The sequence below is a fragment of the Nymphaea colorata genome, chromosome 3, assembly GCF_008831285.2.
Source record: "Nymphaea colorata isolate Beijing-Zhang1983 chromosome 3, ASM883128v2, whole genome shotgun sequence".
Taxonomy (NCBI): Eukaryota; Viridiplantae; Streptophyta; class Magnoliopsida; order Nymphaeales; family Nymphaeaceae; genus Nymphaea; species Nymphaea colorata.
The window spans coordinates 9,820,537-9,964,715 of record NC_045140.1 but is presented as its reverse complement, the minus strand read 5'-3'; the positions used below and the strand labels follow the sequence as shown (position 1 = coordinate 9,964,715).

The 144,179-nt window shown below is 39.0% G+C and overlaps 4 protein-coding genes and 1 long non-coding RNA gene across 11 annotated transcripts in view; 1 reads left to right on the top strand and 4 right to left on the bottom strand.

Annotated features, from left to right (window-relative positions):
- The window catches only part of LOC116250818 (uncharacterized), a 20,365-nt gene extending 13,693 nt beyond the window's left edge, over nt 1–6,672 (top strand). For all 5 annotated transcript variants that reach the window (XR_004171527.2, XR_004171524.2, XR_004171525.2 and 2 more), the window contains one exon: nt 6,220–6,672. The gene's annotated coding sequence lies outside the window, so the exon portion shown is untranslated. The remainder of the gene's footprint in view (nt 1–6,219) is intronic.
- A 2,149-nt stretch (nt 6,673–8,821) lies between these two features.
- LOC126409932 (uncharacterized) lies at nt 8,822–10,597 on the bottom strand. Of its 2 annotated transcripts, none has more exons than XR_007572884.1 (2): nt 10,053–10,597; nt 8,822–9,694 (listed from the first exon to the last, which is right to left on the bottom strand). It is a non-coding gene; the product is annotated as an uncharacterized LOC126409932 (long non-coding RNA). The 2 variants fall into 2 exon arrangements; XR_007572883.1 differs by having other exon boundaries at nt 8,822–9,577.
- Nucleotides 10,598–26,340: 15,743 nt separating this feature from the next.
- On the bottom strand, nt 26,341–29,174 carry LOC116250053 (VQ motif-containing protein 33-like). Its single transcript, XM_031623395.1, has 3 exons — nt 29,026–29,174; nt 27,115–27,651; nt 26,341–26,371 (listed from the first exon to the last, which is right to left on the bottom strand). The coding sequence occupies exons 1-3, from the start codon at nt 29,172–29,174 to the stop codon at nt 26,341–26,343; spliced, it is 717 nt and encodes a 238-aa protein (XP_031479255.1).
- Nucleotides 29,175–32,004: 2,830 nt separating this feature from the next.
- LOC116249718 (probable glutathione S-transferase) lies at nt 32,005–33,297 on the bottom strand. The gene is made up of 2 exons (XM_031622938.2): nt 32,946–33,297; nt 32,005–32,527 (listed from the first exon to the last, which is right to left on the bottom strand). The coding sequence occupies exons 1-2, from the start codon at nt 33,255–33,257 to the stop codon at nt 32,171–32,173; spliced, it is 669 nt and encodes a 222-aa protein (XP_031478798.1). The 5' UTR covers nt 33,258–33,297; the 3' UTR covers nt 32,005–32,170.
- A 24,915-nt stretch (nt 33,298–58,212) lies between these two features.
- On the bottom strand, nt 58,213–134,918 carry LOC116250127 (protein PHYLLO, chloroplastic). Of its 2 annotated transcripts, XM_031623555.2 has the most exons (28): nt 134,544–134,918; nt 133,306–133,515; nt 131,837–132,051; nt 129,979–130,087; nt 128,248–128,364; nt 127,378–127,479; nt 127,150–127,209; nt 126,839–126,907; nt 124,651–124,755; nt 124,384–124,578; nt 124,179–124,277; nt 122,177–122,752; nt 117,784–118,008; nt 117,135–117,437; nt 115,480–115,547; nt 112,319–112,477; nt 110,088–110,213; nt 109,880–110,008; nt 109,569–109,686; nt 109,142–109,297; nt 108,752–109,018; nt 108,321–108,488; nt 85,689–85,829; nt 85,079–85,543; nt 83,428–83,727; nt 83,184–83,341; nt 75,041–75,148; nt 58,213–59,128 (listed from the first exon to the last, which is right to left on the bottom strand). In XM_031623555.2, the coding sequence occupies exons 1-28, from the start codon at nt 134,712–134,714 to the stop codon at nt 58,831–58,833; spliced, it is 5,217 nt and encodes a 1,738-aa protein (XP_031479415.1). In that variant the 5' UTR covers nt 134,715–134,918; the 3' UTR covers nt 58,213–58,830. The 2 variants fall into 2 exon arrangements, with proteins under 2 accessions (XP_031479415.1, XP_031479416.1); XM_031623556.2 differs by lacking the exons at nt 131,837–132,051; nt 133,306–133,515; nt 134,544–134,918 and having other exon boundaries at nt 127,378–127,435; nt 130,013–130,059.
- Between the last annotated feature and the right edge of the window lie 9,261 nt (nt 134,919–144,179).

The window sequence follows — 144,179 nt, the reverse complement described above, 5'->3', positions numbered from 1 at the left end:
GTTGTTCTACTTCTTCTCTAATTAACCACACCTAAACTCAAGAAATTTCATCTTATATGATCTTACCTTCAAGCCGATAGTCACACGAATCCTCAAAACAATATCAAAGCCACCAAACTCTCCAGCTTCATTAACTTCTACAACTAAATGTCCTACCCTTGAATCTCCAACTCAATCAGCTGTTAATCTTGTAATTTGACCTAAACTCTCCCACTTCACAATCTTTTACAATTGAGCCAAGACACATGATAATGGATGGTACACTAAACCTAATTTATTTCAAACTCTAGTCCAAAATATTGAGAAACAAACCATGGTCAACATGGATTCATATGAACTAACATAATTTTTTCAAGAAAACCTTCACATAGAATGGAAACAAACAGTATATGCAATATAAAATGGATTCTTTTGCAAAAAGAAAAACATGTTTGCATGCACAAGAATATCTTAAGTACCATTGGATGGGTGAATTTATAAAATCAAGCAACATGATGATTTGTCTGTATGTAGCATGAAATCTTAGTAGAGAAAGATGTAGTCAATAGGAAGGGATATGCTACTTTGACACATTTTTTTTTGTTATTAACCTAATCTCAATGAAAATTATCTTCATTATTATCCTAAATAAAATATGGCTTATAACTAGTTTGATACTAATATAATACTTCTCTCAAGAATAAAACATGAGACTAAGCTACCAACGTATGGAAAAAGAAAACAAGCGCTCTCCCTCCCTCCCTCTCTTTTCTATCACTAATTTGGAAGCACTTGGTATAAGCCTCCAAGATAGCCCTTTTTGCCCAGTCCTTTTAATGATAATGCTTCTTTTGTATAGAGCCATATATTCAACTTACATTGAAATACAAAATTCTACACACAAGGTAAACACATACTCAGTCATTGATTGTCTGGTGTCTAAATTTCTACCATATTTTGCATCCACATCACAAATTTCATATGGTAATGATGAATGATCAAACAAAATGCATATATCTTATGAACTTGCAAGATATCTAATGACATTCTTGACTACTAACCAATGCATCTTCCTTGGATTGCTCATGAATTTGCTTACCACACTAACCACTTGATAGAGACCTCGTTGTGCGTACACCATGGTGTACATTAGACAACCTATAGTGTTTGCCTAGGGTACTTTTGTCACTTGCTCCACCTCTTTTTTTACTTATGACTGCCATCTTTGGTCAACTTCATGTCAATTAGCAACGGTATTGAGACCAGTCGAGCATCAAAACGTTGTACCTACAGAGAATTTTTGTGCATGTAACTTGTTTGGTTCACCCATAGCTTGCTAGTCTTCATGTCTCTCTTGAGTTCTACTATGCTTTACCAAGATCCTTCATTGCAAATTCTATACTTGATGGTAACTTTAACCTCATTAGCTTAGACATGTTTTTAAAAGCAACCATCATATCGTCAATGTATAAGAGCAACATCACATATGAATTGTCTTTCAACACCATGAGGTACACACGACAATCATAGTTGTAGCGAATAAAATTATGATAAATCATAAAGGAATCAAACATTTGTACTATCATTGTGGCATTTGCTTCAAACCATACAAAGACTTCTTTAACTTGCAAACTCAATTTGGTTTGCCTTGGACTTGAAAGCGTTCAAGTTGCTCATGTAAATTTGTTCTTTTCCATCTAGAAAAGTTGTTTTTATATTAAGTTGATGTAGTTCTAAATTAAGCAATGTAACCAACATAGTATCACTCGATCAAAGTATGCTTAAAGACATGAGAGAAAATCTCATTCTACTATAGTCCCTTTTTCTGCGTACATATCCGTTTGTGAAAGTTTGACTTTATACTTTGTAGCTCCTTTGTTAGATGTTGCTTCATTCTTCTTGTAAACCCACTTGCAACCCATGGGTTTCCTTCTCTTGGGCAACTCCACTAGATCCCAAGTTTGATTTGAATGAAGAGATTCCATTTCGTCTTGCATAGCCATCAACCAATGGTTTCTCTTTCTCTATTGAGAGATTTCTCAAAACTCGTTGGTTCATCATGACCATCAAACTATGTAAATACAACTGAATATAGGTAGCCATACCTTTGGAGTGGCCTTACTGTTTGTTTTGTTGATATATTGCTATTGAATGTGATTAACTTGAATTTTCTCTTTCAAAACTTGTGTGATCAATAAGTTCATCATCATTCCATTCAGTATTTTGATGCTCCACCATAATAGTTTACTTCTTAACTTGATCCTTCTAATATTCATCATTTAATTGTATTGATGTGATTCCTTTCATCATAGAATATCCATTACAAAACACATTGATACTAATAAAACGATATTTGGTTATTTGGATACCACAATCTATAAATCTTTACTCATTTTTTGTACTCAAGAATAGCTTGATGGTAGTTGATTGAGTTTTGTTTATAATAACATGTAGTGGACATTGCCTCTATCCAAATTTTTTTGGGAAGGGCAGTAGTCAATCACATGCATCTAGCACACTTTAATAAAGTTTGATTTATTCTTTCTACCATGACATTCTATTGTGTTGTTCATTTGCATGTGAAGTGCCTTATAATACTTTATGCCTTATAGAATTCGTCAAACTCTTGGTTTTTGAACTCTCTTTTATCATTGATTTGTAGATATTTTATTTTTTTTCCTGTTCATTTTATTATGTAGGTTTTCCTTTCTTTGCATTTGCAAAGCACCTCATTTTTCTGCTTCATAAAGTAATCCCAAGCCTTTTGATAAATCATCAATGAAACTCATGAAATATTGTGTTCCAACTAAAGAGGCATGCTGCATTGTGTCCTAAACATCCGTTTGAATATATTCTAGGATGTCTCTACTTAAGTAAGCCTGAAACTCGAACTCACATGATGTTGCTTTCCTTGTATGCACCACTCACAAGAACTAAGGGCATGAATCTTGGACCCTTTCAAAAGTATCTTGTGGAGCTCTTTCATCCCTTTCTCTCTTAGATGTGTGAGTCTCACCTACCGTATTTTGGAGTCTTCATTCATTTGATCATTAACTGGTACCATTGTTGCAGCTCCACCTATCATAGTTCTTCCTATTAATGTATATCAAGTGCCTTTTTGTAGTCGCTTCATTACAACTAATACTCTGACAATTTAATTGGACCATTTGATGATGTTAATTGTAGCCAACAACATTTAAGCACCTTAAAGATATTAAATTTTCTTTAAATTTGGGACATGTTGTACCTAACAAAGCTTCTTTGCTACTCCTTAAAGCATCTTAATTTTTATAATTCCAATGTCACTAACTTTGCATTTGGAATCATTATCCATAAGATAGTTCCTCCATCACAAGAAATATAAGAATTATACTGTTACCAATGTGGACACATAAGAGGTGATGCACCTTGATCCAAAATCCAGTAATATGTTAAAGTTAGAGATTCATGATATGCTAAACATAAATATTCATTATCATTTGTTTCTAACTTACTCTTTGCTTTTGCAACATGAATAGAGCCGGAGGATGATAGACATATTGTCTTTTTTTGAATCTTAAGATCCTCTAAGCCCTTTAATGTTTAGCAAAATTTTTGACTCTCATGGCAGTAAACACATGTACATCATTAAGATTTTTCATAGATTCTTTTGACTTAAATCGATAGTTATTTCTAGAAAACTTTTTTCCTCTATTTTACTATGGCCGCTTTTCTCCATATCCATGACTAGTCCTTCTACTTAAATTTCACTGGTACCATAGTTTTTCATATTCTTTTCATACAATAAAGAGCACTAATTACACTATCTAACCTAACTGTCTTTTTTTTAAAGAGCATTGTGGTTACTAAATGATCGTATGACCTAGCTAACATCTCAATCAATAGTGCCGCCTTTCTTTCATCATCTATTTTAACACTCATACTAAAAGTTGAGAAATAAGCATCTTAAATTCATTAAGATGCATGAGAATATTTTCTCCCTCTTTCATGTAAAGGCAATAAAGAGACTCCTTTAAATGTAGTTTGTCTATGTTATTCTTTCCCATATTCTTGTTCTGTAGTTGTTCCAAATTGCTTCTGCCATTTTTCATGGATGATGTTGCGGAGGACCTTGTGTCCTAAGTGTAGTCGGATTGCACTTGCAGCTAGCCTTTGCATCTGCCATGTTACATTGCTTGGCTACCATCCCTTTTGGCCACTTACCACATCTCATTAGATTAGCAAGTCCTGTATACGTTGTTTCTATAAGCAAAAGTTATTTTTTTCCTTAAACTTCTCAATTTTATACTTTGTTACAGCCAACATCTTTCACCAAGCTCTGATACCACTTGTTATGTCTCTCTCAAGAACAAAATATGGGTCTAATCTAGCAACATATTTGAGAAGAATAAAAGGAAGAAAAAAACACAAAAAAGTTAAGGTGGTTCAATTTAAACACCCTATGTCTACCATCAAACAAGTGAGGGAGCCTTCTCCCTCTATATCCCTCTCTCCATATATATATATATATATATATATATATATATATATATATGTATATATATTTCCCTATATACACACACACATATTTTCTTTCACTGTTTTGGAAGCACATGTTACAAGCCTGCATTTTGAGCCTTACATAGGCAAGGCTTTACATCAGATAAGTTATATTAGCCAATATTTAAAAATAATGATTGACTGGGGATAAACAAAAAAAATGCTGAATCTATGTTCTCCTAGTTATCCATTTTTATATTCATCATTTGTCATTAAAGGTAAGACTTCAAGCTGAAGCATTCCACAATCCATAAATGAGTTTGCTATTCTATTTGAGTTGGAAAAATAGTATCATGGATGTATGCCATAGGAAGACTGAACCACATAGGTTAATATTATGTCGTCTCTCTCTCTCTCCCTCTCTCTCTCTCTCTCTTTTTCTTCTCCCTCCTCTCATATATTCTAGCATTTACTTTGAGGTAGCATTTACTTTGAGGTCCTTATTACAAAAAAGAAAAGAGAACAAAGCAAGGTATTGCAGTTATGTAAGCTCTCCAGCTTTGCCTTGCTTGATAGGGATAGTGTCCTTGTCTCAATAAGGTTCACCATTTGAACAACCATGGCACAATGAAAAACCAGGAAGGCAGTTAAGATGATGATGATCATAATAATAATAGTAATAAAATAATAATAATAATAAAAGATAGAAACACATCATTAGTTCGACCAACTCTATGTTGTTGGTGGCATCGTCTGTTGGTAGGAGTCACAAATGGACTTGCAAGAGATGGCAAGAACATGGCCCCACTAGCTTCCTTCACCTTTATAACCATTAGAAAAATCTCGAGATTAAAAGAAAGGGAGGGAAAATGAGAAAAATAAGTGCCAAGAAGGGGGTTTAATACCTTTTATAAAAGAACTTGAAACTGCATCAAGCTGTAGTCAATTTTTTTTTTCAAAAAAAATGTCATAATTTTACAAATATTTATAAAGTGCTGCAACATTGAAAAGGCCCACCAAGCTGTTGAGATTTTAAAAATATGGCTATGGCTTTTTTTAGGCTGCCTTTGGACCCTGTTTTATGCAAAGTTTGAAACATAACTGTTTTTTTAATTCAAAAATAATGTTTCATAAGTCTAAAAATTCATCCCAGGATGTATATTTATTTTAAATTCCAAACATGGGCTTGTGGACATACTTATTTCATTTAAAACTTGGTAACTTGAGGGTTGACTTTTCTATATCTACCTGATTTTTGTTTACTGCACAAAAAGTTCCCAAGATTGGATTTCTCCCACATTAACCCAAACTTGAGATAAGGTTGAACCCAAATCTAGCATGACCTATACAGTTAAGTTAAATGAGTTCAGACTTATTTTCTTGTGTTTCAACTTTATAAAATTTGACTTTCAGATAAAAGATAATTTTGAGAATATAAAGCACGTTTGAAATGTCCTAGATGTGGATTAATTCAATGATCTATATTTATTCTCAATTATGTACATGCATGCACATATATGTGGTTGTGTCTAAATTTGTTAAATGACAGATATAGTTGAATTTAAACTTTGGAACCAAGTCTGAACCCTTGAATTAATAAGCTGATACATATGAATTATAGAAAAACAATGATGGCCATATTCTTATTTTTTAGTTTGCTTTGACTCAACAGACTTGAATGCTTTATATATATTGAAAACATATGCATGCTTGATTATATTAAATGCATTATCTGGCCTGACCATGATATATATGGTGCAGACTTGCTCAATGGAGCAAGGTCGCACAACTTCTGGTGGCATGAGGAAGAAGATGATTGCACTCTGCCTATGTAAAGCCGATCTGGGTTGATGTTTGTTATCAAGGCCATTTTATTGTTTCGCAGTTGAGTCGTCCTTGCGCTTTTGAGTATGTCAGTTGTGGCATGACCTATTTCCCTTGCCACGATAAATGTTCTCCAAACTTGTCCTTTTAAGGTTCGGTTAAATGGAGAAAGTCAGTGGTTGATCAACTACTAGAGCATGAATTGAGATTGAGATTGAGATCTTGTTGTTGTTGGTTATAATCTTGTCGTTAAATAAATCTGTTGTGTGAAAATAAATATGATGCATGAGATATTGGCTTCATGGTGCCCATAGTAAATTCATATGTGAAACTCAAATATAGTTACAAGCAAGCCAATGGATAATGACTATTGCTTCATGCTTATGTGCATTGTAGATGTTGTTGCAAAAAATACTTATTATTGTTCAATGTTTGATAATCAAAGTGCATATATATTTGTTATTGAAGTCATGTATTGAATCTCTTGATTTCATGTAATAGTGAAGCAAGTTGACTTTGGAATTTCCTAATATAAGGTGGAATGAACTATGAGTAGGTACTGTACTAAGAAATTGCCCAAGCTCTTACTCTCATTTTCTCTTTTTGGGTGGTTCAAGATAGAAAGACTTGTATAATGGTCGCTACGACGCTAAGATGGTTTGATGATGCCTAAATAGGTCCAAATTTATCAGAAACTTTAGAAATGATAAAAACTTTTATTGCTTTTACTTTTATGCCAAAACTTTGACTTTGTTGACTTGATTTTACTTTTGTACTAAGCTTTGACTTTGTTGACTTGATTTCATTTATTTCCTAAGTGATGGTGGCTTATGGTTACTAGCTAGTTTGTTATGATGCTTAATAATTTTAAAGTTATGGATGTTTTGTTAAATTATTTCCATTTTCTATATCTTAAAAAAAATGCCTAAAAAATTTAGGACCGCTACATCTTTAGTTTTCTCTGTCAACATTACACATGCATTTGAGCGGTCAAATTTTTTAAATAAATATTGCTCAAAACAATTGTCTCAAATGTCCATTGCGTGATGTATTTTGACTTTTCAAGTAGCCGATTAGTGAAAAGGAAACAAGCCACGTTCTTGTCCTTGAAAATATGAATTTTAGAGATGCTATTTAAACCAATAACTGAACACAAATATAGTTGCACCAACGTGGTCTTCTTAGGCTATGTGTTTCGAAAGCATGTGTTCCAAGAGTTCAACGTTTGTCTTATGAAATGGATCATAAAAGATAAATAGGAGGATCAAAGATGAGGTTTACAAACTTTACTCCTCAATCATCAAACTCACGAACGACAAAAACAGGAACAGGAAACCGATCCATAGAAGGCGGATCAGAAGGAAACAAACCAAACTCAGCAATTAATTTCAGAGAGTGAATACATATAATAATAGAAGAATAAAAGAAACCAATTAATTTCAGAGAGTGAATCTCAAAATTTTGAACTCTCTCAGCTTTTACTACAAACTGCTTCAAACCTTCTATCTAACTTACATGAAGCTCTTATTCAAAATTAGTACTATATATTGCTTCGCTTAATCTCAAAAAAGAAGAAAAAAAGGAGAAATTAGTTTAGCAATAATATTTAACGATACGAAATATGCAGCAGGCGTGAAGCAATATTATCCACTTTGATGTTTACGAATTTTTCGTATTTTAATTACTCTGGAATTTTCCAAACCAAAGGTTCAAGAATCACCACACTGGTTAAAAAGAAAATTGTGCACATGTGCGTGCCAGGTCTGATATTAGACATGGTTTTCTTACTATTTATTAAGTCTACTATTAATTATTTTCAACTAACTCTTGCAGATCACTTACTTATTATCTTTTAAATTCATGGGTTTTGAAAAAAATAAGGCTTATACTAAAATTCTTTAATTCTTTGTAGTTTTTTTCTCAAAAATGCCCCTATGATTTGCCTTTCACCCTTTAGTGCGGATGTGCATAAGAATTTTTGTCAGATCCACCGTGGATAACCATAGACCTATAGAGTGGCAGAGTTGGAAATTTCTGGGGTACTAGTGGTTTAACTTTTAAAATTTAAGGGGCACTGGGACTTAAACAAGTAAAATGATGGGAAGTAATCAATCTAGAATACCACAATTCTTATGCGCTGGTGAAGGCAATTGCACGCACCCGTTATATATAAAAGATCTAAATTAAGTAACATTTTCTCTTTGACTTTTCTTTAATACAAATTAAAAAATAACTTTAAAGTGATAATTGAGCCCCTGTGAGGGTGTCAGATCCACCGACACATGATTGATGACTTGGGTTTTCTGCACTTATCAGCCGCGCTAATTGACGACGGAAATTCATTTGATCATTCCTTTCTTCTCCTTTTTGAGTACTTACAGATGCAGACCCGGTTTCATATCAATATATGCACGTCTCTGTGTGCAGGTGTACATAATTTTGAAAGTGAGCTAAAAGGAAATATTTTCCCTCATATAAGATGTTCACTATTTTGAACACCCGATTACTTCGTTCGTATGTGTTTGAAGCCAAAGGAAGATGATTTGTATGCCGTCTGTATTTTATTGACTTATAGACATCATGAACGCACTCATCGCATGCAATAATTGGACACGATATGTAATGGACAACTAAACAACGTAGACTCCATGTGAGTTGTTTGGAAGATGCCATAGGACAATAATTGCATGGTCTCAGAGTGTAGAAGGAGCCAGAGCTGTGCAGACGGAACCTTAGCTGTTCAGACAGTGCCATGGACTCACAATTCTGTCCTCAATTCTTTTCCCAAGTTTTGTTTTCTTTTCAATTGAGAAGAAGAGGCCTTTCTACCACGCGAATCAATTACCAAAACAAGAAAGAAAGAGCATACCGAAACGTAAAATACAGAACATGATGTTATTACCATTCTATCAGATATTAATAAGCCTTAAGCTGATCTGTGATTGATAAAATTGCCGCTACTCATGTTGAGAAAATTATGTCCAACTGTTTTGGATTCCCGGTTCAGTCTTGCCCTTAATCGAGATTTTAGTTAGTAATTGTAAGGAAAGGATTGGGTTCCCAACGATCAGTGTCATCATTTTCTGTGAAGAGTTCAAGAGGAGCCAATCTTGCTCCCCGAAATATTGTGGCACTTATTGAAGAAATGAGAAGATGAATAATTACAATTCCCTGTTGCAAAAAGGAAAGAGAAGCAAAGCAGAGCTTCTAGGAGAAGTTAACTGGAGGGAATTTAACTGGCTAGCTCCTTTTGATGATGATGGCGAAGGTTGTCCATGAATTTATCTCAGCCCCTCTGTATGTGTAGAACGACGTGATCAGGCAGCCTTATATTTTTGTGAAAATTAAGCCATTAATTGGTGGGGAGCAGTAGATTTGGCGACACAAAAGAATTGTGCTGCTAAGGAACAACCTGCGTCCGTCGCAGAGTAAGCCATGTGAAATGATTTCTCTTCTTCTATATATTGTGCAAAATTGTCGCGCTATACAGCAACCTTTTCCCTTAATTTTCAAGAAATTCCTTCCTAACTATGATGGCAAAGATGGAGTTTGATGGCTCGAATGACTTATTTTGTGTTGGCTGAGCCGGAAATTTCTTGCAGGGTGAAGCTAATACTTTAAATTTTAGACCTTTAAAGGACACCTATATGCCAATTATCAAAACATGGCGAGCGAGGAGGCATCAACTTACAAAACCTACCACCGCCACTACGTCCAGATTAGATTATACCGTAAGATGAATGAATGAAGTGACAAAAATAGCTGGATACCTGAATTTGGTAATGACATGAGGCTAAAGCGGCTGATTTCCGATCGAGGAGCCGTGGCTTTTTTCCCATATTCAGGGCTGCATCCTAAATAAAAGTTTGGAACCAACCACTGTTGAACCATCGCCCTCTACTTCTGATCCAGCTTCTCGCGCAGAAGATTTAGGCGGCCAGAGATTCCCAACTTATGTATCAGAAAGAAAGCGCGTGGATACATAAATAATTTTTGCACGAAGCATACCTTTAAACATCTTTCACACTTGTCACCCTTATTTCTTTCCTTCTGCATCAAGTTTGGTGTTCTGCCCTGCTAATTTCGGCCCCTTTGTCTTGATGGGAGACTTGAGGCCTGCATAACTCGGAAGTTCTTGCTCCTCTCGGTGGCTGCCCAAAGGAAGCCCAACTTTATACGCTTCAACCGTTCAATGTCATGATTGTCATCTAATATTGTGTAGTTGTAATGTTCTGATGTCGACTTAATTTGAAAAACCAATGTTCCCCGTCAATAACGTAATTCAAATGGTCCCTCGCACATCTATCAGTGGTGGGGTTTTGAGTATTAACATTGACAACCCTGCAGAGTATGTCATGAAGAAGGAACCCAACAGCCGAAGATGACTGTCGGCAGTGTCCGAGGTACGTCGTTTTTGGTGTATTAAATTTTGACACAGTTTTGACAAAAAAAAAGGAAGAAAGTGAAAAGAATTGAAAGGACATTTTTCTTTCAAAATAAAGTTGTGTAAGTTACAAATGCATATCAAGGTATCTAAATCTCTTCGCACGAATACATACTCTAAATGTTCGTAATTCTCATGTACTATTGCATAGAGGAGTAAGACGGAGCTTCGGTCAAACAAATACCTACATCAGTAACATAAAATACTTTAAAAACATCCAAGTGCACCTTAATACGCACGACACAAGGCACAAAAGTTGACAAAATGGTTCATTTAGACCTTGTGATACTGGTTTATCTTTCTGACAAAATGGTCATGCAGTACACAATACCTGGTTATATGAGTTATACTTATCTGGTTATATGAATTATACTAGTGCATGAAATTTTCGTGTTCAAATATAATTATGACAAAAATACCTACAATTCACACAGTAAAAGAAAACTTTTTGTGAAGACAAAAATGAAAATCAAAAAAGTAATTTAAAAATGACCATATGTCTCTATGCTCTTACTGCATTTATGGAACAGTGCACCCAACTCAATCTCCTATAGAAAGAGCCAACACAAATGACACGAGATTTTCTGAAAGAAAAAGAAAGAGGGCAGTCAGCCATTCTCTGGCCTAAAGCAATGGACGAGACGATTAAGGGAGACGGGACAGGTAGAGGAAACAGTGATGTAGTCCACAAAAAAAGAAAAAAATGGACATTTTGGAAATTATTTTAAAAAATGTCCTTTTTTCGACTTCTTTTATCCTTATAAAAAGTTTCATTTTCTTATTTAAATAAGTCATTTTCATCATTGACAGTATTGATGCATGAAATTTTGTTGACATTATTGATGCATGAAATTTTGTGCACAAGTTGGTTAACGATGAAAATATCTTCAGTTCACTCAAAACTTTTCTTAAAACAAAAATGAAAATTGAAAAAGGTAAAAGGACTATAAAAGACACATCAAAAATTACCAAAATGTCCATCTGCTCTTTTAAGGCATACATGACTTGTGCCTTTGACTTTTCTTCAAAGATTAGCGACCTGTTTCCATGGCTGTTTGGCGGAGACAAATTGAGTTAACAAAGAGTAATTAAATAGGGAGGGGAAGGGGATTCCTGTGTTTTCTCTGTTCCAATCCAGTTTACTTTACTATGGAAGGGATCCGGGGATTAGGATTATTTTCCCACCTTTCTCTCCGCAACCAACCGTGGGAAATGAAAAAAGAAAAATGCCAACATATGGATGAACCACTGCTGCAACCTCCAGCCGGCAGATGGCCATACATTGACTTTCATTTCTTTATATTTTTTTATTTTAAAATATTTTTCAACAAAATAATATTGTCAAATTTCACACACATCAAAACCCAAGTCTGATTGGATTGAACTTAATAACAAGAAGGATAAAGAAAAGTTCTCTCCTGTGGACCATTCCATTAATTTTTGAGTTTATACTTATACTTTTAAAAATTTTAATTTATCCTATGTTGGAAAATATTGTTCCGCCCTTGTACAAATTTTGAAAATACTATTCGCCCCCAAACAAAAATTCTGGCTCTGAACAGGATGAGCTGAAATCCAAACGGCTCCGCATCAATCTCACAACCTCTAGAAAGGATTCTATTATGTCCCACGCATGATCGGTGGAAAACGCTGAACACAAAAGAAGCTGGACCCTGAAGTCAGAGGGAAACAACGTCGCAAATGACGTTACTTTGTTGCTCCAATTGTTCTCCACTAGAGTTTGTAAATCAGGGATCCCACACGTTGGCTTTGAATGGGCAGCAGCCCACACAGTACAAGAATATTGCCTTAGTCCTTTTTTTTAAAAAAAAAAATTTAAATTATTATAAATTACTTTAAATTAATTTAAAATGAAAAAAAAAGATATATAAACTAATGTTAGAGTGCTGGTAAGGGATGGAGGTTTTATAAATATCCGCTTAATTTGTTTTGGTCATGTAGACATTTTTTATCAAAAACAAATGAAATCAAGGAAATAGCAAGGGTATATAATTTTATGTTGTGAAAGTTAATTCCTGAACTGAATCAATACCGCTGTTGATTTGGCGAATCGGCAACAAATTCAACACAATCAGTTGTGAATTTACCAATAACATTAAAAAATATTTTTTAAACAATAAAAATAAAAAAATTAGTTTAAAAAATAAATCTTCAAATATTTCAAAAATTGCTATCTACTGAGAGACGGCATCTTTGAATAGGCTATTGAATCATTTTGCCATCAATTTGATTTGAATCGGCTGACTCAGTCTTATTCTGACAACAGCGAAAGAATTCCAGACAAAGTCTGCGTGGGGTTTAGGCAAATTAGTAAATAATTATAAAATTGTGGATGCAAATACTAATTAAACAAAAGAAACTGACAACGGAAAAGACAAGATAAAGTTGAGGTGGGAAAAATTGATGGCAGGTTGATCATGTGCAAACACAAATAGTTGTGGAAGAAAGCATCAAAGATCTCAACTTGTTGAAAAACTGATTCCTTCTTGTTTTAAACTTTCTGATGATTACATTTGAAGAAATTCGTACGCGTTGGCGTCTCTGTAATTTCATAATTTAAATTCATCTGTGCTCAGAACGATCAATATGAGAATTCAGTTTGGTGATGCTCAAATCTATCAAAAGTTAACTCCATCTGATAAGAATATTGTAATACTGGTGCAGATCTAAAAATCTACTCTAGTTAGTGATCATGAAGCAATGAATTTGTTCGATTACTTAAAAAACAGTGAGAGTTCGATGGCAGATCTATTGGTTAAAAATTGTAAAGCTGAAGTCTCTTCAGGTTTACAGAGTATTCAAATGCTAAGCAATTGCTTGTTGGCAGTTGAGGCATAGAATCCTCTGAAATTAGCATGTGATTTTGTCAAAATTGAAGCGCAAAGTGGGCCGGAAGGAAGTGTATCCTCTCGGAGTAGCAGGATTAAGTATAACCTGCTGATTGGATTTGCACTTATGAATCCTTCTTCCACCAGCCTTTTCACGGCGGGTTCGCCCTCCCATGCCTTGTACATGGGCTTAACTTCTCTTGGCATAGCGGGCTCCCTCTTACTTTCTTATGCAGGTGGGTAGTGCTTCTAAATTATTTCCTGTGTTCTTCGTTCTTGATTATGTATCGTCAGTGTCAACTTAATTCCTTCATTGGCCAGAAGCTCCGGCTAGCTACTTAACTGCCCGATCTATTGCATTCAATCTTTCTTCTCCGATGTACAACCAGAGAAAAAATCACCAAACTAATTGGTGAAATGTTGCAGGTGACAGACTTCAAAGCAATGTTCTGCTGCTAAGCTCCACCGTGCCCCTTCTTGGAGCCCTTTCGATGCTGGGTGAGTGGGTGTTGAGGCTTCAGTACAAGCTGAGTTTTTTCCATCTTGACATTGAGGTACTGCTGGAATGATTTGGTGCCTATATACTGGTCCGTTTTTTAAGCAATTGGACGTTTTAAACGATGCAGATCTGGCACTTATCATATACAAATCGGGTGTATATATATATTTTTCTACCCTTTTGGTCATATCTTGCAGATGATCAGGCTACATAGGCTGGCCTCCTTCTGCATCCACACGCTTCGACATCGGAGCCCAAGCTTGATGAAAAAGATTCGACCCGATTAGATATAATCGGAATTCTGTTTAAAAAGTAGAGTCTGAGTCTGAATCCAAACTTAGCAAAAGATGGATCTGACCCCATTAATCCAAACAATTTATTTAATATTAGTGTCAGTTTATTATTTTCTCCTTTAGAAATGCATCTCTTCTCTGTTGTACCTTAAAATTTTTGCAGGCTAGCTATTTTCTGAATGCCAAAGAACAATAGGCATCCTGCATGTGGGTGGGTATACATGGAAAATGGGTACTGAGAAGCTAGCTAGAGCATGAAGACCTGATTGCAGGTAGGAAATTAGTCCCCATTGGCTTACAATATATGGAAAGCTAGCGTTTTATGACATGGAAATTAATGATGATTTGGAAAATGTCCCAACTTTTCCCATGGAAACACTTAATATGCAATTGTTATTGTTCTATCATGTGCCACTGGAGAATACTCGGTGGGAGTGATCTATTTTCAATAATCCTGCTCAAACGTGTGAAGTTTGACTAGACTCTCAGCCCAATGTAAAGCTCTGACTCATGAGGGTCTAGGTCCGAAGGGACCAGGCACGGTAAATGCCTTGTTTCTCCCCTTGGCCCTCAATCTATTGGTTATATCGCCTGAGATTGTGCCTCAGGTGTTAATATTCAATGATGACTAAATGAAGTAATGCCTGAATGATATTGACAAATAGTCTTGCTTATATATCTTATATTCATGGTATGAATATCCTCCTGTTATAATGCTGTAACATATTGTTGTGTATGTATGAGTTACATCTTCACACACCTCATATTGAGCCTATTAAGAATGTGAAAATATACTCATGCTTTGAAAATTATATTATTTTTCAGGTGATTTTGGTGCGCCACGACAATGAGCAAAGAAAATTTTGGCAGGTCTAAATGTTTTGGTGTGTAGATATTTATGCAACTGTTATTTTGACTTTTATATGTATTTATGTTATTTGCAGCTATATAACTAGTGGTGGGGCCATCAATATGAAAATTATAAGGTTGATTTGTACTAGTATAGACTTCCCTACATGTGTTTGGTTGTGAACTATACTTTGAATGAATGTAAACCTGGTCTTTAGATTGATTAGAACCATTAACTGCCCAAGATAGATCATGCTATGTGCTAATACACATATAAATTATCTATACATGCTTTATGATAAACCGGAGCTATGCCAACTGCATAGGCCATGTGATTTTAAATGTTGTGCAATCCCTATGATGAATGTATATAAAAGAAAAATTAGGGTACTTTTGGGATGTTAAACTTTAGGCAACAGAATATTTTCTGTTTGACCAGTGTTCTAGAACAAAAATCCATGAAATGATCCTTGTCCCTTTGCTTTTTTTTTTTTTTCTTTTTATGTGTGTGTGTGTGTGGGGGGGGGGGTTGTTTGGGTGTGGTGGAATTAATGCACTTAAGGAAAGATATAAACAATTAATAAAAGGAAGTCCATGGTGGCAATGGAAAATGAAGCTATCAAATACAAAAATCATATGAATATGAAGCCAATTCTAAGTATCTCATTAGTAAAGGGATGATTAACTTTGAGTTGGGTTAAGGCTGCCATCACTAAATTAGTGCTGAGCCAAATTATCCTTCACAAAAATCTCAAGAAGTGTGCTCATTCATTGAGAAAGCATTTGTCTCATAGTTCAATTTATAGACTCTTCAAGTCAGGCATAATCTCCAAAATGTGTCTAAATGTGAAAAATGCAAAGTTGGCTATATCAATCATGTGAAGTTATTCATTGATTCAGCAAGCTCATTTGGTGAAAATATAAACAAGGACAACTTGGTTATGCATGTACTTAATGGCTAAGAAGTATGAAAAATTTGTCCCCACCATGACAACTTTGAACTATCTTCTCCCATTTTGTGAGATCCATAACCTTCTAACAAATAGCTTGAGAGGTTGATGTCAGTACTACTTAATTTATGTGCCAATATACATTTTTTGATGCATGTGTTAACGTTGTGCTCCTGATAGAATGATGCTACGAGTTAATATCGTCATGCATGGGGATTCACCTTAACATCTGTTCGATGATGGGTATGACATGAATATGTGTATGGCCAACCCTGTTGATTCTCTCTTTTGTCTAGAAAAAAATAATTTGAATATCATTGTAGTTATGTTATTCAGCATTTCTAGCTTATTTTGAACCTGAACATCAGGTGACAATGCACAGGCTCATGTAGCTCAGAGCTTTTGTGTGGTCATTGTCACCAAAATGATGAGCCATTGAAATTAATTGTTTTCAATATTTTAACTAATAGCTGAGTTACATGTTGGTTAGTTAATAAGCCACTTAACCCTTGGTTACATGCCATCACTTAACAATCATAAAAAACAGAACAAATTATAATAGGATTGCTATAAGACTCAACGTGAGGCAGAACTGGTTATACGCGCTGGCTGGTGCTCAATTTTTTTTTTTTTTTTTGTGCCGGCATGCTTAATGACCAAAGGCCCTTAATGACCAAAGGTCCCTGCAGAGTAGAAAAAGAAAACCTTTTGTAGGGACAAAAAAGGAAACTTAAAAATTAAAAGATTAAAATGGAAATTTGTTTTTAAATAATTTCTAAAATACCCAGCTACTACCCTGCGTTGCTTTTGGCATAGATATCTTGCGTGCATCAAGTGGCGCCTGCAACTCACTCTCGACGTGAACGGGCAAGGTGGACAGTAAGAGAGTGAGGGCGAGTAATTTTGTTTGGGGGGTGGGTGGGAGGGGTAGAGATAGAGAGAGAGACATGAAATGAAAAAAAGAAAGAAACAAAGAAAGATAGAATTATGAAGCAGGATGAGGACGAAGAGAAGAGCGAGGGCAATGGCAACACCCAGGTAGGTTTCCTACTTCTTAGGTCTGAGATTTCTTTCCAATTCAAGTTTTGGGGTAATTATAACAAAAAAAAAAGAGAAGGGAGAACTCAACGTGGGGTTTAGTTGTACATATGATTATAAGTTCTGCAATTTGAATTACGATGTTACGTGATAACTTGCCTAGAGTTAATAAAAGTAATATGAACCTCACTCTAGACACCATTGTGGCTCATATTAAGTTTGGGTATGAAGTGTTAGGGTTTAGGTAATTCTAATGTAAAGTATGAATAAGGCCACTTGAAATCCTAAGATTTGTGAAATTAAACTAATAAAATCATAAAAATTTTGCAAGTTGGAGGAATGGGGAAGGATCTATGGCCCATTGTCTATACCCTTGAACACCTCATGCTAGTGAATATTTATCCGACCCTCAAACATGTGTTATACAATACTTGACTCTAGAAACAATTATCGAGCCCGAGCATTACATGTATTGATATATACTATGTATAATGCTGTTATGCTACCTTTAGCATGCGTAGCCTAAACCATACGTAGATGTTAGCTACAAAGTATGGATACCTTTAGCAAGATCCTGTACCCAAGTTGCAAGATGTAGGATCTAGAAGGCTCTAGAGTAGTCAATGCTAATATATAGGGCATTGTAGTTCTAGTGCCTAATGAAATATAGAGCAATGCCTGTTTATGATGGTTTAGTGACATCTCGCACTTTTTTCATGTCTGTCCTCATATTTTGAATCTGCAAATGAGCATGTGATTTGTTTTATGGTCAGTATTATTAGTTGCTTGTTAAATGATAATACTCCCCGTGTATGACATTTGTTTGTTAGATGATTTCATATTACTATCAAGTATTTATCAGTGAATGTAGTCAGGCTTGGACAATTAAGAATGACATTATATTTTGTATTGATAATTACATAACTAGAAGAATTGATGCATATATAGACTATCAGGCTTGGACAATTAAGAATAACATTATATTTTGTATTGATAATTACATAACTAGAAGAATTGATGCATATATAGACTATGTTCATGATGGCTCAATTACCATTCGATGACATAATTGTTTATTTGTGACTTGTGAACCTAACAGACTTCTTGCTTGTTCTATTGATGAACACATATGTTTTTAAAACCCTATCACCTATGCCTTTATGAAGGATATAGCACTGGAAATGAGCGATTACTTGTAATCATACAAAACAGTGGTCCAATCCCGTGTATGTGTGATGACCTGAAATTGTTTGTGAGATGACATGTTAAGGTCTGATGCGAGTGATGTCTTAGAGATTAAGCCAGATAAGGTCGAGGTTCATGTGGACTTTGGCACTGTAGATGCCTTATTATCCCTGCCCTTGAATCAAAACTTTGTGGAGAAATCGACCACCCGCACCTGGACGATGGAAATAAACCATTGTGGCCTATGATTGGTGGAACTGATCAGCGGAAAAAATGTCAAAACTATTTTAAAAGCATGGATAATTGAACAAATTTAATAGCTTGACCATGAAGTACTTGAATATGAACTACTTACATATGCATGGTGCTCATATATGCGCATATATTAAGAAATTGCATGATGATGACCAATAATATATGGAATTTTAATTAGTTATTAAGATGACACTCTTTATGGCAAATCAGAACTAACATAAATGATGCAATGTTCCTTGTTTTTCATGTAATTTGCATGAAACGAAAAGTTGGTTTTAACACTCCCATTCAATTTTCTTTTGTGTGTGTGTGTGTGCCGGCTAGTGCATGTGTGTTTTTGTGTGTGTGAGAGATTGACACAACAATTGTGCACGGAAAAAAAAAAAGACGGAAGATGAGCTATTTTAGAAAATTTGTTATAAAGGTATGTTTATTTTAGTATTTTAATATTTTTACAATTCCCTTTTTATCGTTTTAAAAGTCTTTCTTTTATTTTTTATTTTAAGGAACATTTTAATCATTACTTGGTCCTGTGTACGTATGGAGGTGTGCACATAACCTGCTTCATATGGCTAAACCGCGTATTCCTTGTGTGCTTTGTTATCACTCCCTCTCTCTATCTCGTGAGCTCATTTCCATATTATACCATTATAGCTACCACCGTAGACTTGGGAGGCATTGGTGGTGTGTGGGAAAACAACATCAAAGGTTCACCAAAGTTCATACTTTGGTGTGCGAGGAAGAGAAAAAGAGAGAGAAGGTCGTTACAGAGAGGTGCGGAGAGAGACTCAGAGAGATAGCTTGCCTGCTCTATCAAAGGAAGCCTTTTTTTATTCTTTCTTCTTTAACATCTCTCTTCTGCCTTCTTTAACAGCTATTTGGGGATGTGCGTTCTTTCAACATTATGTTTTTAGCTCCAGGCCGAGACTAATTGGACAAACCTTAGTTTCAGATAGAGGGTTACAGCTCCCAAGTGGCTGTTGTTAGTCCACATGTATCTAACTTACAGCAACCTTTGGAGAAAATATTTCTTTTTCAGTGATTTGTGCTGCAACCTTTGGAGAAAATATTTCTTTTTCAGTGATTTGTGCTATGACATGTTAGCCCGTGAGAAGTATTCATTGATTTGTGCTATGACATGTTAGCCCGTGAGAGGTATTCATTGATTTGTGCTATGACATGTTAGCCCGTGAGAAGTATTCATTGATTTGTGCTATGACATGTTAGCACGTCAGAAGTATTCATTGATTTGTGCTGAACTATTATTTTAATTGCTAATATATAGTGCTATAAGATTAGTTTTCTTTTACTATTGGTTATGTTGTACCATTGCTAGGGTGTCTTCAAATTATTTATGGCCTGAGAGGTTGGTTTCAGTACCGTTTAATTTATGTGCTAAAATCCATTTTGTGTTGCATGTGTTAACGTTTTTCTCATGATAGAATGATGCTGCGAGCTGTATAATACCCTCTTAGATGGGCATTTGCCTTAATATCTACATCGTCGGTGTGTATTTGTTCCATAGTTTGATATGCTTGCACGGCCTGTTGTGATGAGAACATCAAAAGAATAATGTCAGCTGGGCTGTTGATTGATCCAAAGGCATGCATGGAGTAGATTTAACAAAGATATCCTAGAGAAATTGACTGAATATTAATTTTTAGTTCTATCGTTTGAGACAAAATACATTTTTCAACCAAATAATTATATACTCTTCTTATCTCTCCTTCCAGATGAGTCTTGACGTTGTTTTTTACAAAGCACATTCACATATATAATATGCTGCGAAACTGTTAATATTTATATTGTATGCACCCTGGGATTGTTTAGGTTCGTAAGTGTTCACTTTTGTACATGAAGGATTCAGAAATTCAAAATGGATTCTTTAATAGAGGATTGTAGCTATATTTAGATTCCTCATGTGCTTCCATTGGGAACGGTGCCCTTGATGATTAGAGTGACCCATTCCAAGTGTCAGAAGTTAGGTAGATAATACTTGACTTGACTTTTATGTATTATGTTTGAAAATCAAAGTGTCCTTCCTATTTAATAGCAAGCATGGTATTTATATGAAAATAACATTGTTGCTCGCAGAAGTTATCTGGCTATATATTATAGGACTATCAGCTTCATATATCAAGGCCATCATAATCGTACATCAGAATTCTGTCATTGGGTGTTTAATCTATTAGTACTACAAAGAAACTATTTAGCCATTCACATTCTACATTTGGCATCATGACTAGAATAAGTATTTGAATTATAAAACTTGATCTCCTGAGTAGAAAATTGAACTATAATTTTCATTTTCAACCTAGAATTAAATAATACAAGCTAATGTCTTGTTTCTTGCACAATTTTATTGTACATCACACTGCCAATTCATTACAACTTGATGCTCATAATAGTAGTTCATCATGCAATCTTTATTTATCATTAATATGCAAATAGAGGGAGAACTTGATTTCACAACAAAGCATCGGCTTAACATGGAAATGATAACTTATGGAATGCATATATAACAAGTTATACGTCTCAAACTTTACTACTTTTTAAAAAAAAAAAAATTGTGGGAATGTAGTGTTTGCAAGTTTACTACATGAGTTATTAGTTCCCACTTAGATGGTTTTTGCCTATATGTGGTCTGCATATGTATAGAAAAAATAAAATTGAATGTTCACTAATTCATGCATTTACAAGATAAAAAATGGTTAGAAGTATAATATATATATATATATATATAATATGTGTGTGTGTGTGTGTGTGTTTTGTCTTGAGGTCGAAAACTTAATATATATGCTTTAAGTACTTTTGAAACGACTCTTTTATTCATGCGTACATAGAATAACTAATATTGTTTTGAAAATTGTACACTTGCTTACTATAATATTTAGTACTTCATTCAGGCGGCCGTTTCATGACCATGTACTGAGGATTTTGTATTTCTGACCCCTTTTATTGGAAATTTTCAGGTGGGACGACCGATAGAAGCTGCATAATATTGTTGGCCCGATACTTCAGTTTCATTTCAGGAACTTGTTTATATGTATGGCTTGATTTGTTGACATATTTGACATTGTGATACTTGTGCCCTTGGTTCCGTACTTTCGCTTGAGTTATTCATTACTAAGTGCATTCTGTTCATGAGTTCCCTGCTCGGTTTAGTTTACATCTTGTTAACTGGGTAGTTGATTGATAGAAGGTATAGAGTACATTTAACTAACATGTCCTAGAGAAATTACGAGAAAATTCATTAATAGGCCGATTCAGTTGGTTCCCTCTTTGGACTGAAAAAGAAAAAAAAAATTGATTACCTTTGTAGTCATGTTATCTGCCACTCATAGCATATTTTGAACCTGAACCTTAGGTGTCAACGTGCAAGCTCATGTGCATCAGACCTTAGAGCTTCTGACAATGGATAAGTTTAATTCGGCTAGATTTAATTCCATTGTAATATTTTCTTTGGCTTTGGTATATGGTCATTGTAATATCCCATCCTTATAGAAGTGTTTACTATGAATAACTGACTAGTTAATTTCTTTGTTTATATTAAGCCTGGGTAACGCGCCGGGCCGGGCCGGCCCAGCCCCATCGAACCCGGGTCCGGGCCGGGAAAAACCTGGCCCAGGCCGAACCCGGGCCCGATAGGCCGGCGGCGGCCCAGCTCGGCCCGACTCTCACTCTCCCTCTCCACTCCCCCTCTCTCTCTCCGCTCAGGACCGCTCCCCCTCCTTCATCCTCTCCGCTCCCCCTCTCCCTCTCCCTCTCCCTCCTCCTCCATCTCCCTCCCCTCTTCCATCAAAGCGCGACGGGAGGGCGGGGGAAAGTTGCCAGGAGGGTGACCCGGGCCGGGTCGGGCTGGGCCCGGGCCGAGACCCGGGCTATCGGGCCGAGCCTGGGCCGGGCTGAGGGGCCCGACGGGCCAGCCCGGCCCGGCCTGATGCCCAGGCCTAGTTTATATCAGGAATTATGTTAACATAAGAGACAAATCAGTGTCACTAAAATCGGCCTATACATTCAGTGGCCGATTCATTGGAGTCCTAAAATCAGGCGATCTATTAGCGAATCGATGGAATCGTTGGCAAAAATTCGGCGATTCACGATAAACGAAACCAGCTTGTGTCCCCCGTTCCCCTTTCTAATTAAGCGTACATGTTTTTTACTTTTTCCTTCACTAATTTTTTTTCTTGTTTTCTTCTCATGTTGCATATGACTTTCATTGTTAAATGAATGTTGAAGTTCAAGATGTGGCCGAACAAAGATCCAGCATTTGAATTTAAATATATGTGGCCGAACAAAAATCGTGAAGCGCCTTCACATGCTTTTATACTAATTTTTGAATGTTTTTTTCTTATGTTAGATTTTCTTATGATTTCTAATTTTTATTTGTTTTTAAATTAAAATACATTTTTGACAATTTTGATTCACAAACTATTCTGGTTCTGATTCGGTTTACTGATTAGCTGAATCTTTTAACCTTCCAATTCAGAAACTGATTTTGACAACATTGTGACAAATCATCAAAAAACTAAAAACCATTAAATCGTAAAAAAAACTGATCAGGAGAATATAACTTATGATCAGAATTCAAAAATCAATCTGGGCCACATTGGGAACTGATCTGAAGACACCATGGCAGTAAAGTAACTTTGATTTAAAGGCCGACAAAGCATTGATTTGAAACCTAAAGGATATACTTGACAATTGGAATTGAGGGTATGCTTGGAATTCAGCAAGGTCGGTCTTGTGGCGGAATGTGATTTATTACTGAGAAAGGCAGAATGCCAAATCACCCATTTATGTATGTACGCAAATGATGAGCCACGAAAATAGATTGTTTTCAGTATTTTAATTAATTAATAACTAAATTGCGTATCGGTTCTTAATCATTTAATTATAATAAAGAACAAAATGTAATATTAATATAAAAAGAGGAGGAGGCGTCCTCCTTGGGACTGAACGTGAAAGGCTGAGATAGAGATAAAGAGGGGGATGGGGAAAGGAAAGAGAGAGGAAAGGGAGAAAAGGAGGAGACATAAGAAGAATACGATCTGCAAGGAGGAGGAAGAGAATAGGGAGGGCACAATTTAAAACAAAGAGGAGGGGAGAACTCAACGAGGGGTTTAGTTGTGCATCTCATGTGTTTTACGATTTCTATTACTATGTTAAGGGCGAATCTAACTTCACTCTCGACACCACTATGGTTCACATTAAGTTTCGGTACGGAGTGCTAGGGTTTAGGTAATTATATTGTAAATTAGGACTAATGCATGCTTAATTAAAGCTAATATAATCATAAGAATTAGGTTAGATCACTTGAAATTGCAGGTTTTATGAACTCACACTATCCCCAACTTTGCAAGTTGGAAGAATCTACGGGCCAAACCTTATACCATTGAACACCTCATGCTAGTAAATATTAATGCGACCCCCAAACATGTGTTACACATTGCTCACTCTAGAAACAATTATTACATGTATTGATATAATGGTATTATGCTACTCTTAGCATGCATATCCTAAAACCATCCTCAGACGCATGTTAGCTGCTATGCAATTTAGCAAAGACCCTGTAGCTAGGTTTCAAGATAAAGGATCTACAAGGCTCTAGAGGGGCCAATGTTTTGGGCATTGTAGTCCTAGTGCCACAAGAAATATAGAGCAATAGCTGTTATGATGGTTTTATATCATCTGGCACTGATCACACGCTCTGCATCCGATGTAATGTTTTTCATGTCGGTCCTCATATGATCAATCTGCAAATAAGTATGTGATTAATTAGTTTATGTTCTGTATTATTAGTTGCCTCTTGACTGCTAATAATCCCTGCATATGACATTTGTTCGTCAGATGATTTCATATTCCTATGAGGTATTTAGTGAATGTTCTCATGCTTCGACAATTAAGAATACCATTATATTTGGATTGAGAATTACGTAATTGGAATGGTTGATTCTCATATCGACTATGTTCATAGTGGCTCGATTACCAAGTGATGGCATAATTGTTTATTTGTACTTGTGAACCTAACAGACTTATTGCTTGTTGTATTGACCAAAACCTATGCTTTTAAAAGACTGTTACCCATTTATGAGAGGCATAGCTCTGGGGAAATGAGCAACAAATCGTAGTAGCTTGTGAGATGACCCAACTGGATTTTCATAGGGCTAGAACCAATGGGCGCATATGCGATTGAAATCTGAGGGATTAAGCCCAATAAGTTCAAAGCTGATGTGGCCTTTGCCACCATAGACGCCTTATTATCCCTGCCCTCAAGTCTAAGCTTCTGGATCAATTGACCACTCGCACATGGATGATGGAAATGAACCATTGTTGTGTATCAGTGGGACCGTTAAGCAGGAATTATGTCAAAACTATTTAAAAGGAATGGATAACTGAAGAAACTTAATCTTGCAGAGATTTCTAAAAGTGGCCATGATTAAAAATAGGAGATGTTTGAGGATTATATTGTATTATGCTTTTAAATTTTAGTGGTTTAGCTGCTTATTTATAGTTTGACCATTCTGATAATGTGATTGCATGTCATGCATATTTTCGTGTTATGATTGTCATTAAATAATTGTTTCTACATTTAGTATACAACAAGGAAACTTACCGAGTATATGAAAATATACTCATTCTTGAACATCAATCTTTATCTTGCAGGTATCTTTAGGACATTTAACTGCAAATTAGATATAGCTGAGCAATTTGAAGATCAATGGCCTACACATGCATGTTGTTATATTTTACTTTGTTATGGACATATCAAAAGCATATTGGTTATTAATGGATCTCTTGCCATTTCATAGTGTCATGGACCTTACATTTATAAAATAGTTTTAATGGTACTGAATAAGGTACTATCCATCTTAGAGAAACAGTTTAGTTTTGGTTACGTCCGATTTGCAGTGGATGCAGACCAGCTATGGGGACTCGACAGGGATGACATACTCTCAGTCCGGAGAACACCCAACATAATCCTTACCGCATTCTCTCAGCAATCAACTAGAATAGTTGCTTCCCTCTCCTACCATGGATACTTTTCCATTTTTTGTCGATTGCCATACCCCAGGCTATCTTCTTTTGTTACCCTTTACTCATCAAATTTTATGTTTTCAATCGAATTAAAAATGGTAACTATCAATATTGCAAATGATAGTGTGTTACCGTACTTGGCTCATAAGCTTGGGTCCTGCCCATCATGGGTAGACTCAGACATGAAAGTCCATTCTTCTACTCGCACATGATAGGCAAAGAGACATGAATATTTCTCTAATAGTTTAGATATGCATTATTATTCAACATACTGGCGATAGGACCATGCCCCCCTTGAGCATAGTAAAACTGGCCAAGGGTGTATTGGTTAGAGTAACACAGTAGCGTCACGTAAAAAAAAAAATTGTGCAGTCATATGCTCCATGAATAGCTTCCTAGATAAAAATTTCATCTACATGGGTCTCAACGCATTCAATCCCTCATCACTTGATGATGTTAAATGTGTTAGACTAAGGTCTCCAACTATACTTCATGTTTACTATTGAATCAAGTCTCTCTTTTGGCAATTTAACTTTGTTGGTAGTAAAAATGAGCACCAGTGTAGTGACAAATGATCTTCATCTTCTACATATATTCAACAAATTTTAAACTAAGCTGTTTTTTCTTTGAAAAAATACGTCACAGTCAGTCCAATCCCTCATGGCCTTAGGCATGCTAAAGTATCAATCCTAATTTGTTATCAATGAACACAGTTAAGAGTCCATAAGAGAAATCAAAGTAAATACATGATTTGACATCAAATCATCCCATATTTGTTGGAACTTACATAACGAGAAAGCATGGATTATTCTTCATCTTTCATTTAGGTTGACTTATTTATTAGTGCAACATGCGTGGTATGTTGCACATATTACGATAGGTCAACTTATATTCAATAAGTGTATGCAAGCACTGAAAAAAATTTTCATTGCCATATGAAACATCATGAGTCCAACTCTTTCTAGAGAATTGACTCGAGTTCTCAAAAATGTCCCTCTTAGTCCCATTAAGATGATTTGGGCCCTCGAATCTGGTTACCAAGTCAACATTATTTTGGAGATCATGTCGGTCTTTAAGGGGCCGTTTGACGGCAGGAAATATAGAAATGGAAAAAAATTTCTGGAATTGATGAATTGGAAATAAAATTCCATATGTCCAAAACCACCTTCTGTTTGTTACATAGGAATTATTTTTCTGGAAAAAAATTTCTTTGTTTGATGAAAAAAAATTGGAAAACAAGGAAGGGGAAGACGACGACGGTTCTGTGCCTGAGGAGAGGAAGACGACGACTGTGCTGGGCGTGAGGTGCTGGGCGATGGACAATGCACTTTCCCCTTCTTTCTTCCTCTTTCCCCTTTCTTCCCTTTCCCCTTCTTTCTTCCTCTTTCCCCTTTCTTCCCTTCTTCCTCTTTCCCCTATTTTAGGCACAGACGAGGCAAGAAAAGAAGAGGAGGAAGAAGATTGTCTGGGGACGAGTGGGGAGGGATGGAGGTAGAACCCTTTCTCCGCGATGGCCTTCTCCTCTTCCGATACCGCTGCGTTGGGCCCTGGCAGCGACGACGACTTGCTGCCGGAGAGGGAGAGGTTGGAGAAGGCGGTGGTGGGGGAGAGAAGGAGCTGCTGAGATAGAGGGGAAGGGTGGGGCGGCCGGAGCGCCGCGATGCCGAGCTTGATATCGAGCTTCCTTAAGCCCTGCCGCCTCTCGTGGAACTTGAAGGCCGGCCGTCCAGGGCCGACATCACCGGGTGCCGCCGCCGCATTGTTGACCCTATTGGCGAGCCTCGCCGGGACGGTGACGGGCAGCCTCTCCTGGGAGTCGTCGTTGGCGCCCGTGAGGTGCTGTGTGTGAGGAGATGCCCAACGCTGGTGAGACGCTTTCCCCTTTCTTCCCTTCTTCCTCTTTCCCCTTCTTCTGCTGGATGTTTTGCTGAGGAGATGCCCAACGCTGGTGAGACGACGACGGATGACGCTGCTCCAACGGGCAGAAAAAAAAAACTAGGAAATATCTTTCCACCCCGCTGGGTGGAAAGATGTTTCGGAAAATATATTTCTGGATTCTCTTTCAACGGTCGATTTTTCTTTTCCATGTTTGATAACATGGAAAAAATTTAAAAATTGAAATAAATTTCCTGTTGAACAGTGTATTTCCTATGAAGCAAACGCCCCCTAAGTTCCACAGTATAAGGCCTTTTCTTGATCAATCAAGTTGATGAGAAAAACTTTTACATGATGTTATCATTTCATACCCGACATTTAAGATCCACAAAAACCTGTATCTGTTTTTAAAACATTTCTCGGTTTTGTCCATTTCATCTTAACTCACTTGACACTCAGTGACCAAGGGCGATCCTTTTCTCACTACATTCTTACATATGGATGCGTGACATACATGAATTTAGCCATGATTTTTTTTATCCAAAAAAAGATATATATTCTAGTGAGTCCTATGGACATTACATGTTTTTTAAATGCATCAACAATAAGACTTAGTAAGAGGATATGCTACAATTTCATAAGTAGTAATGTAGTTCAACAACACTTTTTCCTTCTATATCACATCCCTCAAGTTTTTACATCTAATATCGATATGTTTAGTTTTAAAATGAAATTTGAGATTCTTGGCAAAAGCAATTGCAGCTTGATTATCATAGTAAATATCAATCGGAATACTTACTTTCGAGACAATGTTAAAATGTTTAAAAAATCTCATCAACCAAACACCCTCTTATACTACCATGAACCAAGTTACAAATTCAGCTTCAATGGTAGAAAAGGCTATGCACATTTGTTTCTGCTACACGAAGATATCATACAACTATTGAGCAGAAATACATATCCAGACTTAAACTTACATTCATTAGGTTCAACAACCCAATCTACAACTATGTAACCCTAAGCCACAACTAACCACCGTAATGGCATACTGCTAAATTTTTAATGCCTTTTAAGTACCGCATGATCCTTTAACAACTTTCAAATAAACCTATCCAAGATGAGCTTTGAATCTTTGAATGGATTCACTTGCATTTGTCTAGATATTGAGAACCTATTTTTTCCCAATGGTCCTCCTTGCGAAGAAAGATGAACAGGTTTCTAAACATTGTTATTGCTGATGGATCTCTTATCTTCTTCCTCTGATTTCTTATATTCTTCTTTTTCTAGGCAAGAGAGAGTCTCACACACCTATTTCAAAACATTAATGTCATCAGGTATTGGTATCATGACTTCAATTTCTATCTCAAATATGTGGTGTGGTATTATTTTTCTCGCACTCTAATGAGGCACCACATCTATATTCTAACCCTCATGTGGTTCACTCTAACTATCATGAGCCAATTGAGACCATACATCTTTTATCACTATTTCTTGATCATTTGTCTTTGTATATTCTGGGTCATCCAACTCATATAATTGGACATCTTTATTTATATTTCCTTCCTTAGGAAAATCATTTTCAACGAATGTAGCATCCCAAGAATCTATCTCGGTCATACTTCTATCTACATTTTCTTATAGGAAGACGTAACCTTTGGAGTGTTCACTATATCGAATGAAGATACATTTCTTTTTCTTCAGTCCTAGTTTACTATATTCATGAGAATGATTGTTAACATGTGTTGCATACTCTTTAAGGTCTCAAATGATTAAGGTCAGGCCGCCTATCTATCCATAATTCATACCGAGTTGATGAGACGGATTTTGTGGGTACACAGTAAGGATTCATGTCACAGTCAGTAGACAATTGTCCTAAAAGGAAATGTGTAACTGTGCTAGCACCATCATGGACATGACCATATCCATCAATGTTTGATTTCTTCTCTCAACAATGCCATTTTGTTATGGTGTGTGAGGGGTGGTCAGTTGTCTATCTATGTTTTTTCATCACACATTTCTTTAAACTATTCAGACAAATATTCTTTACCTTGATCTATTTGAAGGACTTTGTTTTTTCAATCAAGCTAGTTCTCTATCAAGTTCATGAAGCGTTTGAAGCAATCCAACACCTTAGACTTACGAGAGATCATATACATAGCAGTATCAAGTGTAGTCATCCATAAAAGTGATGAAGTATGATGCACCACATCTAGATGCAATACTCATTGCTCCCAAATGGTTTTCGAGATGCTTTTCCCGCTAAAAAATGTTCGCAGATAAACATGTCAATATTTGTAAGGGATCATAGTAATCTCTCTCGAGCCAGTCTAATCATTCTATTTTGTGCAATATGCCCTAGCGAGCATGCTAGTACATGCATCGACATTAACATGTATATTAAATCATTCATCATTTTCATAATGAGAATTTGAATAAGTATTTAAAACAAATAAACAATTCATTAATACACTAAAACAAATAACTAAGTCTGTGGACAATATGTTAATAAAATTGTTATTGAAAGTATGTTTATAGTCAAATGTTATTAAAGAAGAAACAACGACTAAATTTCATTTAATATCTGGGACATGAAGAACATCATGCAATAGTGGCTCTCATCAACTCACAAAAACCAATTGGCAAGTTTCAATTCCACATAGTTCTGTACGACTATTGTTCTTTAAGAGCAACACCTTTTTCATGCTAGATATTTCAATATTCAATGAATGATCTGGTATCATGCATCACAAGGTCTGTTGCTCTTGAATCTGCAATCCACAAAGGTTGAGAGAAATTAGTGAAATAAAAAAAAAGAACTTAAGGTAAAAAAAGTGTGCACCTTCTTTGGTTCGATACTCCCAAGCGAACAAGCTTCCCACAGTTAGGGATGTCAATATATCTGATTTGAATCGGATATCCAACCGATCCAATCCGAAAAAATCGGATATGGATAAAAATTTAATATCCGATTAAGAAATCGGATCGGATTCAGATTTAATAAATGACATCCGATCGGATTCGGATTCAGATTCGGATATACATAAATATCGGATCAGATTCTTTTTTATACAAATATCCTCTATCTAATACTTGAAAAATGGCAAAATCCGGTTCAAAATTTGGATTCGGATTTGGATATAAATATAAAAATCGGATTCGGATCGTAAAATCAGATTTCGGGTTTGGATTCGGATATGATTTTGCTTTATTTGAATTCGAATCTGAATCCGAATCTGAATATATGAATATCCGAAAAAGCGGATATGATTAAAGATGTATCCGATCAGAATGCGATCCGTTGACATCCCTACCCACAGTTAAAGCATTTGTTTCATGTGGCGTCTCTGTTTGCCATCTTGTTTTTTTTTTGTCCTCATATTTTGCAATTTTATTTTTAAACCACCTAGGACCATCACCCGTCTTTCTCTTATAATTGCAAGCTTTCATACCTTAGATTTATTCGTGACCATTGAGGAGCCGTATGAAGCTGAGGTCTCATGTACGGTTCTGGAATAGAGATGGGAACAGTGATGTTATCATCGACTATGATTATCTAACAGTTCGACCACTAGATTTGGTAGTTTCTAAGTGCTCATATTCTAGTTCCAGGTGTTGGCATATGTCATTAAAAGTATTGATGCTCTCGTTATATGTCATATTAATTTCATATGCTCTCAGTTATTTGGCAGCAATCTTATCACTATTTGAATTTGTTGTTTATTCGTAAGGTGTGTCCTGCTGATTTTAGTTCTCTAATCATATTAGCCATCTCTCTGAGATGCTAACCAACAATATGTTGGTATTATTTGCGATATGTGTCAAATTTAATAGTGAGCTTAGTCCAGTAGTTGATATTCTACCAAACCTGTCTTTGAGGGCTAGCCACTTCTGTTTCGCAATAGTGTGTTGCTCAAACTGACACATGATGTCATCTTCGATTGAGCACAACATTGTAACTTTAGCCACACTATTTTTAATGTTTCCATGCATTATAAGCTTGGAGTCATTTTGTGCATATTATGTATCCTTGTCATGGTAAAAATGGGGTGGCAATATTGGCAAAATTCCATGTATGTTGTTTTCAAGGAGTGTACATCCTCTTTCTGGTGCATCTGATCAGTCTTTCCGTGCATTTCATCAGTCAATGGTGCAAGCTTTAAATTTTATGACATGCCCTTTGGTTGTTTTTACTTGTAGAGATTAACTGTGAATGAAGATTCATTTGGACTTTTGCACAGTTATCAATAGCTTCGAAATAGATTTCAGTCAGTTCCAGTTGGAATGCTTAGTTGGTTCATGATCATCGCTGTTTAATTGTTTGCTTATAGAAATAAAAAAAACCAGAATTTCCTTTTAACATGTGAATTATTGTCCACAAAGAGTAAAATTTTCAGGGCCATCAGTGGCCTCCGTGTCTCTTCAATCAAGATCGTTGAAGAAATGTGGGTAAACTGAGAACCTCAAGAATTTGCATTTGTGGTTCCGTTGAAGCATCACAAATAAGCATCGATATATATTGTTACATGCCATTTATAAGTATATCACACCGTCATTCTTCTCTAGGTAACTAGCAAGCTAAAGAGTAAGCAACTGGGAAGCATCAAGATAGCAGGCTAGGTTGATCGTGCAAGCAAGCTGTTGCGGAAGTTCTTAAGGTGCTCACGGAGTTTCTCAGGTGGGGGCAGGTTCTGGTTCACGAAAGGGAGATTCAGGAGGTCATGGAACCAACCCTGCAGATGTGGGAAACTATTTTCTTCAACAACTTTGTTACCAAGGACCTCTTCAATTCTTTGGATCCACATAGGCATCCAGCCTGCTGCAATATCAACTAGTCCGATCGTCTCTCCACCAAAGAATTTGTTACCCTTCAATGCACCTTCCAGTGTCTTCAAATTCTCAACTAGCTCTGCCTTGGCCTTATCATGCTCCTCACCTTGGGTGGAGAAATATTTGAAAATTGCCGGTGAGCACTAGAAAAGGGAAAGGGAAAATCATGAGAGTACCCCAACAAGGAATGAAGGGAATATAGAGAAAAAAGTGGTGCGATCCCTCGAGAAGGGATTGGAGAACACTACAGAGAAAATCAAGAACATGTTTTTAAACTGAAATTGGACAGCGGGATTACCCGGTTTTCTCTGCGTTTCTCAAACTATCAAAACATGGAAAAATCCATGCTTTGGAAAGCCAATCTCCATAGATTTTCCACTAATAACCGGTATAATATGTATGTGTTTATGCCTGGATCCCGTAATCAGTATAAACCATTTCGAATGAATTTGATCTGTGTAGTTTCCTTGCATAAAACAAGTCTGTCTCTTTGTATGTGACAGAGGAAGGGAGAGGGATAGGGAGAGAGAGGTTTGCACAAACTGATGAATTATTTTTCACCTTATCATCAGAAAATTTTGCCCAGAATCGTGCCATAGCTCGCTCATGAAGATCTTCTGACAAGATGGGCTTCTCTGGCCAGGTTTCCTCGACGTATTCGATGATCACCATCGACTCTGGTATCGGCTTCCCGCGATGAACGAGCACGGGGACCTTCTTATGAACTGGGTTGTATCTTAACAGGAGCTCGCTCTTGTCCTTCAAATCTTCTTCTATGTATTCATACTCGATTCCCTTGAAGCTCAAGGCAATTTGTACTCTGAAACCGAATGGGCTTTCCCAAATGCTATGCAGCTTCACTTCTTCGCTCATTCTCTCTCTCTCTCTCTAGAGTGCGGGTGTGGCTGGAATGGTGTTTGTGTATTTATGGTTGATGACATCTTCAGCCTGAATTGGAGCCCAAGTTTGAGGATGAAGTCAATGGTCAGCAATGGCGTCGGTCATCAATCCTCGGTCGAAAAGGACATTGGCTTGGAAGTCATGGAGACTGACGTGAGCAAGGACGTTGTCGATGTTAACATGCTGAACCTTTCAGTCATCTGGAGAAAGCCGCAGCTCTGAGAGCGATAGAGAGCTCTAAAAATCTGAACTGATTTTACCGTCATAGGTCATAAGTGGTAAGATGGGAAAATTTAATGTTAGAAGGCCCTAACTTAGTCTTCTCGCGTTTCTCTTTCTGTTGTCTTCAATTGAAAAGGAAAAACTATTAATTTTTCCGTTGATGTGACAATTGTTTGCTTGGAATGGTGTTTGTGTATTTATGGTTGATGACATCTTCAGCCTGTTTTGGAGCCCAAGTTTGAGGATGAAGTCAATGGTCAGCAATGGCGTCGGTCATCAATCCTCGGTCGAAAAGGACATTGGCTTGGAAGTCATGGAGACTGACGTGAGCAAGGACGTTGTCGATGTTAACATGCTGAACCTTTCAGTCATCTGGAGAAAGCCGCAGCTCTGAGAGCGATAGAGAGCTCTAAAAATCTGAACTGATTTTACCGTCATAGGTGGTGATAAGTGGTAAGATGGGAAAATTTAATGTTAGAAGGCCCTAACTTAGTCTTCTCGCGTTTCTCTTTCTGTTGTCTTCAATTGAAAAGGAAAAACTATTAATTTTTCCGTTGATGTGACAATTGTTTGCTTCCAATGGCGTTGGAACGAATCTTCCACACTATCACCCTTGATTGAATGACATATTGGAGAAAATGTTTTTTTAGTTAAAAAATTATACAATTCTAAACCGAGAAAGTTGTTTAATTAAGGAAGAAGATAGAAATATTCTTTTGGAGAAAAACGTCCGGTTCTTGTGCTAATATAAAAAGGTAACGAGTTCCTCTGGACACTGTTTCGCTGGCTCCATATTAGGCCTTGACACGTGGTCCGTTCTTACTTTTGAATAGTTGTTGTGCTTTTTGTTGCCTATTAACACTCACCTAGTGTATTAAACTAAATCCGTTTAATGAAAACACTGAAATCTTCATTGGAGATATTTTGGTGTATTAATTGTCACTTGAGGAAGCCGCATTCAGACTGAAAGCCTTTGTTTCTCACTTAATGGCATAAAATTCCGAGATTAGTACTTCTACCGTTATACTCAGCCTATGCTTGCGTTGGCTACACAAGCCGCTGAACCAACTACATGAAAACACTACATGAAAACTTTTAGCAGCATGTATTGGCAATAGAAAATGTCTAACCTGATCCCATAGTCAAAATATCTGTCAATAAATTATCACATTTTATCTCTAAACGTGATTTTATTTGAGTGCATCATAAAATGATACTTGCCGTTGTGTAAATGCAATCTATTTTGTCTCACTGCTCATTGCCTTTTCTTAAATGTCTTTTTATCGTAGAACCTTCCCATATAGTGTGCTTGTCACATTTAATTTTTTCGAGTGTGCATCGCATCTTTTAAACATGATTTTACTTGAAAGTATCTTAAAACGAATATTGTAACTGCATTATCAATTTTTTTTATTAGACTACTTATCACCTCCTTCTAAACACATTTTTATCTTAAAAACAGTCCATACAATGTCGTTGTCGCGTATAATTTTTTTTCGTGCTTATCGCATCTATGTAAACACGATTTTACTCAAGTGCATCATAAAATGAATCTCGTAGTTATGACATCGTATGATTTCAGGTGCTTATCCCATTTCAAAAAGCTTAATTTTGTTTCAGTGTATTGTAAAATGAATCCAACAATTGCTTTATCGCAACCTATTTTGTGCAACTACTTATCACCTCTTAGTAACACCTTTTTATCATAAAACTAGACCATAAAGTTTCATTGTTGCATTTAATTTTTTCGAGTGCCAACCACATCCCTGTAAACACGATTTTATGAGTGTGTCATAAAACGAATCCTACAGTTATGTTATCACAATCTGTTTTGTACGATATCTTATTGCATCTATGTGAACGACTTTTTATCATCAAACCAGTCCTTACAGTGTCGTTGTTGCTTATACTTTTTTCAAAGTGCTTATTGCATCCTTGTAAACATGATTTTATTTGAGTATGTCATAAAAGAAATTCTAGAGTTGCATTATTGCAATATGTTTTGTCTGACTTCTTATCTCTTCTTATTAAAAACTTTTTTATTATAAACTAGTCCATACAGTGTCATTCTTCCATTTAATTTTTTGAGTGCTTATCGCATCCTTGTGAAGAAGATTTTATTTTAGAATTTCGTAAAACAATTCTGGTAGTTGCGTTATCACAGTCTATTTTGTCCAACTGCTAATCGCCCCTTAGTAAATGCATTGTTATCATAAAACCAATCTATACAGTATCATTGCTGCATTTAATTTTTTAAGTGCTTATAACGTCTCTGTATACACGATTTTATTTGAGTGTATCATAAAACAAATCTTGCACTTGGGTTATCGCAATTTGTTTTGTTTGATAACTTATCACCTCTTTGTAAAATGCCTTTTTATCGTAAAAACAATCCATATAGTGTCATTGTCGCATTTAATTTTTCTGAGTGCTTACCACATCCTTATAAACATGATTTGCTTGAATGTTTCATAAAACAAATCATGTCGTTGATTTATCACACGATCTTTTGTGCTTATCGCATCCTTGTAAACACAACTTTATTGGAGTGTAAAGTAAAATTATTTCTTTGTAAACACAACTTTATTGGAGTGTAAAGTAAAATTATTTCTGCAATTGCATTATTGCACGATTTTGTGTTTGATTGCTTATCGCCTGTTAGTAAATGTCTTTTTATCGTAAAACCAGTCTACACATTGTCATTGTCGTAGTTAATTTTTTCGAGTTCTTATTACGTTTTCGCAAACATGATTATATTTGAATGAATCATAAAATGAATCATGCATTTGTCTTATCGCAATCTGTTTTATCTGACTGCTTATTGCCTCTTTGTAAGTACTTTTTCATCATAAATCTAGTACATACAGTGTCATTGTTGCATTTAACTTTTTTGTGTGCTTATCGAATCCTTTTAAACATGATTTTACTTCAGTGTATGATAAAACAAATCTTACAGTTGTGTTATCACATAATTTTTTGTGCTTACCTAGTCCTTATAAACATGATTTTATTTGAGTGTATTGTAAAATGAATCTTGCAGATTCATTATCGCAGTTGGTGTTGTCTGACTGCTTATCACCTCTTAGTAAACTCCTTTGTATCACAACACTTGTCCATAAAGTGTTGTTGTCGCATTTAATTTTTCCTATTTCTTATCATGGTTTTCTAACCACTGTTTTGTTTGAGTGTATCGTAAAATGAATCATGCGGTATCACAATTGTTTTTCGTCTGACTGCATATTACTTCTTAGTAAATGCCTTTTTATCGTAAAACCAATCCATATATTGTCCTTGTCACATTTAACTTTTTTGAGTGCTCATCGCATTCTTGTAAACATGATTTTATTTGACGGCATCACAAAATGAATCCTACAGTTGCATTATTATAATCTATTTTGTCAAATTACTTATCGTGTCTTAGTAAATGCCTTTTTATCGTAAAACCAGTCCATAGAGTGTCATTATCACTTTTAATTTTTTTGTGTGTATCATAAAATGATTCCTATAGCAGCATTATCGCACAACTTTTTGTGTTTATCATGTGCTTGTGAACACAATTTTATGATGAAAAGGCATTTACTAATAAACAGACAAAATAGATTGTAATAACGCAACTCCAAAAATTCATTTTATGATACACTAAAGCAAAATCGTGTTTACAAGGACTATATATGCACTTGACAAAATAAATGCGACAATGACACTATATGGACTGGTTTTAAGATAAAATGAAGTTATCTATGAGGTGAAAAGTAGTTGGACTTAATCGTGTTTATAAGGGGGCAATAAACACAGAAAATCGTGTGATAATGCAGCTGCAACATTCGTTTTACAAAACACTTAAGCAAAATTGTGTTTAGATAGACATGATAAGCACTAAAAAAAATTAAATACCACAACAACACTACATTGGTTGGCTTTACAAAAAACATGTATCTATTATGAAGCGATAAGCTGTCGGAATAATTAAACGCAACAACGACACTGTATGAACTGGTTTTATGACAAAATGACATTTACTAGTTGTTGATAAGTAGTCAGACAAAATGGATTGCTATTAATGCAAGTACTTGATACATTTTATGATACACCCAAATAAAATTGTGCTTATAAGGTTGTGATAAGCACTTGAAAATATGAAATGCAACAACGATGATGTATGGTTTGGATTTATCATAGAAAGACATTTACTAAGAAGCAATCATGCAACTACATCATTCATTTTAGGATACACTCAAATAAAATTACGTTCACAAGCTCATGCTAAGCACAATAAATCCTACAATAATACAACTGCATGATTAATTTTACGATACATTCAAGTAAAATCATGTTTACAAGGACATGATAAGCACTGGAAAAAATTAAATACAACAGCGATACTGCATGGATTGGTTTACGATGAAAAGACATTTACCAAGAGGTGATAAATAGTCAAACAAAACAGATTGCGATAACACAATTGTAGGTTTTCCTTTACCATACACTCAAATAAAATCACCTCTCACTAAACATCTTTTTATCATCAAACCGGTTGATAAAGTCTCACTATCGCATCTAATTTTTCTAAGTGCTTATCGCATCCTTGTAAACGTGATCTTATTTGAGTGTATAGTAAAACGAGACCTACAATTGCGTTATCATAATTTGTTTTGCCAAGATGCTTACTGCCTCCTAGTAAATGCCTTTTCTTCATCAAACCCCTTCATATAGTCGTCGCACTTAACTTTTTCGAGTTCTTATTGCATCTTCTAAACACAATTTTACTTGAGTGTACCATCAAAAGAATCCTGCAGTAGCATTATCACAACCTACTTTGTTTGACTACTTATTGCTTTTTTGTAAATGCTTTTTTATCACAAAATCAGTCTATACAGTCTCGTTGTTGCATTTAATTTTTTTGAGCAGCTGTATTATTGCATGATTTTCTGTGTTTATCACCCCTTATAAACACTATTCTATTTAAGTGTATGGTAAAATGAATCTTGTGACTTCATTATCGCAATCTGTTTTGTTTGGTTACTTTTCATCTCATAGAAAACTCTTTTTTTATCGCAAAACCAGTCTATACGGTCTATACCATCCTCCTCCTCCTCCCGTCCCCCATCCTCCTCCTCTCCTTCTCCCCCTTCCCCCCACCCTCCGCCTCTCCTTCTTCCCCCTTCCACCCCCCTCCTCCTTCCTCCGCCTCTCCTTCTTCCCCCTTGCCCCCTCCGCCTCCACCTCCTGCCCCTCTGCCCCTCTCCTTCTCCCCCCTTCCCCCCATTGGGTCGGGCCGGACCGGACCGGGACCCGGGATATCGGGCCGGGGCCGATGGGCCGACCCGGCCCAGCCCGATGCCCACCCCTATGTTTGAGTTTATCGTAAAACGAATCTTGTAGTTGATTTATCGTAATCGATTTTTTCCAATTGCTTATCAAGTCTTAATAAATGTCTTTTTATTGTAAAACCAGTCCATATAGTGTTCTTGTCGCATTCAATTTTTTCGAGCGTATCGTACAATGAATCCTTTAACCGCATTATCACACAATTTTTTGTGTTTATCATGTCCTTGTAAACATGATTTTACAATGAAAAGGCATACACAATAAGCAGTCAAGCAAAACAGGTTGTGATAACACAACTACAGGAATTCATTTGGTCTTTATGAGGACTAGATTAGCACTCAGAAAAATAAATTCAACAATGACACTATATGGACTGGTTTTATGATAAAAAAGAGTTTTTTATGAGATGAAAGGTAATCGAACAAAACATATTGCGATAATGAAGCCACAAGATTCATTTTACCATACACTTAAATAGAATAGTGTTTATAAGGGGGTGATAAACACAAAAATTCATGCAATAATATAGCTGCTGCATTCGTTTTACATAACACTCAAGGAAAATCGTGTTTAAATGGACGTGATAAGAAATAAAAAAAAATAAATGCAACAATGACACTATATGGCCTGGCTTTACAGTAAAAAGGTGTTTACTATGAGGTGATAAGCAAAAAAAATAATTAAATGCAACAAAGACACTGTATGAACTGCTTTTATAATGAAAAGACATTTCTAACTGGCGATAAGCAGTCAGACAAAACGGATTGTGATAATGCAAGTACGTGATTCATTTTACGATACACCTAAATAAAATTGTGCTTAGAAGGATGCAATAAGCACTAGAAAAAATTAAATGCGACAACGATGTTGTATGGACTAGATTTATCATGAAAATGCATTTACTAAGAAGTGATAATGCAACTGCATGATTTATTTTATGATACACTTAGATAAAATCATGTTCACAAGCATACGATAAGCACAATAAATCCTATGATAAGACAACTGCAGCATTCATTTTACTATACACTCAAGTAAAATTATGTTTACAAGGATGTGATAAGCACTCAAAAAAATTAAATGCCACAATGACACTGTATGGACTGGTTTACGATGAAAAGGCAGTTACTAAGAAATGGTAAGTGGTCAAACAAAATAAATTGTGATAACACAATTGCAGGTTTCATTTTATCATACACTTAAATAAAATCACCTCTCAGTAAACACCTTTTTATCGTCAAACCGTCGATAAAATTTGATTATCGCATCTAATTTTTCCAAGTGCTTATTGCGTTCTTGTAAACAAGATCTTGTTTGGATGTATAGTAAAACCAAATCTACGGTTGCATTATCATAGTTTGTTTTGTCCAACTGCTTATCGCCTCCTAGTAAAAATGTCTTTTTTTGTCAAACCCCTTTATACATTGTTGCTTTTGCATTGAACTTTTTTGAGTGCTTATCATCTCTTTGTAAATACGATTTTACTTGAGTGTACCATAAAACGAACCCTACAGTTGCATTTTCGCAATCTATTTTGTTCGACTACTTATTGCTTCTTAGTAAATGCCTTTTATCGCAAAACCAATCCATACAATCTTGTTGTCGTATTTAATTTTTTTGAGCGCTTATCACGTCCTTGAAAACATGATTTTATTTTAGTGTATGGTTAAACAAATCCCACTATTGCATTATCGTAATAATTTTTGTTCAATAGTTTATTGCCTCTTAGTGTTGTTGTTGCATTTATTCTTTTCGAGTGTTTATCACATCCTCTTAATCATGATTTTGTTTTTGTTATATCAGAACAAATCCTACTATGACTATCTATTTTGTCAGATCGTATCACAATCTGTTTTGTCTGACTGCTTATCATCTCTTAGTAAATGCCTTTTTGTCATGGAACCAGTCCATATAGTGTTGTTGTCGCATTTAATTTTTCTGAGTGTGTATTGGGTCCTTGTAAACATCAGTTTACTACAGTTGTGCATATTGTGTCCTTGTAAACATGACTTTATTTGAGAGTAACGTAAAACAGATCCTACATTTGTGTTATCGCATTATTTTTTGTTCATCTGCTTATTGCCTCGTAATAAATGCCATTTTATCATAAAACCAGTTCATACAGTAAAGTTATCATATTTAATTTTTTGAGTTCTTATCACCTCCCTGGAAACATGATTTTACTAGAGTCTATCAGAAGATGAATCTTGTAATTGTATTATTACAACCCATTTTGTCTGACTGCTTATTGCCTCTTAGTAAATGCCTTTTTGTCATAAGACAAGTTCAGATAGTGTCGTTGTAGCATTGAGTTTTTTCGAGTGCTTATCATGTCTTTGTAAACATGATTTCATTTGTGTGTCTCTTAAAGTGAACCCTGTAGTTGTGTTATCACAATATGTTTTGTTCGATTGCTTATTGGCTTTTGGTAAATGCATTTTTATCTTAAAGCCAACCCGTACAATGTCATTATTATGTATAATTTTTTGAAGAGCTTATCGTGCCCTTTTATGTGCAATTTTACTTCAGTGTATCGTAAAACGAATCATGTAGTTGTGTTGTCACAATCTATTCTACCCGACTACTTATCATTTCTTAGTAAATGTCTTTTTATCGTAAAAGCAGCCCATACATTGTCATCATCACATTTGATTCTTCTGAGTGCTTGTCGTGCCTTTGCAAACACAATTTTACTAGGGTGTATCATAAAAAAAATCCTGCAGTTGCTTTTTCATAATCTATTTTGTCTGCTTACATATTGGCTCTTAGTAAACACCTTTGTCAAAGCAATCCATACAATGTGGTTGTCACATTTAATTTTGTGGATACTTATTGCAGCCTTATTGCACCATTTTTTATTTGACTGCATATCGCCTCTTAGTAAATTCTTTTTTATCGTAAAATCAGTCCATACAATGTCATGGTTGTATTTATTTTTTTCGAGTGTTTATCGTGTCATTGTAATCACAATTTTATTTGAGTGTATTATAAAATGAATCCTGGATTATCGCAATTTGATTTGTCTGATTGCTTGTAGCCTCTTAGTAAATGCTTTTTATCATAAAACTAGTTCATGCAGTGTCGTTATAGATACGATTTCACTAAGTGCTTCTCATGTCCTTGTAGACACAACTTTACTTGAGTGTATCGTAAAACGAGTCCTGTAGTTACATTACTTGCAATTTTTTGTGCTTATCGTGTCTTAGTAAACACAATTTTATTTGAGTATATTGTATGTGAGTGTATCGGAAAACAAATCCTATAGTTGTGTTATCACAATCTGTTTTGTTCGACTGTTTATTGTCTATTAGTAAACATCTTTTTATCATAAAAACAATACATACAATGTCTTTGTTGCAGTTAATTATTCTAAATGCTTATTGCGTCTTTCTAAACATGGTTTTATTTCGTTGTATCGTAAAACAAATCCTATAGTTATGTTATTGCAATCTATTTTGTCTCACTACTTATCGCCTTTTAGTGTAAGCATTTTTATTGTAAAACCAGTGAATGTAGTATCATTGTCACATTTAATTTTTTTGAGTGTTTATTATGTCCTTGTAAACATGATTTTACTTGATTGTGTCTTCAAATGAATCATGAAATTGCATTGTTACACAATTTTTAGTGCTTATCCATCCATGTAAACATGGTTTTATTTAAGTGTATCATAAAATGAATCCTCAGTTTTGTTATCACATAATTTTTTGTTTGATTGTTTATCACTAGTGGTAAACACATTTTTATCATAAAACCATTCCACATAGCATCATTGTTGCATTTAAATTTTCTGAGTGCTTATCGTTTCTTTGTAAAGAATATTTTATTTGTGTGTAACTTCAAACAAATCCTACAGTTGCATTATCACACGATTTTTTGTCTGACTACTTATAACCTCTTAATAAACATTTTATTGTAAAACCAGTCTATACAATCGTTGTTGCATTTGATTTTTTTTTTGTTTTTTTTTTTGCAACCTTAGAAACACTATTTTATTAAATGGATCCAAAAATGAATCCTACAACTGCATTATCGCAATTTGTTTTTCTAGACTGCTTAATGGCTCTTAGTAAATGCATTTTTATCATCCAACCAATCCATATAATGTCATTGTTGCATTTAGTCTTTTCAAGTAATTATCTCATTCTTATAAACATGATTTTATTTGAGTGTTTCGTAAATGAATCATATAGTTGTGTTATTATAATTTGTTTTGTCTGACTGCTTATCGCCTCTTGGTAGACACTTTTTTATTGTAAAACTAGTCTATATTATGTCGTCTTATTTAATTTTTTCGAGTGCTTATCATACTTTTATAAACACGATTTTATTTGAGTGTATTGTAAAACGAAACCTGCTTTGTTTTACTGCAATCTGTTTTGTCTGACTGGTAATCGCTCCTTAGTAAATGCCTTTTTTTTAATGTAAAATCAGTCCATATAGTGTCATAAAATAAATCCTACAGTTGCATTGTCGAACGATTTTTTGTGTTTATCACATCCTTGTAAACATGTCTATTTGGGTGTATTGTGAAATGAATCTTGCAGTTGCGTTATCGCAATCTATTTTGTCCGACTATTTTTTGCTTTCATTAAACAACTTTTTATCATAAAACCAGTCAATACACTGTCATTGTTGCATTGAATTTCATCAAGTACTTTTCTAGGCCTTGCAGAAATGATTTTATTGCCTCTTAGTAAACACCTTCTTTTCGTAAAACCCAGCATACAATGTTGTCTTTACATTTATTCGATGTGCTTATCATGTCTATGTCAACATGATTTTACTTGAGTGCATCATAAAATGAATCCTGCCTCTGCACTATCCAATGATTTTTTGTGTTTATTGGAACCTTGTAAACACAATTGTATGTGAATGTTTCTTAAAATGAATATTAAAGTTGTGTTATCGCAATCTGTTTTGTCTGACTACTTATCGCCTCCTAGTAAATGCCTTTTATTGTAAATCAAGACCATATAGTGTTTTTATTGAATTTAATTTTTTTGAATGCTTATCGGGTCCTTTTAAACGTTGTTTTATTTTAGTGTATCATGAAACGAATCTTGTTGTTGCATTATCGTGATCTGTTTTGCTCGACTGCTTATCGTAGTAAATGCCTTTTTATTGTAAAACCAGTCCATATAGTATCATTTTCTCATTTAGTCTTTTTGAGTGCTTATCACATTCTTGTAAACACTATTTTATTGGAGAGTATCGTAAAACAAATCCTCTAGTTATGTTATCAAAACCTATTTTGTCTAACAGCTTATTGCCTCTTAGTTAAGACATTTTTATCATAAAACCAGTGAATATAGTGTCATTGTCGCTTTTAATTTTTCTGAGTGTTTATCACATCCTTGTAACCATGATTTTACTTGTGTATATCTTTAAATGAATCATGTTGTTGCGTTATCGCATAATTTTTTGTGCTTATCACTCCCATGTAAACATGATTTTATTTGAGTGTATCATAAAATAAATACAACAGTTGTGTTATCGCATGATTTTTTTTCTAACTATTTATCACCTGTTAGTAAATGCCCTTTTATCATAAAATCATTCCACATTGTGTCGTTGTCGCGTTTAAATTTTTTGAGTGCTTATCGCGTCTTTGTAAACAAGACTTTATTTGGGTGTATCTTAAACAATCTTATAGTTGCGTTATTGAATGATTTTTTGTTTGACTCCTTATCACCTCTTAGTAAGCAGATTTTTAACATAAAACCAATACATACAGTCTCGTAGTCGCATTTAATTTTTGAGTGCATACTGCATCCTTGTAAACATGACTTTACTTGGGTGTGATATAAAACAAATCTTGCAGTTGCGTTGTCGATACTTTAAAAATGCTTTTTTATCACAAAATTAGTTCATGGAGTGTCACCACATTTAATTTTCTTGAGTGCTTATTGCATCCATGTAAACATGATTTTATCTGAGTGTATCATAAAAAAAAATCTCTCTGAGATGCTAACCAACAATATGTTGGTATTATTTGCGATATGTGTCAAATTTAATAGTGAGCTTAGTCCAGTAGTTGATATTCTACCAAACCTGTCTTTGAGGGCTAGCCACTTTTGTTTCGCAATAGTGCGTTGCTCAAACTGACACATGATGTCATCTTCGATTGAGCACAACATTGTAACTTTAGCCACACTATTTTTAATGTTTCCATGAATTATAAGCTTGGAGTCATTTTGTGCATATGCACTATTTCCCTTATATTTAGTTATAATGTGGCTTAGTGCATCAAGGGTTTCAACCTCTTTTAAGGTGAACTGTATCATTCTATACCATATATCATAGTTATCTCCATTCAAGTTCCCAATATGTGCCAAATCTAAGATTAACTTACTTGGAGCAGACATATCCTAAGCAAATAAAAAAAGAAACAACCATCAGAATAATTAAATTGTGTGTTGCTAATATATGTCAAAGGAAACTTATTGCACGTCTATATCTATAGTTAAGTGAACACCATTTGTTCTATAGTACTTCACATGGTAGAATCAAAACGTCACTAAGTTCGAAATCGTCTCCAACTCTCTTAGTGATCTATGACTATATAACTAGGTTATCCTCTTTAACTCTAATATCCTACAGAAGTAGATGCATCATTATGCACATGAAACCAAGTATTACAAACACAATTAAAGAATTAATCTTGCACAAAAATTGAATCATTAATAAAATAATGACCTTCATTAATTCCCCATATCAAAAAAGAAGTTCATGCATGACAAACAGGCAAACAATATATATATATATATATATATATATATATATATATATATATATATATACACACACACACACACACTAAAAAATATGAATCTAAATAGACCCACTACAACCATGTTCAAAGGTTCCTTTTCTAAAAAATAAGCAAAATAATATCAATCAACAATTTGTGTGTCTAAAATCTGAATATAGAGCTCAGCGCATTCGCGTGCTATATCAAGAAATTTCGATATATAACCTCCTATTGAAAAAGGTTTAGGAGTAGTTCTTTCTAGTGTGCCATTTGTGCCATCCCACTATTCTTTGAACATAGGTGTAGCACAGGCTCATTAGAACTCTTATTTTATTCGCGCTCCTCCTTGAGTTGAATCTCAATAACTGCCTTCTCAAATGTTTATGCATTGTCATGTCTTTCCAAACATTTTTCTCTAAGTGGGCCCCACTTATCATTTGGGATAGGGTGAAGCATTGTTCTACCTGATTTAGCTGTTCCAATAGAAATCCCAAATACATCCATAATCTTACATAGTCTAGTATGCATATATGGAATGTGTCTACTGGTTATATATGTGGGGTGCATCTTAAACTTCATAAACTGCTCCCACAATTCTATCCTGGGTCAAGTGTGCAACTTTGTACTTCATGTGACTCCACTATGCTGTTCACTGACTGCATAGCAGCCAAAGGAAACAACGGTACTAATTAGATATGGATCCCAAACAAAATAATAATGATCACATTCTAGTTTAATGTAGTGTTTCCCACCATGTACAAAGAAGGGTGGGCCACAAAAAAAAAAAATGAATTAAATGTCAACATAATTAATGCACATACCCAACATGCAATCATTCACAAACACATCTAAAGTATGACAATATATGTATAATAAGATCATCAAGGAACAAGAATTGACATTTGATTCATATGATGATCGAATCTAGCTGCTCGGACATCAATGGAAAATTACTAGACTTTTTTCAAGTGAGGTCTTCAATGCAAACAAACCGTGAATTGCAAATAAGGTAGAAAAAGACAACAGATCTCACATACATCCAATATTAAAATTGGTCTCCTAATATGATCCGTGAACCACAAAAAAAATTGTGCATTATGCTGTAGGGAATATTGAACATTTTTTAACTAAATATATTCAATGCATAAAAAATAATATGTTAAAAGAAGATAATAGAATCGATTGATTGTAAAAGCATGTGAATATATGGAAAATGAAGAAAGGGGGAGCACGTGAGTACATGGCAGGCCCATGCCTGCAGTTTATCCAAGAAAAAAAACTTGTTTTTTTCATTCCATTGTTCTATGCACAATTTTGAATATGTAGACGGTATCATATGCCAAATTAAGCCAACCAACTAAAAAAGAAGAGTAAAAACCAACACACAGCAAAAAAAATATCTAATGCATGCACTACAAGAAATACCCTCTTCAATGGTGCGTGGTACCTGACGTGCCACTGAATAGCCCCTTCTATAGTGTGGCCCACAGAACACCAATTGAGGTATTGTTTTTTATTTGATTATCTGGCACCACTATGTTTCAAGACAGTATCATACTATCAACACCAGTGCACATCCAAAATGGATTCAGGTGTAGGTTGCACGCCACTGAAGAAAAGGGATTTGAATGCCATAAAAAACAAGGATTAGGGCATCATTTGAATGCGATTGATAGATTTCCTGTTGCTTTCCTCCTCGTTCGTAGGATTAATGTCTGCCACTGAAACGATTCTTCTTGTATGCGCAGCTTGACGGAGTTTCAGCTTTTTTTCCTCGGTCTTCCGCCTCTTTGGAGTTCCTTTTTCGTCTCTCTCTCTCTCTCTGTCGTTGGACATTTCTAATATCTTGCCTTTTTCTCACAGTCAAGATTGTTCCCTTCTTTCTTTCTCGTTTTTCCTTTGCGAAAGCATTTGTGCATCGTTAAAAGGAGTTATGTTTCTATTTTATGTTTCGAAACTTCACTCAGTTTGCTCGTTTTTTAGACATCTGAAATTGACTGCCTTTTCTTTTTTCTTTCTGCTGTGAATCATCTCGTTAAGATTGAAGCCCCTTCTTCCTATCGTCTCGTCTCTCAATTGTGGAAACCGGTAGAGCCTAACCAATGGCTATTTGGATGAGGCTTCCACCTAGAGAGTTAGTGTGGAGGGTTAGGTTTTGGCTGTTAATTGATGGTTTGATTCTCAGAGGCATCACCTGGATGGTTGATCCAAAGAGAGTTCCGGCCTGGTTTTTCCTTTCATTCAGTTGAATAAGAAAATGAAAATGAACTGCTAAAAGGATTTCAATGTGCATTCATTGTGGTCTTAGTATTGACCATTGAACCGACTTAATTAAAGTGACTGTTTAATCAATCATCTATGTTGCTATTTTCGGTGCTTAGCTATACAGTTGCTCCCACTGTTTTTACGTGCTCTTTCATTTGCTATAAAAATTCTCACTGTTGATTGTTAGGTTGCCTGGTTTCAGCAGCAGTTGATCATTTGCAAACACAAATGCCTCTGGAAGAAATCAACAAAGATCTCGACTTTATGAAAAACTGATTCCTCGGTGTATTAATATTTCTGATTATTACTTTCAGTGAAATTCATATGCGTTGGCATCTCTGTAACATCATAACTTAAATTGATCTGTGATCAGAATTATCAATATGAGAATTCAATTCGGTGATGCTCAAATAGATCAAAAGCAAACTCCATGCCATAAGAATATTATAAAATTGGTGCAGATCTAAAAATCTACTGTAGTTCAAGACCTGCTTCCTTATCATTGTCCATTCGTGTTATGTCCTTATGGTTTCCATTTTTCCATATATTATTTTTGCAAATGAAGGAGCACCCCACCTTCAAAAACACATGAAAATAAGAGGAAAGCTGTTGTTATCAAGAGTAACATGAGAAAGCTAATGCCACTCTGAACTTGAGGAGCCAGGGACAAAACCAACCAGCCTTAGATCATCCATTGCTGAAGAACCACAAGATTCAGGTTTCACTTCTTTCCTTTCCTCTTTTTTTTCTGACAGTTACTTATCAATTAGCCTTTCACTAAAAAACCATTTTCCTTTTTGACTTCTCATATTTGTTTAGAAGGTGCCTCCAGTGAGACCAAATTTACGGCAGACATGGTGTACCCTTACTTACACTTGCAGCAAAATAGTCTTTCTTGCATGAAGTGTTGAAGGAAAAGCGTGGTCAGGCTAGAGCTATTGATGTCCCCGAGACATTCCCAAACACCAATAGATAATATAATTTAAGCAAAATTCCGAGTCTTATTCTACTGAATTTCGTCGTCGGACGAGCGATCATGTGGTCATCTGCAAGAAAGACTCCGTGAACTGATTATATAGTAATATTTGGAATTCATTTGACAACTGTTTCTGGGATAAGCAATGAAATTGGAGTCAATCGAATAGTTTGTTTTCTGGGAAGCCTTGGAGTTAATCTAGCAACTGACTTTGTGATCAGCGTTGTCAGTTGGAGTTCACCGAACAACATAGAAGTGGCTGGGTTCCAAAGAGAAAGTCGGTCAATGATTTGAGCTTGTGAAATGGAAGATCTTCCCTCATGTTAGCATTGCACCAAATGGGCACACTAAAACATGCATTGGCAACTTATTTGGTCAATGTATTTTCACTAGTGCTCAAGTTGGTTTTCTGGAATTTGGAGCCAAGAGCATCTTATTCATGAAATTGCTGTTTTCAAGAGTTCCAAGGTGTTCTTTCTTATGAATTTTTACATGTACATGTGATTTTGGACTATACTACACGTTGGGATGTATCAAAACATTATTCTGACGACAATGAACTCTATATTTCCATCATTTTTTGTAATTTTTGACTTTTTATGCAACCGTAGGTGATTGCCACTTGCTATTGACATAGGGTCATCGGTTCGACTCCGATAGACAGCACCATAAAGACCTTTAGTGCATTAATAAATTGCCATAAAATGTCAATAATGGCCTGGAAATAAGATGTGGAATGTCAACAACAACGCTTACTATGACAAAGCAAAAATGTCACTAAAAAATGTTATGCAGCATTACTTTAATGCCATAAAGGGTCTACCATGGCATAGATAAAGTGCCACTGAAAACCTTTCAGTGGCATTACTCCAACGCCATGGACGTGTGCCGTTGATGGTGTTTAGTCAAATTTGACACTGAAGAGATTCAGTGTCCTGACCTTTTGTGGCGTTTTTAGTGGTATTCTACATTCGCCACTGAATCAGTGATGCATAATGAATGCCACTAAAGACCATACATCTTGTAGTGATGGGATAGGTTCTCATTTTTATAAGACAAAAAATTATTTTTTTATAAACTGCTTTTACATAAAGCAATGGGATTTGACGTCTAGAAACATCCAGAATTCAACCATCGCCTTCAGGAATCTTGGCGGCGAATGGAACAGTATTTTTAACGCGCCGACCAGAGGTTCAACGAATTACAGGAAGCAATCGCTTCCTGTTTTACTGTTGGTAAGCCCTCTGATAACAGAGGGCTATTAGGTACACCACCTACTAACCCCACCACAACGGCGGCAATGACTGCCATCACAACGGCAACCTCAGCTTCAACCACCATGCCACAAACGACCATCCCACCTATGGTATGGCGTTCATGTGATATCATGTTACATCTCAATTTTCCAGAGTTCACTCCTACTAGTCCTAGGTATTGGATTCCGAAATGCGAGCAATACTTTGATTTTAATGACATTGATGAACACCGCAAGGTGAAGTTAGCATGACTCCATCTCAACGAAGAAGGTGACACCTGGCTATACAATGAACTACTCCAACACCATGACCTCACCTGGGCTCAATTCATGGATCGGTTGTGCGAACGATTTGGAGATCAAGATTTTGATAGCGTGATTGCATAATTCAACCACCTCAAACAGACAGGAACTGTGGTTGATTACATCAAGCGATTCGAGGACCGAAAAGGACATGTGTTACGTAAAGGTGTCACCCTCTCCAATAAGTACTTCATTTCCTGTTTTTATTGGCGGAATAACCGACTCACTTCAGTCCCTCATCAGAGCTCACACACCCCTCACGATTTGAGAGGCCATGGCAAAGGCCAGGTTTCACGAAGCCGCCTTGAAGTCAATTGCCAAACACCAGCAACTCCATAGCTCGCCGCAGAACCAATATTCCAGAGGAGCTAAACCCCCACGGGAACCCCATCCAGTCAAGAAGGACCACACGTGCTACCGCTGTGGCGCCCATTGGTTTCAAGGACACTCTTGCAAACCCCGTCCGACCAGTGAAGCTCATGTCTTGGATGAGACCAGTTCTGACGATGGCGAAGTCGTGGACGACAACGCAGCCCCAAACCATGATGAGCAAATTGTGGAACTCTCCATGCACGCCATTAATGGTAGTACCTGTAGCGGCACATTGAAATTGAGAGGGCACATCCGCCACAAGCCGGCCTTAATTCTGTTAGATATAGGGAGTACCACAACTTTTATTAATTCCAAGTTGGTTGATGCTCTTCGCTTAGATGTTTTGGACTCTCCGAAAATGACCATTGCATTAGCCAATGGCACCAAAGTCGTGTGTTCCAAAACTTGTCCTAACTTGGGCTGGGGGATGTGTGGAAGTCACTTCTAATGAGATTTTCGCATTCTCGATCTTGGTACTTACGACATTGCCCTTGGTACTGACTGGATGCAGGAGGTGAACCCGATAACTTTCGATTTTGTGCAAGGCAACCATTAAGAAAAACGGAAAAGAGGTTGCTCTTAAAGGCCATCGTGGTGACTCGAAACAATTGGAGGAGCTGAGCTGTCTAATCACTGATTGCCCTCCCAAAAACATCAACATCCAGCATGTCGAGCAAGTGGCTTGGGTATTCGAGGTGGATGAAGGCAACAAGCTGGCAGCACTTACAAAGTCGAATTCCATTGAATTCGTTACCTGTGGGGAGCCGGACCTCCCCATGGAATTCCGAGAAAGGCTGCATCTCTTGCTCTGCTCCTTTGCCGACGTGTTTGAGGAGCCCAATCAGCTCCCCCCTCAGCGTTCTCATGACCGCAGGATCACGTTAGTTCCTAGGACATCACCAATCGCAGTACGCCCACATTGCTATGCCTACCATTGAAAAAAGGAAATAGAAGTTCAAGTGCAACAACTCCTTGATGCTGGGTTTATTCGTCACAGTCGTAGTCCATTCACCTCACCCGTCCTGCTCATTAAAAAGAAGGATGGTAGCTGGTGAATGTGTGTGGATTACCGACAACTCAACTATCAAACGATCAAAGATCGATATCTGATTCCCATCATCAATGACCTTCTTGATGAACTACATGGAGCAAGGGTGTTTTCCAAGCTCGACTTATGGGTAGGGTACTATCAAATTTGTACGAAGGAGTAGGACATTCCTAAGACGGCATTCCGGACACACCAAGGTCATTATGAGTTTCGGGTCCTACCTTTCGGTCTCACTAATGCCCCCGCCACCTTTCAGTCCTTAATGAATCCGGTCTTGGCCCCATTCTTACATCAATTTGTTTTGGTCTTTTTACGACATTTTAATCTACAGCAAAGAATTGGCCTTGCACACTGAGCATCTTTCGAAAGTGTTAGAGTTACTATGCCACGAATAGTTTTATCTCAAGTTATCCAAATGCAATTTGGCATGGCTTGAATAGACTACCTGGGACACATCATATCGGAAGAAGGAGTCAGTACCGACCCAAAGAAATTCGAGGCCATGATAAGTTGGCCTACACCCAAAACGGTGAGAGAATTGCGGGGCTTCCTTAGCTTAACCGGTTACTACCGCAAATTCATACAAAACTATAGTGTAGTGGCGCAACCCTTGACCAAGCTCCTCAAAAAGGATGGTTTTCGCTGGTCTCCGGAAGCAGACGAGGCTTTCGCAAATCTAAAGCACCTCCTATCGACTTCTCCCATCCTTGCATACCTTGACTTTAACTGTGAATTTGTGTTGGAGATAGATGCATCAGAGCGGGGCATCGGGGTTATCTTAACTCAAAACGGACGTCCAATCGCATACATGAGCGAAGCATTAGGTCCTCGTAATGCAGGTTTGGCCACCTACGAGGAAGAATTGATGGCTGTCCTCTGAGTTGTGATGTGTTGGAGGCATTATTTGGAAAGGGCTCATTTTGTGATCAAGACAAACCATCGCAGCTTACAATTCCTCTTGGATCAGAAGGTATGATCATACCAACTTGCAACGGAAGGGTGTCTCTCGCTTGATGGGGTTGAATTTCTATCAAATATCGGCGGGGCTTTGATAACAAGGCGGTCGATGCTCTGTCGCGCTTGACGGAGGTAACCAAGGTCGAGTTTCCAACTATTGATGAGGTGCTAGCTATTTCATCAATCATTCTAGCCTGGAAGGTTTCGATTGAAAAAAGTTATCTAGGAGGTGCCAAGGCGACTCAAATCAAGGAGGAATTATTAATTACTCTTGATAGTAGACCAAATTTCAAGCTGCAATAAGGTCTGCTGAGGTACAAGAATTGTTTTTATATAGACTATTCCAGAGATCTTCGCCACAAGATCATTCAACAATTACATGAGGCGGCAGTCGGAGGACACTCAGGTAGATTAGCAACTTACAAGTGAATCAAAAGGCATTTTTATTAGTCTGGCCTCAAGAAGGAAGTTGCTACCTATGTTGCTAACTGTGACACATGTCAATAATGCAAATCAGAGACCGTTGCAAACCCCGATTTACTACAGTCTTTACCGATTCCAACAGGCAATTGGAAGGATATTGCGCTTGATTTCATTGAAGGATTGCCAAAATTGCATGGCAAGGATGTGATATTAGTGGTAGTAGACTGATTTTCTAAATACGGCCACTTCATTGCCATGGCGCATCCATCCACGGCCATTCAAGTGGCACAAGCTCTCTTTGACAATGTGTTCAAATACCATGGACTCCCCGAAACAATAGTCTCAGACCGAAACAAGGTCTTCACCAACAATATGTGGCGTGAGCTCTTTAAAACCTTTGGCATGCAGTTGGCCCTTAGTTTAGCATACCATCCCCAGACCGATGGCCAAACGGAGAGACTTAATCAATGTCTCGAACATTATCTAAGAGTGATGTGTTTCAATTGACCAGGCACCTGGAGCATATGGTTGTCACTAGCTGAATTCTGGTACAATAGTACCTACCATACTGCCATTAAAAGCTCACCGTTCGAGGTTGTTTATGGTTACCCACCACCTCCCATTCCCGGAATTCGCGACGAACAGCCGTTGGTGGCCATGGGTGCAGATTATACCACCAGACATGCTCAAATGGTACGCTTATTATCTGAATCTCTTGCTCAAGCCCAGGATCGCATGAAGATTCAAACTGACAAAGTGAGAGGGAGTTCACCATAGGAGATTAGGTGTTCTTGAAGCTCCAGCCTTACAGGCAAAGCTCAGTGGCAATTCATACTAACATCAAGCTTGCGACCAAGTATTATGGACCCTTTCGTCTCCTAAGTCAGGTAGGATCGGTGGCTTACAAACTTGAATCACCTCCTTCATGCGCAATCCACCCAGTTTTTCATGTGTAGTTACTTAAGCGACGAGTTGGAGAAGGTTAGGTACCAATCACTACACCACCTACCACTGACACAAGGATGGTTTAATTCGATCGGAGCCGGAGGTGATATTAGATCGTCGTTTGGTAAAGCTTAAAAATGTGGTGGTAGTCCAAGTGCTGGTCATGTGGGCCAATCTACATGATGATGAGGCGAGATGGGAGGATTACAATGCGATCAAGGCTCAATTCCCCATCAAGGCTCAATTCCCCATCATATCGGAGTTGCATCAAATTGCTATTCTTGAGGACAAGAACAGTTTCAAGGGAGGTCGAATATCACGACCTTAATTAATCGAGTGTGTTAGTAGTGGCATCATGGCCACAGTTAAGGGAAGTTAAGGTCGTGGCATCATGGCCACAGTTAAGTTAAGGTCGTGGCATCAGGGCCATAGTTAGTGTTAGTTAAGTTGAGTTGTTACACATTATTAGCGATAGGTCATCCAATGTTAGTAGGTCTGCCACGATCCCATGTTTTGAGGCTTTCCACTTCTTCTAGTGGAATACAAAGCCCTTCGTTGTGAATGGAACTATACCTTTTACCCAATTCTTCCCATGCTTCTTCCGTCTCCCTGCTCCTCTGCTCTCTCCCTCCCTCTCTCAAGATATTTTGTTTCTAACGACCAGACTCTAACAGTCTTCTTCACTCGGCCGCCTTGGCAACCAGTGCGACCCATTTTTCTCCGCAAGAAAGGTGCTGTAACTGACGAGAGTAAGACCGCTGCTGCTACCAGCGCAAAGGAGACGGCCGGCAGATGCTCCTCTCTGACGAGGAGGACAACAAAAAAAAAAAAAAGGAAACAGTAGGGGTTGCATAACAGTCTTTGCAAGGGTTTTTGGGGTGTTATAGGAGGTACGATCGGCAAGTTCCAACGCCACTCAGCAAGGGGAGTAATCTATTGTTGTGGCGTTAAAGATGTCCTGCTAAGCACCAGGCATTCTCGAACCCTCTGCTCTCTGTCTGGGTCGATGCAAAAAAAAAAAAATTGCAGACAGCAGTCGCGAACTCGGTCGTCCTGCGACCTGCACACCACTCTAATGCATAGGTCTACAAATATACACTCTGTCAACTGTGACAGAGGACAAGATGGAAGATGTGATGGATCCGCCGGAAAGAAAAAAAATGTAGCAGCGGGGAATTGTCAGCCTCAAACGAAAAAAAAGGGAAACGGAAAAAGACTTTCTGCTACTGCAAGGTTCGAGCAGAGGTCGCCGGTTAAGCAAGAAAAAAAATCGGCGGAGGTAATCTCCTCTCTCATACTATGCATGTTTTCAGGCCAGACCCTCGAATACTTTTGCGTATTAGGTCGTCTTTATTTTCTTTTCGAAAAACTTGTTCAAAAAACTTAGCTTTTGTGCAAGCTTAGGCCAGAGTTCGACTTTGTCCTCTGTCTCCTTGGGACATATGGGAACAGGAATTCAACCATAGAACGGAGCGTAACATGATATATGAGATCTGTGTAACTTCGAACAAAATTTCGAACTAGCATGCTTCATACATTAGATTAGTAGATTATAGCATGCTTTCACATTCAAGAGTTACTATGTTAACATAACTGTGAACTCGTGTTGTGCAGATAGTATAGGCATCACAGGCACTACAAGGGTTGGAATTAACTTACTTGGAATTCGACAAAGAAGGTTTTAATACCATTGTAACAACCCGACCCAGCAGTTTTGGTTTCAATCTCAAAAAGGCTAGGAACCAAGACAACCATTTACGTTAATGACCCTCTTTATAAATTCTTGAAGATCCCTGACAATATTCAACATGGGACTAAATTTTTGGAGTGTTACGATCCACCTCCTTAACGCACGAGTCCACACGTGTGGAACCTTAGGTCCAAATGTTGAACCGGCTCTGATACCACTCAAAGAGATTAGGCAATGGAACAACTTCTCTGATCAACTCCTCTTATCAACCGGCAGATGTAACAACAATAAAAGAAAGGAAGAAGTAAAAGAAACCGTTAGAGTGGATTCGAAGGTATGCTTTTGGGAGGCGTAGCTTGATTAATCGACGATTAACCATTAGATGAACAAAAGCTGAGATTTTATAGTCCGCCTCCCAGGATTTTCCAAATCCCAAATCCCAGCTACGGTTATGGCAGGAAAAATTATGGTAAGAATGTAAATGGTAACATTGATTTTTGTAATCAATTTCCTGTTATAATCTTGTTACTGCAGAGTGCCCTCTTGCAGTTAGGAAAGGAAGGATAGGGCTCATGGCCACTCCAACAATCCCTTGTCAAGGAGATCAGATTTCCACGAGGCAACATATTGAGGATTGTGAATAGTCATCTGAGAAGAAGAATCAGAATGATCAAGAACATACTCGGGCAATGGTGGCATGTCCCTCGCAATGAAACTTTGAAGGTCCTGACTCTCAACTAAGTTACCAGAGTGCGGGGTGCGGGTGCGGGTGCGGGTGCCAGCGTGGGTGCGGGTGCCGGCGGCACATCTCAAAATTTATTGGTGCGGCGGTGCGGGAAGACTATTTATTATTATTATTATTAATTTCATAAAAACTTCAAAATTTTGACACTTGGGTGGAAGAGTTCGTTTTTTAGTCCTGTATCTATAAAAGCTTAAACAATAAAGTAACATATAATAAATGTTTTTCTTACCACGTATGTACCTCAACAACGGGTGAGGAAAGTTTAATTTTTTACGGATCGAAACCAGATCCAAACGTACCAACGCTCATTTAGGTGCGATTTGGGTGCGAATCTAGGTCGCACCCGCATCGCGTCGACGCAGGTGCGGGTCCAATTCTGCCGCACCCCGGTAACATAGACTCTCAATTAAAGCAAGAACTTGGGTTTTCCAAGTTTGAAACATTGACTGTCGAAGGATAAAGGAACACACTGGAAGAAGCATTGGAAGATGATTACAACTTCCACGAATAACATGCACAAAAAATTAGTATATTGGCTGGAGATGGTTACAACTTGCGTGCGAGCCTCAATTTATAGGCTACAGTTTGACAATGGAGTAACACACGAAAGATAAGTTACAGTCGCAATCAAATCCCTAATTTGACACAATCTTATCCTTTGATTCGTTCTTTATCATTTTCCCTCTTTTTCTCTTACTGAGATTATCTTCAACCGCCTTTACGATAATCATCTTCCTGGACATCGTGGTCTCCTTCCCTATCGGTATGGATAGAATCTTTAACAGGCTTCATTCTCATTGCTAGGCTTCACTCTCATTGTTATGCTTGTTAGCTTAAAGCCCCCAAGTTAAAGAAGGATAGTTTAGCATCAGGGGGCTTGTATCTTTTTGCCAAAAATCTGAAACAGTTGGCAGACTTTAATGGATGAAGAAGATCCAGGAATGACCGGAAGAATCAAAGCACAGGCATGGTAAATGTCAACTTGCTAGATTGAACAAGCTTAACTTGTTGAGAAAACCATCTTTTTCCCGTCAACAAAAAACATTCATCAGCCTCAGTTTGATGGCAGCCGGAATGTGGTAGAAGCTCTCTACAGGTATCTCCACGTACATGTGAACTTTACACAGTCAATTTGGTCAGAATAGATTGCATTATTCGACATGTACACGGAATTTTACAGCATTGAGAAAATCAACAGACTTAAAACATTTATAATTCAGCCACTTACAAAATACAAAAAAAAAAAAACAAAGCAATTCATTATTTGTCAATTCAGACAGCGAACATCGTGTCCAAAAATGATCAAAACATCTAAAGAGTGGAGCTCCCAATTAGGGCACTCGTAAATTATCCATAAATGAGAGGAAAACCTAAATGTAATGTCAGTTTGACAAAGCAAATAGAATTTGTCAAGAAAAACAAGAAGAAATTGAAACAAGGAGATTAATCAATCACACAAGCGAAGGTGACCTTAGTTGAACAGGATCTGTTCGATAGGTTGTACAATAACAACTTGATCAAATGAAAAGTTCCAAATGAGATAACATCCTAAAGAGCACGAACTTTATATTTTGATTCATTAGTCAATTACATTTCATATATATCGAAAACGAAATCTGAAAAATGGACATAAGAGACACCAATGGAACCCAGTATTTTCTCATATTTGCCTTGTATCAACAACCCATCATTGTAGGTGAACTACGGATCCACTTAGAAAAATGAAACACCGTCACAATAAAAATATTATGTATCAAATAACAAAAATATTATGTATCAAATAGTCGAGCAGAGGAGCAAGCTCGTCTAAGGATAATGTGCAGGGAGATGGCCCATGAGATGCTGCAAGAGGCTCAGAGACAAGCCACTCTGAAGGAAATTCAGTGATCCATCATCTAGAATATTACATATCTGCAGGTAATGTATAGTCACCTACGTTTCGTGGACACTGCCACCAACTGATGCTTCCATGATCAAGAGCATGACCTCTTTCAGTAGGTATTCATGCTAGAAAGCCATATTTTGGCAGAAAAGAGGCACAGATGGTTAAGCATAATGCAAGCTTCACCTCCCTCGAGTATGTACACAAAGCTAAAGTCCTCAAGATATGACCAAGATGCATGGCAGAAGATGGAGCACGTTAACTGAAAATAAAGGTGTGACAATGCATCCCGTTCTTTCTAAGGAAGGAAATGCCATCCATGTGTTCAACATCAACCATCCTGACAGCCAACTTTTATCCCCAACACGTAGAGGGGTGTTATCAGGTCATTAAGTCAGAGCCATTTGAGAACCTCCGAATGGCATTTATAACAGGAAGAGGGCTCTCCAAGTGAACAGCATGCCCACAATCGGGTACCACAAGTACACGATGAAGCTCCCTCACCTGCTCACATTCTTCATTGTATGTCGCTGTGCTCACAGGATGATCTCTACTCGTATTTACTTTTCTAGTGACATCAGCATACATCTGCTCAGTAATCTTTCGGAATTTTGCATCTTTCTCCCCTACAATGAAAAGAAGTGGCACCCTGCAATGTCTCAGGTCTTCCCAGAGGGACCTGAAGATAATGGAATACTCTTATCAGATTCAAACAACAAATTCTATGAACACTACTTGACTCTTGAGAAATCAAAGGTGATCAAAAGATGCACATACACATGCACACATGTGGACAACTGATTTCTTGTGAGTTAGTCCAAACTGATAAATATGAACACACATGTGCATAACCACAGGATAGTTGATGCTGAGTAACTTGTACCTGAGAATCCTTGATATCACGTGATTCTTATTCATGGGCAACACCCTCTGATAAGGGAGCAATGAAGTTTCTAGTAGGCCTGTGTGTTCTTTCGTTTCCTACAAACTCTTCTTTTTGCGAAAGCTACACTAAATGCTTTTCCTGATTTAAAATTTTAGATAAGGACATATTATGCTTGAGATCTACTCCAACAAAAGATCCAACTAAAAATATGAAATTGCAATGTGAAATTTCCGAATATTTATCAGCAATGCTATTTTGGTGGGTAACTGCGCTTATGCAAAATATTACTTTTATAGAAATTATGTTTTTCAACAATTAGGAGTCCAGAAATATTAGCAGGTTTCAAAAGGACGCATACAGCCTATGGTCAAAGTTCAAGACACAACTGATTTATTGGTCAACTTACAGAAGAAAGTTTCTTGTAGACCACAAAAAATTCCTTTTTTTATATAAATATTTTATTCAAAATCAACCAAATCACATATACAATCATAGGTCACGCTTGGCAAAATATAATGCCCATATTACTCAGCAGTTGTGATAGAAGTTGTGGCCAACTATTTAAGAATATAGGGAGTTTGAGAAGAAAAATATGGTTGATGGACATGGTTCTTTCACATAAGGCACTCCCATTTAGTCCATGGTCCAATAACTGGTGAACCATCACAGGAATACTTAACTTCGGCAAGCGTACACCACATTATGATAATTCGATTCTTAGACATTTCAAATGCATCATGGACAGAGTAAAGCAATGTAGGTTGCCAACTCTGCACCATAAACACAGACTATTTCCCACTGGTTACTTGATCATTACTTTCACGGATTCTACCTTGCCAACTCTGCATCATAAAAACAGAGTATTTCCTATTGTGTACTTGATCATTAATTTAACCACATGATCACAGTGAGATTCGTTTAGTTGCAGTGCCATGTACAGCAAGATTGCCAACTCTGTATTATAAACTTGGACTATTTCCTATGTCACATAGGTACGGGTGCTGGTAGAGGTACTGGTTCGGACTATTTTCAAAAAAGTTGGGTACAGGGGTACGACTTTATATATATATATATATATATATATATATATATATATATATATATATATATAACATAACATAAGAATTCAAACAAAATAACACATTCATGATTCAAAATTTATAATTTCTAAAGAAACTATTGAACAAAATATGAAAACACTGTATGTGTTTCCTGAGTGTAAAGGGTGTAAAGAACAAAACTGAAATCCTAAATTTTCGATAGGAAAGGACTCAGTCAACCTTGATCGAGTCCTAAATCGGATGGATACAGTCCTGGGTACGTTGACCGTATTTGGTATTGTTTGATCAGTACCCAAGAGGTATCCAGGACAGTACCAGTACCAGCACGGGTGTCCTACTTGACCGGTACGGGTATGCTGCTTTTACAGAAGTACCCATGTGACAAAGACTATTTCCTATTTTACACTAGATCATTAACTTCACATATGATCGATGTTAGCAGCCACCTGCTACAAGAAAAAAATCACCCACACGCACTGCTCTAACCCAGTTAGATTGACCCTCACCAAAGGAGAATCCCTATTACATCGATAACCCTAATTGCACCCACAATTCCCTTATTTATAGCCATCTTATGGGTCAGTCCAGTAGATCCGATTCCAGATCTGAAACCTAGACACTAACATTACTTGCCCCCTTCAAAAAACACCTTGTCCCCAATGTGTGAATAGCTGAAAAGAAATTGCTGTTGGATAAAGAGTCCTCCCACGTGGGTATTGCGTTACATGCTGTGTAATTATCAAGGCACTCCGTGCAAGTACAGTGGATAAAATGGTGTATGTTAACATATCATGTATAGGGAACCGGGTCTGGATCCAGACCCGGTCCCATGGGCACGGGTACCGAGAGTGGCTCGGTACCCTAGGCGTTTTTCCCTCTTATTTAATCCCACTTATGGTGTAATGGTTGACAAAGTGGAATAACATTTTCTCTCTCCTAGGGTTGCGGTTGTGCACCTAGGTCAGAGCTTCTCCGTGGTTTTTCACCTCTCTCTGAGGTTTTCCACGTATATTGTGTGTTCCTTTTCTTTCTCTCCATCTTGGTGTGTGTTTCTACATGGTATCAGAGCCAACGCGTGAGAGATCGTTGGTGTGATAGTCGTGTTTCGCCGTGTTTCTTTGCCGCTGCTGTTTCCGCCGTTTTTTTTTCTGCCGCTGCTGCGCCGCCGCCGTCCAGCGCTGCCAGCTGCGCCGCCATCGTCCAGCGCGGTTGTTCTCTGCTGCGTTGCCACTGTCCAGCGCCGCCATCGCCCATTTCAGCGCCGCCACCGTCCCGCGCCACCGCTGCCCACCGCCGTCGCTCTCTTCCACACCGCCGCCGTCCAGCGCCGCTGCCTCTTGTTTGTCGTCTCTGGTGCTGGGTATTCTTTCTCCTTGGTGATTGTGATGGCCGAGGAGATGTCCCTCAAGATCGATGATGCCCTAGACTCGGGCAGCAATACCAAGAGCGAGATCTTGCCTGTTCAAGTCACCTCCATCCGGCTGAACAAGGATAACTATCTCTCTTGGTCGGCTGCCCTAGAAATTGGGATAACCAGTCGTGGTCGCCTGCCCTACATTACTGGGGAGAAGCCTGCACCTTCAAAAACCGATCCGCGATGGGCTACTTGGACGTTGGAAGATAGTCAGGTTAAAGTATGGATTATTAGTTCTGTTTCTGCAGATATTCAGCCTTTGATCTTGCGTAAATCGACTGCCTACGACATGTGGACTGTGCTTGCACGGATGTATGGCCGTAAGAAGAGAGTATTGCGTACGTACCAAATCAAACGTAGCATATACTCTCTTAAACAGGGTGACTTGTCTGTAGCCGCCTTCTTTGCAGCCCTAAAGACTAAGTGGAGGAACTTGACTACCATGTGAATGATGACTGGCACTGTGGGTCTGATCATGCCTTGTACTGGGACAAAGAATGGATGGATCGGACGTTTCTTTTCCTCGGAGGCTTACGCGATGAATTTGAATCCATTAGGAGCCAAATTCTTAATTGTGACGAGGTCCCCGGAATTGAAGAGGTGTATGCCCGTGTGGAATCTGAAGAACAGCGTCGATAGGTGATGCATATTGAAACCAGTCAGGGGAGTTCTCCTTCAGCCTTTGTTAGTCGTGTTTCTGGGATGGGACAGCGTCCTGTTCGGCGGTGTAGCCATTGCAACAAATCAGGACATTCTGTTGATTTTTGTTGGGATCTTCATCCTGAGAGGCGGCTTGTCCGGGGTCGTCCTCCTTCTAGCCGCTGGAGTCCTTCTGTGCCTGAGCCTAGTCAGAGTAGTCCGTCAAATGTTGCCAAATCTAAGCTTTCCTCCGATCAAATCAAAGAACTGCAAGCGTATATCAGCCGACTGTCTACTACTCAGGAGGATACTTCCACGTCTGAGGGGGCTAAGTTAGCCCAAGCTCTCGTGGCTACTAGTGACCAAGGTAATTCCTCACATGGTGATTGGATTGTTGACAGTGGTGCTACGCATCATATGACAGGGGACCCTAAGATGTTCCAAGAATACAAATTGTCTTCGGGGCAGCAACGTGTATCTATGGCTGATGGTTCTTCTATCTCTGTGGCTGGAAAAGGGAGTTTGTCCTTGTTAAATAAATATTGTCTTCATAATGCTCTTCATGTTCCCAATATTCCTGTGAATTTGCTATCTGTCAGCAGTATTACTAAAGAACTGAACTGTAATCTGATCTTTTCTGCTGATCGGTGTTTTCTGCAGGACTTGGTGACGGGGCAGAAGATTGGGATTGGTTCGGCTATTGATGGACTCTACAGACTGCCTATGCAGGTTGCGTCCGCTCTTATTTCAGCCACTAGTGGACAGTTGTCAGGCGTAGAAGACAGATCTACTATTATGCGATGGCACGAGAGGCTTGGTCATCTTCCGTTTCCATTGATTAAGAAGTTGTTTCCTAGTTTGTTTCATTCTGTTTCCATGGACTCCTTCACCTGTGAAGTGTGTCAGTTGGCTAAACATGTTAGGGCCTCGTACCCTATTTCATTCAATAAAACCACTCGTCCATTTGCTTTGGTTCATTCTGATGTTTGGGGTCCTTCGGGAGTACCCACTTGTCGTGGTTTTCATTACTTTATGACCCTTATTGATGATTACTCCCGTTGTACGTTCGTGTATCTGTTGAAAGAACGTAGTGAAGTTCCCGTTATTGTCAAAAACTTTGTGGCCTTTGTTGAGACTCAGTTTCAGACGTCTGTCCAAGCTTTTCGCACTCATAATGCTAGAGAGTATGTCTCTCAATCCCTAGATGATTTCTTGAAGAGCAAGGGTATTGTTCATGAAACGTCATGTAGTTACACACCTCCCCAAAATGGCGTGGCTGAACGGAAGAATCGCCATTTGCTTGATGTTACCCGGGCCCTTCTGTTCCATCGTCAGGTTCCCAAGCGCTACTGGGGTGATGCGCTTCTCACTAGTGCCCACCTTATCAACCGTATGCCTACCCGTGTGTTGCAGGGCCATTCCCCGTACTCTATGCTTTGGCCTACTCAGAATCCCTGGCCTCTTACTCCTCGGGTGTTCGGGTGTGTCTTTTTGTTCATGACCATAGTCCCACCCTCAAGAAACTTGATCCTCGGTCTGTCAAGGCTGTCTTCCTGGGGTATTCCTCCACTCAGAAGGGATACAAATGTGTTGATCCTACCACCTCTAAAGTCTATGTTTCCCGGGACGTCACCTTCCATGAACATGAGGCATACTTTCATGTGAATCCTCTTCAGGGGGAGTATCTAGGGCACAGTAGTGAAGAGTATTCCTCAAATCAGTTGATTCAGTTTACGGATTTCTTGGATTACAAGGCCAGTGACAGTGTGGCAGACACAGTCAGAGATGATAGAGACCGTCACATGGACGAGGGTCTTGTTGATAATCAGCCTACAGCCCGTGATCATTTCTTTGGCCAGGTGTACAGAAGGAAGAAGACTGATGTGATTGAAAATGTTGATGTAACCAATCCCAATCCTGTGAGCTCCCCGGATGACCCAAGTCTAATCAATGAAGAGCTTCCTATAGCCCTGCGCAAGGGCACCAGGTCTTGTACTTCTCATCCTATTCAGAGATTTGTCTCTTATGCGAAATTGAGTAAGAATTACAAATGCTTTATAACATCCTTGTCTAAGTCTGTTATTCCCAGGTGTGTGGAAGATGCTAGAGAGGATCCTAAATGGCTACAGGCCATGACGGAGGAGATGAATGCCTTGGCAAAGAATGACACTTGGGAAGTTGTGGATATTCCCAAAGGGACTCATTTAGTTGGTTCAAAGTGGGTGTTCAATGTGAAGTACAAACCAGATGGTACTGTGGAAAGGTATAAGGCTCGGCTTGTTGCAAAGGGGTTCAGCCAGAAATATGGTATTGATTATCTTGAAACCTTTGCCCCTGTTGCCAAACTGAAAACTGTGAGGGTCATATTAGCTCTTGCCGTAAAAAAGGGGTGGAGCATGGATCAACTTGATGTTAAGAACGCATTCCTGAATGGCCATCTAGAAGAAGAGGTCTATATGAGTATGCCTCCTGGATATGTTCAAAGTGAAAAATGCTGTCATCTCAAGAAAGCCTTGTATGGATTAAAGCAGTCTCCTAGAGCATGGTTTGAAAGACTGAGGATAGTGATGAAGACAAATGGATACAAACAGGGAAATGGTGATCACACCCTATTCATTAAGCAGAGAGATGGCCTGGTGAGTCTTCTTCTTGTGTACGTTGATGATATGATAGTCACAGGTGACGATGAAGAAGAGAAAAAGAAGATGAAGGAGAGGTTAGCTGCTGAATTTGATCTTAAAGATTTGGGTAAACTAAGGTACTTTCTGGGGATAGAGATTGCTCGGTCAGAGACAGGGCTGGTTATGAGCCAAAGGAAATACACTCTGGATCTTCTAAAGGAGACAGGCAAACTTGGGTGCAGACCCTTTCTAACTCCAATGGAGTCTGGTACAAAGATAAGCATTAAAACTGGTAACATCCTAGATGAGGAAGGAAAAGGGCGGTATCAGAGGCTGGTTGGTAAACTCATCTACCTTACTCTTACTCGCCCTGATATTACTTATGCTGTGAATGTGTTGAGTCAGTTTATGCATGCTCCTACTGATTGTCACTGGAAGAGTGCAGAAAGAGTGTTGGGGTACCTAAAGAATGACCCAGGAAAAGGATTACTCTATACTCAGCAAGACCAACTTAATATTGAAGGATACTCTGACGCAGATTGGGCAGGATGTACTGATACTAGGAGGTCTACCACAGGGTACTGCATCTTTCTGGGGGGTAACCTGGTTGTTTGGAGAAGTAAGAGGCAGGAAGTATGCTCTAGATCCAGTGCTGAGGCTGAATACAGGGCTGTGGCTATGGGAGTTACAGAAATGTTATGGTTAAAGATTCTCCTAACAGATATTGGTGTTGAAACAGAAGAGAAGATGAGGATGTACTGCGACAACAAGTCTGCAATTAATCTTGCGAATAATCCCGTTCTGCATGACAGAACTAAACATGTGGAGATTGATCGCCACTTCATACGGGAACGCATAGATTCAAAGGAGTTGATCCTACCTTATATGAAGTCTAAAGATCAAATTGCAGATGTTCTAACCAAAGCCCTATGTACATCTCAATTCGAGAAAAATGTAAGCAAGCTTGGCATGTTTGACATGTATGCCAAGCTTGAGGAGGAGTGTTAACATATCATGTATAGGGAACCGGGTCTGGATCCAGACCCGGTCCCATGGGCACGGGTACCGAGAGTGGCTCGGTACCCTAGGCGTTTTTCCCTCTTATTTAATCCCACTTATGGTGTAATGGTTGACAAAGTGGAATAACATTTTCTCTCTCCTAGGGTTGCGGTTGTGCACCTAGGTCAGAGCTTCTCCGTGGTTTTTCACCTCTCTCTGAGGTTTTCCACGTATATTGTGTGTTCCTTTTCTTTCTCTCCATCTTGGTGTGTGTTTCTATAGTGTATATAAATGCATTAGCACAACAGCCTCTGCAAACGGATGGTGAACGCCACTGCTTTCCCGCCATTAGCTCTGGTTAGGCTCTCCAAGTAAACCCAATAAACACAAGCATGACCATTGAATTTCTCCCTTGCTCCATTCACCATGGGCTTCCTAATTTATTCACATGGTTTGTCCCTGAAATTATCCTCACAAACTATACAGATCCCGGTATTAATGCAGCTTTGTGCCTCAACGGACTTAAGACCAAGTGTAATGTTATTAAAAGTGTTAAAGCACTCTACGTCCTTATTTCCACTCGCACCTTTCCCGACCAGCTTGGCAACTGCCCCACTTCATGTCTTTTCCACAACCTCTTGCCTCCGACCGAAGTGCGACTCTTTCTAAATGAATTTTCCTGTTAGCCATTCTTGCTTCCTCCTCTGCAATTCGTTTAGAGCTTCAATAGCACATCCTTGCAGAGAAATTGACATCTTAAGTCCAAGGTTTCGTTCCCTGAAAAGTATACATTGCACTACCATTGTCTGTGTGTAAAGGGTCAACCATTTTCTTAGGAGATGGAAAGATTGAGGTTTCAATGGTTGCAGCTGATCCACCTTCCCTTCCTTCAATTCCAGTTTCATGCAGCTCCCGTCATTAGGCCCAAGAAGCCATAACATAATTCCCATGGCAACCCCAACTTGTATGCATACAATGTCCTTTAATAAACTCCTTAACCATACAATCTAAGGTATTGTAGATGTTCAAGAAGTTATTGATGCCATTAGCTACCACCAGTCCTGCCACAGAATCACCTGGTGTGATGGCAGCAAAATTGTGTGCTGACAAACAACTGAGCATCAAGGACCTAGCTCGGTGAATCTGAAGATAGAAAATGCAATTATTAGTGTTTAAGTACAAGAACTTCTTCATAACCTGAAAAGCAAGCAAAAATGCTTCCAGCTCCCTGCGGTAGCCTACAGGCACAATGTATGGACACTGCTAAAATTTCTTCATTTCCGTGGATTTATTGTCAAGCAAAGCATTATCATTATACCAGTGTAGGTGAAACTAAACTTTTAATTTTTTCATATTTCTTTTTTATCAAGGGAAGTAGTTGTTGGCTGCTCCCAACAGCTAGAAATCTAGCCGTTGGAGCTGCCCAACAGCTAGCTCCTTTTCTCCTTCTTCCTTAAGGAACTTGAGTCCCTTGCTTTGTATAGGCTTGAAGGCCTGGTCTTGTACCTTATTTGAGATTAATTAGATATGTTACACCTCTAGTTTGAGGTTTCTCCTTGTGTGATTTCTTGGAGTGGCTGGTACCTTCAAGAGCGTGACTCTTGAAATGTTTCTTTTATCAAGTTGAGGCCTCATTTACAGTTCCTAGTATTAGCCCCCATGCAGGCCTGATTGTATTCATAATCTAAATCCATTGAAAAATAGCCAGAATTTGCGTGAGCAACTGAAGTTCCATCCGAGAGAAAAGAGGACTGACCAAAACTTGATGTTTTGGATGTAACAATAGGTAACTGTAATGAACTGCAGACTTGCTCTCTTAGATCAACGCATGAAAAATGGGTCTTTCAATAGTTCTCTTGCAGAAGGCCTTTCTGATGCACGAACTAAACATTTCTCAATAAGCATCTTCACATAAGGATCTTTAACTTTACCTAAGACTGCAGACTTGATTCCAGAAGAAACTTTCTTATAAATCTGAGCAGGATTCCTGCATTCGCTGTAAGGGTACTCAAAAGTGAGGTCTTTGGATCCCATTGTTATGTTCCTAAATATCGTGACATCTATGACCCGCATCCATGGGGGTTTGCCAAGCTGCAACACACGCCTTTTCCCCCTACCTTGTTCTGAGCTGCAACACAGGCCTTTTCCCCTTACATTGTTCCAAGGAATGTATATGAACTTCATGAGGCTCGAGTGTACCTGGATTTTTTGGTGCTAGGGACATGACATCAGTGTGAACCTTAGTTCATCAAAAGAATTTACCACCATCATGATCCAAGAGGTGCTCCTCTGCACCAGCAATGGCTTCATCAAATATATATATATGTTTGGAGAGACGTCAGTGACTTCTTTTCCTTCCATTCCACCGGCATCACCATCTCCTTCACTGCTCTCGTCCCCTGGGTACTCCCAGGCTACTGATTGAGCTATTCTTCAGATTCTTTGCTGAGTTTGCAGCAATCCAACCCATAGTGATCCTTCTTCCGACGTTTTTTGCTGGTGCTCGTCTAAAGGTTTAGGACTTGGTCAAGACATTGCTGCCTCTCCTGCCTGGTAAGATTGGGGTTCATCGGAGCCCAATGAGGTCCAGGAAACTGCAGCTGACTCCCTTCACTCTCTGGGTTTTTGCCTAACCACCAATATTCTTGATCCAGTCCCTCTATTTCCTCTTCCAACTCCATTGGCTGCTCCTTGGGCCAGACTGGCCTGCACGTTTCCTCGTAGGGCTTCCTGCCTAAAAAGAGGAAGAGTTGCCACTGAAGCTGATAAGATTAGAAAGAATAATATTTGATTAACATCGAAATCTGCCCTAACTCCTCTTTATATAGACTAGAGGAGAGAGAGAAGTTACAAGAGAAACATCTAAAGGAAAAGTTATTACAAAAGTACCCTCTTAAACCTAAAACTGAATATAAACACATCTTAACACTCCCCCTCAAGTTGGAGCGTATATGTCAAATAGGCTCAACTTGGAACAGCAGCTTTGGAATGGTCCCCTTGCAAGAGCCTTAGTAAAGATATCAGCCGTTTGCCCTGTAGTTGAAATGTGTGAGGTACTTACAAACCCCTTTTGAATCATGTCTCTAGTATAGTGACAATCTACTTCAACATGCTTGGTTCTTTCATGAAAAGCCGGATTATTAGCAATAAACAGTGCAGCTTTGTTATCACATAACAGTTGCATAGGAAGAGGCACTTCGACAGTAAGATCCAACATCAGGGATCTAACCCACATAACTTCAGCAGTACCCTGAGCCATAGCTCTATACTCAGATTCTGCACTTGATCTGGCAACCACAGTTTGCTTCTTACTCTTCCATGTAACCAAGTTGGATCCAATAAACACACAAAATCCAGTAGTGGATTTTCTGTCCGAGGGGCATCCTGCATAGTCGGCATCAACATACACAGATATAGTGAGTGAGGTACCATTCTGAAAGAAGAGTCCCGTTCCTGGTGAATTCTTTAGATACCTAAGAATCATCATAGCAGCATCCCAATGAACTTTCTTGGGCTTATCCATAAATTGACTCACTCTGCTAACAGCATAGGCAATGTCAGGTCGAGTAACAGTGATGTATAGGAGCTTCCCAACAATCCCTCTATACTGTCTCGCATCAACATCTTCAGTATCATCATCATACAAGCGGGTATTGATATCCATAGGCGTGGATGCAGGCCGACACCCCAGCATCCCTGTCTCTTGCAAAACATCAGTAACGTATTTCCTCTGGCACATGATAAGGCCCTTTTGATTTCTGGCAAACTCAATACCAAGGAAATAACGTAGTTCACCAAGGTCCTTGGTGACAAAGTGTTGTCCAAGGACATCCTTGATGTTGGAAATCCCCTGATCATCATCCCCTGTAACAATGATATCATCAACATAGACAAGAACTATCACCGTACCTGTAGAAGTCTTCTTGACAAAGAGGGAATGGTCGGCCGAAGAACGTCTGAAGCCCTCATTCTCAATATTCTCTGACAATTTCTGAAACCAAGCTCGAGGACTCTGTTTCAGACCATAAATCGCCTTTCGCAATCTGCACACTTTCTGACACTCCCCCTCAGCAACAAACCCTGGTGGTTGCTGCATATACACTTCTTCATGTAAGTCACCATAGAGAAAGGCATTTTTGACATCAAGCTGTGAGAGGGACCAATTCTTGCTGACAGCCACAGCAAGGAGAATCCGTAAAGAAGCATGTCGTGCCACAGGAGAGAAGGTATCATAATAATCAACCCCATAAGTTTGGGTATAGCCTTTTGCAACCAGACGAGCCTTATATCTGTCAATACTGCCATCTGCTCTGTATTTGATAGTAAAGACCCATCTGCAACCAACAATGGCTGCATCAGCTGAAGGAGTAACAAGTGTCCAGGTGCCTCGAGACTGAAGAGCATCCATCTCTTCTTGCATAGCTGCTGCCCATTTGGGATCAGAGAGAGCATCCATGGGATTCTGTGGAAGAGCAATAGCCGACAGCCCCTTGACAAACTGTCGGTACATAGGGGTGAGTCTATCCATGGATAAATGACCAGAGATAGGATGCAAAGTGCAACTGCGTTTGCCTTTCCTTTGAGCAATGGGCATATCAAGTTCATTAGGAGCATGAACATGCTCGTGACATACTCCGATGTCATCATTACATAAAACATTGTCAGTTGAGTTTGTGTCAGGAATTACCTTGGGCGTGCTGGGTGAAGGCACAGGTGCACATTGAACAGGCACAACAGGCTTAGTACGACGTTGGTAGACAGCCCCAAAACGTGGATCAACTGGGTTTGGACAACTCATGAGAGGTAGAGGAAATTGGACTTCATCATTTAATTCAGGCGCCCTTAATTGAGTTCCATTTGGGGAGAAGAAAGAGGTTGATTCAAAAAATGTAACATCAGCACTCACATAATACCGACGAGTAGAAGGATCATAACATCGATATCCCTTTTGAGTGCGGGAATAACCAACAAAGATCGTTTTGATGGCCCGAGGAGACAACTTATCTCGCCCAGGACCAAGCAACTGAACAAAGGCAACACATCCAAAAACACGAGGTGGAACAGAAAACAAGTCTCTGTCAGGAAAGAGGACAGAGATAGGAATAAGGTCTCCCAACACAGATGACGGCATACGATTAATAAGATAGCATGCTGTGAGAACAGCATCGCCCCAGTAAGAATGGGGAACATGGCTATGTATGATAATGGTTCTGGCAACATCAAGAATATGACGGTGTTTCCGTTCAGCAACCCCATTTTGTTGGGAGGTATAGGCACAAGAAGTTTGGTGGATGATACCCTTATCCCTGAAAAATTGTTCCAAAGAGGAAGCACAGAACTCAAGAGCATTGTCAGAGCGCACAATTTTGACACAAGTATCAAACTGAGTCAGAATTTCATTGATAAAATTTTTGATTACATGACCCACTTCAGATTTATGCTTCATAAGAAAAACCCAACTAACACGACTATAGTCATCGACAGCAACAAGATAATATCGATGACCTTGAAGAGCAGGTGTACGACTCGGACCCCAAACATCAAAATGAAGTAACTCAAACACAGAATGGCTACTTCGACTGGGCCGCGGAGGAAAGGGTGACCGATGGTGTTTGCCCAACTGACAAGACTCGCATTGAAAAGAAGACTTAGGAGACAGCTGAGGAAGAACATGCAGCAGTTTCTGAAACGGTAGATGTCCAAAACGTAAATGCCAAGTATAAGCCGAGGATGAGGACGACCCTGCAGAGGTAGACCCAGCAAAGGGAAAGGGATGCACTAGCCTGTAAAGACCTCCCTGTTCACGGCCACTGCCAATCACCCTGCCCGTCAGTATATCCTGAAACACAAGAGAAGAGGAGTCAAATATCGCACGACAGTTTAAATCTCTGGTAATCTGACTGATAGATAGTAGGCTATGTGGGAATTCTGGTGCATGAAGAACATGTTGCAATGGTAATGATGAAGTAAGTTGGACCTCTCCAAGTCCAACAACGGGAGAATATTTGCCATCTGCTAGAATAACCGAGCGACCAGGTGGAGTAGGGACATAAGAAGTAAACTGTGCCTTGTCTCCACAGAGATGTGTCGATGCACCCGAATCAATGAGCCAATCTGTAGTGTCAGAATACATACCAGATGAAGATGCACTGGCAGCAGTAGTGATAGTAGAGGTGGTCGGATCAGGAGCTTGTTGAGGTCTATCTCCAATCAAGTGTCTCAACTGAGAGATAATATCATCTGCACGTAACTCACTGGAGGAAACAGGATGCTGAGTCTTAGGCTGCTCTGAAGAATCAGTAAATACAGTCTGATTGGCAACAGCTGGACGACCATGTTTCTGCCAACACTTATCCACAGTGTGACCAATGCGATGACAAAACTGACATACTGGGCGCGAAGGGGTATTGCCACGGCCACGGTATCCTCGTCCTCTAGCAAAGAGGGACCCACCTCTGCCACGAGTAGCAAGCATAGCAGAAGTGGTATCAAGAACAGTCGATGAAGGGATTGGAATTCTGCTTAGCCTACTATAAGCTTCATCAATAGGAGGAATCGAGGGACTAGTGAGCATCTGATTCTTTGCTGATTCATAAACAGAGTCTAATCCAGACAGAAATACTCCGACCATAAGCATATCTCTGTATGCCTTCTGTTGTTCACACTTACATGCAGGAAAGTAGCTGTTTAGTCTCTCAAACATGGACTTGAGACTAGAATAATAAGTATGTAGAGGGCGACCATCTTGGCGCATCTGATGAATATCATGATGAAGCTGCATAATTCTTGTTTCATTCCTTGCTTGTGAATAGGTGGCTGCAAGGGAATCCCACATATCCTTTGCACTTTCCTTATGCAGGACTTCATTGGCAATGTCTTGAGTAAGAGTACCAACAATCCATACCATAACCAACGAATTATCTTTAAACCAAGTAGTATATTTTCCTACCTTCTGTACGGGCTCGGGCTCCAATATAAGATGTTCCTTCTCATGAGCGATCAAGGTTCTTTTTACTTGCATGGCCCACATCTCGTAATTACCCCCATCCATTTTGGTGATAAAGCTGGAAAATGGGGAACTCTTCATCTCTCCCGACGACACAAAGGAAGAGGTATTAGCGCCGCTGCTAATTTCAGACATCGCTCAACACAATGGAGGAAACCGAGCCACGGAATAGGAAGTGCAGGCAAAAAGAAGACAATCACATATCGAAAGACAACATGCTGATCATGAAGCAGTTAACGCAGGCAGCAATCCATAAGTCTGATCGGCTGACAGAACTGAACAAGAGAGATACCAGAGACGACAGCAAAGACGCTGAGAGGAAAATCAGCGTGCAGAGCAGCGGCGGAGCAGAGGAGAGTGGTGGAGACAGCAGAGGCGATGCAGTGTGCAGCGGCGATTCAGCAGCAGCGGAGAAGCAACAGCGACGGACGGCGGCGGCGGGCGGAGGTGACAGCCACGGCGGGCAGCGGCGAAGATGACTGCAACAGCTGACGGAGGCGTCGGGCGGAGAAGACAGCGACGGGCGGAGGCGTCGGGCGGAGAAGACAGCGACGGGCGGAGGTGTCGGGCGGAGAGGTCAGCGACAGGCGGAGGCGTCGGGTGGAGAGGTCAGCGACGGGCGGAGGCGTCGGGCGGAGAGGTCAGGATAGCGACTGGCGGAGGCGTCGGGTGGAGAGGTCAGCGACGGGCGGAGATGGGTGGACACGAGCGGGTGGAGGAAGCGCAGCGATGGGCGCGGTCAGGCGGCGGGCGGCGCCGCTCAATCGGCGCGCCAAGGAGGAGGAGACGGTTGCTGCTCTGATACCATGATAAGATTAGAAAGAATAATATTTGATTAACATCGAAATCTGCCCTAACTCCTCTTTATATAGACTAGAGGAGAGAGAGAAGTTACAAGAGAAACATCTAAAGGAAAAGTTATTACAAAAGTACCCTCTTAAACCTAAAACTGAATATAAACACATCTTAACAGAAGCAATAAACCAAAGCTTGCAAGGTTGCAAATGTAGGTTTTGGGCTCCATGACTCAGGGCCGGGAACGCCATATAATTGGGAACCCAGCTGCAAAAGCATGTAATCTTCTAGAATCTCGTCAAATGCTTGAAGAGGCACATAGATGATCGTCCGCAGCAACGGCCTGCTGGTTTCCGGCTCTTATACCATTGTTAGCGGCCACCTGTTAACTTCCAACTGCTACAAGAAAAACTCACCCACACGCACTGCTCTAACCCAGTTAGACTGACCCTCACCAGAGGAGAATCCCTATTACATCGATAACCCTAATTGCACCCCCAATTCCCTTATTTATAGCCATCTTATGGGTCAGTCCAGTAGACCCAATTTCAGATCCGAAACCTGGACACTAACAATCGCAATGAGATTCATCTAGTTGCAGTACCATTACACCTTTAACTTATTTTGTAATTTGATGTTTTTAACTATAATTTAGAAATTTTTGTTCAAGAGAAAATGATTGAGATGAATATTCATTTTTCCATTACTGTAGATTAAGAATTATGTGTTCACACAATAATGCCTTTGCACCTTAAGATTAGAAAGCAACTGTATAGTACCTAACACATTTGCACCATATCCCGACATCACATTGTAAAATTTTCTTATAAGATGAGAACAAAGACAATAATGATTTTTTATATGCAAAATTCTTCAGTCCATGATAAAAAGGCCTAGATTCTCAGCGACTAAACCAAGTATTGAATTGAAGCCCCCACATATGTCAGCAATGAATGATGTTTGGTGAACATAAATTGACAAAAGATATGGATAAACATGCACTGATACTAAAGATGCCATGGTGTTGTTTTAACCATTGGAAACATCTTAAGGAGATGGCAAGACAGAAGATGAAAGGTCAAGCTATCAAAACATCTTACTATCTAAGTGAACTCTGATCAAATGAAAATAACATGAATAAATTATGAAATACAAGGCAATATTTCTTACGGTTGTTTCCCTGTGCTGAAGTCTGACAAAGAAGCTGAAAGTGCATTTACATCAGCATGCTTCGCACGACTTTGAGTTATTTGGTCAAACAGAGGATGGCAGCAAAAGCTGAGAAAAGCAATCAGTTACTATGCCATGTGAGAATAATTTTGCAGCACCATCAATTAGAGATCAAGGAGAAAATACTCAGCTTTAATTAGAACAACAATGAACCTTCTTACACAAATTAATTACATGATAAGTAGTGCACAGAATCATGCTAAGCATGTGCAAAACTTTCTGTGCAAAGTTGAAATTCAAGTATAAATAAGCAAAGCATGACATGCTGATGCCATACGCAGTTCAAACAAAAAAATAAAGCTTTTTAATGTTTGTACATTACATAAAAATCACAGAGCAACCTTGCATAAAATACCAAAGGATATACCAAAAGCATGGCATATCCCATGCCTGAGCAACAAATCTTTTATTTCTTTAATGAAGACCATCAAGCAAAAGGTGCAAAATAGGTGCCTCGACACGTGCCTTTATAGGTATACATGGACAGCCCTTATTGTGTACCAGAAAGTTTATCTTGAAACATAAATCCCGTTACTAATGCATGCTGAAGTAAAATCTAACCATACAGCTCATTCTCTGCCCCAGAAACTACTGCATTTTTAGAATTTATACGTATGAACCTGCTCATTTGGAAACACAAATAAATCAAGTGTCATTTTATGCTACAAAAGATTGTGTTCCTCCTAGAGTCCAATGACTCCAATCCACAGGCACAGAACTCACTCGTCTTCTATGCCACATTGATGCAAGGCATAAATGCAGGTTTTTTAAAATATTTAGGTGCAGGTGCAGCGAAGGTGGGTGAGATAATATCTCACCCACCCATAGTCACAAATATTGTCATTTTTTTATCATATCAAGATAACAACAGAAAAATAAGGAAAACGAAAAATGTGGAGACTGGAGATTTAATGACATCCAAAAAAGTTTGGAAACACAATTTTGTTTGATGTTCTTTTAAATTTTGACAACTATTTTGAACTTTTATGAATATTTTCTGTAAGAAAAATAGTGGAAAGCACAAAATTTGTAAATTTTCTATTATTTTTTAAAGTTATTTACTTTTCAGAAAAGTTATTTACTTTTCAGATTGCTGAGACGTTCTCAATGAAAGCAAACTCTTTGATTATTACCCAAGAAAAACTTCACCAACAAAAATTGAGATTGATATATATATATATATATATATAGAGAGAGAGAGAGAGAGAGAAAGTGAGAGAATGGTGACTCAAGCTATCCAGAGTCACCCAACTCACTCATGAGGGCCATTTGATCTAGTGTGATAGACGATTGAGAGAAAAACAACGGAAAAAACTGGTGAACTAATATTACATGACAAAAATGCCCCTCATGAGTGAGCTGGGTGACTCTAGATAGACAAAGTTACCATTCAATTATATATATATATATATATATATATATATATTGAGAAAGGTTGGATCCCATATTTACTCTCGGCTGTTAACACCTGCTCGATGCACGACATACATATGTGGCCCCATTGGAGTGCTATGGCCAAAATATTGCTATAGAAATCCATCTTTCCTGCATATGCAAACATACCCAACTTGCAGCCACTTTTCCACAGTCAGCCAAAAAAAAAAAAAAAAAAAATCTGATAAAAATATGGTCCACATGCAGCTACTCTTCCCAGATCTGACTTAGAACTTTCCAATGCAACTCCCACGCAGTTGCTCACGCTCGACTACATCCATGTTGGAAACCAACTAATCACACACATACCTAACACATGTGATTAGGTTCCCCTTCCCTGCTGCTCCACTATCTCCTGATCAGCAGAGAGAAGAGAGAAAGGAAGGGTAGAGGAAGAAAAAAGGTGGGAATAGATGAGAGAGAGAGGAGGAGAAGAGGTTGCCGGAAAGTCACATCAGCTGCCAGCAGAGAAGGGTGGAGATTGCCAGCTGTGATACCATGTTACAGCCGGCAGTCTTAGAGAGAGAAAAACATCTTATTTGCTAACCCTAATCTCAATAATAAATAGACTAGGGCAGAGGTAGAGACTTACAAATAACATCAACCAAAAATAGAGAATTGTTTAAAGAGAATTCCTAACTATTAAATATTGCAAAGGGCCACTTAGAAACTTAAAGTCTTCTAATGCAACAATAACCATCATCACCAGTAAAGATTTGCATGCTAAATTGTGAATAATTTAGCAAGCAAAAAATCAGTTTGGAGATGAGATTTCTTTGTCAAAAGATTCTAGGTAGACAAAATTTAGTTGAGGCAAAGGACAAACTGCGCCAACCATCTTATCATATATGTGGGACACCAATTAAGATCATGACCTGAGGTCAAATATTAATAAAATCCTTCAATTGGTAAGCATAACATACCTCAAACCAGCTCAACATGGACAGTCCTCACCTATCCATTTGCAATGTAAACCTGAATTGTATCCTATAGCACTTTCTATAATTACTTCTGCAATACAAACATACATATTGCAACGACAAAAAATATTGGTCTCAACCACATCATAAATCTCGGAAGTCATAACTGCCAGATAATGTTCACCATGGATGTCATCTTTCACAGTCACAAAAGATATAGTATAGCTCTATTTTCACCAGCTATACTCCTCATTGGAACCACAGAATGCATAAAAGGTACCAAAGAAAAGCAACTAAAGATGAGAAACTTCAAAAATATAGCAAAGATCTTATTAATTTTTGTTGACGGATCTTGATGTATGGGTCCGGGTCTGGACCCGATCCAGTGAGTCCTGGTTTGGGCATACTTATACCATTGTAAACCCTAATCTTGCATGTTAATGAAGTTCTCTAAGAGAGAGAGAGCCTGGCGGCTAGTGGGTACCAGATCTCCTCACCTGTGGTTTTTTTCCCTCTAGTTGAGGGTTTTCCACGTTACATCTGTGTTCGATCTTCGTTTCTTGTGCGTCTATTATTTCTACATGGTATCAGAGACGACGAGTTTGAGAAATTTTTTGGAGTTGTGAAGTTCCAACCCTAACCTCTCTATCACTCACTACTGCTGCCGCCGCCACCGCTGCCGCCCGGCTGCATCGCCTGAGACCCTCTACGTTGCCCGTGTCTGCCGCTGCCCTCTGCTCCTCCGGTGCCGCCTAATCTCTTGCCTGACGCTGTTGCTTCCACCCAAGGGAGTCGCCTCCCACGTTCTGCCTGACATCGCCACTTCCACTGCTGCTATTTGCTGTCGCTGGACTGCCTTGACGACGCTCACAGAAGCTCCTTGCCACTGATCGTCGGCCCGCTGCCGCTGCCTTCATCTGTCTATCTGCCGTCGGTACTTCTTGCTGCCGCCAGAGTCCTGTACTGTCGCTGGTGCCCTTGCTGCCGTCGGTGACCTTGCTGCCGTCGGTGTCCTGTGCTGCCGTCGGTGCCCTCTGTTGACGTCGGTGCCGGTTTTTTGTTGCTGCAGCCTGGTTCGTGATCATGGCAGCGTCTTCCTCTTCGACCGTCAGCACTAATCAGACTGAAATCGGGGCTTATAGAACTGAGAATGTTCCGGTTCAAGTTACTACTGTCCGTCTTACCAAGGAAAACTATCTTAAATGGTCTGCTGCCATCACTATGGATATAGCTGGTCGAGGCCGTATTGCCTATGTGAATGGGAGTAAGGTTGAACCTGCTGCAAATAGTATGGCTTGGGATACTTGGTTTCTTGAGGACAACCAAGTAAAAACGTGGATTGTTAATTCAGTATCCTCAGATATTCAACCTCTCATTCTTCGTAAGAAGACTGCGAGAGATATGTGGATTATTTTGGAACAGATGTATGGTCAAAAGAAGAAAAAAGTTCGTGTGTATCAACTAATGAAGGACTTGTATGCTCTTCGACAAGGGGATCTCTCGGTCGCTGATTTCTACACCGCATTAAAATGTAAGTGGGAGGATCTTGACTACCATTCTGATGATATCTGGAGTTATCCTCAAGACCAGATGCATTATATGACCAAGGAGTGGGAGAATAGGATATTCCTTTTCTTAGCCGGACTAAACGATGAATTCAAAAATATAAGGAGTCAGATTCTTAACTTTGAAGAATCATTCAGTATTGAAGATGTTTATTCCCGTGTTGAAGCTAAAGAGCAAAGGCGGCTGGTCATAAATGGGAGAAAGGGGGATCACATGTCTCACAATGAACGGTCAGCCTTTGTTAGCCGTGCCTCTATGGGAACTGCTTGTTTCTCCCGTAAATGTACTCACTGCAAAAAACTGGGTCACACTATGGAGTTTTGTTGGGACCTGCATCCAGAGAAGAAGAATAATAGGGGGAGGTCTTCTGGTGGGAAGAAGCCTGTTTCAAATGCAATGAACCCTAGTGACGGTAAAGTTTCTATTTATGTGAAACAGATTCGTAAGTTGCGAGCATATTTGAGCCAGATTGATGTTGGTCAGGCAGACACACCAGATGAGGTGAAGGTCAATCAGGCACTGGCCGTTTCGGGTGAAAAAGGTACTTCTTGCATGGGGGAGTGGATTGTTGATACCGGTGCCACTCATCACATGACTGGCAACCCCAAACTCTTTCATGACTACAAGCTATCCTCGGGAAAGGAACGTGTATCCCTTGCCGATGGTTCCTTTACCTCTGTGGCAGGAAAATGGAGTCTTTCTTTGTTGAACAATTTTTTAGTGCATGGAGCCTTGCATGTTCCCCATCTTTCCTTAAATATTTTATCTGTTAGCAAGATTACCAAGGAACTGAACTGTGAACTTATATTTTCTGAAAAACATTGTGTTTTGCAGGACTTTGTGACAGGGAAGAAGATTGGGATTGGTTTGATGTCTGATGGTTTGTATCGGCTTCCTATACGCGTTGCCAGAGCTCTTATGGCAGTAGTTAGCAGGACAGAGAAGAAGAAGGAAGAGTGTCGTCAGTTGTTTTTGTATTGGCATGAACGCCTTGGTCATCTCCCTTTTGGAATTTTGAAACAATTGTTCCCTGAATTATGTTCCAGTTTGAACATTTCCATGTTATCTTGTGATGTGTGTCAGTTTGCGAAGCATGTTAGAGCTTCATATCCAATTTCAAATAGTCGTGCTAATAAAGCTTTCTCCTTGATTCATTCTGATGTGTGGGGGCCCTCAGGCATTCATTCTCGTGGTGGTTTTCAGTATTTTATGACTTTCATAGATGACTATTCAAGGTGTACTTTTGTTTATCTGTTGAAAGACCATAGCGAAGTGCCTCGTATTATAAAAACCTTCATCCTCCTAGTGGAAAACCAGTATGGTGGGTCTGTCAAGACATTCCGGTCCGATAATGCTCGCGAGTATATGTGTCTCACTGTCGAGGAATTCCTTCGAAAGAGGGGGATTATTCATGAGACATCATGTAGTTATACACCCCCTCAAAATGGAGTTGCTGAGAGGAAAAACCGTCAGTTACTTAATGTCACCAGAGCTTTATTGTTCCAAAGGAATCTTCCAAAATATTATTGGGGAGATGCGGTTATTACTAGTGCATATTTGATTAATTGCATGCCTAGACGAGTGCTAAATGGTCGTACACCCTACTCCATGCTTCCAGGGAGTAGCCAACCTTTTCACCTTCCTCCTCGTGTCTTTGGATGTGTGTGTTTCATTCATGACCATAGCCCGAATGTGAAAAAACTTGCCTCCAAATCAATTAAGGGAATATTTATTGGGTATTCTCCTACTCAAAAGGGGTATAAATGTTTAGATCCCACCACTGGTCGAGTTCACATTACCAAGGATGTCACATTCTTGGAACATGTGTCTTATTTTGGTGAGAATTCTCTTCAGGGGGAGAAGTCAATGTCTAAGGAAGAGTATTCTTCAAGTCAGGAAATTCAGTTTACAGATTTTTTAGATTATAGGCGCGAAAAAAATCCATCTGTTGAGATGCTTGGAAAAGAAGAAGACGGGACGTCTATTGAGGTACATGAACAGGAAAAGGAGGGAGAGTGTTCTATGGAGACAAAAAGAAAATGCAATCGTCTGTTTGGGCAGGTGTATTCTAGGAGAAGATTTTGTACTGACAAGGTGATTGATGGGGAGAAGTCCACTCTGAATCCCAATCCTACTTCTTCCTTGGATGACCCAAGTCATGCTCAGAAGCAACCTGTTGAGAGAGAAAGTCAAAAAGAAAATGAAAAGGAGGATCTTCCCATTGCTCTGAGAAAGGGTGTCAGGTCATGTACTCAACACCCTATTGGTAACTTTGTGTCTTACTCTAGATTGACACTGACTACAAATGTTTTGTATCATCCTTGTCTGTGGCTGTGATTCCCAAGAATGTTACAGAGGCTCAGAGTGACCCCAAGTGGATTCATGCTATGCAAGAAAAGATGGAAGCCTTAGACAGAAATCAAACATGGAAGTGGTAGAGATTCTTGAAGCAACTCATTTGGTTGGGTCAAAGTGAGTCTACACCATTAAGTACAAACCAGATGAGAATGTTGAGAGGTACAAAGCATGTCTGGTGGCCAAGGGGTTCAGTCAGAAATATGGGATCGACTACTTAGAGACGTTTGCACCTGTCGCGAAGATGAAGACAGTTAGAGTTATTATTTCTTTAGCGGTGCTGAAGGGTTGGGAAATGTGCCAACTCGATGTTAAAAATGTCTTTCTCAACGGAGATCTCGAAGAGGAAGTGTATATGTGTATGCCCCCAGGTTTTGAGAGACCTAAAAAATGTTGTAAACTGAAGAAGGCCTTGTATGGGCTCAAACGGTCTCCCCGAGCATAGTTTGAACGTCTCAGACTTGTTATGAAGAAGCATGACTATAAACAAGGAAATGGAGATCATACCCTGTTTATAAAGAGGATGGAGGCTAAAGTTACTCAACTGTTGGTCTATGTTGATGATATGATTGTTACAGGTGATGATGAAAAAGAGATAGCAAGATTGAAGGGTTTACTATCTGCTGAATTTGATCTCAAGGACCTTGGCAAGCTAAAGTATTTCCTTAGTATTGAAATTGTCAGATCAGGTACGACTCTTGTGCTTAATCAAAGGAAGTATACCTTGGATCTACTGAAGGAGACAGGAAAACTGGGATGCAGACCAGCTTCTACTCCTCTAGATGCTGGGCACAAAGTCGGTAGCAAGGATGGAGAACCTTTGTGTGAAGAAGATAAAGGGAGATATCAACGTCTAGTTGGTAGATTGATATACCTCACTCTGACTAGACCGGATATCACATTTGTTGTAAATGTGATGAGCCAGTTTATGCATGCACATACGGATGCGTACTTGAAGGCTGTAGATAGAATCCTGTGTTACTTGAAGAAGAATCCCGGCAAATGACTTCTGTATGTGAAACAAAGGTCTATTGAAATTGAAGAGTATTCTGATGCAGACTGGGCAGGCTGTGTTGACACCAGAAGATCTACTTCAAGGTACTGCATTTACTTGGGGGGAAATCTAGTTGTTTGGAGAAGCAAGAGACAAGATGTTTGTTCCCGCTCAAGTATAGAGGCTGAATATAGGGTTGTTGCTACTGGAGTATCAGAGTTGTTATGGCTAAAGATCTTGCTGACTAATATTGGGATAGAGACTAAAGGGCCTATGAAGTTGTATTGTGATAACAAGTCTGCGATTAACTTGACTAACAATCCAGTGCTTCATGATCGAACAAAACATGTTGAGATTGACCGTCACTTCATCAGAGAAAGAATTGATGTCAGGGAGTTAACATTACCATACCTGAAGTCTGAAGATCAAACTGCTGATATTCTGACTAAAGCTTTACATGTAACTCCATTTGAGAGAAATGTATCCAAGTTGGGCATGTTTGATATGTATGCCCAACTTGAGGGGGAGAGTTAACGGATCTTGATGTATGTGTCCGGGTCTGGACCCGATCCAGTGAGTCCTGGTTTGGGCATACTTATACCATTGTAAACCCTAATCTTGCATGTTAATGAAGTTCTCCAAGAGAGAGAGTCTGGCGGCTAGTGGGCACCAGATCTCCTCACTCGTGGTTTTTTTCCCTCTAGTTGAGGGTTTTCCACGTTACATCTGTGTTCGATCTTCGTTTCTTGTGCGTCTATTATTTTTACAATTTTTAGTTATTAAGAAAATAATGCTAGTGTAAAAGGATAATCACCTGTCCCAAAGATCTCTTGCATACCAGGACTTCAGAAAGTGTTCTAGTCCATGTTTAGCAAGATAAGATGCTTTAGCTTCATCATGAGCAGCTCGATATTTTCTCATTTTTAAGTCCTTTAGACCTGGACTTCCTGATATTATTACAGCTTTTGCAACCTGTATGAAAGACAAAACAAGCAAAAAAGAGTAGGTTTAAAGCATGACACAAAAAAATGGAATATTACAAACGTCAACAAACCAACCTTCTCACTATGTCTTAGGGCAGTGTATAGTGCCATTCTTGCACCCATCGAATACCCAACAAGAACAACCTTTCCAGGAGTAATACAATTTATTACTTTGATGATTTCCTTCATAAATTGTTCAAATGAATTTGACTTTCTAGCTAGGATCTTCTCTAAATTATTTTCCATGGGTTGGGATTTTCCATGGCCTGGCAGATCAAATGAAATGCATCTTCTAGTTGCTGAAATGGCCTCCATCATTGGAGTCCAGTCTTCAGAAGTTCCCAGAAAGCCATGAAGAAAAACAATTGCCTCTCCCTGCAAACACATAAGCATAACATGGATTAACATCAATTGGAGATGGAGATTCACTTAGGGAACAGGGAAACCACATGCCGAATGTCTAAGAAATGTAATCATTTCCAAAACTTGTGAATGTCTATCATGTATTTAAGTAAATTACATCTAAGGCTATCCAAACTGCACAATTCATATCTAATAGTTGACATGAACTTTCTTCAAAGAAATCAATAACCTCCCAACAGAAAGTTCAGAGCAAAGAAAGGAAGGGAACTTCATTTGAACAGAACAAGTCACCCTTTATCCACAGGCATCTTTAGGAAAGTAAACAGCCTTTTTTGGATGCGCAATAAAACGTTTCACCAACCTGGTCATGGCTCCTGGGCTATGCAAGAAGGCAATCTCCCATGGTCCTTGCAGGGTAAGCTTGAAGAAAATAAAAATGACAGGAAAAATCCAACGTTTTCTTTTCCAGAAATAAGTTTGGATCATGGACATTTCTTGTTTCTCCTACTAAAATATGCTAGGCATAGAGTTGACTCAACTGAATGAAAAATTGGTCCACCTGGTCATGGCCAAACCCAGCCGAGATAACATTTGACTTGACAATACTAAATTTTCTCGTTAGTAACCAAGACACCTGCACATACTAATTTCACAATTATAGACTTCTTTATTTTATCTGAAGGATCGTGGACTACTTTCCTTTCCTGGAGAACCTTGTGTGCCTGAAGCAGAGAATCAATACCTGAAACCAACACCACCGCCACCAACTTTTTCCTAGAGCTCTTTTCCAAGCTGGTACAGCAATTACATTGGAGTTCCAGCTTCTTGCTCCTTCGACCAGAGGAAATCAACCAGCCCGAAACAGTGGTTTGTTGAAGGGTTGAAGCGTGTCCATTGCCATTTTCCTCTATCAATCAGTCAGGTAAACGATCCCCCCAATCCACTTATTGGATAAGGTGGTGGTTTTGTTCCCTTATGAGCCATTATGGGTGCGCTATTTGCTCAGAGGATTGGTCAACAACAGCCACAAGTACTTTTAGTTTATGTTTATATCCATAATATGTGTATTCTCACTTTACATATTACTATCGTGTGTAATAAAATATTTATATGTTAATTCTGAGTTTTAAGATTTAAAAACCATATACATATTATTTATTTTTAATAACAAGTCAAAACCAGGGGCTCACCCAAGGACTATCTTGCGAAAATTTATCTATGAGACCAAGGTCCTCATGCGAAAATTTATCTATGAGAAGCGCCGATTATAAATCAAATTACCAAAGATAACAAGCTAGAACATGATGTTTGAAGATAAGAAAAAAAATGATTTCCACAAAACAGCATGCCTGGATATGCTTACATCATCTTCTCTTTTCCCGGTGTCGAGAACCTGAAGGGAGTACAAGAGATCCTTGACTTTTGCTGTTAAACTATATGAATTAATCTTTCCCTGTGCATAACTTCTTCGGACCCTATCATGGTTGATCTGAAAGTTGTGAAAAACATGTTTTGCATCTTCTACTGATGCTTCCACTGAGTTGCCATGTGGATGAAGCGCAAACTTGAGTGGTTTGATGATGACATCCTCCTGTAGCCACTGATATGTTCCAAGACCATGAGCAACAGCTGGTGCTGGGCCCATATCCCTCATCTTGTGGTATTCCATCCTTTTCCAGTCAATATAGAAGGCAAACTGAACATAAGCAGATAAGCTTATGCTGCTCTCAAAAGCCCCACTAATAACAGCCATCTTACCATGCTGTTCTGCCCACTCTGCAATGAGTGATGAATTTTCAAAGCCACCAATATAGCTTGGCTTGATGACCTAACAACAAAACGACAACAGTTTAGGGCCACAAAAAAAATGATTTGTAGATAATGGGCACACTAGTCGTTCAGCTATGGTACCCCTATACTAGAATTGTGTAGCATCTATTTGAAAAAACTACAGAAAGATCCAAGCAACTCACAAAAGCAACTATTCCAGGATGTAAAAATTTTGTGAGCTTGTAAATATCTCCTTTGAAATTGTCAATTGTTTCATCCAAAGCAACAGGTAGACTGGTTTCCTCACAAAATCTGACAATATCCTCCTCATTCTGCACAGGTTCCTGTCAAATGGGAATCAGCTGTTGAGTGAGACCTGTCACTACAATAATCACATAGAAGTACTGTACATTGTTAGAGCAATTAAATGATCAACTATGAAAAATGAACCAGCTATGTCAGAATGCTCATGAAAAGAAGTGCAAAAACATTTGGAACATGCTTTCCATTAACCGAACAACTTTGTAAACAGAAAACAAAGTGACTGAGCAACTGTCACATAGGTACGGGTACGGGCCGTACGGCATTTCCTCCAATCTGGGTACGGCGGTACGGTGGTAACTATATATTTATTTAATTAAAAAAATTGAAAATTTTGAAAAAACAAATAATATCATCACATCATTAAGATAAGTAAACAAGCAACTTAAATATACTCGAAAAAACATAAAACAACATATAACAACAAATCAATAACAATCGTAAGCTGCAAAACCAAGCAATCCCCAAGTGAGCAACAATTCTGCATATGAAAACGTGCAATGCCATTAAAAATGATAACCATCACAAGTTCTGTGGAGTGACGTACGAACCACTTGCGAACAGCTGGACTGCTCCTCCAGTTGACTCATTTAGTCCATTTCAAACTGTAGAAACACGCAGCGAAAGAAGAGAAAGAAAAGCCACACAGGATTTACGTGGGAAACCTCAGATAGAGGTGAAAAACCACGGGGAAGCTCTAACCTCGGGGCAAAACCACAACCCTAGGAGAGAGAAAACTTCATTCACTTAATCAACAATTACAATAAGTGATTAGAATTAAAAGAGGGAGGAAGAGAGGCCCGCCTAGGGAACCAAGCCCGTCCTCGGTTCCCGCGCCCATGGGTACCGGGTCCATATCCGGATCCGGTTCCCTATAACACTATATTCTAACACTCCCCCTCAAGCTTGGCATACATGTCAAACATGCCAAGCTTGCTAACATTCTTTTCAAATTGAGATGTACATACATAAGGCCTTAGTTAGAACATCAGCACTTTGATCTTCAGACTTCATATAAGGAAGGATCAACTCCTTTGAATCTATGCGCTCCCGTATGAAGTGGCGATATATCTCCACATGTTTGGTTCTGTCATGCAGGACGGGATTATTTGCCAGGTTAATAGCAGACTAATTGTCACAATACATTTTCATCTTATCTTCAATTTCAATTCCAATATCTGCTAGAAGAATCTTTAGCCATAACATCTCTGTAACCCCCATAGCAACAGCCCTGTATTCAGCCTCAGCACTGGATCTAGAACAGACCTCCTGCCTTTTACTCCTCCATACCACCAGGTTTTCCCCTAGAAAGATGCAGTACCCTGTGGTAGACCTTCTGCTATCCGTGCAACCAGCCCAATCGGCATCAGAGTATCCTTCAATAACAAGTTTGTCCTGCCGAGTATACAGTAACCCTTTACCTGGGTTATTCTTCAGGTACCCCAACACTCTTTCTGCACTCTTCCAGTGGCAATCAGTAGGAGCATGCATAAACTGATTCAACACATTTACAGCATAAGTAATATCAGGGCGAGTAAGAGTCAGATAAATAAGCTTACCAACAAGCCTCTGATACCGTCCTTTTCCTTCCTCATCCAGGTTGCTTCTGCTCTCATTTCAGCCACTAGTGGACAGTTGTTGGGCGTGGAGGACAGGTCTACCATTATGCGATGGCACGAGCATCTTGGACATCTCCCATTCCAGTTGATTAAGAAGTTGTTCCCTAGTTTTTTTACTTCTGTTTCCATGGACTCCTTCACTTGTGAAGTGTGTCAGTTGGCTAAGCATGTTAAGGCTTCGTACCCTATTTCTATCAATAAAACCACACGTCCTTTTGCTTTGGTTCACTCTGATGTTTGGGGTCCTTCGGGAGTACCCACCTGTCGTGGTTTTCATTACTTTATGACTCTTATTGATGACTACTCCCAGTGTACGTTCGTGTACCTGTTGAAAGAACGTAGTGAAGTCCCAGTCATTGTCAAAAATTTTGTTGCATTTGTTGAGAATCAATTTCAGACGTCGGTTCAGACTTTCCGCACTGATAATGCTAGAGAGTATGTCTCCCAATCCCTTGATGACTTCTTGAGGAGCAAGGGTATTGTTCATGAGACGTCCTGTAGCTACACTCCTCCACAGAATGGCGTGGCCGAACGAAAAAATCGCCATTTATTAGATGTCACCCGTGCTATTATGTTCCACAGGCACGTTTCTAAGCGCTACTGGGGTGATGCTCTTCTCACCAGTGCCCACCTTATTAACCGTATGTCTACTCGTGTGTTGAATGGTCGTACTTCTTACTCTGTGCTCAGGCCCACTCATAACCCCTGGCCTCTTACTCCTCGGGTGTTTGGGTGTATTTGCTTTGTTCATAACCATAGTCCAACCATTAAGAAACTTGACCCTCGGTCTGTCAAAGCTGTCTTCTTGGGGTATTCCTCAACTCAGAAGGGATATAAATGTCTGGATCCTACTACTTCCAAAATCTATGTCTCCCGGGATGTTACCTTCCATGAACATGAGGCGTACTTTCCTGTGAATCCTCTTCAGGGGGAGTGTATAGGGAACAGTGTGGAAGAGTATTCTTCAAATCAGCTTATTCAGTTTATGGACTTCTTGGATTACAAGGTGTAGAAATATGCAACGGAAGAGAGGAAAAGAGAAGAAACACACGATATACGTGGAAAACCTCAAGAAGAGGTGAAAAACCACGGAGAAGCTCTAACCTAGGGGCAAAACCGCAACCCTAGGAGAGAGAAAATTATATTCCACTTAATCAACAACACAACACTAAGTGGGATTATAAGGGGGAAACCCGCCTACGATATCGAGCCACTCTCGGTTCCCGTGCCCATGGGACCGGGTCCATATCCAGACTCGGTTCCCTTACACAAGATATTCTAACACTCCCCCTCAAGCTTGGCATACATGTCAAACATGCCAAGCTTGCTCACATTTTTTTCAAATTGAGATGTATATAAGGCTTTGGTTAAAACATCTGCAATTTGATCTTCAGACTTCATATAAGGCAGGATCAACTCCTTTGAATCAATGCGTTCTCGTATGAAATGGCGATCAATCTCCATGTGTTTGGTTCTGTCATGTAGGACGGGATTATTTGCAAGTTTAATCGCAGATTTGTTGTCGCAGTACATCTTCATCTTCTCTTCCATTTCAATTCCAATATCTGCTAGAAGGATCTTCAACCAAAGCATTTCTGTAACTCCCATAGCAACTGCCCTGTATTCAGCCTCAGCACTGGATCTAGAACAAACTTCCTGCCTTTTACTCCTCCATACAACCAGGTTACCCCCTAGAAAGATGCAGTACCCTGTAGTAGACCTCCTAGTATCAGTGCACCCTGCCCAATCTACGTCAGAGTATCCTTCAATATTAAGTTGGTCTTGCTGAGTATACAGTAATCCTTTCCCCGGGTCATTTTTCAGATACCCCAACACTCTTTCTGCACTCTTCCAGTGACAATCAGTAGGAGCATGCATAAACTGACTCAACACATTCACAGCATAGGTGATATCAGGGCGAGTGAGGGTAAGATAGATGAGCTTACCAACCAACCTCTGATACCGACCTTTTCCTTCTTCATCCAAGATGTTGCCAGTCTTGATGCTTATCTTCGTACCAGACTCCATTGGAGTTAGAGAGGGCCTACATCCAAGTTTATCTGTCTCCTTTAAGAGATCCAGAGTGTACTTTCTTTGGCTCATAACAAGCCCTGTCTCTGATCGAGCAATCTCTATCCCCAGAAAGTACTTTAGTTTACCCAAATCTTTCAGATCAAATTCAGCAGTTAACCTCTCCTTTATCTTCTTTTTCTCTTCTTCATCGTCACCTGTGACAATCATATCATCAACGTATACAAGAAGGAGACTCACCAAACCATTTCTCGGCTTAATGAATAGGGTGTGATCACCATTTCCCTGTTTGTATCCATCCATTAGTCTTCATCACTATCCTCAGTCTTTCAAACCAAGCTCTAGGAGGCTGCTTTAGACCATACAAGGCTTTCTTGAGATGACAACATTTTCCGCTTTGGGCATATCCAGGGGGCATGCTCATATAGACCTCTTCTTCTAGACGGCCGTTCAAGAATGCATTCTTGACATCAAGCTGGTCCATGCCCCACTTCTTTTGCACAGCAAGTGCTAAGATGACTCTCACGGTTTTCAGTTTGGCAACAGGGGCAAAAGTTTCAAGATAGTCAATACCATATTTCTGACTGAACCCCTTTGCTACAAGGCGAGCCTTATACCTTTCCACAGTACCATCAGGTTTGTACTTCACACTAAACACCCACTTGGAACCAACTAAATGAGTGTCCTTGGGGATATTAACAACTTCCCACGTGTTGTTCTTTGCCAAGGCATTCATCTCCTCTGTCATGGCCTGTAGCCATTTAGGATCCTCTCTGGCATCTTCCACACACCTGGGGATCACATACTTAGACAAGGATGTAATAAAGCATTTGTAATTCTTACTAAGTTTCGCATAAGAGACAAATCTCTGAATATGGTGAGAAGTACATGACCAGGTTCCCTTGCGCAGGGCTATGAGAAGCTCTTCATCTATTGGACTTGGGTCATCCGGGGAACTCACAGGATTGGGATTGGTTATATCAACATCTTCAACCACATCTGTCTTCTTTCTGATGTACACCTGGCCGAACAGATGATCACGGGCTGTGGGCTGATCATCCACAGAGTTCCCTTGCACAGGGCTGTCGCTATCACTCCTGACTGTCTCTGTCACACTGTGGCTATCACTTCTGACTGTCTCTGTCACACTGTGGCTGACCTTGTACTCTAAAAAATCTATAAACTAAACCAGCTGGTCTGAGGAATACTCTTCCACACTTTTCCCTATACACTCCCCCTGAAGAGGATTCACAGGAAAATACGCCTCATGTTCATGAAAGGTAACATCCCGAGAGACATAAATTTTGGAGGTAGTAGGGTCAAGACACTTATATCCCTTCTGAGTTGGAGAATACCCCAAGAAGACAGCTTTGACGGACCGAGGATCAAGTTTCTTAAGAGTTGGACTATGGTCATGAACAAAGCAAGTACACCCAAACACTCGAGGAGTAAGAGGCCAAGGGTTATGAGTGGGCCTAAGAACAGAGTAGGGAGAGCAACCATTCAACACACAAGTAGGCATACGGTTAATCAGATGGGCACTAGTGAGAAAAGCATCACCCCAGTAGCGCTTAGGAACATGCCTATGGAACATAATGGCACGGGTGACTTCTAATAAATGGCGATTTTTACGTTCGGCCACGCCATTTTGAGGAGGTGTGTAACTACAGGATATCTCATGAATAATACCCTTGCTCCTCAAGAAATCATCTACAGACTGAGAGACATACTCACGAGCATTATCGGTGCGGAAAGCTTGAACAGAGGTCTGAAATTGAGTCTCAACAAATGTAACAAAATTTTTGACAATGATGGGAACTTCACTACGTTCTCTCAACAAGTACACGAACGTACACCGGGAGTAGTCATCAATAAGAGTCATGAAATAATGAAAACCACGACAAGTGGGTACTCCCGAAGGACCCCAAACATCAGAGTGAACCAAAGCAAACTGACGAGTGGTTTTATTGAGAGAAATAGGGTACGAAGCCCTGACATGTTTAGCCAACTGGCAAACTTCACATGAGAAAAAATCAATAGAAACAGAAGTAAAAAGCCTTGGAAACAACTTCTTGATCAACTGAAAAGGGAGATGCCCAAGACGCTCGTGCCATCGCATAATGGTAAATCTGTCTTCCATGCCTGACAACCGTCCACTAGTGGCTGAGATCAAGGCAGACGCAACTTGCACGGGCAGTCTGTAGAGTCCATCAATAACCGAACCAATCCCAATCTTCTTCCCCGTCACCAAGTCCTACAGGGAACAATGATCAGCAGAAAAGATTAGATTACAATTGAGTTCTCTGGTAATACTGCTGACAGATAACAAGTTCACAGGAATATTGGGAACATGGAGAGCATTATGAAGATGATATTTATTCAACAAGGACAAACTCCCTTTTCCAGCCACAGAAATAGAAGACCCGTCAGCCATAGACACGCGTTGCTTCCCTGAGGACAATTGGTATTCTTGAAACAGCTTAGGATTCCCTGTCATATGATGCGTAGCCCCACTGTCAACAATCCAATCACCAAGTGAGGGATTACCTTGATCGCTTGTGGCTACAAGAGCTTGAGCTAATTTAGCCCCTTCGGACGTGGAAGTCTCCTCTTGCGTAGTAGACAGCCGACTAATATAAGCTTGTAATTCCTTGATTTGATCGGAGGAAAGTTTCGATTTTTCAACAGTTGAGGAACTACCCTGACTAGAGTCAGGAACAAAAGAACCCCGCCGACTAGAAGGAGGGCGACCACGAACAAGTCTCTTCTCAGGATGAATATCCCAACAAAAATCCACAGAATGCCCCAACTTGTTACAATGGCTACAACGTTGAACAGAACGCTGTCCACTTCCAGAGGCACGGCTAACAAACGCTGAGGGGCAACTCCCATGGCTGGAGTCAATATGCATAACTTGAAGACGTTGTTCCTCAGATTCCACCCGGGCATACACCTCCTCAATCTCGGGAATCTCGTCACAATTGACAATTTGGCTCCTAATGGATTCAAATTCATCGCGTAAGCCTCCAAGGAAAATAAGTCCAGTCCATCCATTCTTTGTCCCAGTACAGGGCATGATCAGAACCACAATGCCAATCACCATTCACATGGTAGTCTAGTTCCTCCCATTTAGTCTTCAGGGCTGCAAGGAAAGAAGCTACAGACAAGTCACCCTGTTTAAGAGAGTAGATGCTACGTTTGATTTGGTACGCACGCAATACTCTCTTCTTACGGCCATACATCCGCGCAAGCACAGTCCACATGTCGTATGCAGTCGATTTACGCAAGATCAGAGGCTGAATATCTGCGGAAACAGAACTAATGATCCATACTTTCACCTGACTATCTTCCAACGCCCAAGTCGCCCATCGCGGATCCGTTTTTGAAGGTGCAGGTTTCTCCCCAGTAATATAGGGCACGCGACCACGACTGGTTATCCCGATTTCTAGGGCAGCAGACCAAGAGAGATAGTTGTCCTTGTTCAGCCGGATGGAGGTGACTTGAACAGGCAAGTTCTCGCTCTTGGTATTGCTGTCCATATCTAGGGCATCATCAATCTTGGGAGTCATCGCTTCGGCCATCACAATCACCAAAGAGAAGCAATACCCAGCATCAGAGACGACAGACAAGAGGCAGCGGAGGCGGAAGAGTTACTGGCGGTGATAGCAGTGACGGCGGCGACGCAGAAATGGCGACGGCGGCAACAATGACGGCAGCGACGGCGACGATGACGCCAGCGACGGCGACGATGACGCGGAAAGGCGACGGCGCTGAAAAGAACGCTGGCGACGGCGCTGAACTGGCGGCGGCGGGAGACGAGCAGCGGCAGAAACGATGGAAACGCACGATCACAGAGCAAAACCCACACACGGTGGCTCTGATACCATGTAGAAATATGCAAAAGAAGAGAGGAAAAGAGAAGAAACACACGATATACGTGGAAAACCTCAAGAAGAGGTGAAAAACCACGGAGAAGCTCTAACCTAGGGGCAAAACCGCAACCCAAGGAGAGAGAAAATTATATTCCACTTAATCAACAACACAACACTAAGTGGGATTATAAGGGGGAAACCCGCCTAGGGTATCGAGCCACTCTCGGTTCCCGTGCCCATGGGACCGGGTCCATATCCAAATCCGGTTCCCTTACACAAGATATTCTAACACAAGGCTAGTTACAATGTGGAAGATACAGTCAGAGATGATAGAGACAGTCATGTGGAAGGGGGCCCAGTGGATGATCAGCCCACAGTCCGTGATCATTTATTTGGCCAGGTGTACACCAAAAAGAAGAAAGATGTGGTTGAGGATGTTGATGTAACCAATCCCAATCCTGTGAGTTCTCCGAATGAACCAAGTCCAATGAATGAAGAGCTTCCCATAGCCTTACGCAAGGGGACCAGGTCATGTACTTCTCACCCTATTCAGAGATTTGTCTCATATGCGAAACTAAGTAAAGATTACAAATTCTTTATTACTTCTTTGTCTATGTATGTGATTCTCAGGTGCGTGGAAGATGCTAGAGAGGATCCTAAATGGCTACAGGCCATGACAGAGGAGATGGATGCCTTGGCAAAGAACAACACGTGGGAAGTGGTTGATATTCTCAAGGGGACTCACTTAGTCGGTTTCAAGTGGGTGTTTAATGTGAAGTATAAACCTGATGGTACTATGGAACGGTATAAAGCTCGCCTGGTTGCAAAGGGGTTCAGCCAAAAATATGGAATTGATTATCTTGAAACCTTTGCTCCTGTTGCAAAACTGAAGACTGTGACGGTCATCTTAGCACTTGCAGTGCAAAAGAAGTGGGGCATGAACCAGCTTGATGTCAAGAACGCCTTCTTGAACGGCCATCTAGAGAAAGAGGTCTATATGAGCATGCCTCCTGGATATGCTCAAAGCGGAAAATGTTGTCATCTCAAGAAGGCCCTGTATGGACTGAAGCAGTCCCCCAGAGCATGGTTTGAAAGACTGAGGGTGGTAATGAAGACTAATGGGTACAAACAGAGAAATGGTGATCATACCCTATTCATTAAGCAGAGAAATGGCCTGGTGAGCATTCTTCTTGTATATGTTGATGATATGATTGTCACAGGTGACGACGAAGAAGAGAAAAGGAAGATGAAGGAGAGGTTAGCTGCTGAATTTGACCTTAAAGATCTGGGAAAATTAAGGTACTTTCTGGGAATAGAGATTGTTAGATCAAAGACAGGGCTTGTTATGAGCCAAAGGAAGTATACTCTGGATCTTCTGAAAGAAACAGGTAAACTGGCATGCAGGCCCTTTCTAACTCTAATGGAGTCTGGTATAAAGATAAGTATCAAAACTGGTAACATCCTGGATGAGGAAGGAAAAGGATGGTATCAGAGGCTGGTTGGTAAGCTTATTTATCTTACTCTTACTCGCGCTGATATTACTTATGTTGTAAATGTGTTGAGTCAATTTATGCATGCTCCTACTGATTGTCACTGGAAGAGTGCAGAAAGAGTGTTGGGGTACCTGAAGAATGACCCAGGTAAAGGATTTCTTTATACATAGCAGGACAAACTTAATATTGAAGGATACTCTGACGCCGATTGGGCAAGGTGCACAGATACTAGGAGGTCTACCACAGGATACTGCATCTTTCTGGGAGGAAACCTGGTGGTATGGAGAAGTAAAAGGCAGAAAGTCTGCTCTAGGTCTAGTGCTGAGGCTGAATACAGGGCTGTTGCTATGGGGGTTACAGAAATGTTATGGCTGAAGATTCTTCTTGCAGATATTGGAATTGAAATGGAAGAGAAGATGAAGATGTATTGTGACAATAAGTCTGCAATTAACCTAACAAATAATCCTGTCCTGCATGACAGAACCAAACATGTGGAGATAGATAGTCACTTCATACGGGAGCGTATAGATTCAAAGGAGTTGATTCTTCCTTATATGAAGTCTAAAGATCAAATTGCAGATGTGCTAACTAAAGTCTTATGTACATCACAATTTGAAAAGAATGTTAGCAAGCTTGGCATGTTTGACATGCATGACAAGCTTGAGGGGGAGTGTTAGAATATCACGTAATAGGGAACCGGGTCCAGATATGGACCCGGCACCCATGGGCGCGGGAACCGAGGATGGCTCGGTGCCCCAGGCGGGTTTCCTCCCCCTCTTATTTTCTGATCAAGCATTGTAATTAGTTGATTGAGAAATAATGGACTCTCTCTCTCCTAGGGTTGCGGTTTTGCCCGTAGGTTAGAGCTTCTCCGTGGTTTTTTTCCTCTTCCTGAGGTTTTCCATGTATATCTTGTGTTGCTTCTTCGTTTCTTCTTCTGTTGCGTGTTTCTACAGTACTCTTGAAACATCTTAAGGTTCCCTGTCATATGATGAGTAGCTCCACTGTCCACTACCCAATCACCAAGTAAGGAATTACCTTGATCACTTGTGGCAACAAGAGCTTGGGCTAACTGAGCTCCCTCAGACGTGTAGGCTTCCTCCTTAGTAGTAGATAATCGGCTGATGTAAGCTTGTAATTCCTTAGAGGAAAGCTTCGGTTTTTCAACACTGGGAGAGCTAGTATCAGGCACAGGAGGATCCCGCCTACCAAAGGGAGGACGACCACGGGTGAGCCTCTTCTCAGGATGAAGATCCCAACAAAAATCAACAGAGTGTCCCAACTTGTTACAATAACTGCATCGCCGAATAATACGCTGCCCAGTCCCTGGAGCACGGCTAACAAAAGCAGAGGGTGAACTACCATGATTAGAGTCAATATGCATCACTTGACGACGTTGTTCCTCAGATTCCACCCGGGCATACACCTCCTCAATTCCAAGGGTCTCATCACAATTGAAAATTTGACTCCTAATGGATTCAAACTCATCACGCAGACCTCCCAGAAAGATAAAAGTGTGGTCCATCCATTCTTTCTGTAACGCTCGTTGGTTCGGCGGGTCGGGTCGAGTTAGGGTCCAGACCCGGACCCGACCCCCACTCGCGTAAGGAGCCCGACGCGAGGCCCTTCTCCCTCGCCTTTCCCTTCCTTCGTCGTCTCCTGGTGGTCTCCCGTGGCAGCGCAGAGGGAGGAGAGTGGCGGTCGGTGTGGTGGTGGCTGGAACGGCGACGGCGACGGAGGTGGCAGCGGCGACTACGGCGGCGGCGGCTTGGTAAACCCTCTCTCTCTCGTGCGATTTTCCCTTCTCTGCCACTCATGCCCTTTTGTTTTTTTTCTCTGCCGCACGTCCCCTCTTCTTCTCTCTCGCCACTCTCTTTCCCCTTTTTCCGCTGGTTCTCTACCGCTCGACCCTCTTCTCACTCACCCGCACTCCCCCACCTGCTCTTTCTCTCTTTTCTCACCCCCACTGCCGTTTTCCCCCTTGACCGAACCCCTCCTCTCTCTGTCTCTCCTCTCTGTCAGTGTCCTTTTCTCCTGTTCATTTCAGCTTTTCCCACTACTACCGTGGGTCTCTCCTAGCAACAGATTTGGTGTTGAACTTTATTTGGACGTGTGTTGACTCTTTTTATGGCGTTTTGGGGTTGGATTGCAGTTTAGGGACGTTTTTCCCCTCTTACCAGCTAGTAGGGCGTGTAGTGAGCAGCGGCAGCAAGCAATCTCGAGCATTGGCACTTGATCGGACGTGTTAAGTGGTTGCTAGAAGGGTTGTAGCAGTTTGGACGCTTGTTTTGGGGTGAGCGATACCTAATCAAGCTCAAAGTAATGAATATTATCTTCTAAAGCATGTATAATTATTGTTCGAGCATGCTAGAGCTTAGAATTGATGATCTTGGGACGCATGTTAGTGATTTTGTTTTTGGGGGAAACTTAGGATTTGCGTTGGGAAGTAATGATTCATGTATTTAATGATCGTTTAAGCATGATGAATTAATTTTCGAAGCTTTAGGGAAGCATGGTAGAGATTGTGAGGTTGTGGGGAAGATTTAGAACCGTCTTAGGGAAAATATACGTATTTGGATGTGACTTTGGGGTTGATGTCTTAATTAAAGAACGTTATTGAGGAAGGAATTAGTGATGGATTGATTGATGGTTGAGGGTTTTGATATTTCGAGGAAACGTCAAGGCGTAAAGGAGGAGGCCTATTGGAGAGCTTGTTGGTCGACACTACCCGTCGACATCCTCTTGACGCGACGACACGTGCCTCAAGGATTTTATCTTGTATTTGTTCGTTTTTGTTTGAATTGTGTAGGTATCTTATAGAAACCTTATTCTTGTTTATGTTTGCAGGTGCACCGGGCACATCCCGTCGACCTTGAGTTCGAAGCTTGAGGCACTTTGAAGAAGTTGGTGAGCGCGCCACAGGTATGGCAACTTTCCAGGCAAATTCCTGCCTGGGGCAAATGTGTGATTGGGTGCTCATAGGATCAAGGGATCCTAGGATTATGATGTTAATTGATTGACTGTTCTGTGAAAGAGTATATGTATGTTGCTTACATGATATGAATGGGTTAGAAAGATTATTAGTCATTCATTTTGAAATTGTTACGCATTGGCATGTGCATACTAGAATTGATATCTGTTTAGGACAGATGAGGCGGGGTATCGAGTCGAGTGTCTCCTCGACCCCAATTGTGCATTAGAAAGCATCATAGAATGATAATTGCATAGGACAGCTACGAGCCAACCGCAGATTGAGACTACTCTCTGTGGATTGGCTAAGTTTTTCAAAGAAATGATTGATATGAATGTGTATGTTGTTGCATATCCATTGCCATGGGCAATGATGCGAATGGATGTTTTGGATGATAGTTGTACCCGTATGGTATGACGGCTAGCAATGACTGTTACTGTATGTATAGACCTTATGTGGAGGTAATCGGAGGTGTGGGTGCACTCGTGAAGTGTACTAGCCTCATGTGCTAGTCAGTCATCTTGTGAATGTATAACTATAATGATAAGAATGAATAACTAAGAGGTATGAGGCCAGTGGGATGTGGCTATTTGTTTGGGAGACGTCCCCCTTGTTTGCCACTGGTCTCGCCTGTCAGAGCGCAGGCGGTGCAAGGCCCCAGGGTTCTGTTGTGTGTTGTGCTTGGAGCGTTCGGCTCCCGCCTTCCCAACCTGGGCGTCCTAGGGAAGGCTGAGTATCTCACCTTGGACTTCACACATCCAGGGATGAGTGCTCTACCGCTGCAGCGGGTGAAATGGATCCATACTGTTATGGACCACCACGGGGATTGTCTCTCGGCTGTAGACCGCCCGCGGTGTGCACGTGCCTGTGTTGCACCCACAGGAACTGTTAATGCACTAAAGTTAATGAAAATGTAATGTGTTTGATAGAATGCATGTGACTGATGTATATGTGATTGATATGAATGCAAATGTTATGTTTAAGCATGCTTCGCATGTGACCGATGTTGTGTTAGTGTGACCATCAAGTGGCTTTTACGTGTCGTACTCTGACACGATATGACGATAGATGGGTTAATATTTGTTCTTTTATTTGAGCCTTACTTGAGAGGGTTTGGCATTTTCCTGGCTTGTTGCCATACTGTGAAGGCTGAGCCTTCAGTTGTTTTCTTTTTCAGGTTTTGGCGGACTCGGGGCAACAGGTTGAGCAGATGGCTTCACTCACGTCCTATTGGGGAGGTTTTGGGATTGTCGTTTGTAGTGCTGGCGAGTCATGTTTTGGTTTTATTGATGTCTTCTTTTTGTTAGGCATCAATGTTATAATTTTGGGGCATTTTGGTCATGCACATATATGTGAATTTGTATGAAACAAAATGGTTATATAAATGAAAGTTTGCCCCATTGTTTTGAATTGTTTGGCTCATCGTCTTTTTGAATTGTTGGGTAGTCACACCTTGATGCTTTATGTTTAGAGAAAAAAAGGGGGTTTGTGGGTTAAAAGGTCGGGGTGTGACACTTTCTGCCAGTACAGTTCATGATCAGAACCACAATTCTAGTCATCATTCACATGATAATCCAGTTCCTCTCATTTAGTCTTCAGGGCTGCATAGAAGGATGTCACAGACAAGTCACCCTGTTTAAGAGAATAGATGCTCACCCGGTTTAAGAGAATAGATACTGCGTTTAATCTGGTATGTACGCAGGACTCTCTTTTTACGGCCATACATCCTCGCAAGCACAGTCCACATGTCATATGAGGTCAACTTTCGCAAAATAAGGGGCTGAATATCAGCAGAAACAGAACTAATAATCCAAACATTAACTTGACTATCTTCAAACGCCCAAGTCGCCCATCCAGGATCAGTTTTACTGGGCACAGGTTTCTCCCCAGTGATATAGGGCAAACGACCGCGACTAGTGATCCCAATTTCAAGCGCAGCAGACCAAGAGAGATAATTGTCTTTGTTCAGCCGAATAGAGGTGACTTGAACAGGCACATTTTCGCTCTTGGTATTGCTGCCCGTGTCAAAGGTAACATCGGTCTTGGAGGTCATCTCTTCAGCCATAACGTCCACAAAAGAAATCCAACAGTTAGAGAATACCAGAAAAGCACAGGACGAGGACGGGCAGCGGCAGAACAGAGAGCTGCGTCGGCGGAAAAAAGGCCAGGCGACGACGGTCCTGGCGATGGAGGTCTAGGCGACGGCAGTCCAGGTGGCGGCGGTCCTGGCGACGGCGGTCCAGGCGACGGCAGCGGTCCTGGCGACGACGGGGGTGCACGCCAGGCGATGTCGGCGAGCGGTGTCGGGCTGCGACGGCGGGCAGGCGACAGCGGGCAGCGTCGGCAGCGGGCTGAGACGGCGGGCGGCGTCTGCGAGGATTTAGGGTTCAGACTTAGGGTTTCAAGAAAACCCTAAATCACAAACGAACAAAGAAACCAAACAGCATGATTTTGGCTCTGATACCATGTAGAAACATGCAGCGAAAGAAGAAAAAGAAAAGCCACACAGGATTTACGTGGAAAACCTCAGAAAGAGGTGAAAAACCACGGGGAAGCTCTAACCTAGGGGCAAAACCGCAACCCTAGGAAAGAGAAGACTTCATTCACTTAATCAACAATTACAATAAGTGATTAGAATTAAACGAGGGAGAAAGAGAGGCCCGCCTAGGGAACCGAGCCCATCCTCGATTCCCGCACCCATGGGTACCGGGTCCATATCCAGACCCGGTTCCCTAGAACACTGTATTCTAACACAAACATTGCAAGTTACAGTTTTCACAGAAGAGAAAAAGCAGCAGAATCTTCTTCAAGCCACAAGAAAAGAATATGCTCTCTACCATTACCCATTCGAAATCCGAAAAAAAGTAAAGGAAGAGGAAGTAGACGAAAGCGGCCCTCAAGAACCTAAAAAGCATCGGGCAAAAAAAAAGGGCAGCAAACCTGCTATTCTGCCATTCTTGCTGCCTGCAAGAGAGGACCCAGCCACCAGCGACAGATTCCGCCGAAATGTGCTTCCAATTTAAGATGGCGAACCAGTTATGAACAAGCCATCAATGTTGAGAAACTAGAAAGAAGAACAAATCCCACAACAATCGAAATCGAAACTAGAAAGAAGCAGATCGGAACCCTAAAAATCGAGATGAAATGAAACAAACAAATATATGAAGAAACCTGCCATCGGCGTTACTGTCCGTCGCGGGTCACCAGCCGCCAGCCGTCTCCAGCTGCAAACACCCGCCGGAAGAACAAAGAAAATCGAGAGAGAGAAGACAAGTTTCGGTGTCACAGGTGTGTTTTAATATTTTATCGTGGTTTGGATCTGGTTCCGATCCGAAACCAGATCCAAACGTACCACAACGTATCCACGTACCCATTTTGAACTCCCAGGCGTATCGGTACGGGTACGTGGGTCGTTGTGGCGTACCATGGTGGCATAGCTGAGCAACTTATATAAAAACCGACAAAGCTCCCCCATGTGAAAATTGTTGTCAGTACAGGAGAACTATTCCTTTGAATTTACAAAATGAAGATACATGGATGGGCTTCTATGACATTGACTTAAATAGCTTAGAATACCACATGCAATAAAATTAGCCACTTACTTAAGACATAGCTCCAGTTGAAGATGCTAAACAAACAATCCTCCTGACATGGTGAATGAAAATTATAAAAATGCAATAAAGATGACCTGAACCGATGGAACAGTGACAAGAGAAAGAAAAGTTTTCAAGAGAATAAATCTCTGGATGCTCCTTGCTTCTGTAGGCACATTGCAGTTGCAAGAAGTAATGAAAGAGAAATATTAGGAATTAAATGTTATCTCATGTATAAATGTAAAGAAGATCCCTTATTCTTCAAATCCCTTCCTTACCTCTCATACAGGCCACTCAATCTCGACATATTCTTTATGACAAATTAATAAATATAAATAGTGATTATGAAAAGTCTATTAACTCCCCAAAGAAAGGACTTACAACACCATGTAACTATCGGTTATTGCTATAGGATTTTGCAACTGCATTGATACTTCTCATGCAAAATTAAAAAAAAAAATTATAATGTAATGACCACCTCTACCTGCATTTTCATTTATGACATAGTTTCTACTTCAAAAAAAATCTATGTCACATGAGTGTGGGTTACGAGTGCCGGTGGGGGTGCCCGTGCTGGTGCCGGACATCCCAAATTTTCAATGACGATATCGTTTTTGCTTCAAAAAATTAAAATCTATGTCATATGAGTGTGGGTTACAAGTGCCGGTGGGGGTGCCCATGCTGGTGCCGTGTTAAAATATAAATCCTTCACCAGCACGTTGAAGAGGAGTCTCTTAGGATTCCACCTCCTTGTAGAATGTGTTAAGATATTTAATGTCCTTGTAACATGTGAAGAGTCTCATAGGATTCTATGTTGTAGTTAATATCCTTGCAATATGTGAAGTCTCTTAGGTTTCTATGATGTAATTAATGTCCTTGGAGCTTCTGAAATCTCTTAGGATTCTACGATTGGAGACTCTTAGAATTCTGGAAATGGGATTATAAATAGAGGCCGTGCAAACCATTTTGGCCACGGCTTCTTCTCCTCAGTTTCTTCTTGTTTTCATTCTCTCTCTCTCTCTCTCTCTATCTTCCTGCGTGAGTGCTGTTTTCTGGTTACAGATATTGGTGCTAGATTTATATCATAGTATCAGAGCGCCAGGTTACGTTATCTCTACCAAACGAAATGCCCAAACAGGTCTGATCTGGTTAGAACTCTTTTCTCATCTTGTCTCTATCCTGAATTTACTTTTCTCTTGCGCAATTCTTGTTCGTTTTTCTTCTTGCTTACCCAAGGACACATCTTGTTATATCGTGTCTTCTTTCCCTCTCATCTTCTACCTATATACCATTCCTTTCTGCTGTCATGGAAAACCTTTCGCATTCTGGCATGTCCTCAAGTTTTCTTCCTCACCTTATTACCGAAAAACTCAACCATGAGAATTATCTGATCTGGAAAAGGCAAATCATGCCTTTCATAAGAAGTCAAGGCCTCTTTGGACATCTCGATGGTTCAACAAAGGCTCCACCAATATCCGTTTTACAGGAAATAAAAAATGAGGCAGGAGAAGTTATTGTTGTTCATGAAGACAACAATCCTGAACATGCTATGTGGATGAGACGTGATCAAAGTCTGGTTGCGTATATTTTGTACACTTTTTCTCAACAAGTGTTACTTTCAGTTTCTGATGATTGTACTGCAAAAGAATTATGGGAAACCCTTGCTGATACCTTTTCCCAAATATCAGAAGCTCGAATTATGTACTTAAAGAAAGAATTTCAGAATTTGAGCAAAGGTTCAACGTCTATCATGGATTATTTGGTGCGTATTAAGGCCGTCGCAGACCAACTTGCTGCCTCAGGGAATAACATTTCTGATAAGGAAAAGGTGCAGCAAACCTTGAATGGACTTGGGCATGATTATCATGCTTTTATTACAGCTCTTGAGGTCCTTCCTGTTCTGCCTTCCTTCAACGAACTACAAGGTAAACTTCTCCAACATGAAATGAATATGAAAAGAGTCATTGAAAGGACTGATCAAGGGAACTCCCAAAATGTGTTGGCTATGAATGTAAAGTTTGGTAAGAGCCATGGGAACTCCAACCATGGTGGTCGTAGCATTCTACCAACACCACATAACCAAGGTATGTCTCTTGTGGATACTTCAAGAAAAATACCAATTTGTTTTCAGTGCAACAAGAAAGGACACATGAAGGCACAGTGTTGGTTTAATCCTCAAAATAAAAACAAAGGGGTAAGACATGATTATAAACAAGGAGGACAAATTTCTAAATCCACCGCTGAAGATATGCAACAGCTATTGATGACCGCATTCTCAAAGATGACTATAAAGCAAAATGAGCAGGAAGAATGGTTCTTGGATTCAGGTGCAGCTACCCATGTGACAGGAAATGCAGGTAAATTGACTACCTTATCCCCTCATTACGGTAGAAGTTGCATTATAACAGGTGATGGAAAATCTCATCCCATTATACATATTGGAAATGCACATATTCCATTGTCATCCTCGTCTCTATCACTGTCTAATGTTGTTCTTGCTCCCAATATCAAAAAGAACATCATATCCATTTCTAAACTCATTGATGATACAAGCTCTTCTGTTGAATTCACACCTTCTTCTGTCTATGTCAAGGACCTCCAAACGAAGAAAATGTTCGCTAGAGGGGAGCGTCAAGGGAATATGTACGTCCTCAAGGAATGTCTACCCAAGGATTCATTCACTTTTGATATAGGATTGAAGACATTTTCTCTTTCTCATAATGCGTCATCAGTGCCAAGTTCTTGCCATTTTCAATCAAAAGTAAGGGGCCCTAACCAATTTTTGGAGTCTGATTTGTGACATAGTCGGCTAGGACACTGTGGTCGACATTTCATTGAAAAACTTGTCACAGATAGTCTCATTCCAAGATCAAGTTTACCTCTTACTTCAAGTGTCAAAAATATTCAAGTTGTGGACTTTGTAAGAGTCATGTTTTACCTTTCCATAATATAAATCAAAGGGCTTCCAAACCTTTTGAAACTATTTTTCTGATGTATGGGGGCCAGCCCCTATTGATTCCATGTCTGGGTCAAGATATTATGTCTTATTCATTGAATCTTACTCACGTTTCACCTGGATTAACTTTATGAAACACAAATCAGAAGTACCTCACATATTTCGAAACTTCTATGTCATGATTCAAACTAAATTTTCATCCAATGTGGTGCATATTCAATGTGATGGAGGGGGAGAATATTCCTCGCTTGATTTTATTGAATTTCTACGTGAAAAAGGGATAACTAGACAAATTTCCTGCCCTTACACAACACAATAAAATGGTGTAGTTGAGCGGAAACATCGACATATAGTTGAAAGCGCCATGAGCATGATGCATGATACTAATGTGCCCATTTCCTTGTGGACTGAAGCCTTCCATACTGCTGTATACATAATAAATTGTTTGCCTATGACACTCTTGATGTCTAAATCGCCATATTTTACACTCTTAGGCAAACAACCTGATTACAAGAACTTGAAGGTTTTTGGTTGTGTGTGCTATGTTCACGTTGATGCTGCCTTGAGGAACAAGTTTCAAGACAAAGCTATTCAATGTAGATTCGTTGGATATGCTGATGAATATAAAGGTTTTCGATGCTATGATCCAACAACTAAACGTATCAAAACTTCAAGAAATGTCATTTTTGATGAACATAGTTTTGATAATACAAATGAAATGCCTATGACCATTGAATCTTATGATCCCTGGACCAGTACACAGTTATTCAATGCAGATCCTGTTATAGAAAATGATGTGCCTCAAAATGAAGATCCAGAGAGAGCAATACAACCGTCGGATATGGCTCAAAGTGAAAATCAAGAAGATCCAACACAGTCTTCAAGTCATCATGAAAACAATAATGAAAAACAGAGCAACGATGCACATCGGTATTCGGGTCTTATCTACAGTCGACGACTAAGGGACAGAGATGCTCACAGTGAAGAAGACAACATGCCCCACCTTAGAAGATCCCAACGCATTCGTCATCCCATTCACAGGTGGGTTAGCTATGATTCTTTATCACTTGATTTTCAGTTATTCATGGCAAAAGTTGGGAAGGAGGAAGAACCTACTTCATTTGATCAAGCATCAAAATCACATCATTGGAGAAAGGCTATGAAAGAAGAAATGGATGCCTTGCATGAATGTGGAACATGGGAGATCGTTCCGAGGCCACACGAAAAGAACGTAGCGGGCTCCAAATGGGTATACAAAATTAAATACAAACCTGACGGCAACATAGAAAGACACAAAGCAAGGTTAGTAGCAAAAGGGTTTACACAACAATATAGAGAAGATTATGATGAGACATTCAGCCCTGTGATCAAAATGGGAACAATTCGCGTGATTATATCATTGGCAGTTGAATATGGATGGAGACTACATCAAATGGACGTGAAGAATGCTTTTCTTCATGGTGATTTAAGGGAGGAAGTATATATGGAACAACCTCCAGGATACACGAAAGGAGACTCTCATGCATGGGTTTGCAAACTAAGAAAATCTATTTATGGACTTAAACAGGCCTCACGTTCGTGGTTTGACAGTTTCTCTTGCAAGATTCAAGAATGTGGTTTTCGGAGATGTCCTCTAGATCACTCTCTTTTCATTTATCGAAAGGAAAACATATTTACTTTACTTCTTATATATGTTGATGATATTGTCATCACAGGCAATTCAGAAAAACACATAGAAGAAGCTAAAGTTTTGATGATGCAAAACTTCAAAATGAAAGAGCTTGGTGATTTACGATTCTTTCTTGGAGTGGAGATTGATAGGCACAATAATCGCCTCACATTGACACAACAGAAATACACGTTGGATCTGCTGAAAAAGTCAGGTATGTCTGACTGTAAGCCTGTTGGAACTCCTAGTGTTCTAAATCAAAGACTAAGTGCTCAAGATGGGGAGTTATATGAAGATCCTACGCAATATCGAAGTATTGTTGGGGCACTTCAATATCTTACATTTACTAGACCAGATATTATATATGCTGTGAATCAAGTATCTCAATTTATGCATGCACCTAGAGATACTCACATGGATGCTGTCAAAAGAATATTAAGATATCTTAAAGGGACAGCAGGAGATGGCTTAGTTTATGGTAAGAGTGAAAATATAACTACTGGACATCAACTTATGACATTCACAGATGCAGATTGGGCTGGAGATCCCGATCAAAGAAAGTCCATTTCTGGTTTTTGTATTTTCATTGGACGTAATCTTGTGTCTTGGAGTTGTCGAAAGCAAAGCTGAATACAGATGCATGACTGCAGGTACTGCTGAAGTTACATGGGTTAGACATTTGCTAGAAGACATTGGAGAAAAGATTAAAACATCAATGTTAATGTGCGATAATCAAAGCGCTATTAACATTGCCTTTAATCCCGTACAACATGGTCGAACAAAGCACATTGAAATTGATCAACACTTTGTTAGACAAAAGGTGGAAGACAAGGAGATTCAACCTATTTATGTTCGTACAGATGAACAAGTTGCAGACTTATTTACAAAAGGATTAACAAAGGAACGATTCTGGTTTCTAAAAGGCAAGTTGTACATGGTGCAAAACCATGCACAACTTGAGGGAGGGTGTTAAAATATAAATCCTTCACCAGCACGTTGAAGAGGAGTCTCTTAGGATTCCACCTCCTTGTAGAATGTGTTAAGATATTTAATGTCCTTGTAACATGTGAAGAGTCTCCTAGGATTCTATGTTGTAGTTAATATCCTTGTAATATGTGAAGTCTCTTAGGTTTCTATGATGTAATTAATGTCCTTGGAGCTTGTGAAATCTCCTAGGATTCTATGATTGGAGACTCTTAGAATTCTGGAAATGGGATTATAAATAGAGGCCGTGCAAACCATTTTTGCCACGGCTTCTTCTCCTCAGTTTCTTCTTGTTTTCATTCTCTCTTTCTCTCTCTCTCTCTCTCTCTCTATCTTCCTGCGTGAGTGCTGTTTTCTGGTTACAGATATTGGTGCTAGATTTCTATCATGCCGGACATCCCAAAAAACTTGGGTGAGGTGAGGGGGTGTGTGCGCGTACATGTATATATATATATATATATATGGTAGTTTTCTTAGTTTAATCTGTCTTTTTTTTATTTTTATTACTGTGCCTAAAGAAAGAGATGGAGAAAGCAAAGAAAAAATATAATGGAAAAAATTTTGAACATGAATAAGAGAGGGTGTAGTTGGGGTGCATGTCAGAGCCGCACCTGCATCCACACCTGCACCCATGTCGTATCGACATGGGTGCTGCACCTTTTTTGAAGAGTCTGTGTGACACAGTCTAAAATGCACTTTCGAGAAAGTACGTTTGCTAGATAGTAGACACCCATGGGTTTCTCATAGCATTGCATCTGTCCCATCACACTGGACCACGTATTCTTTATTCAATATGTGGTTAAATTTAGATCACTTGATGTGAAGTTTGAAAGAGCGATTGGCATGTGCGCATACAAAGGAAATGTTTGATTTTTTTTTTCTTTTTTCTTTTTTTACAAGGATAACACAAATACACCACCTTAATGTAAGTGATGCAACTTTACCTTATACATTTACCACGGTTACCACGGTTTATGCACTAAACCTTCATCTTGGAATCTTGAGCTTCAAAACCCATTAACATCACGAATTTAAGAGAACAAAATTATTAGGGTATTAAAGAAGAAAAACAAAGAAAACAGATGTAGATGTTGCTAGATTAACTTCAGTTCAAAAAATAGGATCTTTGCAGTTCATCTAGGTTGCTGTCTAGGCAGATGAAAACAACTTCATATGTTTTAAAGGTTGTTCCAAGAAAATTATACATCATATTGAATATGAAGGAGAAGATGGTTAGATATCCTCTATAACAATTTCAGTAAAGCCTCTAATATATCAAAAAGTGAGCATCTTGTGACGTTTATCATTCAGATAGAGAAGAAATACCTCAATGTACTGCAAAGAATCGCTGGCAATACACTTTCCAAACTCTATGGCTTCTTCAAATGTCCACATTCTGTTAGCATCTACTCTAATATTTATTTGATATCCTAATCTGTTCCGAATAGCCTGGATAATAGCAGCATCTTCAGAAGGACTTGCTCTTCGAGCAACCTGTAACAACATCCATGACACAAGTGACAATCTAACTGTAAAGCAGGCATTAAGAAATGCAACTCAGATGAATCACTTTCTGCAGCATATAGTTTGATTGTAGAATAAGAACAAATATATCTCTTCATAAATGGTGAGATTTGCAAATACTGTCTTGAATTACAACTAAATCTTGCAGTTTTTGGACGGCATTTACTATTTTATGCAGCAAATAATATAATGTTGTCAAGAACATAAGTTCTTTAGTCATTTAAAACCATAACCTTCAGCTTGACAGTTGAGAAGCCATCTTTAACAAGTTGAGAAACTCTATCTATAATGTCCTCGGCTGAACCATCGGAATCAACAAGAGCACACGTCTGCACTCTTGTTGCATTTGAAATGCATTTTCCCGCTGTATCCATTCTGTAGATGTGCAAGGATTCACCACCTAATATCAGATCTAACATGCTAGAATTTTTTACAGCTGCTAGTGCATTCAGGACCGCCATCTCTAAACCACACCTGACACTAGGGAAAATGGTAGATGGCTGAAAAAAGAAAAGTAACTTAAATTAGCACATCATAAGAAGAACTGCAGAGATAAGAAAACATGAGAAAGCAGATACATTAAAATATGAAACGGAATATCAAAATAAAAAGATACATGAAACCTGTATTCCAATAGTTCTCCACATCCACAATGCAAAAGAGCCCCTGAATAAAGGCAATAAAGGGCTTAACTCCACTCCCTGAATTCTGTGGCACAGAAATCTTAGTTGTTCTTCCACATCCACAAGATCTTCACTATGGATCTCCATTGGGGCTACCTATCAAATTGAAAGATATGAATTTCTAAGAAAGAAACCTGTAAACAGAACTTTGCCGCAATGCTTAGGCCAATATTTCTAAACCAATCAGTTTCGTTATTCAGGCAGCAATTTCCTAAACATCACTATATTTTCACTTTTTAAATAATTTTCAAAATAGAATGATATTATCCTTTCTTGCTTCACTTGTTTTTGGTATTTTATCATGATATTTTAAAAATGTTGCTGATGCTTGCATCTATCAGTACAACATGGGGAAGGAAATACTCACCTCTCCAATTCCCATGTTTCCATTTTGAAGATACAATGTTAAAACGAACCCCTCTCTATAGCACCTCTCAGTTCTATCATTGACTTTGGTAGCTGTGGTGGGTGCAGAAAGCAGAATTCTGAAGTCATTTGAAACAGCAAATTAGAACTTCAACCAGTTTACCGATTTTGTATTTCAGCACATCAGCAGCAAAGTTTCAAAAGTAATCTAATGTGATTGGCTATGTAAGTTCAAGCAAACGATGGCTAGAAGAACATCTGGAATCCAAGTTCTTTGTGAAGTAGTTTACGAGCCAAACATCAGAAACTTGCCTGTATAATGAATATTGCATTTTCATAATTCTGCAAGGTGAGTCAATATTGGAGTAAGAGACACCAGATATCTTCAAAAGAGTGGCCAGTGTACTCTCAGCTGCTTGTTGAGCGAACTTTTGTAAGTCACTGCATGTGGGAAAAAAACTTTAGAGAAACATATCCTAGTGGTATGCATAGAGACATTCAGTGCACAAGAATGAGAAACCTGTGAAATGTGGCATTCTTTTCAATAAAACTGTTGACTTCAATTACGCAATCTGAAAGACTTTGATGTGATAATGCTAATGCATCTTGAAGTTCTTTCTTTGTCTGAACCTGCAGATGTTTTACACTACACAGGATGTCTTAGATAACATAGCATGAGAACAAACTAACAAAAAAGAAAAACAAAAGGAATGAATGACATGACTCACTAGCGAACAAGCAGTTAAATTTCAACTATCCCAAATGGCACAAAGCAGATAAAGCATGCTCCATGAAAAGCTGAGTTTCTGGATGTTCTTCTCTAATGGATATGATCAGGCATTGCAAGGGAGAGGAGCACACAGAGGAAAACGGGCTTTATAAAATTTCCATTATACTCAAACAGCTCTTTCTAAGGCAACGTCTTTCTAATATATAGTTTGATGATCTAAAAGTCTTGCCCAAGCTGAGACAATCTTTTTCCAAAGGTTACACAAGAAGAATCGTAATACTACAAGTAGTTGCACAGAAAGACATTGAGCATGTTAGTCAGGCCTGGCAGCTAGTGATACAATGAAAAAGAGATCTCAGGCTTGGATTTAGTCAATTGGCAAGAAGTTATGATCAAAGCACATTTCCAAATAAAGGAAACCTTCCAATGAAACATCAGCTGACAAAAAACATTTCTTTGGCTTCGTATAGAATAGTATATCAAAGGTTAACACTAGAAGGAGTTTAAAGAATTCGGAATCAATAAAATCTCAAATAAAAGATTAACTGCAGCATTTTTAGAATGTCATAAAGGAAAATGAACCACCAAAAAGTAAAAGTTTCCAGTTTGAGATGGAAATCTGATCCCATTGAAACAAATTCCTCTTCTCCCGTGGTGTCTAGATTCTGCAGAAATCATATCTAGAAGCGACCTTTGCCGTTAAAACAGGAGATGCAATGAAAATTTCTCGAAATCGGAAATACAATTATCGATTTGTCAACTGGGGTTGATTACTCAAAACAGGTAGAACCAGAAGTCATCCAAGAAAATGATTAGTAAGCAACAGTAGCTTCAGATTTAGCAATCTTGTTACATAAGTACATAATGCTATTCGTGAACATCTAAAGGCCATTATACATGCTTCAAACAAATTGGCCAAAATTTGAAAAAATTAGTAGAAAATTGTGAAGTCAAACATCCTTTTTAGTTATTGCATTGTCACAAAAACTTGTTTTTTCCAAAGGAAATGTGTTAAAAACAAGTCAGAAAAGGGGTAGAAACGCATTTTTTTTTAAAAATTACCAAAATGAAAAAAATATGAAAAGAATGTGTTTTTCCACATTTTTTTGTTTTTCTTCACGTTTTGTGTTTTTTTCCATTTTTTGGTTACCAGATTTTTATTTTCACATTTTCACTTTTTATTTTTAGGATCTTTTTTTCAAATTTTTTTAGAATTTCAAGAGATTTTCCCTAAAAAAAAAAAAAAACTCTGCACGTTTGCCGTATTACACCCAAGAAAAATGTTGCCTTTATATTAGTTAATGGGCTAGGTAGTTTTATGGAATTTTAAGAAGTTACATGTCTTATTTGTTAACTTTTTATATTTCTTGAGGACCCATATGTAATTTTTGTTTTAGCCGCCTTCCCTAATCTCTTTTAATCAGAAATTAGGGTTAAAAGCTATTAAGGTTTTTGCTCTTACTGTCTCTCTCTCTCTCTCTCTCGACCTCGTCTCTTCTCCCTTGGTCTCAAGCAACATGGTATCAGAGTGTGTTCCTTCTTGGGACTGACATCTGTTCCTATTCATCACTCATCTCCATCTTTTTTTTTTCATACCCATCATCTTCCCCTTCTTCTACTCTACTTACTGTTTTGGGTAAAACAGTTGGGTTGTGCCTGTTGGGCTCAATCTTGGGTTTTCTCAAAAATTATCAAAACCCTAGATCGATGCCTTGTTGCAGTTGATGAGGATTCAGCATAGTTAAGTGGCCTTCAAGGTGGATGGGCATCTTAAATACATCACTCGAGCAGTATGTTTGTGCTGGTCTATGTTTGTGTTAAGGACCTGAGGTCGTTGTTTACAGGTCTGCCAGAGAATCAAAGGTATAAATTGGTCTCCAAAAACTATGTTTGTGACCATGAGTTACACACAACTAGCGTAGAGTAGGATGCCAACTTATTTTCCATGTGCAACTGCAATATACAACTAAATCATCTTTTGTGAACTACCACTAATAGAGAGAAGAAAGAGAATATCTTACCCATGAGCCATGCACAGCTCTGCAACTTTCACATCATGAGATGTGTAAAAATATCTTTCCATTATACTAGCCGGTGTTCTATCTGCAATTGGAAGTAATCTAAATATTGCACCTCCACGGTTGTTGATCACCACTATGGTAACAGGTTTCCTCAACATCCTTTTAAAAACAAAAAAGGTTGCTTCAAGACAACAACAGATAAGTACGATATTGAAAGTTTAATACACTAGTATATGAAATGTCAATGTCCCATGCATATCAACTATGAAACCACATAAAGTAATCCACAAACCAATTAGTTCATAGAAGCACCATAATAAATGCTGCTACATATGGCTGCAAATGAATTTCCTTTTATATTATGGACATACTAATCGAGAGTATCCAAATGGCACATTGATTCAATAGTCTCCATCAAAGCAAAGACAAAGAATGTAACATCTCACTTTGAGAAGTTTAGACATGTACTGAAGATTGTGAGAGATCTTCAAAGGCATATAAAGGGAGTTGTTAGTTATTGGTTGTCCTGATTTTTAGCCTCTTTGGGACTAGAACCGAAACTGCTAGGGGGATCCACTAGACCATGGGCCAGAGCTCAATGTGGGAGTGAGTTGGGTTGTTACAATGATATCAGAGTATAGTTTAACACACGGACCTGGGGTCCCACACGCACGGACACATATGCCTTAAAGGAAGTGGATTGTAATATCCCACTTTGAGAATTTAGACTCATATTGAAGATTGTGAGAGATCATCAAATGCTTATAAAGGGGGTTGTTAAGCGATTGGTTGTCTTGCTTCCTGACCTTTTTGGAGGTAGAACCCAAACTATTGGGGGTAGGTTGGAATCCGCCAAACCAGGGGCTCGAACCGAGTGTGGCAATGGGCTGGGTCGTTACAAAGAAAATCAAATTGGACATGCCAAAAGGCATTGTAGATTAACAAAATCGCAAGAAAAAATAGGCATGTCCTTCAAAGTTACTAGAACCACTATAGGGAGTTATGGAGATAGCCTCCTTAGGAAGAACAAAAAGCTAAACTTTCAAAGTGCTGCCACAAGTCCGATGTTTAGGGGAACCTGCTGTTCTGAGAAACCCACTTCTCATTTAGTTAGATGCATGTTTCCCTCTGTAGGGGAGAGCTTATCTGCAAATGCTTCGCTGTGCAACTTACCTTTCTTTCATTTTCTTCTTATTTCTTTTTTCTTAAATCCAAATTGCATTTGGTTTATTCCCTGTTTTGATTTTTGTTTTCTTCATGATTAAACTTTTTTTTATTCCTTGCTTCCACTTCATTCCCAAATCCTGATTCATAAAAATTACAAATATCATTCCCTTTGAAACTTTCATATGCATATTCACCTTGTAAGTTGGAATTTTCATCAATACCATCACACACACGCACACAGAAATATAATATATATATATATATATATATATATATATATATATCAGCTTCTCAAATATTAGAAGTCTTTCAAAAAAATGAGAAAAAAGGGGGAAATTGTGATATTTAGTCATATTTGAAATAAATGTCAAAACAATTGTGGTTCATTTTAACATATTATTAAATATTTGAAAATTAGTAGGAAACTCAATTCTTATTTTTTATTTATTTGAAACTCCCAAGTAACACAAACTCCCTAGAAAATCCTTGCCAACACACATATGCATATGTATATGCTTTTTGGTTAGAAAATAACATGTGAGATATGCCAATGTCTTGAGAATGACTACTAAGGAGATAGAGAATCATCTGAATTACAAATTAACAATAGCGTATTATTCCGAAAAGGGAATTCCAGTGCCCCAAAGTTGAGACGTAGTTTCTTTTAACCTCCAAATCTATGTCACATGGGTGTGGGTATGATACGGGTACGCGGACACGGAAATTTTCAAAATTTTTAAATATGCGGACACGGCGAATTTTATATTCTAAAAAATTAAAAATGATCAAATAAAAAATTAAAAATGATAAAATAAAAAATTAATAATTCACTCTTACAATCTCATAAGAAAGAAAACAAAACATTGTTCATCATCATTCTAGTCATTGTCAATGCCCAAATCGTTCTCCTCTTCTTCCACAATAGAAGATGTTGATGGAATAGAAGGTTCTTCGAATCTTGAATTAACACTATTGTTCAAGAACAGAACTGCTATTCCCCAAATCGAAAAATAAAAAAAAAAACATATCGCACATAGCATTGAAGAAGAGTTAAGGATCAAGATCGATGGATTAACCGTTCAATCTTCAAACAAAAACATCCCCAAATCGGCAAATCCCAAAAAAAAAAAAAAAAACCAAATGAAGAACATGAAACCCTAACTTCTAATATCGAAAAAGAAAAACCACTTACCTGTCTGTCGCCGGCTGCCGCCGGACACCACCGGACGTCGCCGTGGATCGCCGGACCTCATCGCCGTCGCCCGCCATTGTTGCTGAACTCTGCTGCAGCAGTCGTCGCCACCCGCCGGTGTAAAGGTCAAGCGTAAAAAAGTTTAGGGCCATCGTAAAGAAAGTCGAGGGTTAAAGAATGTCGGGTTAGAAAAGTGGTTCGGATCGGGTCTGACCCAAACCCGATCCAAAACGTATCTTGTCGTGTCCAAGTGTCGGGATCCGCATGTCGGAGTATCGGAGTGGGTATGCGGCCTATTTTGCCGTGTCCGTGTGTCATAGCTCCAAATCATTACTGCCACTCCTATGGCCCTTAACTGAGAGAAATCTATATCTTTGTTGTTTTGCACTCAAGTTGTGGATTCTTGTATCCAGTTAAAGCATGGGTAAATCAATATCTCAAAGACTAACAATGATATCCAGCATATATTGCAACCAGCCCTAGATGAATCAAGATTTCCTGCATGATCTGGACTATTGAAGATTCAACATTTTGTTTCTCATAAAGCAAAAAAAAAAAAAGTTTGAGGTTATTGAATTTGAAAAAGCAAGTAGTGACTTTGTTTAATTATAGCCAATGAGAAAATGAAAAGGACTGACGCAGTACAAAATCTTCACAAGAAGAATCATGCCTCATTCATATAACGTTATAATTTCAGCATATTAATACTGAAAGATATGCATGTTCATGTATATCTGACATGAAAGAGAGAGAGAGAGAGCGAGAGAGAGAGAGAGAGAGAGATTTTGTTCAACTGTACGACCTTTGATTTAGAATTGCCAACCCATTTGTATCATGAAGGAAGGACATGTCTCCAATGACAACTAGCACCTGGATAAGATTTTATGAAGCATCAAAGATAGGAACTCCTCAAATGAATACACGAAGTATCTTGTACAATTGGAAATGGAAAAATCAGTTCCTTTATCAAACTGTGAAAAGTAATAGTTCTCCCTGTATTAAGGTAATGATGTTCACACTATCCAGCAGTTGTAATACCATGGAGAAATAGCAAAATGCAATGCAACACCAGAACCAGCATTCTCAAGAAACCAGTAAGTTGAGTAGTAGCAACCATTGTCCATGGTTATGGCATTAAGAAAGCACAAACTATGATCACTGCTTAAAAATCGAGTTATATAAGTTTCTTAGTGTAATTACCAACTTAAAGATACTAACCATGACAGTTAATAAATCAAAATATACAAATGCTCAGCTACCATCCATCAACAAGGCCAACATATTCAACTGCATTAAGCAGGGAAACTATACTATTCAAGGAAGAACAGGACTTGGGTTGCCAAGCTGATGCCTTTGGGCAACACTCTGGCTCAACAAGGAAATAAACCAACAGAAGACAAGCTTCTTCAGCATAAGATTTCCACATCCACTAAATGCAATTCCTAGTATAGGAAAACACAATAGGTGGCAGGGTGACAACTTGGAACAATTCTCAGTCCAGAAAGTCGCTTTTGCACATAATACCAGTGTTAAAATTCAAAAGAATGGGGTAAATTGCTTCATTGACAATGCTTAAAAGTATCCTGGACATGAATTTAAGGTGCAAAACACATGGATGTAATCATGTAGGAGGAGGGATGGCAAGAGAACAAGGTGATGTACATGAATGTATGCTACAATAACTAATAAAGTAAGACAGGAAACTTCCCTTTTGGGGTCTAACCGTTAGCAACTCAATTATAATTCCAAATGCACACTATACTATCATGTCCTGACACAGGCCCCACTTTGGTTGGCAACAGACAAAGGGACCTTTAGTTAAACTGTGACATGCTGGAAGATGTAGAATTTTTTTTTTAACACTGAGCTTTTAAACTAAAAGTTTTCCTCGCTTTTGCAGAAGGAAGGAAATCACTGCCATTCCATTCATCATAACTCAAATTTTGATCATAGTTAAATGTTATTGTTAAAAATAGGCCCTGATTTGACCAATTCTCAGTGAAATAGAGGCTTATCTCAGAAAAATCAGAAATGTGAGGCCTGTATTTATGTTTATAACCAATCCCTTAGATGGAAGTTTCTGAATAAGATATGTAAACTTCTTTGCAAACTTAAGTCAACAATCTGAAATGAGTACCATAATAACACCTCAAACATGGTCGTAACAGTTATTTTGCTTCATTTAAACTCCCTTGAATACATAGCATTAGCATATATATACATTTGTCTATGTACATGTCTGAATTGCCTCATCCGAATCCATTTTTTCCTTTTTTATGTCATGAAGAAGAAAATGCTACTTTGTGTCTGTTACTGTTGTTTATTGCTTTCTTTGAATCTCACATCACAACATCATGATGAGTATCAGACAACATAAGTACATGCTCAAGTAATTATTTGCTAAAATTCTGATTCACATTTAGTTTATTCATAGGAAACAAAGCATGAGATACCTACTCGCTTCTTGCTGCCTACAGCAAAGCCAATAGCTGTGCTAAGCAGCCCATCAATGCCACTGGCACCCCTGTTTCCTGCAACCCTTACGCCAATGCTGGGAACTCCTAACTTGGTGAATTTATATGCACCACGTTCATCACTTTGCATCCAAGTATGAGCATAATTGTCAAAATCTCTTATTATCATGCTATTTCCAAGAAACATGGCAGCATCAGGATATAGCGCTTCAGACACCACTTGTGCCACAAAAGGTTCGGACAGTGATTCCTCGGCATGTAGTCGAAATGATATCTCCCATGCAACCTGAAAGAAAGTAGTTTCTCCCATCACTAATCACAAAGACACTTTCACTGCACTTGACCAGAGAAAGTCGTAAACGACCATAGCATTTGTCAGACATGACTAGAACAATTTCCCACTAAATATGATGATAATGAGACTGTCAGTAGCAGAAGAACTCGATTTTTTCTGAATTATGTGGTACAAGAAGGAAGAATTCTTTTGCCACAAGAAATCATGAATAAATAGTTAAGTAGTTGTGTATATGGGAACAACTTTACCACATGAAAAGGAATCCCATAAGCTGCAGCAAGAATTGCCAGCAATTATTATAGCATGATGTGGAAGATAAATGTGAAGGAGCTAATACCATTGCATTCAATGCCTGCAGCCAAGTGCACCAATTGCTTCTTGTACTTGGTTGGACGAATTTCAATATTACAGAAGCAAATTCAACGATGCTGCACTGGATCCTGTGAGTAACAATATGAGAAGGATCATGACGATGTGGATGCTTCTCAACCATAATGTAGGATTGAGGGCTGCACATCTCCAACATTCTTGCAATCCTTTTGCTAGTTAGCCTGCTTCCTATCTGCAAGTTAAAGAGAAAAATAAGTAAAGGCCCATGAGAACAGAATTTGTTCTCAACATATTTCCTATAAGTACATAATGTTCTGAAAAATCTTACAACAAATGCAAAATGTATAACAAAACTATATATGGAGAGCTTCACAAGATAATTGCCATGTAAAATGGGCAATGAAACTGTAGAAATGGTAAAACGAGAAGAACAAAGAACAAACACAGACGTAACATGGAAAACCTCTCAACAAGAGGCAAAAAACCACGGGTGAGGAGGACTAGTGTCCACTAGCAACCAGACACTCTCTCTCATAAACTTTCATTCACACTCTGAAATTAGGGTTTACAAGGGTTAAGTAGGGCCATAACAGTAACACACTGGATCGGGTCCAGATCCAGACCCAGATAAGTGACTGAAATACAACATATGTCAACACTCCCCCTCAAGTTGGGCATACATATCAAACATGTCCAACTTGGATACATTTCTCTCAAACTGAGTCACAGGTAAGACTTTAGTCAGAACATCAACAGTTTGGTCTTTAGATTTCATATATGGTAGAATCAACTCTCTGGCATCAATTCTCTCCCGGATGAAGTGACGGTCAATCTCGACATGCTTTGTTCGATCATGTAACACAGGGTTGTTGGCCAGATTGATTGCGGACTTGTTATCACAATACATCTTCATAGGTCCTTCCGTCTCTATCCCAATATCAATCAGTAATACTTTCAGCCACAGTAATTCTGACACTCCAGTAGCAACAGCCCTATATTCAGCCTCTGCACTTAAGCGGGAACAAACATCTTGTCTCTTGCTCCTCCAAACAACAAGATTTCCCCCCAAGTAGACGCAATACCTTGAAGTAGATCTTCTAGTATCAACACAGTCTGCCCAGTCTGCATCTAAATACCCTTCAATCCCAAGAGAGTCTTGCTTAACATATAGGAAACCCTTGCCAGGATTCCTCTTCAAGTAGCACAAGATCCTGTCGACAACCTTCAATTGTGCATCCGTGGGAGCATGCATGCATTGACTCATCACATTCACAGCAAAGGTAATATCGGGTTTAGTGAGAGTAAGATAAATCAACTTCCCAACTAGACGTTGATATCTTCCCTTGGTCTTTTCACAGAGAGGCTCCCCATCTCAAAGACTCAGCTTGTGCCCAGCATCAAGAGGAGTAGAGACAGGTCTACACCCCAGTTTTCCGGTCTCCTTTAACAAATCTAGAGTGTATTTCCGTTGATTTAGCACAAGACTAGTACCAGACCTAGCAATTTCAATGCCAAGGAAATATTTTAGCTTAGCAAGGTCCTTGAGATCGAACTCGATCGCCAACAGTTTCTTTAACTTAGTGATTTCATCTTCATCATCACCTATGACAATCATATCATCCACATATACCAATAAAAAAGTAACTTTTTGCGCATTCCTCTTCACAAAGAGTGTATGATCTCCATTCCCTTGATGATATTCATATTGTCTCATTACAAGTCTAAGTTGTTCAAACCAGGTTCGATGGGATTGCTTAAGCCCATACAAAGCTTTCCTTAGCTTGCAACATTTTCCAGGTTCCTCATATCTTGGAGGCATACACATATACACCTCCTCTTCAAGGTCTCCATTGAGAAAAGCATTCTTGACATCAAGTTGGTACATCTTCCACTCTTTTATCACCGCTAAGGAGATGATGACTCTGATTGTCTTCATCTTCGCAACCGGAGCAAAGGTCTCCAAGTAGTCAATTTCATATTTCTGACTGAACCCCTTGACAACAAAACGAGTTTTATATCTGTCTACACTCCCATCCGGCTTATATTTAATGGTGTAAACCCACTTTGATCCCACCAGATGAGCCGCTTCAGGAATCTTTACCACCTGCCATGTCATGTTTTTGTTCAAGGCTTCCATTTCTTCTTGCATAGCAAAAATCCACTTGGGATCACTCTGAGCCTCAGCAACAGTCTTGGGAATCATAGCCAAAGCAAGAGATGAAACAAAACAATTGTATTCCTTGCTCAGTCTAGAATATGATATGAAGTTACCAATAGGGTGTTGAGTACATGACCTGACACTTTTTCTGAGAGCAATGCTTCAACTGACATCTCTTGAGCACGACTTGGGTCATCCAAGGAAGGAGTAGCATTAGGATTGGGAATAGGATCTTTGTCATGAGGGCATCACTTCGTCAGCTCCACCAGTGGGTCCTGCCGCAGGCAACCTTCGCCTAGAGTAAACCTGCCCAAACAAATGGTCATGTTCCTCCTCATTCACAGTTGAAGAGTCATCAACCTTATTGTGTTCTAGAGGGTTCGTAATCTGAGTCTCTTCCTTTTTGTAATCCAAAAAATCTGTAAACTGAATCTCTTGATTGGGAGAATCTTCTTCTTTCATTGTAGACCTCTCCCCCTGAACAGAATTCTCACCAAAATAGGAAGCATGTTCCAGGAAGGTGACATCTTTGGTGACATAGGCACGACCAGTGGAAGGATCTCGACACTTGTATCCGTTTTGAGTGAGAGAATAACCTAGAAATATGCCCTTAATCGGCCTTGGATCAAGCTTTTTAATATTAGGACTGTGATTGTGAATAAAACAGACACAACCAAAAACTCTAGGTGGAAGAGAGAAAGGTTCACGACTCCTCAGTAACATAGAATAAGACGTCTGCCCATTCAACACACGACTAGGCATACGGTTGATTAGATATGCACTGGTCAACACAGCATCCCCCCAATACTTTTTTGGAACATGACGTTGAAAAAAAAAGAGCCCGAGTCATATTCAAAAACTGACGATTCTTTCGTTCAGCAACTCCATTTTGAGGAGGGGTATAACTACATGAAGTCTCATGGACAATTCCCTTTTTTCAAAAGAAGCTATCAACAGACTGGCACGTATATTCACGAGCATTGTCAGATCGAAAGATCTTAACAGATGCTCCATATTTAGTTTCCACATAAGCAATGTAAGTCTCTATCACAGTAGGAACTTCACTACGGTCTTTCAGCAAGTAAACCAAAGTGTTACGAGAACAATCATCTATAAAGGTGACAAAATACTGAAAACCATGACAAGAAGGAATTCCCGAAGGCCCCCACACAACAGAGTAAATCTAGGCAAACACCTCATGAGAACGATGGATAGAAACAAGGTATGAAGCCCTAACATATCTAGCCAGCAGACATCACAAGAGGGAACAACGTCGGGCGACAACGGAGCTGGGCACCGGTGGACTCTAGGCGATGAAGGAACAACGTCGGGCGAGCAGATGAGAAGCGACGGAGCTGGCGACAATGGAGCTGGGCACCGGCGGACTCTGGGCGGTGAAGGAACAACATCGGGCGAGCAAGAACAGCGTCGGGTGATGGAGAGTTATGGCCAGAACTTCACGGCAAGCAAAAACCTTTTCCAGAAGCTGGACGGCGGCAGAGAGTTGGGCGGCGGCAACAGAAGAAGCGGCAGCAACTGGCAGCGGACACAGGTGGCGGCAACAAAACAAACCCACGAACAAAGGCCGGGAATAGAACAGTCATGAGCTTGATCAAAAAAAAAAAAAAATCACCAACTCGTTGGCTCTGATACCATATAGAAATGGTAAAACGAGAAGAACAAAGAACAAACACGGATGTAACGTGGAAAACCCCTCAACAAGAGGGAAAAAACCACGGGTGAGGAGGACTGGTGCCCACTAGCAACCAAACACTCTCTCTCATAAACTTTCATTCACACTCCGAAATTAAAGTTTACACAGGTTAAGTAGGGTCATAACAGTAACACATTGGATCGGGTCCAGATCCAGACCCGGATAGGTGACCCAAATACAACATAGTCAACAGAAACTAAGCACGGTATGGTCCACAAGATTCTAACCTTTTGGTTGCGAAAACCATGAATAAAAAGATTTACTCTGGTTGTTTAAGTGCATGAAAGACAAAACTTGTCCTAAGCACTACGATTGCAACTACAGAACAGATCCACACCCCAGCGACCAGGTTGATCAACTTGCAATACTGGTATAGCAGAAACAAGATAATAGCAATACGAAGTCTCACTAGCAAAATATTATGCCCTAAAAACAACTCTAATCAATAGACAAATCCATAAAATTCAATAAAGAAGCCTATTTTCTCAACTCAAGAAAATGTCAACACAAGCAGCTGCGGAAACAAACCTGCACAACAACGTCAGGCTTTATGTATGCCCTTACAGATTCTGATAGTAGAGCATGATCTAAATGGTCAATGAACATAAACTTCTTCTCAGAATCTAGAAGACTTGTCATTACTTTCCGTTGTCTCAAACCTGATAAAATATCAGGCGCTACTGGCCAACGTAAGTGCTGAGCAAGTAGAAGTACTGCCCAGATATCATCTTCAGAATGAATTCCACCAAGCACTAAAAGCCCTTGAGCTGCCCCATTAATTAAGTTCAATACCTCCTTCAATTGCTCTGAAATATCGCCTTCATAACTGAATACTGAAGCATGTGCAATACTAATATACTTGGTGAAAGGTTTAACTTTGGAAGTCCACAAATTTGTTCCTACTAAGCAACTTGCATCCCATCTTTCATAACCATTATGCAATGGTTCTCGAAAGGGACAGTTAATATGTACAGGGCCACAGGGTGAAATTGTTGCATGATGGACCGCAGAATCTATAGTTGTCAATACAATCTTTGCTGGAATATGATCATCCGGAGGAGGAAGACTGAAGAAATATCTCACAAATGAACCAAAATGGTTGACCTGAAACCAGAACAGTGACAAGGATGAGTAACACCCTCATAACCTTCATTCAGGAACAAAAATTCAACAATAGACACACAATTTTATAAAAGAAGCTCTTTTTGGGAGTAGAAAAAAATTAAAATAAAAATTGGGAAGCACAAACTTTGATGAAGATAACATATACAGATACTGCCATGCTGATCTTTCCTAAAAACAAAGGAGAATAAAATGTGCCATCATTCAGTCAAAAGAAAATCCACAAGAGAAACAAAATAAAATTAGGACATAAATTCAGATTGCATAAATGCAGTTAGATAATAGAACCACATCTATGATTCTATACTACCATAAAGAAGACTAGAAAAGGAAGAGAAACATAACATATAGACAAGAATAGAAATGAGAACACTATCACATTATACTTTTTTAACTCTTACGTTTGTTTTAAAATTTTATAGATAAAAATTTACCAATCTCATACCCATGGAAAGATTGTAAAACTAAGGTTTTTTAAGATATGCCTAATAACTTCACTTGTGTATACTTCTAAGTTATCTACTTCCGAATGAAAGTTGTGTTTAGCAAGGTTATAGGAGGAACACAGGAAACTAGGATTTAGTTAAGTAACTAGGAGGAGGTTCGCTACATTTTATATAGCTACTGGAGTAACAGTAATGGTAGCAATAGTTCTACGAAGCAGAAAGAGAAGGACCGTAGCAAATTAAAATTAACTGAAGACATGACTATTTGAGATACTCATTCCTAGGAATGGGTGCTTCTCAATCATAAGAAAAGAAATGGAAGCCACATTGAAAGAAGTTATCAGAAGCTTGCTTAATCTGCTATATATGAAAATGCACAAAGCTAAGCAATCTTGTTCCTGGCCACAAGAAAAACAAAAACAGGAGTTTTCCGTATAATTGTTTGACTTCATTTGGGATCAATCAGACAATATCATGCTCACTTCATGTGATTGCTTCCACTACATAACAAGAAGTAATAATCATCAAGAAATTAGAAATAAAGAAGCACTAAAGAATTTAGTGAGATTAATTAATAGTGAAGACTTTTCTTAAAATAAATTTTCTATTTGCACTTGGGAGACCTCCAAAAGCAAAAATTGTTTCAGAAAATTGAGTTTATTTCAGGACAGACTGGAATACATGAGCAAGCATATTATGCTCTAGTTTTGCAAAGCCTCAGCTCTTAGCCAAGTGCCAAAAGGTGGGTATGGAAACTAGGAGGCCATGATAATGAAGGGTTACTTAGTAACAATAGAAGTTTTCTCTGTAGCCTTTGACAATCAACCAAGAGAAATCTATTCAGGTGAAAATATAAATTCAATATCATTGTTTCGAACCATTCAAATAACCATGTTGGAGGTAGTAAGACATAGCAAAGATGACAGTGAAAACAAAGAAGAGACAGTGCTCATGGCATTAACCTGGTTAATTGCTTGATTTGCTCCCACATCTTGCAGTTCTGGAGGGCGATCAGCTGTAAGTAACAAAAGTGGGACAAAATCCTCACTTGCTTCCACCACCTATAAATGGGGAAGAAATTTGAAAAACAAAAGCACATTAGAACCTTAGATAGTTTCATAGAAAAAGCAGAATACAGTTTGCAAAACGACTAAGAGGTAATCTCACAGCTGGTAATAGATTTGATACTGCAGTGCCTGATGATGTGATCACAACTGCAGGTCCACAAGAACCTCTTGCATATCCAACGGCATGGAATGCAAGTGATCTTTCATCGAAACAAGAAATACATGTGGCATTAGGATGACTTGCAGCAGCAACTGCAAGTGGAGACGATCTTGAACCAGGTGCAATACAAAAGTACTGAAAGGCAAAAAAGGAATTATTGTAGAAGAAATAACAAATTACTCAAGCACTTCTTTAGGCAAGACTTACTGTTAATCCAAGTCGACAGCACTCTTCCACAATAAGGGTCGCCCACAATGAATTAATGTTCAAACAACTCTCCAGAGTGCCAGTGAAGGGAACAGGAGCATTATCCTAAAGAAAAGGAACAAACATTCAAAATACTCTAATATAACAGCATAAGATAGAAAGGTGTACAGTTTTTCTTATACTATTACGTAACACAAACAAAAAGTATTGCTCATAAGCTGCTATGCCCCGAAAAAATCCTCTTCACTCAAGAAAAACATCATATGTAGATGCCACAAAATGCAGGCTATTTTACAAACAGAAAAGTCTTTGTTAAATACCGTCAACATTACATTTTCAACATCAAAGTCTCACACAAAATGCTCCTACGAGTGCCATATTTGGGGACATCAGCCACAATATGAAATAAAAGAAAATATTCAAAGTTTCCAAGAAGGAAAAGTATTCATTATAATCAGGCACATAAGGAAGTGTACACATGGATTTGAGATTCAAAACATAATTATTAGGAGGAATTGAAATCAGGCGGCTACCTGTATGGCTGGATGGTTATTTTTTTTATTTTGTGTTACTAAAGACCGTCGCAAAGGGTGCATTTCCGACAGCCAGTTGCTTGGCCACGGTTTTAGCAATACAATGCATCGTACGAGAATTTTTAGTGACACAAAACAAAAAATAAACATCCGGCCACAGAGATAGCCGGCTGAATTCAATATTCCTAATTGTAGATAATTTCACAAACTATCTTCACAATGCCTACCGCGTTAAAATAAAAAAAGTCACATAAATATTTTATCAGATGAATTAACAACATGGTCACATAAACTAGAAAGACGAAACCACAATACATATTGCTGAAATTGTACTCTGACGTAGTTTGGATTAATATTTTGCTCAGAACCAAAATATCAGTTAGGAGCTTTTATTAGGAAAAGGCAAATTGAGTTCAGCAACATAAATGAGGTAAAGAGGCTATTCAAAGTTTATGCATGCCAATGTGGCATATAATAAAAAGAAAGAGAACTAGATAGCATAGAGAACTAGATAGCATCCTGTTGGTTCTGCATTACTCCACCTGACTCCCACACTAACACAATCCCATCAATCAAAATGAACAACATGGTGAACAAGAAACTACTATTGGACTGAAAAACTATTATGCAACTGTCGAAGGCAGTGTCAGTTCCACAAGAAGATGGAGATCTATAATAGTCCTCAATGGCAAAGCCAAAAAAAACTTTCAAGGGCCCTATTCATGTTCCAAACAGAAAAAGGGAGGGAGCATAGAAAATTTTCCAGAAGTTTTGGAAAAGGAGGGGGGCCACAGAGCATTTTTCAGAGGCTTTATATTTGGATAACTATATTTCCTGCAGATCCATAGTCCTCAATGGCATGGGAAGCTTGTAGCAATGTAGAATTGCACTAGAAATGTCTAGGTAATGTAATTAACCTGTACATTTCTATTTGACCTTGTCCCTTGTCCATGAAGTTACGTATATCAGCCCTTCAGAAGTGTACACGCAACTTCCACAAGGATATTTTGGCCCTGAGGAAGAGTTTGCAAACTGAAGAAAGCCTTTTACGGTCCCAAGAAAGCCTCTGGTTTGAGAAGTTCAGCCTTACAGTGAAAGATCACAAGTTTGAGCAAAGCTATCATGATCCAGCTGTATTTGTGTCTTCAACAAAGCAAAAAAGATGTAATCTTCAAACAAAGCAAAAAAAAGATGTACTATGCACAGATGACATGATTGTCAGTAGTGATGATTAAGAGAAATTTTATGATAATAAGAGAAGGTCAGGTCAGATTTTTTTTAAGATGAATAATCTTGGATTTTTTTAGTCTTGAGGTGGCTTACTCAAAAAGCAGATTGTACTTATCATAAAACAACTATGAAGAAGGATATAAGTAGCCAAGGCCTGGTTGGCTAGTGACAGAAAAAGGTAGAATCTCCATTGGAGTCAAATGTCAAAATGAATAGAAGATGGAGAAGACCAGGAGAATTCTTTATTTAGACTACTTAAGAGAAGCTTGATTTATTTAACTATTACTAAACTGGACATCATATATGCACACCCACTACATGGCATAGGAAAAAATGGGACATCCACACCCACTATATGGCATAGTAAAGTAATTTCATTGCATGTTTCTGGCAAAGGGAATGAAACAAGGGAAGTTATTTCGTACCATGTTTCTAGTGAAAGCAGTCATTGCTGATAAGCGGAAATAGAAGCGATGGCAGCCTTGAGATACATCCTGACATGTAATGGAAACATGATAATGAGTCAAATATTGGTTCTTAAATAAATGACATACAAAGCATTATGACTCCTGCCAATGGAAGATTTCAAGCACAAGATTGCTTTTAAAGGGTTGTCAGCAACATAATATTGCATACAAGCTACAAAACTTTCCTAGCAGAAAATCCCTTCAGTAGCAATTTTTTTCATAAACACAAGATTTTACAGGTCAAAATAATATTCAAGGAAAATATTTACCAGTACAAGGACATCATTACAATCCACTGTTCCAAAGCAAGAATTTGCAGAAAGGATTACCTGCAGATTCTCAAACAGGTGAGCATCACCTGAAGCTAATCAAGTCAAACAAAAACTATTTTGAAAGAAATGGCAATGTATTCTCTCCATGGTGAGTACAACATGGAGAGTCGCCATTGACTTAAATTGCACAATGATCAAGAGCTGGAAGAGAGACTGAACAAATACCAGTTTTGCAGATGATTCATCTTCTACATCCAAGTTATCATGAGACTGATTCCACCATCTGTCATAGCAGGCATCTTTCATCACCATAACATGTAAAACTATCTGCAATTTAAACAAGTATATGTGGAAATGTTCCAATCACATGCAAACCTAGCCAAACATGACCATGGAACACAAACTTAGAAATCATTAGAAAACGGAAGTTTGAAAGCTTCAAATTTTACATCAATATGGCTTTCAAATGCAATTTACTAACAAAAGAATGCTACAGATCAATCATCAGTAAATGCACATGGCAACAAATGAAAACACCTCAACAAGCTGAGGAAATGGAGGAACCCAGAAAGCCAAATAATATAGCTACTTCAATTTTTTATACATTATATGTCATTTATAATAATAAATTGTTTTCTTTTCCATAACAGTTCTAGAAATGCATTATAATTCATATATAGAATATTGTCTTAGACAGGATTTTCTGCCATAAAATGTAAAAACATACTATGTCTCACCCCTGTACCATCCTCATAGTTCTAAGTCCTTTGCCTTAAAAAGACTGAGCAATTTGGAAGAGGCTTTATTTTACCAGACTACAAAGTGTAGCAGATGTTTCACTCTCATACTCATTCAAGCTGTCATGATTAGTGACGGAAAATGATGAACCACATGCCAACTCAAGAATTTCAACAGATAGATAGTGAACACCATGCAAGTGCTAAAATAGAATCCAGTCACCAGTCAGGATCTTCTGTTGTTATGTGAAGATTCATTATGCCATAATGGTGGGCATTATAAGTAAATCAAGAAGAAAATCCTCTTTGGGATTTATGCTCATTATTCATCCTATAATGGGATATGGAATTCCAATACCTGGTTAAGTGACAGCTCAAGAGAAAGAATGGATTTCTCAAAACCATTGGCTGAAAATTCATCCCAAGCCAAAGTAGCTGCAATCAGGGAGCCGTTGTGGAATTCAACAAGTTCAATCTGAAAAGAAGAACTTTTTAAGCTTCTTGAATGAATAAACTGTCAAATATAACAATGGTTGATAAAAAGACAGTTAATGAAAGCAGCATTGCATTTTCAAGAAGAAAGCTGGTGAAAACGCTTCTAACTGAACCTAGGCAAAGAAATCTCTGTATTAAATGCATTTGAGCACATTAGATTCAGATGTTTCTCTTACAACAAGGAATGATTTGATGTCTTTATGAGTGAACTACCAATGAAAACCATGACCATCATGAGAAGACTGATTTCTGGTTTTACCCTGAAAAATTTTACAAAAGAGTGCTAGACTGACATCAAGTTATTTTAATCTGTCATTGAGCAGAACTCATAGGATTTCATGCTTTATTGAAATTGATGTTCATGCTTTTGCTGGTTTATGCATTCTGTTGAAAGATTATTCCATGTGAGGCTTTTTAGAATTTTTTTAGTGTGAGGTTTTTTATTATTTTTTATAGTTTTGATGAACTCATATGTAACTACTTTCGCTGTCCTAATCTTTTCTTCAAAAGGATAGGGTTAATCAAATAAAATTGATTCTTTTTGTTCTCTCAAGCTGCTCCATCATGGTATTAGAGCCTCTCATGACTAGGAGACTGTGATGCCTCTTAAGCTAGCTTCTACGTTCTTTTTCCTTCCCTTCTTCCCCTCTCTCCTCTTCCCTTTCTCCTCTGTCTTCTCTTTCGCTTCCCACTGCCGATTCATGCAAGTTGTGGGTGACTAGAAGTCTGATATTTGTGATCAGACAATGACAGAGCAATCAGATTTTCTGTTTCACCCTTCTCATGGACATTGTGAACAAGGTGCAAGGGATGTGAAGTCCTGCAATGCAGGTATGAGGCTAAAGTTTATGTGAGATGGATCATGTGGACATCTGCTGTTTGAAGACTTGCATACAGGTCAGCTGTTGTTGAGTATGGTCGGCCACAGTTAATTCAAAATATAATTTCTATATGTGATAAGTTGAGCAGTCGTAGATGAGAAAATCTGTTCCCTAATTGTCGTGCAGTTGAACAGTGTTGACTTTCTGCCCTAGTTGTCGTGAAGTGAAATTCTTCTGTCGACTTCCTACCTAATTGTCACGTAGTGGAATTTTTGTGTTCTCTGTTTACATGGATGTTTAAACAAGATTTGTTTATCAGCCTTTGGTGTCATATAGGTGCGCAGTCTTAAATCTCCACCTGTTATCGTAGTGTTGGCACAGATATAACCTCTTTTTTTATTGAATGCCATTTTTTGCCTGAAGGAGATAGAGCCTATTTTGATTCAACCAGTTCTGACACCGGCTCTTAAACGTTTAGCTGTGGTTTGGTATTGAAGATTTTGGCATATCAGCTTGGTGTCTCAGCGACCAGATTCTTTCTTTCACTGCTGTCCTATGTTGATTATAGGTTGGAATTTGTTGTTGTACAGCCATATTTAATCTATTAGTATGGAGGATAATAAGAATGATCAGGGCTCTTGTAAACTTCATCAGATGACTGAATATAAAGCTTTTGCAAACACATTTGTCTATGGTTCTACAGTGAAATTGGGTGATACAAATTATGAAAGATGAGCAAGGACTTTTATAAGAGAGAGAGAGCTCTTGTTCACCTGAGGAATAAAAAAATAATATTTCACATCACACCTGGATGAATCCTCATGTGACTTTTGAAATCTGCATCCATATGCCCTTATAGAGGGTGAATCTGCTGCCAAAAACCTGGTTGTCATAAATAATAGTTGGCAATAAATTCCTTGGGGCTTTATAATTATGAAGAATATTCCAGACAAATTTCTTGAACTGCAGAAGATCATGTGGACACAGATTTACGTGTGTGTGTGTGTGTGTGTGTGTGTGTGTGTGTGTGGGTGGGTGTGGGTGCGGGTGTGTGTGTTAGGTATGCATTTTTTTTTTCTCATTTTTGAACTTTAAATTTTTTATTTCTTTTTGTGGCTAAGCTAGCCATTGACTAATCTCCAAGGACCCGTCTCTAGCTGTTAGAGCTTGTGAATGGCCAGCTTCTAAGCATTCCAGCTAGTTCCATTCTCTATGGTGTACATAGAGGAAGCTTTACCCCATTCCTTTGTATGCTTCTTTGAAGCTTAAACCCTTATCGTACATATTTTTGGGCTCCCTCTCACTTTTTGGGAATGGCCTTGTGTGTGTAACAACTTGTAAGGCTCTTAGTATGGCTGTTGTATGGCCATTTGTGCCAATTTGGCATGAGAAGCCAAGGCTTCCCTCCTTCCCTTGCCTTTCGGGTCCAAAGTTGCTTTGGGGCCTTGGTGGGAGACAGTACGCACATCAATTAGAGTGTCATGGCCCAAAGGAATAGCACCCACGGGAATCGAACTGACAATGTGGAGTTTCAAGGGCACCAGCCTAACGGCCCTAACCAGCTACGTACGCCCCTTGAGGTTTGTAGGGGCATTTGTGAAAGACCTCTTGATATGTGAGGATTGTTCATGTCTGTTCCTTTGTCAGACAAGGCATGTTCATACATGGTAAAGTCATGTAGAAGAAATGACTTTTATATCCTGCCTTGGGAACTATGCTGTTGGAGTCTGGAGACCTGTGACCCATTTGGTGATATCTAAAGTATTGATCTCTTGAGCTTGTGGTGTGATTCATTTTCAACGATGAGTATGTGGTATCAAATGGAGAATTCTCCTTCTCAAAGCTCACTACTGCTAATTATGTAACATGGGCTACCACTAACATCATACCTTGGTACCACGGTTAGAACTACCTATACTTATGCACATCAAACATATAGTATGATAAACAAGGGCGCAAACAGGAGGCCCAGCTCCCCTTGAAATTCAGAAATTTTCATAAGTATGTATGTAAAAAAAATACATATAAGTTATTTAACCCTCTTACTTTTATAAACCAGTAATGGACCCTCTTAAATTTCTTATAAAACATATAAAGTATAAACCCACCTCCCCCACACCCCACCCCGGCCCCGCCCAGCTCCGCAAGACAAATTTTGCTGATCCACCCTTAAAATATATACACATATAGATAGCCTTCATCAAATATCTTCAGATGATGTCATACAAACTTGAGCTCTATTTAATGCATAACCATTGAATAATAATTTACATCTCAATATCAATTTCTTCTTTTTTCCATTTGGTTCTTCTTTTTCTTTTGGATATGGAAGCTGGGGTTCGTTAGATGATACTAGATTATAGCACAGGGATACCCCACGCATTGAGCAACTGAACTTCTTGAACCTGAATTGAACAAACCCTCATTGGCACTTATAGAGTTATATGTCACTTATATGTCATTGTTTACATACCTAGCATTGGCCTTTTTCCACTGAATCAGTTTCAACAAATATGATTCAGAATAGGGAAATTAATTTCTGTTGTCGCAAAATTAATGCTTTCAGTAGCAAATCAGAGTCAAGGGTTCAAGGTATAAAGAAAATTCATGTGTTGAAGTAGAGAAGAATACCTTTTCATTTTCATAAATTCATTAGGAAACTCAGACCCTTCAAAATAAACTGCACACCCGATTCCAGAGAGTGCCATTACTCCGAGCAATGCATTTGATTCGTGCATGAAGTCATCTCTTGGCTTTTGAGAAAAATAAATTTGTGGGAGCATTTGATGTGACTGTAGTTGGCATATAATCCAGTCTAGAGCCTTTATGCTTGGAGGCACAGCAATCTGCAGCCAAGCACATTAATAACACAAGCCCTCGACATAACTTGTAATGTCAACTGAAAGAAGAATGAATGAACTAAATGAAGGATGGATGCATATTTTCCTAGATAATTGAGGATACTAATGTAACTAGAAGTTCCAGAATGCCCAGTGAGAGTTTTAGAATAAGCATTGCATGTACAAAATGGCCAGTATAGACTACAAAGTACAGAAACCAGATCTCTGCAGTTCCAAATAATCGAAACAGGATATCCACTATAAAAGACACTAAAAACTTTAAACGTAATGCATATTTCCAGAAGATAACCACTACACACATAGCCACAAGTTAAAAAGAAAATTACATCATGAAAATCTATGGAAAAGGTATCAGCTATCAGGTGACAGGTCAAATGATAAGTAGCAGCACAGTTGGACTATAGCATACCCAGTTTATCCCTAAAATTTCATATGCCAGAAATTTTATGGTAAACATTTGTAACAGGAATCTCCATAGAAGCCATCTGTTTGCAGTCAATAATCATATGACCAGAGAAGACAAGATCTTGTTCATTAAGAGTTGCTAGTAATCAACTACCAGATAGAGGAACTGAACCAACTTGTTATTGCTTAATATGTGTTTTCTATGGGTCCATCTTTTAGTGGAGACACAAGCATGAAAATGGTTGTCTTTCATGCAGTATGCTCCAAAAGTAGACTCGAAGCACACAAGATGGGTGCTACAACCCCACCACCATTAAAAGAATGATGACAAAGTTATTAAAAAGAAAATCTCACTACAGATAATTCTCATAATCATTTTTCCTCAGTTTCCCAAATAAACAGATGAAATTCCTAATGAATTAACATGATTAGCCTTTCTCCTTCTCCAACATACAAGAGTTATAAGTTATAGCATGGTAGTTTGATAAAATTTTAAATTTGTAGTCACAGGCTACAGGATGCATGAATGTTATGTGTGTGTACATGTATTTATTCATGTGGTCTGTGTGTGGAAAATATAAAAGTGCAATTTATAAAATGGTTGTTACTAAAAAAAAAAAAAAAACAAAAAAACAAAACAAAAAAACAAAACAAAAAAAAAAAACAAAGAGGAAAGTGAGAGGTGATCCCGGAAATAAGACTTGTATCATACTGTTCAGCTGGCATTCAACATTGAGCTAAAAGAGAGTGAATACAAAGATAGGAACGCTAAACTTAGTGCAATTGCGAAATCAAATAAAAATGATATTATAAATGAAAAAGAAGGAAGATCACCTGGTATCTCAGGACGCCACTTTTCAGACAAGGAGGGTCCAATTTCAGATTTGTAATGGCTTCACGAAGAGCCATTACACCATCCCGTAGTGTAAGGGCAGGGGGCAGGGTACGGGTTTCACAAATTTCAACTGGAAAATCAGAACACTCCATCCTCGATAGAGTGTCCACTACAGCATCTGTTCCTCTTGAAATGCTTGCTTTCACTACCTGCACAAAACAATTTTCCTCATTAAGCTGGAAAATCCAATTAATTATTTTTTATTAGAATAAGCAAATCTAGAGCAGATCACCTATACTGTACCCAATGCCAAAGTGAGCTCTATACCTATGACCAGTAATGAGAAAGATAAAGGTAATAAAACTAAATGATGATGGGCAACATCTGTTAACCATAAGGCTTGAGTTTGCAGATGGAATCCCCCAAGAAGGCTTGGAATGGTAGTTCTCACTCCTTGGAAGTTGTAGAACAAATGGCATACTAGACTCGGCGTTTTGGTATTGTCTCTTGGCCAACGAAATTTGAGATTTTTCACTTATATAAGTGTTTTTTTTTCGATGCTGTGATGTTGGGATCAGTTACTGATCCAAGTTGTTACAAATCCATATCTTTGGGAAACCAGTTGTAATGTGTTCCTATCCGCTCACAGGTTTATCCGACCAATTGCAGCAAACGTGGTTCTCCATATTGTGATGAGTGTCGCCAACAAAACCAGAGAATGAATTTTCCGTCGTACTACAGAACAGCGATCACTAGTGACTCCATCTACATGCAGAAGTTGCAGACTGCGATTCGAACCGACGACAGGTTTCTGGAGTTAGCTCACTCTTCCAGGATCGCGACACTTTGTCCAGACCATTGTAGCTTATCTGTCGCAGGGCCTAGAATTGCACATGCAGCCAAAGTTCCCCTCCTACATCTCTTGGAGGACAAAACTACAAGGTAATTTAGCTGAATCCTTGCTGAAAAAGGGTTTCTAAGAATTGGTTTACATATGATGGGTCTCAAACTAATAGCACACCTATCCAGGTTTTTGTGGTGATCTGAGATAGCGTAATGACCCTATTCTCACCCGTTATGATACAATAGGAAGACATTTCAGCTTCAATATCCGTAAGGAACGTAAAATTCACATGGCTTCAATGATAATTGACCTACGCAACGATCACATGCAGTAATTCACTTTCAGTAACTAAAGGGAGCACCACATAATAAGTATTCGAAGAGCTTTGCACACCTTCAAACCAGGCAGAAAACTGAAGCGCGAGAGCTCGAGGGATGCCAATTTACGCGGCGAACGCGTCGGGAAATAGGACAGCGGTGATTTGCGCCGGGCGAGCGGCGTCACACCGTGAAAAAGGTCGAGACGGCCGGTAACCGTTTTCCTTTCCGGCAAAGTCGCCCTCATTTTCCAGTTCAATCGATTCCTTATAGCAGCGAACGCAAACGAACACACACACTCTCTCTCTCTCTCTCTATGGCAGGTGACGGCTTGTCATCCTTTCAATGCGTTCTGATTTATCGGCAACCTCCTTCTGGCGGAGAGTCCAACAGGCAGGGCCCGGGAACGAGAGGATAGAGCGACGGTGGAGGATGGAGGGAGTTTTGATATCATTAATGCCGCCAATATCGTACCGCCCGGTTAGGCTCGGCTTTCTTCCGATTCACATCCCCGTAAAGGCTACGTGTCAGACAAGGGATCAGTAAGTAGGTTCTGCGACAGTTATCACCTTCAACTGGTGATAGCGCATCGCAGCCGTTGGCTGCTACATCCCGCGGCATCCGGTTGCAGGCAGCGATAGCTTATTTAAAGACGAAAGTCGGATTTCTCTGTCAGAGGAAGAATGTCTTCACCTATCAAACGCTACTTGAGAGTACTCGGCCACTCAACAATTTCACATTCTGGACTTTGGATCTGGATTGATTTGAAAAGAAATTGGATCTTGTTAGATCCAACTAACGTATTTGAATTTTGGATACAGAATAAGTCTCAAAAGGACAAAAGAACCAGAAAGGGTCTAAACTTTGATTGTGCTGAAGATGGACTTCAAGTACACCATCGATGCCCCTTTGCCAATCTCAAGGATCTACGTAGAGGCACTCTGTTTTCTAGCATTGATGCATCTGCTGACGCTTTGTTACTTGGACTAAAGTCTTGATGTGGGGATCTGAGTAGTGAGTGCAGCACCTCGAATATGATGGGTCTGAGCCCACTTTGCCTCGTGCTGGAAATTGTACTGCTTTATGGGCTTAGATGGTGATCAATTTCTTTTAGAATTATAAATTTTATTATTTTTAATTTATTTCTGCATTCAAATGTCTTCCTCAGTTTTGTGGTACCCCATCCTATGCAGCATGTGCAAGGAGACGTCCTAATACCACTGGTTACTTCTCTTATAGATGGGAACACTTGGGTGCAAAAGGGCAATGCTAACGACAAATAGGAGAGACAATTAGTACTACTTAATTGTTAATGTGTATTAATAATTAACTTTTTATGACGTGAGATTAAATGGGAACTGTAGTACTTGGGGTGGTTATCTTTTTATCATTCTTGAGTAGTCAAAATGGTTAAGCATTCTTCAGCATCGGTTTCTCTGTCAGCCATTATCAGATACCAGGTTTTCATCTTTTAGCAACCTCACCCATCTGCCTACCTCGATTCGAATGCTACCATCTGTGAACTCCAATCTGTGAAGATTGCATTTTATGATGCATCACTTTGAGGACAAACGTCTACTGCCTTCTATGGTTCCTTTCATCCTTCTACACAAACCTCTGTTGTTGAAGATCACTATGGGCTTCTGCTATGCCTACGACAGGAGCAACAAGCTCCGCTCTAAAATTCCAAGCTCTGCCTCATTTCCTCCCATCTGACATCTTCTTGTAACCTTTTGCCATCAACTAGCTTTAAATAGCCTCCACAACAGTTTTGACCTCCCTATTGAAATAAAACTACATGCAGAACTGTTGAGTTCTCCTCCCAAATGTTGCCATCTCTGCATAAAACCCCAAACTCCAACCAAATATCCAGCAATTCCTTCTTTTTATCCCTCATGTGTTGAGCCCTGTAAACATCCTTGCAAAAGCTCCACACAAAATCCTTTAATCATTTCGCCTTCTTCATCTCATGACCTGTTAATGATTCTACCCAAACTAATAAGGAAGGAAAGCACAATGTTACCAAGACTGTCATGAAAGCCATTGAAGATAATCTTAGAAAGATAGAAAGATGGGAACTCGAGCACAAGAAGATTGTTGTTACCAAGAAAACTGTTGACATCACCAAGAACTGTTGAAGATAATCTCAGCAAAAGGCAAAGAGGAAAAATCTCATTAAAACTGGAATTGGTTCATATTTCTCTTGAGAATAATCACATCGAGAAATTGTAGCCTATACAATAAGTCTCACATGCACATTGTAAAAACAACCTTTTCTCACATGTTGAATTATGTTTCCTGTGCGTGTTGATTGTGGACGTATGCTTGAATCAAGCCAAGCCACGTTAATCCTAGTCTTTTTCTTTCCTTGGTATAATTTCTTTAATGGATCAAAGCATATATGGTGTCGTCATCCATGAACGTCTCTTCGAATGTTTTTTCATATCCTTCAACAATTAACGTATCTAATTTCGTCTCCCTCCAGTTGACGTCTGAAAATTTCTTACTTTAAAAAACCCAAGTTCTTGCTAGGATTGAAAGTCAAGATCTTCAAGGTTTCTTTATATGGGAGACGCACCACCTGAGTATGTTTTTGATCCTTTTGATTGGATCACCGACACTTTGTCTGAAAGTGCTATTGACAAGGTTATAGGTTTGAAGACCTCATGTGAAATGTAAAATGTCTTATTAAATGTATATTCCCAAAGTTCTCATGAAAGAGAGTTTCATCTGATGCACCTGTTAACCTCTCTCCAAAATAATAGAGACTTTGTTGAAGAATATAGTCAGAAGTTTAAACGTATATGTAATGATCTTTCTGTTATAAGGAAAACCAATGGTTGACGATGCTCAAGTCTATTGGCTCCTTCAAAGATAAGGAGAAGGATATGAATCTTCTGTGACTTCTATGATCCGCCCACTTCCTCTTATGAAAAAGTTGTACCTCTACTTTAGAGTTTTGATGCTCAACTTAAGACTCCTACTTCTACTCTGATTATGGCTATGGCTAATTACCAATCTAATCATGGGCATGGTCAATGAAGTAGATATAACAATAGGGGATGTGACACCTATCAACAAAATAATGATAATAAGAATAAACAGTCTAATGTGTGCCAAATTTGTGGAAAGAAACACCACTCTGCTATTAAGTGTTTTAAATGCTTAAATGATACATATCAAGTGAAGGACAAACAACAAGCCTTGGCTGCTGTTAATATGCAAACTCACATGACTCTGAGGGGTTTGCCGATGCCAAGGTGTCGACACATATGACTGAAAATTCAGGCAAACTTTTTAACAGCTCACCTTATCAATTTCAAAATTACATAATTGGGAAATGGTCATACTTTACCTATATCTCATGTTGGACAAAACCAAATTGTTTCTAACGACATATCTATTCATCTCTCTAACATACTGTATGCTCTAAATTTAAAGAAGAGTTTATTATTCTGTTAGTCAACTTTTTGAAATTTATTATCTTGTTAGTCAACTTTTTGAAATTTATCTTATATTTTTGAATTCATGGTCGAGAACTGAGAAAATAGTGGCATAGATAGCTAAGAAAAATGGTCTCTACAGTATTGGGGATGAAAATCAGCATCTACATGTTGCTTTATTTTTTGATAGGTTTTTTCGTGTTTCAGAAGATGATTGGCATCATTCGTTGAGGCATCCTCATGCCAGGGTCATCAAACATTTGTAAAATTTAATTCAAATGTGTTCATATAATTCTACATAAGCTTTTATTTGTAGTAGTTGTCAAGTTAGGAATGCATGTAAATTGTTTTTTTCTAGTCGAGTTTATGATAGCAATGAAGTTTTAGAAAAAGTCCATTCAAGTTTGTGGGGTTCGGCACCGGTTACCTTTCATTTTGGATGGACAATTATTAAAGATTTTCATGGCTATATATCCTTTAAAAGGAAAGTCTGAATTTTTTTACTGTTTACTATATATCCTTTAAAAGCAAAGTCTGAATTTTTTTACTGTTTATGCATTTACGTTGAGAGGCAAATTGACAAGAAAAATAAAATTTTTCAATTCAATGGAGAAGGCAAACCTATCAGTCATAAATTTGACAAATACTTAAAGGATGTTAGGAATTAAGAAGCAGTTATCTTGTCCTTTCACTAAAGAGCAAAACGGATTAGCAAAGAGGAAACACATAAATATTATTGAATTGGGCCCCACATTGCTTTTTCATGCTATTGTTCCCAAATGTTTCTAGTTTTAAGCCTTTGCTTAATGCTATCTTTCTCATCAATATATTCTCATCATTTTTTATTGACATGGACTCTCTTTCTTTTAGACTCTTTGGTCGACATGTTAGATATGATTATCTTTGTATTTTTTGAAGTTATTGTTTTCCTTACTTGAGAGACTATGCTAAAGATAAAATGGAACCGCACTCATTACCTTTCATTTTTCTTAGATATAGCCTACAATACAAGGGATATAGATGCTTTTGTCCTAGCATTGATGAAACTTCCTTCTCATAATCTTACTGGTTTATATGAAGGTGACTCTCTAATGACCGACTTGGTTTCTTTTGATGAATGGATTGAGACCCATGAATATTCTTCACAAGATATAGCAGGTACCACTATTGATGGACATACACAAGCTATACATGATCTGTAGCCTTATGCCCAGCCACTTAAGAGTCCAGTATGAATGCTGAAAATGCCCAACAAGGAAATGACACCAGCCCATAACTCATCCTTGATCAGAAAAGAACTACTCATGATCATGACGTCTCAACTCTTGAAGCCATACCACAAGACAATCGTTGAGCTTCTGATGAGTTTAAACATTTTACTCAAGAAGAAACTCTTAATCTAGAAGTGCACTAAAGAACTATGATGACGTGATCTACGGTTGACACCCATAAGCCCAATCCAAAATATGCCAACCTGCACCATCTCTATCAGGGAGTTCCCAAGGAGCCCAAAAATGTTCAAGAGGCTCTCAAACACCAAAGATGAAAGGCTGCTATGGACAAAGGGATAAAAGCTTTGAATGAAAACCAAACTTGGAGACTTGTTCCCTACAACTCTAAGATGAATCTTGTGAGATCTATCTAAATGGGTCTTTAGGACCATGAAAGCAAAGCTTATGGCTACAGGTTTCCCTCACTTCTCTCCTGTCATGACCCACTACCATTCACATGGTATTATCTATTACTATTTTTGGACATTGGGAGATTCAGCAACCTGGCATTAAGAATGTCTTCCTTTACGAAACCATACTTGAGGATGTATGCATGCGGCAACCTCCTAGATATGAGGATGGAGATAACCTTAATTATGTGTTCAAGCTTTAAGGATCACTTTACGACCTCAAGTAAGCATCGTGAGCTTTGTTTGTATGGTTAAGCATATTCTAGTTCTTGATTATGGTTTCACTCCTCCAAATCCTTCCATGTTCGTCCTCCATCACAAATCTACAACTCTCATATTTCTGGTTTATGTAGATGATATGGTCTTAATAGGAAATTGTTGTACTTCCCTTCAAGTCTTGATTGACAAATTTTGCTCTAAATTTCCAGTCAAAGATCTTGGTGCCTTATTTATTTCTTGGGCATAGAAGTATAGTGGACATCTCAAGGGATTTTTTTTTTGTGTGAAATGAAATATGCTAAAGACATCCTTAAAAGAGCAAGGATGGAAGATTGCAGGTTGAGCAACACTTCTATGAGTTCCAAATTGCCCCATGTTGAGGTAGATGATAAGATTTTGATGACCCCACTCATCCTGAAATATCCTTTGCTATCAGTTACATTAGTTAATTTATGCATCAACCTTTATAAGGACACGAGCAAACCGCCAAAGAATTCTCAGATAAAACAAAGGATCAACAAAGGATCAGTGATATGGGTATCAATATTTTAAAGCAGAGCACATTTGACTGATATGTTTATTTTGACTCAAATTGGGTTGGATGTTCTCAAACCAGAATACCAACAAAGAGCTTTTGTGTATTCTTAGGCATAAATTGCATCTCTTGGAGTGCCACTGAACAAAAGAGTGTATCTAAATGTAGCAACGAGGCTGAGTATAGGGCCATGATATCTACGACAGCTAAAATGACATGGATACAATTTCTTCTCACAGATATTGGAGTCAAAATAGAAAAAATTCCACTCTTATTTTGTGACAAGAGCTCTCTTTACATATTTGCGAATCCAGTTTTTCATAATAAAATCAAGCACATTTAAATCAACTATCATTATGTTTGAGCATCAAGCAATTAAAAACTAAGTACATTTTAACAAAGAAACAAGTTACAGATATTTTTAGTAAGACACTCTCAAAAGAAGTTTTCAAGACCTTGAGAAGACAACTCAGCATTTTCCAACAACTTGATTTGAAGAAGAGTGTTAATCATTCTACCCAAATTGATAAGGAAATCACAATGTTACCAAGACTATTATGAAAGCCGTTGATGATAATCTTGGAAAGAAAGAAAGAGTGAAATGAGCATAAGAAGATTGACTTTACCAAGAAAACTATTGACATCACCAAGAAAGAGGTTGAAGATAATCTCAGCAAAAGCCAAAGAAGGAAAATCTCATTAAATCTGGAATCGATTCATATTCCCCTTGAGTGTAATCCCTTTGAGAAATTGTAACCTATATAATAAGGCTCACACACACATTGTAAAAATGACTTTTTCCCTCTAGTTGAATATATCTATTTCATGTGCATGTTAATAGGGATGTCAATGGGTCAGATTCAGATCAGATATGCCATTTATCATATCTGATTTTCAGATGTTGATATACTTGAATTTGGTTTCGAATATGAATGAAAAGAATTTCCTACTCTATCCAAATCCAATTTGTAAATTTGAAATCCAAATCCAATTTGCACCTGATTTCAAATTTGAAATTTGAATCCAATCCACATCCGACTTTTATATTCAAAGTCCGATTGGATGAAAAACTTAAAAAGTGAGAAATAAAATGAATGCTTGAACTTGAATACCCCTATCCGAGTTTATATATCTAAAACTGAATTGGGCCAAAGTTGAAATTTGAATATCCAACTCAAAGTTATTGTAGGTCGAGTCTTGTTTGGGATTAATCTAAGTGGAGGTTTGCCCCAAGGAGAAGCGATTTAAATAGCCAACCCTTGTGCCTTTATAATGGGGTTCTCTCAGCAATTCTCACTCATTTTTTTGATGGAAGACTAAATTTGCTTATTGTCAATACTTTGTCGTTATTTTCTAAAGAAAACAGGTCCTCGTGTCCCAATTCACATCGTATGAATGCAAAATTTTCCCAATTTAAAATGTGTCTTATATCAGCAAAATGAAATTGGGTGCCTATAGATGCGCGTGCACAGATAAAGCTGGATGCAATTGCTACACCATCTATCTGAATCTGTCTATGTCTATCTTATAATGTTTCTATTTGTTATTTTATTTTTCTTCCTAATTTCTTCGTACGAGGCCGTAATGTTATTAGAAGTCCCTCTCTCTCTCAATTGAAACTGTCTATCGGTGTAGTTCTGGTTCAAGTTGACTTTAGCGTCAATACTGACTGATTGGTGATTAATTATGCTTAACCACAACCCTGAATTAGAACATGCTATAGATTATCAAAATTAGCTCCATCAGGATATGCTTCAGCTCTTCCCTAGCCACTATGAATATCAGCATTTAACATACCTGTTGGCAAAATATGGTGGATATGATCTTTTTTTGCTGGACGCCTTTCCTGAATTTTAGACTTATTTAATGTAACCACCCACCCCCTCTTTCCAAATTTTGTAATGTTGCAACTTTTCCTTTTGAAAAATAACCATTATCAAAGAGAAAGGTCATAAGAACAAAAAAAAAAATAAACAACCCAACAAAGGATTCATATTATTTACTGAATCCCAGTGAGAACCAAAGCTAATGTTGTTATTAACTTACTGTATTCCCAAATGAGTTTTAATAGTTCTGCAAACCCCCAATAAACTCATTGCTAAGAGAGAGAGAAAGGTTCTGTAATTACAATGGCTATTATAACAAAGCTAACGCAGTACAGGTACTCCATGAGTTTGCCTTTGCATAAGAGGCGCAAGTTGGGGATCTGGCAGTAACAACAAGACTAGTCGTTAATTGGGTGGAGTTGCTCATGGTGAATGTGGCGAAGGAGGACGTAGATGACAATCTCAAGCAGCTTGGTTGAGGAAGATGGTTGTCAGATCGCATGACCGAGACAATGGAGAAGGTACTCAGAATCCATCGACGAGGTCCTTGATACTTTGAAGCATGTAGCAAGCACTACAACAGGGAAGAATCATGTAGACTCGCTCTCAAAGATGGTTGGCATGGGCCATGTCGGGTCAAATGTTGAAGAGAGGTCAGATGAATTCGTGGAAGGCGACGACGCCATGTTCTTGCTTTTTTATTGATGAAGAGAGTTCGGCTGCAACTCTGGGACGACGCCGCCGCCTCTGCGTTCATTCATTTTTCAAAAAATAAGAAATAAATAAGCTGGTGGGAGAGTGCAACGATGTTCACCTGAATACGGTCCTCACATGAAAGTTTGAAACCCACCTGGACCGGACTTGGATTTAGGTTTCTTATTATATTCAAATTTCAATTTTAGCTATGGTTCCAGATTCAGATATTTAAATCTAGATCTGGATATATGAATGTGGATTCAGATATTTAAATGCAGATCTTGAAATATAAATTCGGATTCGGATATCCAGTTTCCATTTATTATCTGATCGAATATTTATTTGATAACATATAGGAATCCGAATTTGATCGGACGTCATTTTTTAAAACTGAATCCGATCCAATTTCGTATTCGAATATCATTTTCTTTTTCATATTATATTTATTTAATACAATTTGGTTGGATATCATTCGAATCCAATTCATTGACATGACATCTCTACGTATTGACCATGGACGTAGGCTTGAATCAAGCTGTTAAGCTGTTAATCCTGGTATTTTTCTTTCCAAACTATAATTTATTTAGGACCATCATGGGCTAAGGCATTTCGGCCACACCGTAACCTCCGCATCAGTACCTGAAATGTGAGACGCCATTATCGACTAAGCCGTCTCTCCTTCATGGTGAAAAATATTAATACTGCATGCATAGTTCGTCAACTTTCTTTGACGTACGTCCAATTGTTAGATAGTATTCCGGTGAGTCGCTTCGAGTTACGAAGGAAATAGTTGAAATATGTATCGAATGGCCGTGGGTCAAGTCATGGTCTGAGTGTCTGCCAAACCAACTGATCAGTGTGCTTGGCCCATGTTTTTTTTTGTATGATATGGATTTGCAGGCGGCGGTGCTCACTGGGAAATATATATATTGAAAACCTACCAATTTAGATTGCTTTCCCCTAATAGCTAATTCAATATTTGGGAACAAAATCTGGAATTTTCAAGCTTATGTATATAGCATATAGAAACAAAGACTGGCTAAATAATTAAAGAACCTTGTATCTGTAGATGCATAAAAAACAATAAACACTGGCATGGGTATATAATGTTTTAAATACACGTGATTAATATAAAAGGCTAGATTTCTAAAAGCGTAAAAAAGGATTATTAACAAGTTAAAAGTCCAAAAAGTACAATTTTTATTAAAAAAAATTCTAAAATACCTCAAATCGCTGTTCTTTTTTGCTTCCGTGCATATTTATTGGGTGCACCAGCTGGTGCACGCAACTCGATCTTATAATTTTGTTCTTG

Coding starts and splice junctions, on each gene's coding strand:
- LOC116250053 (XM_031623395.1), bottom strand. CDS start 29,174: ATGACCGAGATAGATTCTTGGGATGCTACATTCGTTGAAAATGATTTT. Junction 27,652..29,025: donor ATAGTGATAAAAGATGTATG/GTCTCAATTGGC, acceptor CCGTTGGAGCAG/CGTCATCCGTCGTCGTCTCA. Junction 26,372..27,114: donor TCCTCTTCTTTTCTTGCCTC/GTCTGTGCCTAA, acceptor ATAACAAATTAG/GATTGATACTTTAGCATGCC.
- LOC116250127 (XM_031623555.2), bottom strand. CDS start 134,714: ATGAGGGCGACTTTGCCGGAAAGGAAAACGGTTACCGGCCGTCTCGAC. Junction 115,548..117,134: donor CTGTAGGCAGCAAGAAGCGA/GTAGGTATCTCA, acceptor AATCTTATCCAG/GTGCTAGTTGTCATTGGAGA. Junction 83,342..83,427: donor CCCTAAGACATAGTGAGAAG/GTTGGTTTGTTG, acceptor TCTTTCATACAG/GTTGCAAAAGCTGTAATAAT.
- LOC116249718 (XM_031622938.2), bottom strand. CDS start 33,257: ATGAGCGAAGAAGTGAAGCTGCATAGCATTTGGGAAAGCCCATTCGGT. Junction 32,528..32,945: donor CAAAATTTTCTGATGATAAG/GTGAAAAATAAT, acceptor TCCCTTTTCTAG/TGCTCACCGGCAATTTTCAA.